The sequence below is a fragment of the Ammospiza nelsoni genome, chromosome 2 (genome assembly GCF_027579445.1).
Source record: "Ammospiza nelsoni isolate bAmmNel1 chromosome 2, bAmmNel1.pri, whole genome shotgun sequence".
Lineage (NCBI taxonomy): Eukaryota > Metazoa > Chordata > Aves > Passeriformes > Passerellidae > Ammospiza > Ammospiza nelsoni.
The window spans coordinates 113,308,781-113,452,959 of NC_080634.1; the positions used below are offsets into that span (position 1 = coordinate 113,308,781).

Below are 144,179 nucleotides of genomic sequence, written 5' to 3' on the forward strand. Positions count from 1 at the left end.
TGGAGGGCTGAACAAGGGCAACTGCAGCACTGATATTTTAAAAACAAGTCCATTATCCTTACATGGAGGGGTTTTCAGAAGGTTCTTTGCTGCAAGGCAATGCCCTTGCAATATTTAAAGGGATTTGCTGTTAGAAACTCTTGGATTAGGAAATTTTACATGCACCAAGTGAGATATCAAAGAGAGAGCCAGCCAGCCTGCCTGGTTATTCACTGGGGTTGGTGCAGGTAAGTAATAGCAGTGAAGTATCCCTGCTCAGGTAAGAACTTAAACAAATGTTTAGACTGTGCATATTGCTCATATTGCTCAAGTGTTTATTTAAGCAATTTAATACGCCCAGGCCACACTAATGAAATTCAGCTGCTATTCATCCCACCACACAAGTGTCCTCCATAGCATAGATATGAAAGCAAATAAGATAAAAGGAAAGGTGAAATAAGAAAAGAGGTGCTACTTACCTGAGCTATGCATTTTGTCTTTTATTTTGTTTTTAATGGGGCCATTTGTAACCAATCCTTAGCATGGTTTGTATTAAGTCTGGATCACAAATGCCGTGCAGCTGTTTACATCTGGCTCACAGGTGTGTGGCTGGTGTTTGCCAGGGGCAGATGGATGCCTTAGAGGAACTTGTCAGTGCATAGACAGAGGATGGAAGGGTGAGGGTCTTTACTGCTCCCTACCTGTGCTCCCCATTATTACTCCTCCTGTTATGAAATACCAGTCTGTTTGCATGGAAATACTGATTGGAAAAAGCTCCAGATTATCCTCTGAAGAAGTGAAAAGTGTAGTAGTGAACACATGAAGGAGTACAGGGCAAGTTGACTAGAAAAAACAAAATTGCTTGGCAATCCAGGTAAAGTTTCCAGGAGCAGGAACTCAGGGTACAGCTGTGCTGGGATTACAGCTGTGCTGTACCTTGGCTGTGCTGGGATGGCAGAATCCACTGTCCTGACTGTGTCCTGCCCCAGGGGACAGAAATTGGTGCATTAGATTAAAAATCTGTCAAGTGCTCCCAGATATCTGGCACGGTGGTTTATACACACACCAAGGATCCCTCCACATGGGCATTAAAAACCCCTGAATGATGCAGAGCTCAGTGCTCCTGCTCCCCACAGGCTGAGGAGCCAGCCCTGGTTCTGAAAACCCATTCACCATCATCTGCTCAGAAACCCAGGGCAGGGTCTGACAGAGGGCAAACCTGGAGGCTGAGGAGAGACCTTAATGTGCTCTCCAACTACCTGAAAGGTGGCATCAGGTTGCACTGGGGGAGGTTTTTGTTAGATGTAATGAAAAATTTCTCCTCATAAAGTGTTGTCAGGCCTTGGAAGAGGCTACCCAAGGAAAGTGGTAGAATCACTGGAAGTATTCCAAACATGTGTGGACGTAGCACTTGAGGACATGGTTTGGTGGTGAACACGGTGCTGGTTCTAGGTTGACAGCTGGGCTTATGATCCTAGAGGTCTTTTTCCAACCTTAATGACTCCATGGTTCTGTGCAAACCTGACTGAGAGCAGGAAATTTGCACACCTGAGGATGTGGGGTCTGTGTAACACACAGGCTGCAAGGAGGATAAACCACCATGTCCTGCCTGCATTCTGCCACCCATCATAGCCTGAGAAAGTAGAAAGCTGCAGGGCAGAAGGATGCAGGAGGCAGGATGGGGTGAATGAGCAGGAATTCACCCCTTGCATTACCAGCCTGGCACTTTCAGAGCCAAGTGCATCGGGGCTTTGGCAGGGGAGTTTTGTTGGAGAGGAACAATGCCACAGACACGGCTGTAACAAAGAGATCTTTGTGACCACGACTGGCCTGCAGCACAGGATCAGGACTTCTTTTCAGGCTGGCTGCCTGGAATACTGAAGGAGGACAAACAGCTCCCCAAGTCAGAATAACATGACCGAAAATCCCAGTACATCCCCCGAGCTCCCTGCCAGCGCAGCTCCTCAGCCGTGCAGCAGCTTCCTTCTGGGTGGGAGGGTTTGAATGGAAAAGTGGGGGAGATGTGGGGGCTCAGGCAGTGGGCAGAGCAGGAGCTCTTTGAATGCATGCACACGTAGCTCTGGAGCCTGGCTGCCAGCAGAGCCTGCCTGGCTGCAGAGCTTGGGAAGCCCTGAGGCACACAAAGGTTGCACTGAGACAGCAATCCTAAATTCAGTGCTTTTGCTTTCCTGAGCCAAGGAAAAAATCCACCTCCCTCCCTCCCTTTGGCAGATCAACTGCTTCCAGATTTCCTGATGAATTGTCACAAGGAAGAGAAATCATCCTCTGAATGATCACAAGGAAGAGAAATCATCCTCAACCCTTCCTCGCTCAGAAAGCTGAGGGTTTTTGGATTTTTCCCATGGTCTGAGTAAAATGAAGCACCCCAAATTAGCGCCATTCATGCTGCCACAGCCAAAAACTGCCTGTGCAACTACATCCTCAGTAAGAATGTTGCAGCCTCTCTTAAGAACCTACAAAATAAAATGTACCCACAGATTCCCAGCTCAAACACACCACCAAACTCATCCACTGCATCTCTGACTCCACCAATTTATTTTTTTTCAATAAATTTAGGCCACAGGAACCCAGTTTACCCCAAAAGATTCCAAGTTTTTTTTTCAATAAATTTAGGCCACAGGAACCAAGTTTACCCCAAAAGATTCCAACTTCTTTATAAACCAACTTCACAGAAGATTTTTCTTTTTAAATAACCGTGTCACCAAGCCTGAACCAACATTCAGAAATCACATGCTCACCAGCTGGATTGGAAGCCTGTATTTTATTTTCAGTTCCCATCACAAATTCAAACTTCAACAATGCCATCAAGCTGTCTTTGAAATATTCTTACACCTCCATCAACTTCAGGGGCACTGTCATTGGTGAAGTGAGACCCTGAATCTTCCATGCACAAGCATGGCTGCAGATCAACACAGATATTGCCACTGAACTTGCAACCAAATATATTCAAAGGATATCACCGTGCTGTGCCTTACAGGAGGCTCTTAGGGACACCTGGCGAGTAGGAGAGCAGTGATGGCGCTTGCTTTGCTGGTGTAAAACTGGGCTTTGCCTTATCAGAGCTGCCCTTCCTCACAGCGATTCACTGTCTCCAGCATCGTCTTGAGGGGAAGCAGAGGGGCAGGCGCTGATCTCCTCTCTCTGGTGGCAGGACTCGAGGAAATGGTGTGGATCTGAGTCAGGGGAGGTTAAGGTTGGGCATCAGGGAAAATCCCCCCCCTGAGGGGGATTGAGCACTGGAACAGGCTCCCCATGGCGGTGGTCACAGCACCAGCCTGGCAGAGCTCAAGAAGGGTTTGGACAATGCTCTCAGGCACATGGTGTGACTCTGGGGTGACCTGTGCTGGGCCAGGAGTTGGACTCAATGATTCTGATGGGTCTCTTCCAGCTCAGCTTATTCTATGTGGAACCTGAAGCTTGGCTCAGTGCAGAAATCCAAGTCAACCGACTGCCTCCATCCCTCAGGTTTCACATACTAAACCCTAATGGGATCCAAATGGAAAATCATCAAGTAACTAAAACCAGCAATTGAATGCCATGTGTTTTGAAAGAAATTTCCCCCAGCATCTAACTTCCTAACTTTTAAATAATTGCCACCCTCAACAAACTCATAACCAGAAGTAAAACAAAATGAACCTGCCCTCAAAAAAACAAACAGCAACAAGCAGAAAATAAATAGTCTGTAAATCCATTCTTGCAGCCACTGCCACACTGCCCTCCAAGCAGCCCCACTGCAATCCAGGGAGATTCACATGCTCCCCATGAAACCTGACACACACCACACCTGTGCACCACAGGACTGATGGAAACCATGCAGTTGGACAATGTGTATGTGCTGGAGGGAGCTCTGCTGGGCAGTTAATAAAGGAGCAGAGCACCCAGTTACCATTTAGAGGATATTTTTCACTAACTGTTCTCACTGATGTCTCTAAGGACCATCCTGAAAAGTGGCTTCTGATACAACTCCAAAAGGCAAGCAAAATGGAAAGCAAAATGGTCAAATCTTATAGAGCAGAAGAAAGAAAGAAATTATGGACTCAACAAAGTCCATGTACTTAAGGCCTACTTTGATCTTCCTCCTGTCTGGCTGAATGAAGCTCCTTCCACATGGGCTGCCTGCCAACACATTTCCCCTGCTTTTCTCTGAAGAAATGAACCTGTTATCAGCTTCCTCTTGCTAAAACCTCATGTGTGACCACCCTTTTTCTCTGAAGCTGTCTGGTCATCTGGCACAACTGTGTTGAACAAAGAGTTATTGTCTCTCACCTGTGTTTTGGCTTCCTGTTTGGAAGATGCTGCTGCTGGTTTCTGAGTCATGAGGTGAGAGCTGTGTGTCCACCAATATAACTGTCAGGTTTTTGGTTTTTTGGGGTTTTTTTTGTATTTTAGCTGGTCTAATGAAAGATTTCACAATGCTCTTGAGCCCTTCACCCCATGATGATGTGTCCAGGGAATACTGATGGGGAAAAACATCAGTACACACTAGTCACAAAACACGGCACACAAGTCACAAAACACGTCACACAAGTGCCACACACCTTCTTCCTTAGGCACAAGGAGCAGAGTTCAGGTGCTTCTTGTGCCCACCAGCCTGTCCTGAGTGAGAAATTAAATACACTCAAACTGGGTAGAAGTTGACAGACATCTTAACAAAAAAATTCAGGATGGAAAGCAAACTGTGACTCTGAGAGCTGGGACAAACTCCCTGCTCCCCCCCTTGTACCATAGGGAACCTCATCCCTCCTCCAGGAGTTTGTGGCACCCATGGCAGTGGTTGCTCTTCCCACCATGCCCATCCCCACGTCCATGTTTCCCATGCAGTGACAGGCCAGCTGCAATCCTGAGCCTCTGCGCCTCTTTGGCACAGCCCCTGCTGCAGAAACAGCTTCCCTGAAGTGCACGTGAGACCTGGTGCTCCAGTTACTTTCAGGAATGTGCCCCTACCAAGGATTAAGCAAAATAAATATTATCTGGTTCCATATCTGTTTCCATGTTTGCTTATGCATACCTGCCTCCAGCCCTGTCCAAGGCTTAGACCTTCCAACAGCTCCCAGTTATTAGAGAGCATCTCAGCTTTACAGGGTCACTTTTCATAAGAGCCTTTTTCTCTAGAGGACACTTACCTGCTTCTGTTCCCTCCCTAAACTCACAGATATCATATCTAGAATTACAGTTCCCTACAGAGGCACTGCAGAGACTATCCTTGCATAACAAAAGAATTCATGCTAAAAACAACAGCAAAAAAAATAGGTCATATCTGAAGAATACTAACACTTGCAAGACTTCTTTGGGTATACTAGTGAGCTAAGGGTGTCCAAATATTTTTTCCTGTGGTTCTTAGGTGAATTGTCCTCTTAGTTACTTAATGCATACTTTTTTGGAGCACTTTTTTTGAGTGTGTTTTCATCTTGCTCATAAAGCACAGCTTCATTAAATATCGCTTTTCTTGCTCCATATTCAAGCTACTGCTTCTCAAAGTGATCCAGATTTTCCACTAATTCTCACTGATGCTGCCAGTGAGTGGCACTACCTGCCCAACAGTGCTGATTTTTAGTGGACAACGTTCTTCCTCTTCCTGCACCCAAAATTTGCAGCTCTGACAACTCCTGGTTTCCTGGAGATGAGAAAACTCTGTTGGACTTCGGGGAAAAGAGGAGAGATGAGGACCTGCAATGTCTCTGTTTGCCAGCCCACTTTAGCAAGCTGCAAGGGAAGCACAGGGACTGTGGCTCCAAAATGAGGGGTCTTACACTTTAGTTTTGTCAGCAAAAAACCCTGAGCAGGTGGTGTCACCCCAACAGACTCCTCCTTACAGCCAAGAGTGATGAAGTCTTAAGTTTCAAGGGGACAACAGCATCCAGTAGAGGAAAGCAGAGCTGAATTCTTCCAGTTAATGCTGGGTGACAGAAAAATGTCTTCAGTGATCTGAGTCCTTTGATGTGCACAACTAGTTTTGGTTAACCAGGACCTCAACACTCTCTTGTTTTATGCCAACAGTTTGGCCCATAAAGTTCACATTTTCACAAAAATCACAGAAAGCTCTTAAAAATGCTGTGGATAGTTGATGTATCTTGGGTATTTCTGTGGAGGGTTCAGAGACAGCTCCTCTGCAACAACGCAGAGCCTCAGGGTGGCTCTACGGTGTAGGCAAATGGATAAATTTGCACGTCACCCCATGTAGCTATGGGAAAACTCCCCAGATGGGTTTTGCAGATGAAGCCGTCAAGAGCACACGGGGCTGAAAGTTGTAGGTGATGCTGAATGGAATTGTTGGCTATTGCTTCCTGTGGAAAAATGAGACAGAGACACGAATTACCTCAGTTCCAGGCTGGAGTACCACCTGCTACTGCCAGACAACTTACTTATGCAAAAAAACCCTCCTAGCATTTTGAACTTTTGAGCATTTATAAATTTTGCGCCAGGATCCAGATGAGTGCTGTGTGTTATAAACTTTGTGCCAGGATCCAGATGAGTGCTGTGTGTGGAGCCCTGCATTTGTGAAAGCTAATGAGTGTACAAGAGCATTTGCTGGCCCCATCACTCAGCCAGGGATTTTGCCAGCAGCCCAAGCAGTGCTTCAGGGCAGATCGTTTAAAAAACTGATCCTGAACCTTCCAGTTGCACCTGAAACGTGGCACTTCACAAATGAGTTGCAGATGCAAATAAGACCCATTTGAGTTCTCTTTACCCCTTTTGCATGAAATTCAGCTTTGTGGGGAAGACCTCAGAAATCTTTGTGACAATCCTTTAGGGTGAGAGCCGAGTGTTTGCTCCCCTTTCCTTCCACTCCCTCATTTCTGGGTGATCCTTGTAAGACCAATGCACAGGAGGGGACAAAACCCTTCCTTGTGAAATATTTGGCTTAATGAGACATGAATAGAAGATTTGTACCTGCCAGGCGGACTGCAAGGAGACCAAAAAGAAAAGAAAAGGAAAAAAGAAAGCTGTCATCCAGTGGGACTCTGGAGCTGTCAGCACAGCAGCAGTGAGTCCCCAGAGCTGTGAGAACCTCGCTACCAGGCAGGGCAGAGCCAGGCTGGGCTCACTCACCACTCCCGGGCCATGCCCTCAGCAAAGAAAGGAACCCCTTTTCTGACAAACAAGCAGGGTGGGCAGGGTGCCAGCTGCCTGTTTCTGAAGTGGGAAAGGCTGCTCCTTGGAGAAAGGCTGGACCCAGGCACTGGAAAGATTTAACTCTTCCAGGGTTGGTTGGTTTTGCAGAATGTCACAGGGACAGCTGGTGCGCCCAGGGTACCAAAACTCACCAGTGACAAATCCTATCCAGCACAAGCTGACAAAGATCCCTTTTTGGGCATCAAAAGCACTTAGTGGCACCTCCAGACAGACATCTATTTAATAATTTGCAGCATGGTGCCAATTCAAAGGCATGGCAGCAATTGTACTATCCCCAGACATTGAGACACTTGTCATATTTCACATGGTGGTGTTGCAGTCTCCATAATTCCGTGCAGCTGTGTGCCCCATACTGCTCAACAGGGCTGCTCAACATTCTTCATTCCAAAAAATATGCATCCTCTTGCAAAAAAGAAGTCAAGGACAGCTTGTGTAGTGCTGCCAGCTTGCTTTTCCTCTGCAGCCAAATGCAGCTGATCTTCAGGGCTGTTTCCCCTGCACCCCCACCCCCAGGTTATTTGTTTGTCAGATGTGTCAGGGCATGCTTTCATTTTCTTACATTTTCTATCCACCCACAGACCACCCATCTGCTGCCTCACAGACCAGCACAACGTGTTGTGTTCCACAGGCTGAAAGTCACTTTCCTTTACCCTCCAGTGCCGTGGCATTGCAAAATGCTGAGCTAAACTACAGCTTTATGTTAAGAAAGAGCAACTATAAAATCCTTAGGAGCCATCTAGCAGGGCGCCTCTAACCTGTTATAAAGGTAGTAGTTAAAATACAGAAGGGCTAAAGACTATTGCCTACTTCAGAGAAAATGCAAAAGAAGGTTTTTCTCAAATTGCACACACTTTGTAGTAACTTGTATAAGCAGGAGGGGACTGAAGCAGACTCAGAAGATTCCACTGTGATGGGTTTGGAAGGAAATGCATAAGTTAAAATGTTACTGGTCAGATTTTCAGGTCCTGCTAAGGGACATGAGCATCACACAGTTGCTACGGCTATGAAGAATTAACTTGGGTAAGAGTGGCTTGATCCCATGTCACATCCTACAATTGATCTGGTTCCCTTCAGGCTTGCCCTGGTTCCTGACCTTTGTCTCTGCTGTTCCCTGATGCCCTCACAGCATCTTTTCACACCACAGGAAGCCTGCTGAGGGGCAGTCCATGCATTATGGATGATACATTCTGCACTGTGCCTGAGTGCCTCAGCACTCACTGCTCAGGAAAGATCACAACATGACCCCTTGCCCTTCTGTGACTTCCCAATAAAGCAGTTCTCCTTCACATGAAATTATAAACTCATGTGGCTCCAAAAATAGGCAGTGTCATCTGGTTTGGAGTTGTGAACCTTAAATCATTGGCTTAAAGACCAGGGAAAAGCCTGCTCTTCTCCATTAATATGAACAAATAATTTCCAAAATGAAAGCCTACACACAGCAATTTGGCCTAGAAATGCCCACATCCCACTTTTCTTTTAAGTGCAGATGATTCTGGTTTGAGTGGTACCAGTGCAGCAAATTTGGGAATAATTAAATACTAATGTGTTATTTCATCCCCTTTTTTATATGGCTTATAGAATGAAATTTCAAATTACTATAGCAACAGGCTGAAACAATACTCTGGAACTTGTTGATATTTATCCCATGATCTAATAGGGGTTTGTTGATTGTGCTACTCTGCAAAGCAAGGGCATTAAGTCAGAGCTTTATTCTTTTACCATATGGTCCCCAGGAAAGAAATTTTCTCTTACACGTTGTACTCTGCACTACACTGAAGTGCACCAACAATAAGATTCATAAAGAAAGCCATTAGTTACCTGTGATTAAATCCCACAGCCCAGGTATGGATTTAAAATTTATGGAAATAAAATTGTAAATGTAAAACTGAGGTTGCATAGATCCAGATGAGCGTTAACAAGTGTGAAGGGCTGTGAGAGTAATGTGTTATTTTACTGTTATTGTAACATATGTTTATCTTTAAAGAAGGTGCCTGTGAAAGGTATTGCACAGGGATTTAAGGCATGTGGGTAGGTGCAAGTAGCACAGGATTAGGTGGCTGGGGGAGCAGGCTGAGATTAAGGAAGTTACGTCTTTCCCAAATTCAGAAAACTCAGGAGCAAATCTCAAAGGAATGGGGAGAACTCCAATAGAAAATTCTTTAAGACAAAAGTGAATGAGAGGATGTTGCACTTTTTTGGTTAGCGGGTTTTTTGTCCTTGTTTCGTGGTGGTTTAATGGGTTTGGTGGAGGCTTTTTGAGCTGTCTTCCGATGAGACTTTCAAAAAATACAGCAAAGCAGACAGTGATTCTGTTGTTCAGCTCAGGGATCACTCCCAAACTTGTACAGAGAGCCCCACCTCTTGTAGGACAAATTTAGTTCACAGAATTACACAGAAGTTTTTGACTTGACTAATTTGCAGTAGCATTTCTTCCTATGACATCATTTTTGCAGTGTTTGGGAAAGCAGCAAACTGCTTTTTAGGAACACACAGGTAATTCAAAGCTGGTTAGTAAGGGCATATTGATCTACCTACAGGACTGGCCATGTACCCCTTGCCAGAACTCCTGGAAATCCCAGGAAAAGTGCTTCCAAAAAGTCAGGTATGAATGAGTTTTGAGATGTGAGATTCACTAACCAAGGGGGAAAGCACTGTACCTGGCTTTAGAAAAGAGAAAATCCACATGGACTATGGTAAAACAGTCAGTGGAAGTCAACACCATGAAAAATACTCATATGAATTATTGACAATCAATCAGTGACTCTGAGAGCATAAAGGCAAGGAAAAGAGCTGCCGTGGATTTGTGAAGAGTAAATTGTGTCAAACCAACTGAATTTCCTTCTCTGGCAGGGTCACAGGGCTGGTGGGTAAGGCTGTGCTGTGGAGGTGGTGTTACTTGGCTTCAGAAAGATTTCCAACAGCATGAGGCTGGAGAGGTCTGAGCAGCTCTTTCACAGATAAAACTGGAATTCAAAGCAGCCCTGATAAAATAAAAGGGATCTAAAACCAGCAGGGTGAAACTCAGTGGGAGGGCAGCATCCAGGAAGGAAAACTCAGGTGCCCAGAAGAAGGCCAAGCTGGGCAGATGCACTGGGTTGATGCACAAACCAGTCTGGGCACCAGAGAAAAGCAGGGATTGAGCATGAATTGACAGTGTGATATTGTTGGGGAAAAGGCAAATGTCATTCTGGGACATGCCAGCAAGTGCTGTAAACAATTACCCCACTCTGCTCTGCTTTGAAGGACCCTGAGGAGCAGCCCTGGGCCCAGGCCTTGGCACCAGGCTCTGCAGAGAATGAATTTAGGCAGATGGGAACATAGAGGGAAGAGGAGCAAGAGGAGCTGCGAGGGACTGAAATGCATTATTTATGGGGAAAGGATGAAGGAGCAATGTGTTTAGGCTGGGAAAAGGATTCTGTCACAAATAGTACACAGAACAATATTAAATGAGGAAATTCAGGGGGTTGCTGGCATGGGGCAGCTACGCTGGTGATCTGTGAGAGACATCAAGCACAGAAATGGGGAACTGGTCCAAATTGCTTGGAACAAACAGGCTGCCAGGGACAAGGGGGCTTGCTGACCTCCTGTGGGATCTCAACACCTCAGGATGGAGGTGCAGAGTGGCCGAGAACACCCTTGGGGGGCTCGGGAGTCCTGGAATGTTGCCAGAAGTGTCTGGTGGCAGGGCTTTGATCCTACACAGGAGACGACACCTGTATGAGGACTGGGAGGATTTCACTGGGGTGAATGGTGAAGGGATAAGTTAATTAGAGTGTAAAACACAGGATTTAGGATTTTGGTACAGGGGGGTCTAAAGAAGTAAGATGGAGGAATTGGGGCGTGTCCTCTTCTTCTTCTTCTTCTTCTTGGCCTCCATCTTCTGTGCTGATGGTGGCACTTTGGGATTGGTTATTACTAAAAGTGCACCGGTTAATAAGGGTAGAAGGTATTGGGGAAAAATTATAAATATTGTACATGTAACTTCGGGTATAAAGATAAGTGACCGCCCCGGGGGCTTGCAGAGTGTGCTCATGGCTGGCTTGCTGTGCAGACCTCTGTTGGGCTGAAAGAAAATCTTTTAGATAAACAATTAATAAACACCGAGACCGAGACAAGATCAGAAGTCTCTCCTCGTCCTTTGAAGCGCCGGGCTCTTCAAGGCCATCCCTGGGCCTTTCCAGGCCACCTAGACAGCGCAGAAAACTTACAACCTCCCAGGCCACTGCTTCATAGTCCCACCCTCTTCCTGCCCAAGATCCAAACCCACCAGAGCTACTACCTTCTGTGGAAGCCTGGTCTGAGCTGATACCTCTGATGAGAGGATCAAAGGGGACTGAGTCTCATGCTGTACATTTCAATGTATGGCTTCCTTGAAATGCTGAGCCCCTGAGGATGCTGTGAGGGGCTTTGGGCATGCAGGGTGGGAAGGACAGGACCCTGCTGTCAATCTGTCTCCTGCCACATGGCACCCTGGGGTGGCTGGGTAGGAGTGCAGCAAGAACATTCTCCTGCAAAACAACTAAAGCAAAAACAAACAAAAAACCAAAACCAACCAACAAATCAACAAACAAACTAAAAAAAAACAAAATCAAAAACAAAATCAAAACCAAACCAAAACCAGCAACAACAACAACAACAAACCCAACCAATTAAACAAAAAAAAAAATCCCCAAACCCCCAAAAAGCTGAATCGAGCCAAACCACCACCACGAGAAAACCAACAAAAACAACAGCAGATTATTTCTGAATGTGAAGCAAAAGGCATCCACAGGTGTGTTAGCTCCATGAAAAGAGTGAACCAGTCAGCTGAGAGGGGCTGAGCTGGAGGTTGTTGCTCTTGTCCAAGACTCCCTTCCCTCACCATCAGTCTGGAGGTGAGGGCAGGGTATCTCCCTCCCAGCAATGCAGTCTGAGGTTATCTCTGTCAAGTACCACTCATTTTGGGGTGGGAGGGTGAGGGGCAGATCACATGTGTCTCTGGCAGTTGCCAAAATCAGTCTTGTTTGCCTTTGGAAAACCAAAATCTCACTCACCTTTCCTGGGCTTCACATGACATCCCTCTCTGCCTGGGTCTTTTTTGAAAGATTACAAGGTGACCATGAACTTTGTTTGCTTTGCAGACCATGACAACAAGAGCGTGCAGTCACTATTTGGCTGGTGCTGCACTGTACAGACAGACTTGTGCAGGGATTTTCTTTCTCATGAGCTGCACCTTGGCTGCTTTTACACTGCCCTTCAGTCTTCCCTCACCCATTCACCTCCCCTGGTGAAAGAGGCTTTGTGATAAACGATTCAAGACCGATTCTGGAACTGAAGAGGACTTTTTTTTTCTTGATTTCTGGATTTTCCATCAACTTTTTGTTTTCAGACTAATTTTCTGAGTAGTTGTCCTCTGTAGTCCAGGATTGGATCACATTAGAGAGTTCCACTACCCTCTGACAGTGGTCCAGCCCTAGGCAGGTGTAAACCTTCCCCAAATCCATAGCCCAGTTCATTCCAGAATACTCAGGGCATTCCATGAACCCACCCCAGCTGAGCAGTAAATCTGCAGCACTGTGATTTTACCCAGGGCAGAAATGCCTTTCCCATCAAAGGACATGATTTAATGCACGTCTGCTAAGTTGTGCAAAGCCTTGTATTTTACTGCTAGCACATCTTCTGGGACTGTGCATCCCTTTAGGTTCTCTTGGAGAGATCCCATTCCAACTTGGAGAAGGGCAGGGGGAAATTGTTTCCTCAGGGAACTGAAAGATACCCTCCCTGCCCTCATCCCCATGATTTCTTCCTCAAGCAGTGTATACAACCAGGCTTTCTGAGAAGAGAACATATAACAGTGCTTTCAATGTCTGGTCTTTACCCCAGCCCTCCCCTGGGTTTGTTTTCTGGGGTTGTACACAGTCTCCAGCAAAGAAAAGATTTTTTAGCAACTCTTTGAAAATCCTCCTCCACTTTGTCCAAGGAAATACTCCAGTGACACAATACCAAGAAACAAAAAGCATTATGGGCTTCCAAGTCTGAGGAATACTCTTCAGCTTAAGCAGACATGTCCATGGAAGGTAGAGATAAAATGAAATAACCAGAGAAGCTTCTCAGTTATTCTAATTAATGCAAATGCTGACTCTCGCAAAGTCCTCATTTCCATGGATGGAGGTACAGCCTTTAACTCACCAGGAACTGTGAGTCTGGACAGCTGCTTTGACAGGCCTGGCAACATTCCACTCTGTTCATGTTCTGGGTTGTGAAACTCTGCAGTTGCTCCAGGCTCAGTGGGTTTGCTTTGTTGTATTACATTTTGGACTTCACAGTAGGCTGTGAAGCATAGAAGAAGAAACACAAATCAAAAAATTGCTCAATATTAGGGCCCAATATTCAGAAACTGATGCTCTGCCCCCCGTGATGTGCATTAATATGTCAGAAAGAGTTATGGTGTTGGTAGATCTCTTCACTCTCCATACAGTGTTCCCATACAGGCTCTCAAATGAAAGGCAGCTGTCATGGATAGGGAAGCTCTGGCTCTTCAAAATCCATGGACATTGGTCTAAGGAAGTGCTGCTGAAGTCAGTGCAGTGTTACCACAAGTCTACACAGAAAATGGCTTGGAGTATGTCTTGGAGTATGTGCTGCACATAAAACATTAGTGTGTAAAACAGCATGCATTTTCAAAAGCTTTCTGTACAACCTCAGGACTGGATGGTAAAATCTGACATATATAGAACTTTATATAAGAACCCATTGTGCTGGGAAGATTTCCCAACATGAAAAAAAGCTGGTTAATTACAATATTCAAGAACTTGTTCACTTCAGGTCTATAAACTAAATCATGCCAGGCAGGCCCAGCAAATTCCATGATTCACATAACTGCATGGGGGATGGAGTTCAGGGAAAAACCATCTCCCAGGGAGGTGGCAGAGACCAGTGTCATCTGTCTTCTCTTCTTTACAATAATACTGTAGGAGGATGAAAAACTAGGGGTCTGCTGTAAGGCTGAGAATTCATGATAATTTCCAAAGAGTTGCATGTCACTGGTGAATCACATTTGTCATACAAATTAGAAGCAGGTAACATCATGGTTTCTGGCTGGACAGAGGAATGTTGTTTACAGCTATAGTTTATTTCCTGGAAAATGCTGGCACAGATTGACAAGAATAAGTTCTAATTTATGTCCAATGTTGCCTTGGACTGGTCAGATAAATAAGACTCAAAAAAGCCTGACAAAGTGAAAAAAATACTTAAATATTCATATTTTAAGGATGAAATGCTATGCTTTTATGTCTGCAAACACAGTTCCAGTTTCAGTTAAGTACTTGCAATGTTTAATTTCAGGCACAAAAGTAATTTTTTCCAGTCACATTTCTTTTCCCACTCTTTGATTAATCTAATACACTTTGAATATTCTCATTTTGGGGCAACCTGAAAGAAACGGTGGTTTAATTCTTTCAATGCTCTCAATGAATTGAAAAAATCCCTAATTATCCAATCTTTATTTGCAGGTCTCATGCTCTGTTTTAATCCTTCAAAGCCTCTCTGTTTTCCAGCAATTATGGGTGTTTCAGACAGAGCATGTATGTACATTTATATATAAAATAAATTCTGGCACAAAACTTTAGTAAGATGGGAAAAGCTGCTTTGCTTTGTTTTGCTTCTTCAGTATCTGATGGAAAAGTAAGACTAACTTAAAGAGGACTTGAGAAGGATATTTTATTTTAACCTAGGATTATAGTCACTTTAGCTAATGGTGTACAAAAAGATCAAAGTCTAAAGATGTGCTTTCTGTCTCTCTGAAAAAAAAAAATAATCAGACCTCATCTTTGTTCTAGAAGTTCTGATGACATTATGGATGTTTTTATTTGTCATTTACACATGTCTGTGAAGTGTCAGATGGTTTGAGTCCTCAATGGTTATTTCCATAAAGAATTAGTCACTGACTTATGTGAGCACTGACAGAAACCAAAATCAGAACAGTTTGACACCAGAACAGGAGACAGACTGAAGTGACACTGGGATATCTCTTCAGCAGGGGAGCATTTTTGGCTCATTGAAGAACAAACCATCTGACTGAGCATCTCCTCCCTCCGAGCTGCCCTGTGGCCACTCTGGTTTTTGTAATGCCACCACTGCTCCAGCTCTCCCACCAAGGCAGCACCTTCCAGCAATGCAAGATGAAGGCCATTTTCTGATTTGTCAGCTCCAGAAACCACATGAGAACTGAGGCAGTGCCAAGGCTTTGGGGCCCAAGAAGATAAAAAGGCTCAGGCCAGGGCTTTGCTCTCCCAAGGGTTACACACAGACCAGCTAAAACTTGTCCTGGTAGCTCTGGCTGAGTGAAGCAGCAGCCCCTGTGTGCTCTGTCCTCCCCTGTCCACTGCAGTGTCACCCCAGCTTTGCCCTCTGGGCCATTCATGTCCAAGCTCGTGCTTCCAGAAGCAGAGAAGGAATTGCCCAGCATCAGTGCAGGGGCTGTAAAATTTGGCCACTCAGAAAAAATAAATTCTTTATAAACCAGAGCAAGGCTGATGTTCAAAGCTGAGTCTTGGAGGGTGGTGTCTGTGAGAGGGGAAGGGTTCAAGAGTAATTAGATATGGTTGTGTCTCACCCAACCCTTGATCTTTCCAGAATATGCACTTTTTGCAGGGTATTTTGTAGGCAAAAAGAAGGTGAAAGAAAAGCAGTTTTAAAGTCCTGGTGTATGTACAGGATGTCCATCTCACCCAGGCAGCTCAGCTGGGAACATAGATTCATCCACTCATATCTTTCACTAACAGATAAAGATGAACGCTCAACAACATAATGATACCTCCTACTGGTGATTCTGACATGAAAAGTACATGATGTGTGTGTCAGGTATTCCCAAACAACTCACATTCCTGGAAACAGCCAGTGCAAGTAGAGAAGCAGATTAAAATGTGATGGCTGAACCAAAAAAAAAAAAATCTTTTCTTTATATTTTTACAAAGCTGTTTTCATAGAAGTTATTTCCCCTAACACCTTGCAAACTCATGTTTGTATTAACACATATTGTGGACAAGCATTTTCCTTTCTCTCCATCACAGTTTCAATGACTGTATGGGACACAAGAGTGTATTTTCCTTTAATCCAGTTCTTCCTCCAAACTTAATCCAAGGTTTACAGAGCTAAAACTGCATTTGTCCTCCACATACTTCTGCCTTGGCAATGTCAGCTGTGGTATGAGAGTGCTGGCTCCCCAGTGGAATATGTTTGTGGCTCTGAGCTTACTGTCTCTCAGACCAAATATCCCACTTGGGCTACTAGTAAATTCAGTGAGAAATGTGTCAGATGTGTTGGATGCAAAATTTACTATATTATTGTTAAACAGTGGGTGAGTTTAATCCTGGTTTTATGAAATTCTGCAGCAAAGCTCTTGCTGTCTTCTGGGGGGCCAAGCTTTCACTCACTGTGGTTTTTTCTAATTAATGGACAGACAGTGCCACTCACACAGGTTTCTTTCTGTCCTTACTCCTCTCCTAGGAAAAGTCCTACATCCCCAAAATGCCACACAGCTGGCCAGAGATAGGAGATTTATGTTGGACAAGGCAAAAAATAAGAAATAATTTATTTTATTGCCTCTGCATCATGCCAGATGCCCCAGGGTGGCAGAAGAAAAAGGCATATTGTTACTCAACTCAGCTTTGTTACTCAACCCTGCTTTGAAATGATGCAGCAAGACATAGTGGCTTCTTGGAGCAGAACTGCACATTATCATTTAGCTGGATGAATGCATGACACAGAAAAGTTGTTCTTGATTAAAAACAAATATCCAGCATGGCAAGAAAATGAGTAAGGATAAACAGTGATTAAGTGTGATATGTCTGAAGGCTTCCCACAGTACAAAAGCCATATGTGGGAGGCAAGAACCTAAAATTAAACTCCTAGCAGTGTGAGTTAAGGTTTTTGAAAGAGGCACCTGACACAATCCAAGGGGGAAAGTTTGAGTAATTGGCTCATCGAGGGTGGTTCTCACCACTTTCCCATGATCTTCACCTTCTTTCTCCCCCTGTGCTCATCCAAGCAGGGAAACACCATCCAGGGGTCAGCCCAGACAAGCCGATTTACTCATCCCTCCAGCTCTGCCCCTCCAGAGGAGTTCCAGTGCAGAGCAGAGGCAGAGGAGCAGCTGTGGGCAGCCCAGGCTAAGCCATTCAGGCTGAAGGTGGTACAAATCCTAAAGTCAAGTCATCCTAAAAGGCAGCCCAACCAGCTACAGCCCTCACCACAAGCTCCAGTAAGGGAGAAAGAGCCACAGTTTACTGCAAAAGCAATTGCCTGGGACAGCAAGTAATTAGCACAGGCCCTTCCTTGCAAAGAATGAGCTGGTGGTTGTTTTTGTGCTGGTGTTGCCTCAATGCCTTCACAAGCAGGAAGGAAGAGAGGCCTGGTTTCACTTGAAGCTGGCACTTCTTATTTCCTTGGTGGTGCTGCAGTCTTGGATTTCACAAAGAGCCTAACAGGAATCTTATCTGCCTTTTCTGGCTCCTGGTGATCTCAAGGACAGGCAGAATCCTCAGGGCCTACCATCACTCTCCACTCTCTGCCATGGGACTGGATGCCCTCCCAGAGCTCTCTCCCTAACAGCAGAGGAGAGAGGGCCTCTAGTTATTGGGAATGTGTCTCCCAAGTGTCTCCCAAGGCTTCATGACAAACTGTTTGCACTGGCACTCACACCATGTTTTGAGACAGCTGCACAATCAAGGGCTTATTCACCCAGACCAAACTCACTAACTGCAAACTGCTTTGCCTTTTACACACTCAGTATTCAGATGTCTTTCCCATTAATCTTCATTGCAGACCCAACCAACAACATCTTCTCCTTTTCTCCACTAAGGAAGAAAGAAACCAGATAGAGTCAGGGTGTATTTGTTAGCAACTGGGAAATCCTGAAGCTTTGGTTTCTCCCTGTAATGCTGAAAGCCTGATTCCTGCTGCCAACACCTTGTCCCAAGGCCTTTGCAGAGGGAGGCCACAAAGCAACCTGGAGACTTTTCCCCTCCCTCTGGACATGCTCAAGGAGTGAGACTGAAATCACTTCCATGAGCACCCTTGCCCACACAAAGACCTGTTGTGACCACAGAAGGAATTCCAGTTCAGGCAGAGCATAAGGAGCCTGCACATAATATGTGATGCAAAACAAAGGTCTAAATTTACTCTACTGAGAGAAACAGTGGAGATACAAATGCTGAGGGGGCCACTATGACTCCCAAAATATGAGCAAAACTTGCCAGGCTTTTGTTACTGACCCCTTTGCCAGTTCAATAGCTTTCCTCTCTTTGGCAGCTCCCTGGTGCACACCATGATGCAGGATCAGCCTCTGCACTCTGCTCCCATAAGGAAATGCAGTGGCTGGATTTGTTATTTGAAGCTATCACCCAAATTTATTAATTTCAGGCATGAAATTAATAAATTTAATAAGGAGAGCCTTCCCTCTTCTCAGCCTGTGGAGGAGCTGTCTTCATCCAACTCTGCACTGCTCCAAGATGAAGTAATTTTGGCTTCTTGAGTTTTAGCTATTTGAGATAACAAACTCAAATTCCTTAGTCATCTTAAGGCCAAACTGTCTTGATGTTATGGCTTCATTTTCACTCTGACCTGTGCTCTTGGATTAGCAGGACACAGAAGTTGCTCCCACACGAGGCAAGTTTCCTGAATGAGATGTTGAGGAAGGGCAAGAGGTGAAATTCAAGCATTATCAGTAAAATTTCCATGCAGTGCCCACACAACTGTTAACAGGAGAACTTAATTACTTAATTTGGTAAAGTACAACCAAACAATCAGACAGAAAAGTGTGCTGGGGTTTGCATTGTTGCTCACAGGCTGCCCTCTCTTAGTCATATCTGTTTATTGAGGCTGGACACAGCAAAGGGATTAAGGGAAGGAGCTCCCAAAGCTTTAACTGTTACTAGAAACCCAGAGCCCCAGCATGCTCCAAAATCCAAAAGAAGCATGTGTTTTTTCCCATCTATGTTGCACATAAATTTTTTTCAGACAGCTAAGTGCACCTTTCACTGTGTTACATCACAGATATAGCTGGATAAGAGGTATGGTCACTAAAAACCTGATTTTTTGAGCTGCACTTCCTTAGGCAGAGAGCAAATGTGTGAAACATAATAAAACACACAACCAAGGCATCTACTATTCAATGTGCCCTTCTCTAGGAAAAGACAGCAAGAAATACTTTTGAAAAGTTATGCAGAAAATATTGTTGATTAATGAATGTTTTCAAAATAATGAACTCTCATGGACAGGCACTTAAAAGAAAAAAAAGATAGATTTATCAGATAATTTTTCCTGACAAATTATTAAGACAGCTTTTTCAAGTAGCAACAAAGGACTGCATGAGCTTCTTTCCTTTAATTGTCCTGTAATTGCCCCTTGGATTCTCAGTTGGGTAGAAAACTTTTTCTCTTCATTCGAGCTTAAAAGAATCTTCCATCAAAAAGAAAAAAATTGGATTTGAGTTCACTAGCCTAAGGATGATTAATTTCCATCTACTTCATTCATCTTAGTCACAGTGGTCAGCCAAAATCTGAGATCCAGAAGACTGTCACATTAAATAGATAATAATAGTTGACATATTGAAGGCATCTGTTTATCTAACAAATTAGGCACAAAGAAGAAAACCACCAAAACTATAAAGACCTGTTCTCTTCAAGGTAGGGATAATCAACATCAGGAATGAAGCTCTTTGCTGGTATCCCTCACAACACTTCTGGACAGCAGCTGTTCACAAAGTGCTTGGTCAGAGCTGTGTTACCTTTCCATCATCAACATCATCATCATCATCATCATCATCATCATCAGTCTCCTTCCATAGCAGTCTCTCTTTCAAACATCAGTTCTCCCCAAAAATCCCATCTATGCATAAAGTTTAAATTCTTGAGCTAGTTGTGACTCTCTGAGCATCATAATTGATACATCTGCTGCCTCCTAAAGAAGTTATATCACCCAAAATGTGCTTTCTGTTCCTCAAAAAAAGTTGCCAGCATTAGCTTTATGGAGATATATTAAAGGTTTAACTCAGACAAACTGAATTTGCTCTGGTTTGTGTTGGCCATACAAATATGTGCTAAACTCTTCATGTGTGTGCACAAGTGTATTTTTATATATATGTATGTATATATATGTATATATACACACAAAACCAATATACATACATATTTTTATGATCACACAGGACATATTTCCCTACAGTTACACCCATGTACCCCAAACAGTGAGTCTATCACTGTTTTATCTTATCTACTACTATCAAATAGTATATCACTATCTTATCAAATAGTATGTCACTATTTTGCCACCAGACAGAAGCCTGCAGGTATTACAAATCTTCCATCCCTAGAAGAGAGAGAGAGAGGAAACTGATGAGTTCTGGGCAGATTAAGAGACCCACAGCTGGTGAGGAAGCTGAAGGTTTGTGGAGTTGTTGCAGCCAGCTCAGAAGAGATCATACACAAAGGTGCTCCAAAACAGGAACATCAACAAAACCTAAAAAAGAAAATTCTGCTTCTTCTTCATGGTGAGACCATCTCATATTATGAGGTTTTAATTAAAACTATCTTCTGGGGATGATCCTTTTATTTCCCAGTCTCCTACTATGAGTTAGCTAAGATTTTATGACCAGCTAATGTAGTCTAGGATGACAAATGCTCATATTCCTCACTTCCTCACCATTTCTTTTCTCTGTCCTAAGGAATCAGAGCATGGACAAATGCCACTGATGCAAATGCTGTGGTGCAGGAAGAATGTTTGCCACCAGGCCATGCTTTGGAATGACAAATATGCAAGAATTAGCATCTATAACCCTCTATAAACATTGGGGTTAATCTCCAGGGTTTACAAGACTCTTTAAATGTGTTTTAATAGGACAATATGTTTCAGAAAAGACCCATCCAACACTTCACATATCAGTGAAGTTTACAAGAAGGTAAACTGAGCTGGGCTAACAGTTCAGATGTACAGCCAGGGCCCTAATGAGAATGCCAAAGTCAAAGTAATAAATTGATTTGCAAGTCTAATACCTTCCCAAATTGCAGAAGAGCATTCCAAGTCCGGCAGGACATTTGGAAGGGAAGAGCTGTGGGAATTCCATTGTTGCCTCTCAAACTCCGAAATGTAAGAGGATGAAATCACATTTTCAGCACACAATGATGAGCTGGCTCAGACCTGCTCTCTGCCCCCCTCGCCCAGCCTGGGCAGGACTCTGCTCCTGGGACAGTCCTGTTGAGGGGACAGCAGAGCCCCACAGAGTTTGGGGCTGTTGAGAATAAACAATAATGGTTAATTAGAACTGAATTAACTCTGTGGACACCCGTGTGGGCACCTGTTACAGAAAAGGAAAACTGAGACCCCTGACAAACCTGCCATTCTCCACTGATGACATAAAATTTTCCTTCCTAAAACCAGGGGAGATAAATCCTGCCCTGGGTTTATTTGAGCCTGGAGTGCCTACTTACTTCAGGCAGACTCCACCTGAATCTACCTGAGCAAGACATTAACTCCAAGTGGATTTACTCTAGAAAATGGTTCTTTAGATGTCCAGGCTCAGCCTCACCCCTACCATCCAACTTTTGCATGTACAAAATGCAGAGTAAGCATTTGCTAATAGGTGACCAGTTTGTTTCAAGTTATGTTATTCTTCCTGTGTTTTTCACTCAACAGTGAAAATTAACAAGAAATTAAAGTTGAGATTTTAAGAACTGATACATTCCCATTAAATCAACATGAAAACCAGCCAGATAATCCTAATAAATAGGATGAATGAGACACTCAGAGAAGGATGACTTCATGTTTCCCTTCTTTATCCTAATTATTGCAGAACATTGGCCTAACCTTGACTATTTTTCCACATCTTTGTAAAGACCTGAGGGGACTTTTTGGAGGGAGTCAGCCAATATTTTAGCTGTGTTTGCTATTGTTTCTGTTTATCACTTGGGTAGACTTGCAGTAAAAGGATGATTGCTTCATTATAATAATTCAATCTGCACTGAGACAGGCTGTCTCCTGTGTTACGTGAGAAACAGCTAGAAACTTTATTTCATAAGCAAAACCACCACTGGCCATTTTAAAATACCAAGAGCAGCTGTCATGACATTGTGGTTTGGCTCGTTCTGTTCTCTGATGCAGGGGCTGTGGTGGGATGGGGAGCCTGTCTCAAGGACTGACCTCCCTGACTCACTGGAGCACAGGGGTGAAAAGCAAGAGAAGATCCAACCATTCATTTAGCATCAAATCAGAAAGTCTAAAAAAAAGAAAAAAATCTCTAATTGCTCATAGAGTGAATTTGGAGTCGTTTTTACTCCTTTAGAAACACAAGTTTGACCTGGTCACCGTGACTGAAATCTGGCAGGAAGATTCCCATGGATGGAATGTTTCAATCAATCTTTATTGGGTATTTATTGAGCTCAATATATATTAATATATTATATATATTATATTGAGTACCATCTGAGGAGGACTTGCACTGTTGGTGAGAAGGGTTTTGGCCTGTTTCCAGATTTCTAACAACTTGGGAACAAACACTCTGGAGTGTGTTCTCTGATGAATAGTCAGTTGAGAACCTGTACTAAAGACCTAAGTCCAGAGAAGTAACTAATCAAAAATATTGGGTAAATTGGTGGTAATGACTATGAATTACAGGCTGTAAATTATAGCATCATGGTAAGAGAAGGACAAATATAGACATCTCTGGTCAGCAGGAGTTCTAAAAATATGTTAGCTACAAATGTGATCATTAAAAAGGTATCAGATTTCTTCTAAATGGACAAAGTCTATTGGCTGAAACTGTCAATAATAAACCCAAAGCAGTAAGAATTATGAGTAAATATTTCCCACTTCTGTTTGGGAAAAAGCCAGATAATGCACTGCATCTTATGTAAGAAGAACAAGCCTTTCTTTTATAACAATGCTTTCTAAACTTAGAAATTTTTAATTGGCAGTTCCTGAATAATTTGCATCCAAAAGGGAAAGATATTCACTGAACCCCTGCTGCTGATTTTGAATAAGTCTTGGAACACTAGAGAAGTTACAGATGTGAAGCAAAGATAAAGTTGTGCCAGCATTTAAACACAGTAACTAGGATGATGTGAATAAATATAGACTTGTCAGCCTGACACCAAGCTGAACAAAATAATAGAATGGTTATTTGGGAACTCTCTTAAGAATTACAGGGGGAAAATAGAATTACATTGAAATTATCATGAGCTTATCAAAAACAGACCCTATCAAAATAACTTTATAATGCTGGAACATGAACACGTTTAATCAGTAAAGGTGAAAGAGCTGATATATATACTGCTGGACTATTTTACCAACTGGTCTGTTTTACCTCAGATAAAACTGTCTTTGGGGAATTGTCCAGTTTCATGAGCAGGGTTCTTGGCTCATCACTGTTTAACTGTTCCCTGCTGATGGCAAGAAATAGAGAGATTGAGGGGCTGGTGAATGGCAGAGCTTGTTTGCCCCTTGACTGTGGCAGAGCACAATCAGGGAGAGCAAAGCAGCCCAGAATTGCCAAGGGAGCAGATTGGGGAATCTGCAGAGATCTCCAGATCCTGGTAGAAAGTCAGACAAACTTCAGCTCAGGGCCTGAAGAGGCCAAAACAGCTTTTAGCTGTGCAAAACAGGGCTCACCAGGGAGCAGGTATCTGCTGTGTTTCACAATGGTGTGATGGCTCCTACAGTTGTTTCAGAAAAAAATTAAAAAAAAAAAAAAGAGGGGATTTAGACAAAAACACACTAACTTGGTTAAGGACAGGAAAACATGCCTTATTCTGAGAGATTCAAGAGCTAAATTTATGTGACATGTCCAAAGGAAGGCTCAGGGATGACATGATGGTAATGAGTTACGACTGCACAGACAGCAGAACTTGCCCAAAGACAAAGTCCTTCACTTCTTGAACAAAGGTTTAACAGATCTCATGGTCTGATGATGGATAGATTCATTCTGATGCAAATAAGACATTGTTCCTCAGAGGGGAAAATAATTAACTGCCAGAAGTACTTACCAGTACTTGTTAACTTGTTATTAATCAGTTTCTAATGAAGCTTAAAAGCCTGGAATATCCCTTAAATTAAAAAATATAAAAATAAAAATAAAAGGGTACTCTAAGACATTGATACTGGGAATTTAAAGCTGACTTTGGAGAAACTGATGTAGGTTCCATGTAGGGCTGTATTACAATGAAGATCATTCAAGAAGGCCCTAAGGTCTATTCTAACCCGCTAAAAATCTGAGAAAATAGAGTGGCAGAGTGGCAATAGTGGCACATTCTTTCAGTGGGTCTTCCAACCATCACACTGTCTCACCACTGAGAGAACTGGGAAGATTCTGTTCTACACATTAGAGGGCTCAAACATTCCCAAAGCTGCTCTTTGCTTTTACCAGAGAGATCCTCTTACAGACAAACAGAGTAAGATGTCTTAGCTAGTGCAACCAGCATGTTTACTCAATGTTAAGCTTTTCAGCAGTTGTTCTTTTAATTTTGTCTTGACCACACAGAAATTTCCTCAAGGCAGAGGATTTAACAGGTCTAGCAAATCAGTGAACATTTGGTAGCAAGGAAGGTAGAGGTTCAAAACCATTCATCCCATTTCTTCGTCCTCCTCAGCTCCTTTTGTGGCCTTGTAGGACTTCTTGCCCACTGATTTTAGGAAGAAGCTGGGCATGTTTTTGTGCTTAAAAGTCATGAACTGATCTGAGAGGAAGCACCTCTGTGAGCAGATCTGCTGCACTTGGGGAAGTTTCCATTTACAAGACTTGTTCTTTTATTTCACAAGGCCTCGCAGCCCATCAATTTGACCAAGTCTAAAATTCTAAATCACAACTCAAGCAAAATCACTGTGGTTATTCCCTTATTCCCATTAAAAATCTGTGTAACTACCAAGTTTTCCATGGCTTTTGCTCAAAACCACAACCTGCTGCAAATTCATTGAAAAATAATTCCAAACTTAACCCAGATTAATAACGCTTCCAATTAGGATAGCCAAGTTTTGCAGTTTAGCAGATTAAAATTTGTCAGGTTTCATGTCTCTTTGGGAACATTGTGTTCCACTCAAACCACAATCTGACAAGAAATTATTACTGTCAAACTAAAGCTATTTTAAAAAATCCACCTTTGCATTTTGTAAGCTTCATGCTTTGGAGTTCAGTTCTGCAATTTAATTTTGTCCTGTTGCATAAATATGGGAGGATCCTACTTCTAGATCCAGAAGGGCTTCCAAGTCATAGCCCTACCCAGGCTGGGGTATTTGGACCCATATGCTCTTATTTGGATCCTTTGCTAATCTTTTCCTTAAAATGGAGGGTGTGATCAGATCATCTGCAAGTGTTTCAAGCTGACATGTTTTCAGCCATCAGCCTCCCCTCAGCTGAAAATCATTGCTCCTTGATGAGAAGGGTGAACACCAACAAATATGCTAATTCAGGTATTTGTGATCATGTTGGATGGCCCATACATTTTTCCAATGGTTTTTTTCCCCTGGCCTCTTTTTCTCCCTAGGTATGATATTTGGAGACAGAAGCATAGGCTGATGATGACTGAAACTACACTCCCCTGAACAGGATGGCCCTTGCATTTTCTAGACCAAAGCACTCTCTGGCACTGTGCTGGAAAAAAAGATTTATGGTTTTTAATCTCCTCATAAGGTATGACTGAAGTATGCTGTAATATATAGGACAGGAATTAATCCTGATTTTTTTTTTCTTATTTCATCTGTCAGAAGAATGCCATTTCAATTATTTATTAAGAAAATTATGTTTTTCAAGGTAAATGCATTATTTCATTATCTGCTTTCAATTAGCTGGGAATTCACTATGTTCAGCCAAATGTCCATTCATCAACAAATTCCAGATTCCTGGCAGTCTGAGCAAATTCCCAATTTTCTTCTTTTATGGGTACAATAAGTGAAGATATTCATGCCTCACGCTAAATTATGGCTGGGGTTAGACTACCCTGGAGGGAGGAGAAAACAACTGTGCAGAGTCTTGAAATGTATTAATAGATGTTTTTATTGAAGCAGAGCTACAATATTTCATAATATTTTTTCTTCAGGTGCTTTGTTATTGTTAGCTAGATGCCCTCTTGCCCTTCTTTGTGTGCAACAATGGTCTGAGCTGGTCATTCTCCAACATGTGTACCATGGGCTCATGAGGACAGCTCTGGCAGCAGGGACAGGGACAAAAACCATGGAAAATACATCTTTCACCACTGCAACTCATGCCCAGTTTGTGCATTCCCATTTTTTCGTGCAAGGCTGTGCACAGTCTCTCCAGCAGTGTCACAGGCTGCTCCAGGGCCACGTGGACACCCTGGAGCACCAAGGGAGGAGTGAGCAGGGAGAAGGAGAGCATCCAACCATGTGCCTGGACAGAAGAGGGTCTGCCTTGGAAGTACTGCAGTGCTGCTCCTCCTTTGTCCTCCTGCAAAACAGGGCCCTGATCTAGGTGGCAGCTCCCATGGCCTGTGGGACCCAGCTCCTCACCCAGCACATCCCACCTTGTGTGGCTGCTTCCATTCCAGCCAGCTCCCTCCCCAGGCAGCTCATCACAGCAAGGAGAGAGCCCCAGTGTGGGAGTTGGGCTTCTGGCAGAGGGGCCCTTTCTCTCACAAAGGGAGAATGAGCACTTTTTAAAATGCAAACCTGCTTTTTAAAATGCTTCATGCCCAAAGGCCCTTTTACTACCTGCTTGCAATTGACACTTCACCCTGCACTGGGCCAAAGCCCTTTAGAAGGAGTCTCTTGGGCAAAACAGGAGAAAAGCTCTCTCCCTGCCAGCTGTTGGGATGGAAGGCAGCCAGAAATGTTGCTCCAGCCTCTGTGTATGCCCACAACACTCTGAGCTCAGTTCCTCACTTCAGTGTACAGTGTGAGTGTACAGCTCATGGGGAGAGCAGAGGAGTTGGGTGATGTCACTGTCACATCTCCCTCTTTTTGTTGTGGAACTGCTTCTGCCTTCTTCTGTCTCCTCTGGCTTCTTCAGCTGTTGTCAAAAATCCTGTGTCCTGTCATCTCCTATGGGTCATACAAAGGCACCTTGCTTTTCTGCTGCCTTTCTGTTTCCCAGCTCAGCCACCACTGACCCTCTAATTATATTTGCTTGGTCACCTTCTCTTTCCTCCTTTTCACTCACAGTGGGTATTTTCTGCTCCTTTTGTTCTGTCTTTCCGATGATTTGGGGTCAGCAATGCTTTGCTTATAGTGTAGAGCATGAGTTTTCAGCCTTTCTCATCATATTCAGGAGTTTGTAGGCCTCTCCCTTTCCATACACACTCTGAGACAGGGTTCTCTTGTGCACTGTATTTTTTGTCATGTGAATGAAGAAACAGAACCACTGCTCTGCCTCATTCCCCAGCTTGTGCAGAACCATCCTGACGTGGGCTGATGCCTTTCCCACCAGATGTAGGAGGGGCAGGAAGACAGGAGTTTTTCCCTTGTGTGATTTGTGTGCATCTCAAGCAGGATTAGGCTGATTTTTGGGGTTAAAGCTGTGCCATCCTCACTTCTCAGGGATGCAGAGTCCTGAGAGCCTCCTCACCACTCAGCAGCTCTGCCAGTGGTGAGGGCTCTCCCAACAGGCAAAACCATCACCATCCCACCAACATCTGTCTAATGTCCTATAGCCCAGACAAGTGAGCCCATGTGTTTGTTTTACTGGTGGAATACACCTGCAATTTAAATATTGTATGATAAGCAGATGTTCACTTCTATAAATTGAACAGCACACAAAGATTTATGGACCCCAGAGGTTCAGATTTAGTGAGTGGGAGCCAAGGTCACAACTGGACCTTCAGATTCAATAAATCTTGACATTACTGGAGCACTGGGGGAGGGGAGAAGAGCATAGTTATAGACTTATAACAGTTTTTAATGTATGCCAGTGATGATCTGCAAAGCAGATGTAAGCCAGGCTGATTTTTATACTTTAAACTTATTCTGCCAGGTAAGAGATGAAATACCTCAGGGTCTGATGTGGAGTCACATATGAAATATAGGAGTGGGAATGATGATAATAAACCCCCGTTCACTTGGGAAGCAGAGGGGAAAAAATGCTCCATTAAAAAGAACAAATCTTTTGTTTTCATGCTCTAAGAACACTATTGGTAACATTAGTGGTGAATTTATTCAAATTAATACATTAAATGACATATCTGTGCTGTGTTTCTCTTTCATGCAGTGCACTGATGAAAACCACTGGTTTAACTCTGATAAAAATGAAGTCCTGAATGAGCAGAGTAGGTACATCCTGATGGTGTCTCCCAGCCCAGAAGGCAGAGCCAGTGCATTCAGAGGGCTGGCAAAGGGAACAGACTGCCAGAAGTTATTCAGACTTTAATGTCACTTCAGACCCTGGGAATTGGGAATTGTGAAATTTAGGGAGAGTGAGAGGCAATGAGGAAGGTTTTAAATGAACACCAAAATGTCCTGGCACTGGTGTGTTATAGACACCTTTCTAGGGGCAGCTCAGAAGCCACTCCCTTGTGATAGCTGCAGTAAAATAAGGTGTAAATAGAAATGGATAAAGCCTGAAACACTGGAGGCAGCCTGAACAGACCCCTGCCAGCCCAGAGCCCAGCCTGGGCTGTGAATCCCTCCAGAGGATTGTACAGGTTTGTCTGCTCCAGACTCCACAGCAGACCAATGACTCTTAGGTTAGAACACTCAAAGCTAAATTTCATCAGCCAACATGGAATGTGTCACATGTGACACATGCGACCAGCTGCAGATGCAAACAAAGGAAAACAAACACCAAAATATTTTATTCTTTTTTTTTTCTCACTGTGGTAGCTGTGCATGTGAAAAACTCCCCCAAATTCAAGTATGTGAAAGCAGAGTTGTCTGAAGCAGAAGCAGCCAGGAAGATGAAGCATTGATGGCTTCTGTGACAACTAAAATGAAAATTTTCAAGCCAAAGTGAAGTTATCACTAATGGCCAGCTGAGTGTGGGATATAACCTGTCTGCCAGCTGTAACACAGATAATTCAGAAAGTTTGACAGGCTGAGGCAGCTTAAGATTTTCAAAGTGCTTGCACAAGGATGCTCCAGATGTCCATGAACAGGTTCCTTCATTCCCTCCTGAAGGGAAATTCAGTGTGAAAAGTTGGAGTCAGGCAGGGGAGGTCAGTGTCCAGTGCACTGCCCTTTTTAGCTCTCGTTCTGGATCAATCCTCTCCCTTCCGGGCACAAGGCTCATTTCAGCTCTCACACCCCTGCATGCCAGACACGGGTGTATTTTGCTTCAGAGGGTGTAGTGAAACTCATGATGTCTACAGGCCTGGAAAAGGCTGCTCGCACAACCTGATGTACAACAAACCTTCTGCCAACTGGCCTTGCATGATCAGTGATGTTTTTTCTGCACCCAGCTCCCAGGTGGTGGGATGGAGGCACAGGGAGTGATTTCCTGCCCCAGTGCCACCCAGCAGTCCCCTGCAGTGATTCCAGTCACCACCTCCCCACGCCTGGGGAATTTTTCACTATGACCACAATATCCAGGGTCATTAGGAAAGGCATTTCTCAGCAGTTTTTCCACTGCTCCTTGTGAAAGTGTCACACAAGCAGGGCAATCAGGTAGTGTTTAAATTATCTGGCCTTTGTTCTTGTGTCTTTAAACACTGACTCCAAAATAATTCTGTTCTCCATACCAAACAAGCACATTGTGGCCTCTTTGCTGGTGAGACACAGACTGTGGATTCCTCTGCTTTGGAAATGGCAAAAGACAACTCCAATAACTGCAACATCTTTTAAATGATGTCCTTAATGAAAAATTCACTTAGGTAGGTCAATACTCAGCTTCATTGATGTCCTATATCAGACCAGGCTGCAGGTATGGGTTTAGTGGTTACTGTTTATCTCCAGAGGATTCCTAACCCCATTTCCCACTGAAAAAGGCGTTAAAAATAAAAGCAATGTCTCTCTGAAAGGAACACTTTCCCAACAGCTGTATCCTTCAAAGGCTTTGGCCTTTTCTTTCCCCTTACCCTCTCCCTAGGTAGCCCTCTGGGACCCACGGTTATGTGGGATGCCAACTGCTCGCTATTCATCACAGCCCTGCTCCCCACGGGCCCATTGACTCTCAATAATTTATCACTCGATGCTTTGTGTGCTCCTGCAGAAATAAATCAGGGCTGGGAGCACCAGATGCTCCCTCATCCCATCACACTGTGTTAATTTATTAAAAAGGGGTTTTCTCAGCCCAGCCGAGGGGTGCAGGGATCTCCTCCACGAGGAGCAGCGAGGACGGGGGTTAAGGTCTGCTGAGCCAAGTGCAAAGAGTGCTGAGAGAGAGAGTGGAAGCTGAACTTGGAAACCCTGGCAGGGTGAGCGGGCTTTCCAAGCAGAGCTCGCTGGGACTGCGCTCCAAGAAAAATACATTTAGTCCTTAAATGTGTATTTTTCGTTCTGGGCTCACGGTCTCTTTTTGTTTCTTGGACTGGGTCTCGCACCCGGATACAGCAAGTAAATATCAAGCCATAAATCACAAATTCGATGCTTGCTTTTCTTTCTTCGAGGTTGTATAATATAATGGAAAAGATCAAGCAAATGCAGAGCTATTTTATGCTGCACATGCAGAGTGCAAAAGGCCCTGGGTCTCTTCCAATGACCCCGCAAGAATGATAGGCCTCCTGCTAACATGGAGATCTGCTTTTCTGAAGCATCACACAAATCCTCTCATGGATTGAAGAGTTTCTCCTGCTCTTGTTTTCTTTAATGTTCTTGCAGTACAGTTAATTTAACATATAATGACCCTTCATTCAAACCTTCTGCACATATATATTATGGCTGTTTCATCAAATGTGTCTCTGGCAGAACAGGAAACACAAATTTCCTATGTTCTCTCCCAGAGTCCTGAACGCATGTCAACAGCTTTTTGGTACTTATCACCTTTGGTCGTTTCTCATCTCCCCTTCAGAGGGGGAGGATCATGCCTGCTAACACACAGTCTTGCCTCTGACACCAGAGAACCACGCTGACTCCACCTGGAAGATGGAAGAGTGCTGGGAATTCTTGAAGCTCTGGGAGTTTGTCCTTGAAATCCAGCCTTGCCTAGGTTGCACATTCTGCTCCAGCACTCCCTCATGCAGCAGGGCCTGAAATCACACCACTGCTCCTCTTATGAAATCACTTTCTAGTTACCTGGAAGAGCCAAACCAAGAACCGAGGTTCATCCTACCCCCCAAAACACTGTTCAGGATAATTCCTCTTCTCTAGCACAGTGCCCACCACCCAGGAATGGTATAATGGGATAGGAGCATTGCTGGTTCTGCTGATGCATTGCCAGCCTCTCTGTGCCACTTTAGGACAGGAAACAACACAACACACACACTGCTGCTCTCAAGGAGAAGAAAAGGGAAGTTTATTTTCTGACCCCAACATTTATAGTTTTCCAAAAGTGACAGTGGATTGCAGGGTGAAAATGCCACCTCTCCAATGACACTGGACAAACCAACAGTCCATCAAATTTCTCCTCCTCCATAAAAGAGTGCAAAACAATGAGTTATTTACAGAAAGTGTGTGAGAAAGTTTGCTACAAGAATGTAAACATCAGAAGGCTTAGAAAATCTGAAAAAATCAGGGCGACACTCTCTGCTCATCTCCAAGCATGTAAAAATGGGATTGTAGAGGATCGTGTTTCTAAATGACAATTGTTTTTTGTGGTGACACCAAGAAAACTCTTCCCAGGTTTTAAGACACTGCCACACCTCCACAGGGACTTCATAACTTTTAGAGGAATGAGCTGGTAGGTGGGTTGTAAACCCCCATTTCTGCTTCCTTTCTCTCCTGCTCCTCAGAACTTTCCATTTGCACTGACATTTCCCCAAACTTCTAAGCTGGGCAAAGATATCCAGTGTACATAATACTAGTCTAAAGAGCTAAAGCTTGCCAATGTTATGAGAAAGCATAAGCAAGAGATTATAATGGGAAATGTTGGGCAATGCTGTCTTTACTTAAGGCAAAATCCCCCGCTGGGCCTGCCACCAAGATTAGTTCCAGATTTCCTTAGGTTCTTGTGACATGCACAGGGCCTGTCCCAGCCCTGCTTAAGTGCTATCAGGTCTAATGCTTTCTTTCAAATCTCTCCTCCCTAGCATCAAGAGCATTATTCTGAGGAGATTTTTCCTGAAATCTTCACGAGACAACGTTGGGAAATGCTGGTTAGTCAGTAAGACCATTGTTTATCCTCCTGGTAAAACACAGCTTCCTCTGAACCAGAACCCTCCTCTCCTTGAAGATAAGCAAATGTTAGAGAAATGACTGTAAATCATGAGATTTCTGGTTAAGGTTGCAGCAAAACTCCATTTGCATCTTAACTCTGTTTTCTCTCATTTACAGTCTTCTTCAAATGTCTTCTTTGGCACTGAAAGCATTTGTCTCAACCTAAAAGTGAACTTTGGAGAGGGGGAGTCTGAATAAAACCCCTACAGCTGTTTTTGAGTTATCCAGGAAGACAAAAATGCACATTTCCCAGTATAAACATTGTCTTGGTTTTATTTGGGGGCTTTTTGTTGTTTTGTTTTTTAAGTTCAAGGAGAACATTCCGTTTATTTAGAGTTAGACTATTTTATTTTATTTTATTTTATTCAGAAATCAGCACAGCACATCTGTACTTCTTGGTTAGACAGAGGGACACAAGAGCTGCTCTGTGAGGTCAGAACAAGGGTTGGTCCTGTTCCTGACCATGGCTGGTAGCCGATGTTCAGAGCACAGCAAAGAGGAAACAGGACCAGTGCCATGGGGCCTTTCCTGGCGTCCCTGCTGTGCTCCCACCACTCCATGCTCACCAGGATTCCTGAGCTGGAGCTGCAATGCTGTGTTTGACAGTCACCAACAGCCTGGTTCTCTCTGGACCTGTTGAATTTGGAGCCCCTCTGCCTTCTTGGCCTTTGCAGAATCTTGTGGCGAGGGCACTGACATGAGGCAGCTCTGCTGTGAAATCAGCAAACCCTCACCCTCTTTTTAAACCTGGTCATGTCCTTGATGGACTCTTTGTTCTTACATTGAGAAATACTGAATAGGCTTTTTTTCCCCTGAACAGGCTTTTTCATAAGCTGTTCCATCACCCCTCTCATGCAAGCTTGGTCACAGCCTCCTTGTTCTTGTTTTAATTCTCTCTCTCTCTAACTCTGGCTCCCCCATACCCATTTTAGGGTGGTTGAAGCATGGCATGGTTTGGGCTTATGATTCATATGACAGCTTCCTCTCCTGGTAGTATCCAGTACTTAATTTGACTATTTTTTCCTTCCACTGCTGAATATCAGAACTCTGCTTTCAGAGAATTTTCCATCAATATTCCAAATTCTTTTCTGAAAAGGCAGAGGCATGCTGACTGCCAGCTGCTGGCTGAGCTGTGGTCATTTTGTCACTTCTCCTCTGTTTCATTACTTTGCTCTTCCCAGCACTGGTTTTCTACTGGTATTTGATGTCCCAGTCACTCAGCTGGGAGTGAGGGAGATCCTCCTGCAATTCTTTGCTGCTGGCAGTTCTGAAGGGTTCTGTACCTTCCACAAATGTCATTAATTCACTGCTTATCCCATCTTACAGACAAATAATTAACCCATTGGAGTATACCACACACATCTACGCTGTTTTCTAGACTGGAGCAGCTCCATGAGGGAACTTCAGCCCTTTTTCATCCACAGTTTGGGTCCCCAGTGTGCCTGGGGCAAAGTGCCAATTTTGGATGTGCTTTATCAATGATGCCTTGCTGAGGCACATCCTCACTGGCCTCTGCAAAGCCTGCCAACAGATTTGAAAAGCCTGGATCTCCCCAATAAAAGCAACATTTCTTTCTTGCCACCAACTCTCATGCACACAGGATCCACCCATGTCTGCCAGTTCTAATGTGTGACAGAATTTTCAATTCCCTGACTGGTATAGAAGGTCAGCAAATTAGTTTGCAGTTCTTCGGTTCATTCTTGAATTATTTCTAGTTATAGTTATTATATATGGAATAAAATGTTCAAAGATGAGGTTTTATTAATAATTAAAAGGACAACAAATATTCCCTGTATACAAGTTCAGTTATCTGTGATAATTTTCCTGTTAAAATTGCAGCTTCTTCCACAAATTGGGCCAAGGTATATCCACAATTAAAATACTTTGAAAGTTTTCCTTCTTTCTTGAATAAAGCATTGATTTCTGAAAAATGCATGGAAAATTTTCCCCTGTAAACTCCAATTTTGTATTTAGTTTTCACTCCTATAATCTCTCGTGGGTCAAACACAACATAAGACACCAACTGAACATCCAGACATTGTCAGATTGTTTGGCATCTGCAATTAATGCTATGATCTGAATTCATAATCAGAGCCCTTCTACACTGGGAAATGCACTAATGTTGTCTTGCCTTTAAAATTTCACATATATGGGTGGAGTGGTTGATGGCCCAAGCTTTCAGTGTCCAAGGAACATTCAGACAATGTCCTTAAAACATGATTTATCTTTTGGTCAGCTCTGAGGTGGTTAGGCAGTTAGACTAGAGGACCTTTGTAGGCCCCTTCCAATTGAAATTGTTCCTGTCTAGTCTAGTCCAGTCTAGTCTAAACCAGACCTTTCCCTATGCACAGTCAATGCCTGGAATAATTGTGCATATTTATTGATTTTTTTTAGCATATTTTCCTTCAGCCTGATTATTCCCAGTTTTGCAAACCAGAAATTTGCATACTTTTAAAATGTAGTCAGATGTATAACATTGGGTAAAAATATGGAAGTCTATATTTGATGTGTCTGTGTGTCCTGTACACCCCAGCACATGTGAGAGTATGCAAAATATTCCATGAGCATTCATGCAGACATTGGAGATAATTAATGTAAAAACAAATGCATATGTAGTGGTGGTTGGGCATTTTTATATTTATTTATATATGGAGTTGTGGTTTGGGTATTTTTTTTCCTGAAAACTACTAAATAAAACTCAAAAGGGGGGGTTACATATAGCAGGAAAGGCACCAAGAATTTAATCACAAACAAAACCATGAATTTGAGAGCACTGCCTGTGAAATTAATGCAACCTATCAGCTGCCTTAAAAATAGGCTCCCACTTAAATATTTTGCCCACCCAGGGCTTCAGTGAGTGTCACCATGGTGCCACCCAGGCAAATAAAATCAGATTAATGGAGGACGTGGAGGTACTTTCCCCTCGCTCCCTCCAAATTGGCAGCACCACTGCCCTGTGCAGTTCCAGGAGATAACACATCAGGGCTGTGCAGCTCTGCCTCCAGCCCTGAGTCACTTCAGGGCTCTGTTTGTCTCTGGGTAATGTCAAATTTAGGGCCTGAGTTTGAGGACTACTCGTCTTCACTGCTCAGCTCTCCCAGCTGCAATACATCACTGGCAGGCCAATACCCCAGCCCACAGGGGGGTGTCCCATGTGACACACACTAATTCATAAATGAGAATGATATCTGAATGCATCACACTGCAGGGAAGAAAAACAAACCTTATGGACTCTTTTAAGGCTGTGATAAATTAGAACGTGCATGGTACAAATATTTATCTTGCACCCTTATTACAAGTATTTCCTTTTTGCTGGTTAATTTAATTAAGAGGCGTCCCTTTGGATTAAAACTTTGTAAGATGGATATCTTTTTCTCCAAGCCATAATTCATTTTGAGTGAAGAGAGGAAAACTCATAGCTCCTGAACTTATTAATAATGATCTGAATTAAAATACATTCCTGGCTTCCTTGAACACTTACGTATGTTACAGGATAGCTGGGAGGAGAAACAAGAGGGATTATTTTTGTTTTCATGAGGAGGACCTGATCCCAGAAACACTGCTGAACACGTATGATGAGGAGTTAGTCACAATGATTTCTTTGGCAAGGGAGAAAGAAGCAGAAACAAAAACAACACTGACCCAACTTTCCATCAAAGTGAGGGTGGGGGATGAGAGGGCTGGTGTGGCATCATTCTTCTTTCTCTCCTGAAGCCCAGGATCCCACCTCACCCCAAAAAAGCCTCCCTGGGCTTGGCAGCCTGTGGCTGTGCAGGACACCAAGGACAGGAGCAGGAGAAATGGTCAAGCCTGCCAGGAGCAGCTCGTGGCCCAGAGTTTGTCACCCTCCTGCATGGCCCTGGGAGATGTTGGACCTTCCTTGTGTCCCCTCTCTGCACATCATCACCCAGTGCAGGATACTGGGCACCCAGGGAAGACAAAACCCACAGGAGAGCCCAGCTGGGAAGTCCTGGGGCTCTGAAGACATTACTTGGGCTGTAGACCCAAAAGGAAAGAGGTAAAGATGAGGACACTGGAGAAGGAGCTTTTCGGGGCTTCAGAGGGTGAGGATTTTGCCTTGGGTTGCTGTGCTGACCTCAGATGTGCCACTTCAGCTCACAGCTGGGGAACCCTTCCTGACTTTCTTTGGGTGTACCTCCAGGGCAGCACCTCAGGATCCCAACCAAGCTCCTGCTGTGTCTGCACAGAGACAACAAGGCTCAGGGAGCAGCTTTGCTGAAAAACAGGCACCACAGAGGGGTCATACCAAAACTGCAGCTCCTTTTCCAAAGTCTCTGCTTTGCCTCTGCTCAAAAAGCAATCCCTACAACTGTCCACCACAAAACTAGTCCTCAGCTCTAGTCCCCCCAGAGGGATGAGTGATTTTGTGCCTGATTATCCCTTGGAGGTAGAGTTTAGACATACAAATGTTTGGGAGATGCAACTATTTTGAGAGGCCTCTTCTTCCACAAAGGTTTGTATTTAGGAAATCCATCACCACTTCTGTGGCATCTGATGAGGGGTGATCTTAATAGCATTCAAAGTAGAATAATTGAAAAAGCCTTGTCATTTCCTTTCCTCTTTAGAACAGAATTTTCTGATCAGTTTTGGGCATTCTGTCAATAAACCCTGTCACATTTCCTTTCATTACAGAGCCCACCATTACAGTGTTAGCAGACTCATTAACAAGACAAGGGGCATCACTGTCAGAAGAAAAGGCTACTGAAATGTAAATACAAAGTCTAGACAGACACCTTACTCTTATAGGCTTGAACTTGACTCATTGCTGCAGGCATAATTGGAGGGGTTTCTCCACACATTATTCAAATTCATGTTGAAGCTGTTTTGCTTCCCACACCCCTCCAGCACCTGCAGAAATCTCTCTGGTGACCCTGAGACCCTTGGTGAGAATCAAGCCAGAGTGTTTGGTCAATGCCAGCTGTTACATCAGTGACTGGAAACCCTTCATGGCTCCCACGTCCCATTTCTAAAAGAATAATTACAGCAATGCTATGAGTTGAATGACAAAACTCAAAGAAAAATGAACTTGAAGATGTTTCCTTAGCAACTGTGTGCAGCAGTGTTTCCACCAGGCCAACATTATAGCATCACTCTCACAAACTGAAAAAAACCCCAGACTGAAACCTTTACCACTTGAATGGCAAGTGCAGCCTGGCAGAGACTGAGGCCTCCTTGGTCACAGCAGCCAGTGCCCAACTCATAATGTGGCTTTCACTTTATGTTGAAAACTACTCAGGATAAGGAACAGCCAGAGCTATGAACAGAGGTCCAGAGGGCATAGCAACCTCATGAAAATAAAATTTAAAAAAAACCTTAATTTCAGTTTTGTTAAAATAACTGTTGATTGTCCCTTTCACTTTCCATTCCTGATCCTTCTCACCACTACATCAGTGCAATTCCAGCACATGCTGTCTAATGAGTCACCTTTGGCCATCTGATTTTCTTGAAGCGGTGGCTGAGAGTTCCCAGAGGGTGAGCCAAGGCTTACTCACCCAACTGTAATCATCTTTGTGCAGCCAGTCCTTCCCAGTCCTTCTTGCTCATCATTCCTAAAACCAACTCTTGGAAACAACACATCCTGCTGCAACCCACCCTTGCTTTCCTGGCAGACTCAGGGGGTCCCCATTTTTCCTGCATCACCCATAGCAGATACAGTGAGTGATGCAAGCAGGAGGAGGGAAGAGGCAACAATCCCATTACTATCCTAATAAACCCACCTCTCTTCTGTTTACCACCATCATTTTAACTGATGTAGTCCAGAACAAGGCAAACCTTTTATGCTGACTCCTGCATTATTACCCTTCAGAAAGACAGTGACCATTTCACTCAAGGATGGTTTGACTATTTAGGCACACAGATGACATCATACTTTAAATCTATAGACAAGGGTACATTATTTATTAGTTATATTCCTGAGATAAATGCAACTTTATACTGTATCATCCTGAAAATTGCTTTTGCTCACCTGTGTCGAAAACCTCCTGTTCCACAAGCTTTGGGATCCAGCTTTTGGACTCTAAACATTCTGAAAATGTTCCCCAGTGGTGGAAAACTGATTGCTTTCTTTAGTTGATGCATGGTCAGCATCACTAACGTGTATTAAATTAGCAATATTACATCCAAAAACATGTCTCTTGCTGTATGATTTATAGCTTACCTCCTGCAAGAGGAGAGGCCTTTGGCACACCGAGCCTGAAATGCCTCAAATGCCACCAGTGGTTCAATTTTATAAAAAGATTATGAGGGGAGGGAAGTGTTCATCAGCACCCACACATCAGTGGTGCAGCTCTGCCCCTGCTTGCTGGGTGTTAATGCTCATGCCACTTGTGCTTTCCATAGCTCTCCATGTGCCACCAGGAAAAGCTCAGCCTGGGGCTTTGCAGGGCAGGGCTCAACAGCCCCAGAGTATTGAAAGCCTCAGCTGATGGAGCAGGAAGAAGATTCTGCACTCACCCTTACCTATTGCAGTAACAGTGCCCTGAATGGGGAATAACTGCATTGATTCCATGATTGCAGCAGGCGGATCAATTGCTTTATTGCTACTACACTGTATTACACTATTAAGAAAAACTCATTGCCCTTACCAGACAGTCACAACACACACATGGGTCCAATTGGTCAGTAAATCCAAAACACCATCCCCAGAGTCCAATTAAGAAACCACCCTTTGGTAAACAATCTCCATAACACATTGCACATGTGCACCCCAACAGGTGTAGCAAGTGAAGATAAGAATTGTTTCTCATTTTCTCTGAGCTCTCTCACAGCTTCCAAGGAAAATCCTGAGAGAGAGCTCTGTCTCTCTGTTCAGATATGTGATTACCACACTTACCACCAAGGAAGGCAGTGCTGCCTCTTATCCAGGGAAAGGGGGAGGTTTGTGCCGCTGAGAGGAGCAGCCCAGGAGGGAAAAGAATGATCAAAAAGCTGAGGCCTCTCCTTGGTGTGGAGGCAATCCTACAATTGCTGGGCTTGCTTTGGGAGAACAGTCCCACATCAGCTCCTGAGCTGCACAGAGGGACGTGAGAGCCAACAAGAACCACAATCACCTGCAGATTTCAAAGGACAAGCTCCTAACCCTGCTCCTTGGTGGCTTTTCAGAGGACAGGTTGGAACTGGAGACTCCTCCACTCCTCTGGGCCCAGTCATGGCTTAGGCCTTCACCTCCTTTGGAGCCAACCACTAGTTTGGTTAAGGGGAAGAGTGAATCTGTCACAAACCCCCACACCTAAATATCTGTGAAATAAACACATGCAGAAGACTTTTCTCCTTTTTAATGCCTTTATTAAAAGTGATGAGCTTGGGTGGGAAGAATCAACAGGTCCACACTCACACCGCCGCTGCTCCCAGGAGTGACTGGGAAGAGAAGGAAAAGTGCAGCTTTGTCCCCTGGTCTGTGGGCAGAGCTGGGGGTTCCATCCTCACAAGACCATCAGGAAAATCCCTTTTTTCCTGGTTTGACATTTGAGGTCCTCTGTCTACCAACATCCTTAGGTTAGGGTGAGGGGTAAAAAGGGTCTTAGCAGATACTAGATTCTGTTCCTCACGTTTAGACATCACTTTGATTCGTCCATTTTGCGTTGGCTCATTGTTTTTAGGGGTTTTTGGCTAGGTTTGGTGAGGGGCTTCTTCCTTTGCATGCTGGCTCTGATGTCATTTGCATGCCAACTCCAAGGTCTCCTCCTCTTCACCATCTGGTTGCCATCCTCCAGGAAGCAGCAGGGTGCCACTGGACAAAAGGGGAATTCTTAACCATCAACAACAGGTAGTTAACAAAAACGACAGGGGATTACAACAACAAACAGTTAGAACTGCACCCTCGCAGCAACTGGCCCAACCTGTGAACTGTGCAACCTTTTAAAAAAATGGGCAGCTTTTCTACTCATAACATCTGCAATACTGAATTTTGAGGTGTGATCTGCCAGGATCTGACCCAGTCCTGAGACCTGGCTGATGCAGCTGAAGCATGTGGGCTATCCTGAAACAAGTCAGGGATTTTGAGTGCAAGGGTAGGAATGCAGAAAAGCAATCTCCCTTTCCCAGAAAGTAAAGCCAAACCCTGTTCCCACAGGAAATCCTGCTCCTCTGTTTCACAGAAATCAATGGTGAAAGTGTTGGGGCCTCTGGAGTGACAGCTCAGGTCCTTCATGATTGTTTGCCTTCAAAAAGGAATTTTGCTTCATTAGGATGCTGAGTCTTTCTAATTCACATACTTGATTTGCTTCGGCTCTTGTGTTGTCTTCATTCCGTGCCTGACAACAGGGAGTCAAAGGGGCATCTCTGAACCTGCTGGGATGCTGTGAAACTTTACTGGGGAGAGTTTAAATGGATTCTCGAGAATTGGCTGGGGGGAGAGAGTTCATGGGATATTACAAGTGTGATGTGTGGGCTGAGAGGAGGCAGGCACATTCCCGATGGAGTGCCCTCTCTGTTTGATACCATTGTTATGGAAAATTGAAACTTCAGGAAGGCCAGTGAAATGGAAACGCCAGGAAGCCTAAGAGAGACCGTTTGCTCACTCCTTACCAGGCCCTGCAGAACAAAATGTCTGAGTTTCTGCCTTTTGGAGCTTTCCCGGGGTCCCGAAAGCCAAACTCCCTCGTGGGTGTAAAGGTCAGGAATCCAGCAGCAGGGAGGTGAGAGACACGAATCCCAGCAGTCACTTGAGATGCTTACTCTGGAAACAAACTCTCACAACAAAAGTGGCTGGAACAGGAGGCCTGATGCAATGGCAAAACAGATGAAAACTGCGTGCTCCATCCCAGGGTGAGTTACCCGCTGGGAGAGGGAGTGCAGGAGCAGTGGCTCTGTGTGTTCCTCCAGCTTTTCACAACCACTTCAACCCAGATGGTGAGGGAGAAAAATAAAAACTTCCTGCATTTTGATGAGTTTGAGCAATATGATTTTAACAACACGGGGAGAAATGTCTTTCAGCAGCAAAGCAGGACACCAGATAGAGGTGGTGGTTCCTTGCACATGAATTTGCTAAGCAGAACAGTGCCTTACACACTGCAAAATGAAGTTCTTTTGGACAAAGTGCTCATTTTTTATTGAAAATAGTTAAATTAGTCACTACACCCAGTCCCAAATGGAAAGAGGCTTGAGCTACAAACGCTCTGCTTGTATAGAAATGTCCAGGTGAATTTCCTAAAATTCATTTAGCTGTCAAAAAAAAAAAAAAAACCCAAATAAAACCCCCAAATAAACCAGCACCAGAAAGGTTCAAAAACTATGGACTCTAGGCACTTCAGTGAGGATTTTCCTTCAAAATAATAATAAATGTAATAAAAATAATAGTAGAAAAAGTACACTGAAACCCAACTCTAGAGAAGATTTTGTTCCTATTTCTCCCGAGGGAGAGGCAGGGTGAGGACACCACCAGGCATTCAAATGCAATCCCTTCATGTAAATGATTTCCAATGGGAGCTCCTGCCCTTGCCTGCAGACAAAAGCAGAATGCATCACTGTTGCCAGACCACCTGGGACACGGGGAGGAGAGAAAATTTCCAGATGGGTTTTAAGACAATTCATTTATATTTATATAGCCAAAATAAATGTTGGGGGTTTTTTTCTGTGATAGCATTTCCCTTTGCTCTATCCAGACCACCAAGAGAAGAGGGAGGCACAGAATTTCTATTGCATTAATAGTCCTGGTGTTTACAGTTTTGGCTTTTATGAACTTGTGGGAGCTGTTTATTGAGTCATAAACTCTACTAATGGGAATATTATCTCTAAATTATAAAAGTACTATAGTATTTGGGTTAGTTAAAAGAAAGGCTTAGAACAGATACACACTTACAGTGCATCTCAATTACCAACATGATCCCATAATGGGAATTTAATTGCTAATTGCTGGCTTATATTGTAGAAGAACTGCAATAACAACACACAATATATAGCCTATAAACATGTCCAGACAGTTCTATATCACCTCCTTTCACTGCTACCTTCTTATATGGTTGGGGGGGAGGGGGGTTATTACAATGATTTAATTCCTAAATCCCTCAAATTAGGGATTTCTCTTTGTTAGGAAATCATTTCCAGCAGGGCTTTGTGTGACAGATTTTAGCAAGCTGCCTGTATACACTTGGGTGGCTTTGAACAAACAGGACAGCCTTATGCACACGCTTAAATACTTGGCTAAATTAGATTCTCAGAGAGCTCTAACAAAAGAAATTGTAGTTCCATTTAAATCAACCCAGATACTCCTGTTTACCCAGCTGGGGTGAAGTTTGAGCAATACCCACCAGGCAGAGTCAAGCCCAAGCACAGTCAGATCCACCTGATAAACACAGCACTGAATCTGCTCCTCCTGAGCTCCAGAATATCCCAGGAGAGGCATCCTGTGCACGCTGGGTGTGGACTCCTGGTCTCGTGGACTTGTGGTTCCATGGTCTCACGGACTCTGCCCACTCCACCCTGCCCAGCCCAGACTATCCACAGCTGTCCATCCTACACATCAGCTGCAACTGCCCATGGGCAGGGAGCAGCCTGGTCTCCCTGCCTGGCCTCAGAGCTCCTCTGAAACGCCAGTGGACCCCAAGGGTGGCACTCACTCCCCCAGCAGCGATGCAAACATCTGCATTTAGCTGGTTGTTCCAATCCCTTTGCTGGAGCACTGGGACAGGACGGACATGAGAGATCTCTGCAGCCAGGTCAGGAACTTGTGGTTTATTGCAAAGGGCCTGGGGGCAGGGCCCTGCTGGGAGCTGCCAGCCACAGCTGGAGCAGGCCCGAGAGAAGAGAGGGGCAGAGACGATGGGAGGGTGAGAGAGTAAGGAATTAAAAAAGGTAAGAGCGTAAAAGGGTAAGAGAGCGAGGTTCCTGTTACAATACAATAAATCTTCTTCTGTGTTGAATATTCTAATTCTCACTAACCAATCTAGTAAAAGATACAAATCCCATAGCATTTACATACAGCCTATAAGAATCATTACATTACCATGCTGTGTTATATTTTAAACCCTAAAAACTCCTCTTTGGGCCCCTTCTGCCAAGCTGTAGGGTCTGCTCTGACGCTTGGGCCTGTCTGCAAGCAGAGGGTATTGTCTAATCAAAAGGGGATTACCTTCAGCCAGCCATACCATTGTTTTCCAGTTGTTCAGTAACTGAGGTATCTCAAAGCTTGCTTTCATTTCAGTCTTGCTTATAGTTTCCATATTCTCAAAATGTTTTGCCAGACAATCATATTTATAAGGCTTTCCTGTTTCGTCTTCCCCAACACCCTTCAGTTGGTGCAGAGGGATGGGCAGGGATATCAGGCATCCCCTGAATATTCCTGTGGGATAGTCACTGTCCAGAGGTGCTGATTTCCCTTCCATCAGCAGTGAGGGATCCAGAGAGCAAGGGCAGATGCAGACACTGCACTGCCAGCATCTGAGAGCAGGGGACATGAGTGTCACCCAGAGACATTCTAATTTGGGGGTGGCCTTGTCCCTCCTGCAGCATGGCAGCTCTGCAAAGGGTCTTCCTCTTGTCCTCCAAGGCAATGCCATCCTGACAGATTTGCTTTGGAAGTGGGAGTTTCTCCAGTGCTGTCAGGTGATACAGTGAATTTTGTGCTGTTGCAGATCATCCCACCATGCTGCTTGCCAGGGATCTGCATCAGATTTCAGGCAGGTTTGTGAATCAGCTCCTTTACTTCTCTTTGTTCATAGTTCTAAATATGAAACTATCCTGATGAAAGAGGAGAGCAGAGAGGACAGATGGCTGGGGTGAAGGGCAGATGAGGATAGCTCGTTCATTTGTGTGCAATACATACCAGAAGAAACTTCCAGATGATTCAGAAATGACCAGAGAAATGTGCAGAGGAAGAGTTCATTTAATCAATCCAAAACCTTAATATATTATAGCTGTATTAACTTCCTAAATCTTGATTATGCTTCCTAGTTTTAAACATTGGAAACTGGCAAGGATGTGGATGTTCCCCCACACATCTCTCTGGCTTCTTTGACTATTGCCCAAATCAGGAGTGCTGCTTTTTACTGGGTCTGAGTCACTCCCCCAAACAAACTACAAGAAGAAATTGATTTAGAGCAAAGAAGAACTTTTAAATTTTTTTTCCAGATAATTTTCTCTTAAATGTTATCTATACTGCCCTCTAAAACCTAAAAATAATCTGAGCTCAGATTGTGATACTTTTTTCCTCCTGATGTTGTAAATTCTTCACAAACAAGCCACTATTCTGTCTTTCTCATTGCACTGCAGCTTGATGAGTAAATGGCCTTGAAGAGGAATAAATTCTGCAAGTAATTATACAATAGATCAGTTACTGAGGGTACAGGACATTATTGCTTAAAGAACTGACGCTTCCCTCCATGACACTGTACCACAAAATGTTAAAAACTGGAAAATTCTTCTTTAGTTCCATGTCTCAACCCACAGAAACACTTAGAAGGGCCCAGCAAGCTCACACCTGGTGAATTACTGCTAATGATACAAGGATTGCTGTTCTCTGAATGCAGTCAAGTGACTGAAAACATCCAGTATTTTGGTTATTGTGGAATTAGGATCCCTGCAGCTTTCCCACAGCAAGTTTTCCTTTGGGAGGCAGAGATGTCTCCTCGGCTAAAAGGACAAAACAGAGAGAGCAAACACAGGAGCCAACTGAGCCCAAACTTTTTCCATTAAATAGGATGAACTCACACCAGCACGTGAGAAACAAATGCAGGACGATTTTCATCCTTTCATTTATGCAGATGAACATCTCTGCCTGATGTTGGTGCAAGTGGCTCTGCCTGGAAAAATATAGTAGCTGGCTGTATGATGAAAAAATATTTGCCTGCTGAGGAACACCCGTGTCTTGCCTGTTGCCACATTTCTCTTCACAGAGAAAAGCTAGGAACAACTCTTCCCAAGGATTTCTGAGATTCACATTCTCTGAACCTCAGAGAAAGGGAAAACACCATTCTTATCACTTGCTGTGCCTGTGTTGTGCCAAAGTAGAATGCAACATGGAGATTGTTTATCCAGAGTGAGGATGTTTTATTTGTGAGTGTGTGTGTGTGTGTGTTGGGACTGCCGGGTGACAGCCACGAGATTCTGTGCAGTGTGAGCAGCTGTGTGCAGGGTTGAGTGCTTGGCAGATTCAGTTTTAGATGTATAGAATAATATAGTATAATAAAGTAATTAATTGGCCTTCTGATATCCATGGAGTCAGATGCGTCGTTCTCTCTCCCTCACCAATGTCAGAGTCACCACTGATTTGCAATATCTTGCCCACAGCAGAAGCCCCACGTCCGAGGGGACTCAACTGCAGGTGACAGCCCAGGCACTCTGAGCCAACCTGTTTGCAGCCATTTCCTTCCCAGCAGCAGCAGCAGCAGCAGCTATCCCAGAGAACTTGGAGCCTCCTCTTCCCAAATGCCGTGCTGAGGAAGCAAACATTAACACTGAGCACACAGAGGGGTGAGCGGGGCTGTAACGTGAATCCCTGAGCTCCTGCCGGGCCAGTGCAGATATTTGAGGAAAGGAGATACCCCTGGCTGCCCTGCAGAGATCCAGGGCTGAGATTAATGGCAACTGTGGGGCTGCCCTCCCCTGTGCCAGGCGTGCTTTAAAGCCGTGGCCTCCTGCCATCCCGAAACATAACCCTGTGGTATTGTCTTCATTCAGGCCCCTCATCAGCAATGTGAAAAGAGAGAAGAAGCTGGTGGCAGGATTAGAGGAGAGGTTGAAATATTCTGGGCAGCATATGCTGTAAGTCACATTATACAAAGAGGATTATTGGGCTGTTCGTTGGCCAGGGCTTTCCATTCTGGAAGCAGTGCTGCTTGTCAGAGAGAAAACCTGGTGAAAAGTGTTTATAGCATGCTGGACCACAGTGTATGACACACTGAGCACAGTGACAAGTAATGAAAATATTTTTCAGGCCCTGTCTGGCCTCTCCTAGGAGATTGTTTTGTGTTTGTCAGGGTTATGCAAGATGCATGGGAAAAAGGGAAAACCAGAAGTGAGACCAATAATTCAGAATGGTGTCACAAACCTCCTAAAATTACCATCATCAGATGAACCCATCTCAACCTTAAAACTGAGTACACCAGTCCTGGAAGGCAGTTTGAGACCCTCATTGTTTTAGAAGTGAGAAACACCTTCTGTTTTTCAGGTTTAATTTATTCATGGCAAATTATATCCATTTTTTCCTTAAGACTACCTGTGTTCTTACCTGAACCAGATAATTTTCTTCACCTGGCAACAATGTATTTACAGAGAGAAAGGATATTGATTCAATCTGAGCCTTCATTTTAATACACTAAATAAATTATGCTCCTTCAGACACCTTTCTTCTCTCCATTCTCTTGGTCACCTCTCCAGCTCTTCTCTGCACTGGTTCCAGTTTACAGTCCCTTTTCTTGACCATGACCAGACAAGACCAAACCATGACTGAATAGATCTATGAACATGGTTCCACATTAAATTATAAAATATTATATTTCTTGAAGTGGTTTTTTCTTTAAAAAATGCTCCTTTTGTCTCATACACATAAAGAGAAAAAAACTAAAGGGAATTCATCTTCTCTACAAGCTACTGGAGAGGTTTTCAATGTTCAGTCCCCTCTTCTTAGAAACCCTCAGCTGTACATGATTTCCACAACTGAAAAAAAATCCTTCTGAAGTGCTGGGAACATTAAAAATTTACAAGGAAAACTGCATTCATTTAGAATCAATCTCAGTCTTGGTGGCATGTCATAAAAATATCCAGCTTTCACCAAAAGACAAATTGATGTTTTGGATCCTGACACTGTCCCTGTGGTCAGATATATTTTGTCATATAAGGAACCATTTTCCTCTCTTGAATCAAAAAGCAATTCATAGTCTTTTCTACAACTTGGAGCACTTTAGTTTTTGCCTTTTTCATTTTGAGCCTCTGGATATAGAGACTCTTAGCCCATTTTATTGCTACCCCTCCTCAGCAGCCACATTGTAATTATGCCTTGTCTCAAGACCTTTTTTGCTGCAAAAAAGGCAAAGAGCTTTCAAAAGCTTTATATTTTGCCATATAGTAAAAAAGAATAATAATTTCTTTTACATTATCATGCTAAGGTGTAGGAAGGTATTCCTATATGGAATCATAATTGGAAGGTGGATCTCCAATTTCCCAAAAAATTACTATTTTTTCTCCCTCAGTTTGGAGATTTAGATACATTGAATTCTCATCCTTCTAAGTCAAACAATTCCTCCCCAAAACTGTAATTTCAGATTAAAGAAAAAAGAGGGTTCTAAGTCTTCCCAAGCACCACAAGAGGTGCACTGGCTCACACCTCATCCCCTTCCCCAGTGGAATCTCCTGGATGAATCAGCTCCACCTTCACCTCAGCTCTTCCATTCTTCAGAGTGGGGTAATTACTCCTCTCACAAAAGCACAAAGTAAATCCAGAGCCAGTATGGCTTTGAGCTGTTATAAGCTTAAAAAGATACAAAAATGCTAACAGGAGCTCCATTAAGCCATGGAGAAAGAGAAGGGCATCAGTGAATTTTCAAAGAGCAAGTACATTTCTGCTGCAAGAATGCTGCACACTGGAATTGCACTGAAATCCCTTCTCTTCAGACATGTCCCACCCAAGTAAAGCTGGGTGGGACTAACCTGAGTCACATCTAGAACAAAAAGCAAGAACTGACAACTTCTGTGCCGTGCCTGCAAAACATTTGCTTCCACTTTGGAAGGCTATAATTATCTCTGATACCAGAACAGCTTTATGGTTGTGTGCAAAAGCCTTGCTGGCATTTCCTCCACAAAATAACCAACTTTGACATGAACAGCACTTGAGCATCACCAGGGGGATAGAGCAAAACCACAGATAAGAGCTGCACAGCAAGGGAGGAAACATGAATGGAATGGCATTATTGTGCTAACACAGTCAAACCCAATTCTGAGAGGTCATCCAACAAGGTTTGTTCTCAGAACAAAGCAGGGTCAGTCAGATTTTGCAGTGTTTGACTCAAAGATTGCTCAATACTCACAAATTCTCCTTGCAACCAGGCAGAGATTAGAGGATCTAACTTTAATTATGCTTGTATAAGTGTGACAGAGTGCTGTTGATTTAGAAAGAGTTCCAAAAACATACAAGTATACATCTCTGTTGGAACAAGAAATTAAATGCTGTATCTACTTTTTTCTCATTATACAAGAAATTTTTTTGGTATCTTTCTAAGTAATCTTCAGAGCTGAAGCACCACTCTTAAATCAGTGCCTTGCACAAATGAGATTATTCTTCTTTGCCAAAGAGATCATCCAGAAGAGGAGGGTATCTGATCCCAGTCACAGGAGGGGATCGTGGTAGTTGGTTCCAGATATCTTCCCTCTGAAATTAGTAACCCAGAGAATATCTTAGTGTGAAATAATGAAAACAGGAATCATTACAAGCTGGTCAACTTAAGATTGAATGAGCTGCTTCAATTCCACAGACAAATCTGTGAAAAATTGGGTCTTTATAAAGGCATCTTCTTAAAAGATTACAACATGCACTTTCTTGAATGTTACAAAATATTTTATTCAAAATATTTTCTATTACTAGCCTTCTTGCAGATTTTTTAAATTAAATAATGCTACATTTTCTTCATTAAAATGCTTATGCTTCAAATCCATGTCTCAACACCAAAAATCATACAAAATAATGGGATAAAGAGAAGGAATAATAAAAAAAAGCCAGCTAAACGAAACTAAAGCACAGTTCTGCTGCTGAAATTTATCTGTCAAACACAGGTACTGTAGCCTCAAAATACTGCTATTCATTCATGGTAAGTCATGCACAGAATGACAATTGAATTCTAAAGCTGAACAAGATTTAAAACTTTTCCTGTCTCTGAGTTTTTTTTTTCTTTTCGTAGTTACCTCTCTTAATATATTAAATATTAAATTATTGCTTAAACAATAATTCTTCTGTAAAAACAAAGAATAAGCAAGAATTCTTCTGTAAAAACAAAGAATACTCCCTCAACAAAGCCTAATCAACACCATGATTCTCAGGACTGCTGTATAAAACATGTGGGAGGGTTTTGATTTTATCTGTACAAGACAAAAATTCTTCACAAAGACAAAGCAAAAATAATCAACCATGCAGAACCATGCTCTCCAAAGCAGAGCAAACCAACAGCCCTGGGCCCTCTTTAGACACCACCAACAGTCTGAGATGCTACAGAAGAAAGTCTTGGTAAGGCAGGCAGGAGTGAGGAGTCAGGAGCACAGTGCCTGGTTTAAACTATGCCATGAGTGAACTTGAATTTAAAGGAATGCTGTGTTTCTAAATTGTCTGAACACAATCAAACATATTCTGTACAACACATTGGCCAGGCTAGAAAAGCAAAATGATGTGTTGGCAGAAGTCTTTGGATTTATTTGTTACAAAGTATTTAAAATTCAGCATAATTGCCTTATGGACTTTCTATTTAAAAATGTTCCACTCAGCACAAGATGGCAAGATCAGATTAGTCTCTGCAGTTTGTTGATAGTGCATTTTTTTTTACCCTGAGTAGCAGGCTGAAGACATACAAAGTTTATCCATCATCTCTTCTCTCTGTGCACGCCTACCAGAGATGTGGTGTGCTGTGTACAGGTTCCTGAGGAGTTATACAAAACACAGAGCTATTTTCTGCCTATGTCTCAGTGGAGCTTAAAGTATTTTCTGTCTACCTCAGCAAGGGAACAGATCATTTGACATGTGACAAGGATATTTGTGGGGGAAGCAGTACTCATGCCCATTGTCCATGGATAAGTACATCTGCTTCCCCTTCTCTTTTATTCTTCTGTAAAATGTCCCAGAGATGTGATACCTACCAGGCACCTCCTCATCCCTGTCTGACTTCTCTGCTTCACCCTAAACTCCCTATTAAAGCTATTAAAAATAATTACTTAAAGAAAACAGGTACAAATACACAAACAGGAAAAAATACTGTAGTGTGTGCTGGCTAAGACAATCATGTTAAAGTTGGAGAAATTATATTGAGACATTTTTTTACCTTGGGTTGCTCCTTTTCCTCCACAAAAGCACGGACTTGATTCTCTCTCCAGTTCACTGCATGAACAAGCTTTTTATAGTCTACTTGCTTTTGGTTATCTTCAAACCTGAGAAGAATATCCATAAGATGACTCAAGGTTAAAGGGAATTTTTAACAAAGTTATGTCATGTTATCTGCAGCATACTAATCATTGCCTTTGGGATAATAACTTTTATACTACTTTATTCCCAAACACTGGCAAGAGTGAAAAAAAAGTACAAAATGTCAGGAACAGCTATATTATACATTCTTTTCCATATTCTTACACCTTATTATTGTCTCTTACAGAAGAATTCAACTTCTTCAAGTTTGACTTCATTTCAGTTTTGAAGCACTGCCCAACATTTCCAACACTGGTCTCACAGCTTTTGATAAACAGAGTTGGGATGATCAGTGTATGATTCCTTTGTGTAGAAAAGAAACAGAATTACACAGGAAACCTGTGCTGTAACACAACTGACCTGCTCTACTATGACTTCTACAATCCTCTCCTAAAATAAGTAATCCTTCAAAAATGCTGTTTGCACACACCTTGGGATCAATTTACAATTGACAAACAGACAGCTCACTAATGTATCAAATAATAGCCAGATTTTAAAATCATTGGGTACCAGGTTTATGGCATTGTTCTTTATTTCTATAGATAAATAGATATATCTGTATCAGTTGTGGCTGTCCACTAAATGCATATAGATGCTGCCAGCAGATATATATGCCAGAAGATATATGTGCTGCCAGCTAAGGTCTGCAGGTCTATAGGTACATGTGGAAAATGCTATTTCCCTCCCTCAGATTTCTAACATCTTTACCCTGCACTAATAAGCCACATGGGAATAGATTTATAAGTCACTTCATCCTTCTGCCATTGATTTGGATGAAGCAGCTTCAGAAATAGAAGTCCTCAGTTCAGCAGAACACTGAGGTGACTCTTGGGCACCACTGTTCTTCCAGTGTCACCAGGCAAATGTTGAAAGACCCTTTGGGCTGAAGCTTGAAAAGAGCAGCTGGAATGCCCTGCCATAAATCCAGTACTGGCAGCTTCTGAAGGACACCTGTCTCACCCAACACCTCCCACCTGCAAAAGGGACCCAGTTTGGGCACAAAAACATGGCCTGGAAGTGTCTGTGCTTCACTGGGGTCCCTGGAGAAAAACAGACACCCAGCAAGGCTCAGTATCTCTTACCTGGTGGGAGACACCAGGTTAAACAATTCTGCCCTGCTATCTGGTGAGACAAAAACTACTGCACAGGAAACAAGTGTTGCAGAAAATCATCTTGCCTTGTCCTTAATGAAACAGCAGTGCACAAAACACAGGCCTCAAAACCCTTCAATCACTACAGAGGGTTCTAACAAAAATTACACATGAAGGCACTTTAAGGGAGAATTTACAGCATAAACTTGGAAAACAATACTGGAGGAGAAATAGATCTGGTGACAAAAATAAACTGCAACAAACTGCAACTCATCCTTTCCTCCTCCTCCCCCCACACCTTTCATTTAATAGTCAGCAGGAAAGATAATAATGAAATATACTGAGAGCCATAAACAGAGATGGCAGAGATAAACTGGAATGTTAAGTACAGTGAGTTATGCTGAAGATGAAAGCAAAGTCAGAAAAGAATGCTACTGCTACCAGAATTAAATGAGTCTGAAACACTGCCATGAGAAACCCTCCCATGACAGCCTGCTTCTTCACCACAGTTCACATGCAAGTTAATATTTCCACAAAGCCTTACTTTTGGGGAATATATCCAATATACAAGGAAATTTCCATTCCCACTTCCAGTGGGTTCTTAGTTTCAGGTTTTTGAGGTTTTTTTTGCAGGTGGCAATATGGAAGACAAGTTTTGCATGAGATGTAATAAGACAATCAAAAAGCTTAAATAAAAAAGCTTTTTCTCTTGGAAAAATAATGGCAGACAGATTGGTATTTCAGAACAATCAGGACAAATGATTTTTCCTTCTACTATCATGTAGTTACCTTTTGCTCATTGTGAAAAGTCAAAAGATTAATTCTACCACCAAGATGCTGAGCTGTATAAGCAGGATTTTTAAACAAAGACCAAGTGAAGGTGTAACTATTTAAACTTTCTGTTAAGGAAAGCATTGCTTCTGCTTTTGACACACATTTACAAGGAGAAAAGTCCTTTGATGTGACAGCACTAGTGAGCTGAGATGACAAGATGCGTTTGAAATTATCTATAACCAAGAATTTTAACATGGGCAGAGGAAATGGGATTCCTGAATTTCATAATTAAATAGCTACAAAAAGCATCTTAAAATACTACTCTAGGATAACCCAGAAAGAAAATAAAAAATCTACTCTTTAGATCTTTTTACTACTGTGACTTATTGTATCAATCTACTAAAAGCAGACACTAGAGATTTGGCACAGAGCACCCAGATGGACTGAGGAGATGTTATCAATTTGTGCTTTATTAGGACAGAGTTGTCATACATTTCAGAGGCTGGAGTTAATAATGCTGAGACAGTGCTCTTCAGAAAAGGAAATTAGATTTGTCTTATCAAGAAGATGTGCCTAAGATAGTTTTAAACCACCCTTCTCTTCAGTTTTCCCCTGTTGCTTCACCAATGCATGGGATTTTAGACTATGAAAGTCACTGCTCCATCCCTATCACAGTTTGCAGGGCTTTTTATTTTCTTTATCATTACAGAAATAATCACACATTTCTGCTTATAAAAATACATTCATAATTAAATACTTTAGATAGGTGAAAAATCTGGTCAAATCACATTATGATCATTCCTGAGGATGCTTTGGTGAGTAAAAATTACTTACTAATAACTTTTTCTTTGCCATCAAGAAATCTATACCCCAAAGATTTATGAGAAATTTTAATGTATGTGCAGAGTTTTTTTAATTCCTTCATTTCAAACATTTATTAACAAGTTAATCTGATAATAACAGAGCAGAAGCATCTGCTGCTGTAACCTTAGAGAAAATGTTGGGATTCTTCAGTCTGTTTGGTACTCTCTGTGCAATACAGTTCTACAGGGACTGGATTGCCACAGGTGTACACCTAAATTGTCATAAACTGCTCATAATTAAAGGACTTTAACCAGCAAGCATAACAAGTCACTATTAAATAATAATGGCTACCATCTCCTTTTTTAAAAATTTATATTTATCCTACATTTATTCATGTCTTGAACAACCATAAATGGAACCATCAGCTCCTCAGCAAACTGAGTAACAGGACTAATTTGTCTTAAGAGATTAAAATATGAATTTAGAGCTCCTTTTAATCACAAATGGCATAAGGAGTCTCAGGCACCAAAGGTAACAAGAAGGCAGCAGGAGAAAGATCTCCTGATCATTTCCACTGCTGCTCCAGCTACTGGACACTTGCTGTAGCAGGAAAAGAGGGTTTCATCCTGAAAGAAAAAGGTCAGCCCTAAAAAAAAAAAACATTACAGGTAGGAAACCAGGTAAAAAAATTGTTACCCAGCCACAATCCTGGGGAAAACTGAGCAGGCAGGAGTGGCCTGGCCTGGCCTGGAAGTGAATTGAGAGCTGGGATCACCACGCAGGAGCCCCTCTGTCACCAGGCACTGCACCCTGAGAGACTGGAGATTCTCCTTCTCAAAACAAAACCTTTCAAACAGACTCCCCCCAGCAGTGCAGAGAGGTGAAAAAAGACTCAGCTACTTTTAATAGAAATTTTAAAATGTAATTTAAAAAACTAGGGACCTATAATTAACAACTGAATTAATGCAGAATAATCAATGTGTAGTGCTTGTAAACTTGTCATCCATTCTTTCTCCTCTCAATTTTCCCCTTCCTTAGCTACCAGCTGTTTATAAATCCTCCAGGGAAAGATTGTTTCTTTTTAAGTTCTTGTTAGGATCAATTTAGCATTGCAGAAAATAAAAATAACAGAAAAACCCCCTAAACTCATTACCTAAGCACTTTGCAAAATTTATTTATTAAACAAACTGTAATTGTTCATTATGCCTGCATAAATTTAAAGACATGTTTATAATGACTACTGTAGTTTTCTGGCAGAAACAACTGTGTACTGTCTCCATTTTTTAATACAATGTGATTAATTCTGTATTGTTCTGTGATTTAAAAAGTAAGTGAGAAAATGCTGATGGACAAACAAATACTTTTTAACATGCCAGCTCAGGTAAATTGGAAAAAACATTCACATTGTTGGGTACCTAAATCCTACTATTTCAACATCCCACAATTAAAAATATAAATTTACACTAGATGCACAATATTAAAAGGTCTTATGAAATCCCAATTTTTGTGCTAAGTCTCCCTTCACTCCATGGCAACTGAGTGGTCTTTGAGTACAGTAAACAAAGTTCTGGGTCATTTGGAGGTGACCACAAAATTAGACATATATTTCTAGTCCCATCCCATGCTTGTAATAAGTGACAGATCATTGCAGTATAATTTCCAAATGTAAATAATAAATACTTTAAGAGTACTACCTTTCAAAATGGAAAAATAGAGTCATTAAGTCCTGGAGAAAGTCTTTGCCACCTAATCTCAGATAGCAAAGCTGAATAAACACAGAGCTTCAGCCTTCAGCTATTATCTGATCACATTGTCCAGCATCATTTTATAGCTGAATGGGGTCCAGCTAGTGCATTAGCTATATATACTGATTTTGTGGGAATCAGTCCAGCAGCTTTTATTGTTCCAGTTTCTTGCTTCATAAATAAAGATTCACAGAGTAGACCACCACCACCACTTGTTCTAGAAAGAAATATCAGTGGACACAAAACGACATGGTTCCTCATAAAAATAAAAAAAAAAAAAAAAAAAAAAAACCAGAAATAAGGAAAGAATGCTGGACTACTGTTGACAAACTTGGCCCACACTGAATTGCAAACTCCCCAGGAATGAGACTGCTTTTCATTAACAATAAACCTGCCTGTTTCATGATTCTTCAGTGTTGACGAAAACTACAGAAAGCAGAAAGAAAGGAAAAAATTTAAATCTCATTAAGATGACTCACCTCTTCAATTTACAGACTATTTGAAATTAAGTCCTATTAAATAGAGTTCAAAAAAATATTTCCCTGGCTCTGCACCCTCATAACACAACAAACTTCCCAAGCAGTGCCAAGTGCACACATGATGAAGAATATGACAATTCCTCATTACCTGCAGTGCTGTGACAGCTCTTAAACTGCCACCTTTGAAGCAGCTGATGCTGTAACTTAGAGGTGCCTTACACAAGGCTCTCTGTCAAATGGAGCACTTCCCACACTGATTTCTGAGGCCCAGCTTCACACCATTCTCATTTACCTTTCTCACACAGAAATCTGTAACACAGGCTGGCCTCAGCCCCTTTAGAACTAAGGAAAATGGATGGGAATTTGGAAATGCAGCTCTGATGCAGGCTGAGAAGATAACTCTCTCCTCCACCACCTACAGAAAGAACCTACAGCAGCTGAAACCTCATCCAGCTATCATGGGTACCTTGCTAAAGTAGGGTGAAATCCAGCCCTTGATCTCCTCCCTGTGTTCTAAGCTTATCTCTAATTTTTATTATAGTGTACTGGGCTTTTTCTTTTTACCTGCCTACACTCACTCCTTAGGAAAGTACAAGTTCAGGGCACAGAAGTTTTCCCTGGTATAAATTCACAAACAATAAACATGTCCCTAGAGCCCAGGATGTGTCAGGCTTGTCTGCTTGTTATCAGAACTGAGTTAGTACATAAAGGAAAACTTCCAGTGCCTTGCTGTGCATTTATTCAAGTTCAGCCCTTAAGAAATGGACTCTGTGAGAACCCCTTGTGTAACATGGGATGTCAATTGTCGTTCAACAATTGTGTTGGGCAGCTTGATGGGAGTTCTAAAATGTCACTTGTAGATTACTGTTAAAATTCAGACATTTCTGAAGACTAATGCATGTAATTCAGTGTCAGAAGTGATGAACAGCAGCACAAGGAAGCTTTATCAAAATGAATTCCACATTTCTGCCTGACAAGGGTCTTTTCATTATTTACTAAACCCAGATGCTTAATTTGCAACTCCTCCTGAAATCAAGAAGAGGACAGAAGACAGGAACAGGTCTTGTCTTCTGTCATGTTTAGATGCTTTACCTGAAAGCATCTAAACATGACAGAAGACAAGACCTGTTCCTCTTTTTAACACACTATGAAAGCACAGATAAAACATGTGATTTAAGGATTTCCCTCAAGGGAAAGAAGAAATCAGCAAGTATGCATTTAAGCCTATTACCAGAAAATCTGGCCAGGAAAACCAAATTCAACAAGACATGAGTGTTCAGAACATCACAGCTTACTCTGAACTCTAATCTTTAATACAAGTGCACTAAATAGTAGCTCCTTTTACTTCTATTCCCATTAATACAGCTAGCAAAGCAATTTGTCTCAAAAAAGCTAAATGTGATATGGAAAAGTACCAAGGCCATACCAACACTCCTTTTCCTTTTTAAAAATGGCAATAAAATATGTTTCAGGTGAGATTAACAGGAGTAGCAAACCAATTTTGTTTACTACTGATGCTGTCAACTTGATAAAGACACTTCATTTTATTCATGGTAGTGTGTTCCTTGAAACTCACATGATGTGTTTTCATAAGATTATTGTTTTTACCTCACATCTATACACAGGAACAAATAAAGCAAAAGAAAAGTGAATCTTATTGCAAATGATAAGCATCAGTAACTGACTCTGGAAAGATGAATTCCACAGAATTGTGCCAAACCCCAGATGATTTACTATGCCAGGCAAAATGAAGAGAAGTTGCTAAGATGGATGCATCTCAGTTGATTATAAATATTCTATAAATAGGAAAGTCTGTGTGTGTAGGAACAAAATCTGCATCATTAAATGATTCATATTAGATAAATGACAAATTCTGAAGATTTGTGTCTGCAGCAGATATTTAGCATTGATTTGCACCCTTGCATGCAGGTCACCCTCTCTGCCCTTAAGTTACCTGGCCAGTAAAGTTTCTAGAAGATCATCAGCAAGTGGCAACTTAAAGGATTTGAAAATAGTCCTGCAGGTCTCATTGGGCAACAATCCACACCTGTACATAAGAAAGAGAGGGGTAGAAATATACATTAGGTAATTTCCAGGTTTACTTCAAGTGAATATTTCTGTGCATAGGAAAATGGGTGAGGAACATCATGATAGAGAAAAAGACAACAAAATTTTATGAAATTTTGCTATTACAAAGCTGAGAAACTTGAAGGCCACATTGTAGCCTTTCTCATACTGAGATCCTCAGTGATTCTCTGTGATTCTTTATCTGTGACATCAGAGAACAAAAAGGGCAAAAGAGTCACATAAAGATTCATTCTTTCCTTTTTTCCCCCTTAAATCACTATTTCTCCTCTTTGATTTAAAATCCTGTGTTTTGCCCATGAGCAAATGTTCAGTACAGCATCTACAATACATGTACAAAATATAGAATAGACAAATAAGCTGTCCTCTTCTTGTCTATTGTCAAGTGCTGAGAGAAGCTTAACATTACACATAATATTTTTTGGCCATAATAAATCACTTGCTCAGCAACGAACAGAAAGTAGGAGGGTTTACAAGAAGAGCTTCTCAAATAACAGTTTGGGATAAAGACAGGAAACTTACTTTTCTCTGTCATTGTACATAAACACTGTAATCAGTTGTTCAAAATTTTCAAAGGCATTTTTCTTTAGTGTTTCTTGAGCCATTGAAAGGAGGAGGAGCAGGTCTGTTTGACTGTTATCTCTGATGCCATAGTGACGCCCAAGAGTCATAATTTCATGTTCTGAAAATCCTCCAGCAGCAACACGGACTATCCAATTTCTGTGCACAAAAGCAACAGCCTACATTAGTTTAAGTAAATAAGTTAAAACCAGTTAACAATCACTAATTGTGGATGAGGATGTCCAAATTTCCTCAGTAGCTGTTCTATACATACAAAAATGTATCCTAACCACGACTGAAGTGTTTTAGGAGAGATGCCATACAGAGAATTACACTAAATCAAAAGTTCTCTTAGCAAGAATGCAGGACAGGAGGCAGCAGCAAGAGCAGCTTACACTTGGATGCTGTAAGTAGAAAATGAAATCCTAAGCAAAGAGTGGGCCTGGGATGTGCTCTCCCAAGCCTGTCTGTGTTGCTCAGACAAATTAGCCCAGCTGATTTGAAGAAAGAAAGAAGAAATTTCTTGGTCTAGAAGAAATTTTCCTGAGATCCATCTGATGGGACAGTGTCAGCTCCCTCAGTGTCAAATCTGGATTACTGTAACTACATTGGCTCTATGATCCCAAACATCTGCCTCTGGTGCACTCACATTCAACCAGGCTTTTTAACAAGCAAGCAGCAGCAGAGGCCTATGTGTTTCAGTCAAAATTAGATTGATTATATATAATACTTCTGGATAAACTGCAGTAAGAATAAACTTCACTGTAATTGCTGGTGCAATTAGTGCTGTACCTTGTGATACCCATGAGGACACTGAATCACTGTGATTAAACTCCAATCCTTGAAAACAAATGGAAGAAATTAGTAGTGATGCACAAAGTTCTGACACAAGAGCTAAATGGCTGCCTGGAGAATACTTGAATTGTTGAATTAATCTGATGAGGGATCTCTTTAACATCCACATGTGAACTGAAAGCACAGAAATTTAGGACCCTTCCAAATTTGCAAACTTTTAATAAGAACCATAGTTCTTCACTTGCTTGTGTGGTGCTGTTCAAAGAACAGGATCATTTCATACAATAAGATTGCACTTACACAACTATTAAAGAAAGGTTAAATACTGTAGAGTCTCTACTTAGATTCATCTACTTCTTTATCCATATTAAATGACTCAGAATGATCTTTTATTTGCAGTGGCAGGAAATAAATACAAGGAAGTGACAAGCTGTTGACAGTAGCAAACTTTATTTGAGATTACACAAACTTAATGACCAAGACCTGGTCCATCTCCATCTACTCATATTATCATTATCTTGTCAGTATTATTTTTTCACTTACTGGATATTATTATTTATATTGCAGCAGCATTCAGAGATCCAGCCAAAGCTGGAGCCTCCTTCCAGCAGCCTGCAATAAACACCACTGCACACACAGAGAGGACAATGCTGCTGATAAGCCTGGCACTGCAGTGCTTGGGCTGGCAGAGCTGGGGGCTGTAGATAACATCAGCCATTTCCACAGACTGCATTTCCATACATGGCACAGAATTTTCCACTGTCAGGATTTTAAAAGTCTTTTATTTTCTCAATCCAGTCAGTGACAATCAAATCACTAAAAGCCACAGATAAAATTATTTCACTTGGGAATTAAGGAATATTTTAGGGATTGTGAGGGACTAATGAGTAAGACCCAAGACTCACAAACAGAATGACATCTAAACTCTCCCTGACCAAAAAAAAAAACAAGGTCCAATAATTGTTCCCACAGCTTAGCTATCTCTTGTTTTACTTCTTTTTTTGTTCTAGAAGAATAGGACAGATTGCAATCTGAATTTATTACAGAAAGAAGTCATAATTAACTGCTCAAGAGAGCTGCTTCTCAAGCTGAATTGAAGATAGGCATCTTTGTTAGACCCACAGGGTTCTTTGTCTCTAACAGCAAACAGTCTTGCCAGTAGCATATGAGAAAAAACAGCCTGGATAGGGCTGTGTGATGCATCTAAGTTTTAAATATTTTTTAATTCTCTTTTTAACAAAGATTTCAATAGTTCTAATGATAGCTTGGGGGATAGCTCCAGTGTACATTATATATTTGTTTCCTGGATGAAGTAGTGAAGATTTGGGTTCTGAAAGCAGTTAAGTAAATTGTATAATCACAATTTTCTTCACTACATCATACTTATAGATGGAGTTTTACATGCAGATTATATAAAACTACATAGGTAGAAAGGAAGAAATCTGAACAGCCAAATTCAGAGCTGAGTAAAACCTCAGCTGTATTTAAGATAAGGAAAGAGGATTATCATTGAAGCTGTCACTCAGATAATTGTCTGCACTAAAAATAATCATTTGTTGTTAGTTATAGTAATCAAATGTCATGGCAGATTGAAAATAAACAGAGATGTACACAATAAGAAACTGAAAGAAAAAACATTATATTCACATAGAAGTATCTTGGAATTTTCATAGATATAAAGAAGTGCTCGTTTTTGTCATTAAAAATGCTTCTTTCTTTCTAAAATAAAATTCACAGATAATAATGAGAACCTTTAGATTACTGGATGTAACAAACTAACAGAAACAAAACCTACTATCAGTATAGAGCACAAATGTTCAAAGGCAAATTCTTAGAGGCAGATTCTTCCTCTGGCAGTGTGAACATCCCCTGTTAGACCCCAGGCCTTCCCCCATTGGAGGGATGGGGACCCTTAAAGGGTGTTGAGACTGGCCCAGATGAGCACTGAGGCCCAGAAAACTCTGATTATTTGGGTTCCCCAGATTTCCTGCTCATGGAGAAGGCTCCTGCATTTTTTGTGGCTGAAACCAAGTCCCTCCATTCCACGTGGTCAGACATATCTCTCTCCATGTCACAGAATAGCACCACCCTAAATTAAACCACTGAGCTGTTCACAGCTGCACAGATTATGTCCATGATTAAATTTACACCCAACTGAGCCTCTTCTGGATAAAATAAAAACCTTTGTCTGCCATTTAAAAGCACAATCATCCCTTCTAAAAGTTTGCTTCCCTGATTCTATCATACAAATGCTCCAAACCTTTGAGTTGCTCTTAGTGCATGCACAAAGTTTTGCAGGTGATTATTTCATAATTTGAACTAAAACAGTATTTTCTTTATTTTTAACTAGTTACTATGTACATAAATTAAAAACCTTTTCCAGGTGCCAGGAACTTTCTCCCATTAAACATGAACTTTCAATTTTCTCTCTTCTTTTTCAAGTAATAACATCTGCCCTCTTAATGCAATTAGCAATTCAAAATCTCGCTTCTGCTGAGTAAAATATCTGAGTTCAGAAATATTTTGACCAAAAGCTGCCAAAAACTGTGGCCTCTTTTAGTTTAAATCCTACCTTTAAATCACTTATTTTTCATTTCTGAATACCAGCTTGTTTTAATTTCTCACTACTTTCACTTTGAATTGCTGAAAGAACCTTCTGCTGATCTATTTCTCTTCTGAGATATTTCAGAAGTAATTCTTGCCTTGGTTAGCATTCCTATGGAGATGACATTCCATGCAATATTCATCTACTTACATGCCTTAGTTATTATGACAGTTCCTAAATACAGTGTATTACTCCTGTGAAAACCAAATGCTTCTAAGCAAAGTTTTCTCCTCTGTTTCACATATTAACCAGTACTGTGCCCAACACAGTTCATACACTCAAGTATTCTGGCTGTGGGATAAACTGAAATCAGTTTGTATTTGAACATGATTTTCTCTTTCAAGTATCTCTACATCTGCCCATTGCCATATCTGGATCATTGCCAGAATCCAGATTTCTGCTCCCTTTATCTATGCTTAAATTAATACCCAAGCATTAATTATGGTTCTCACTACTGCTTTCCAATCTTTTTGAAACATGCTTAGCACTGCCTTCTATAATTTCAATACACCTCAGTTCTGTAAAGACTGTCTTCTTTACCAATGGTTCAAAACCCAAACACCATTTTCAGGAGGCAATCTGAACTTTCCTACTTGAATTTCAAAACCACTGTTTGACTCTCAGGATGGATTTTTCTTTACCTTTCAGCATCTATATTACTGCTGACTTGTGCCCTTCTTCACAACACTCTGTGTCAGCTCCATAAAAGGCAGACAGATTTCTCTTGTGCTTTTCAGCTTACTTGAAACTATCACTTTTTTCTTTTCCTGGAACATGGATTTACTTTCTTTTTCACGCATAATCTCCAAGTAAATGCAAAACAAATCTATGCCATTTCTCAGCTACTGGGCAGAAAGCATCAAAACCCAGTCATGCTTTATACATTTTGGGGGAATGTGCATTTATTCAATATTAAAACCCCAAACCCACTGTCTTACCTGAAAGTGTCATACCCAATCACATTGGTATGCTCAGGGTCAGTAACAGCAAATGCCTTTCTGATTTCTTTGCCACGAGATTCAGTCATGCTCTTCAGTTTGTTGAAGACAGCACAAATATCAGCCATGGGGAACTTAAAAGAGGAAAGTAAGACATGGATTAATAAAGACCTGAAGCACAGGATGCCATCCAGAGGGACCTGTCCAGGCTGGAGAAATGGTCCCATGAGAATTTCAGTAAGACTATCAAGAATATAAACAATTAAAAATCATCAGATCATGCATTCTCAGAAAGTTTGGTGCAGCAGCATAAAAGAAACCACTTTTGTTTGAAACATTGCATTTTTAAAGCAGAAGTAGAAACATTTAAAGTACAGTCCTAATAACTTGGTCCTCATTTTATGTTGGTGCACCTCACTGAATTCTCAAGTCATAAATTTCACCATGTTAAAGCTAATTTTTCACCACTGGTTCCAGAAAGGTCCAACAAATATTCTCATTCATTTTTGGACTACATTGTCTTACATACTCAGAAATAGCACATTGGAATTTCTTTAGGAACCAATTTTACCAATTTTATAAAAATGCTTACATGTATATTTCTTCCTAAATAGACCATTGAAATAAATTTGAACTCAGATTAAACAGAACTCAAGCACTAAGACTTTTAATCTATATTCAGATTGTTGTGTTAGTCCTCTACCAAAGATTTATTTGCTATACCCATTTTTAATATAAAACATAGAAGTATTTAGTCATTAAATTTGGGGAGACTTCAAGTATGATTATCTGCTATGTCTTTATATCTGTCATGCTCTATCTAGCTTAAAAAGCACAATGAACTGCCTGAAAACACTTTTCTCCCATTTCTTCCAACAGCAATTATTTGAAATTTGGTATGACTAGTATTGAGGACCAGGACATAAAAATCAGGCCTCAGCCCCAAATGTGCTGAAGTGTGTCTACACTTTGTAACAGTTCAAAATGCTCTAGAAAAGGGTATTTAAAGTCCCTATGGCACTGCCAGAGCAGTACAAATTGATCCAAGTTTAATTAATACATCGGCTCTTGCAGGTTTTTCTCAGAATTGGAGAAGACAATTTCTGCCTCTGCCAAAAGCCCAGCTGCAGCCCTGGCAGGCAATGCCCTGCAAGGCAGTGGCTTGGAGCAGCTGGACCAGCAATCAAAGAGTTTTAGAGGCAGCAGCTTTTCCAGGCCGCTCTCCAAGATGTTTCTGTTTGGGGCATGAGCACAGAGCCTTCTGCTGCTCAGGCAAGGAACAGGGAGAAAAGACTGAGCAGAAGGGTTCAGAGAGCAGAGTGTTTCAGGATGGACAAAGTGTTCTGAATATTTAAGAGCCTGTTTTCTCTACATTATCAAAACAGCTATTTTTACATTTTTTTCCTAAACTACATATTCCAAACACCTTTAGAGGCATTGAGTGTCCAAGCAGCATGGCAATAATTTCACCAGCTTTCCCCCTTCTCATGTAACTCCTGACATGTTTCTAGTCACAGTCTAGTTTGGTTTGGCTGCCTTGCTTAACTCAGAGGTGATTATGCTGAATTCAATGGAAGTAAAATCCCTTTCTATGTTTGTGCTGCAGCACACAGCAAAGTTAGAACAATTGATACAGTTCAGAGATACTGAATTCCAGTGATGCCTTGTTTGAAAGAGTCCTGCCCAAACCTGAATAATACCAGTAGGACTGTGCACAAAACACCTGTTCTGTTTTCCAAGCAAATCTACACTTTCTAAATAAATATTTTTTTCCCTCAAATTGAAAAGTAAACCAGAAGTGCTGAAAAGTTTTAAGCTAAGTCCTTGAAGTTACTTTCAGTAAAGGTGGCAATCAAAATGACAAGACTCTGTGATTTTTCTCTTCCTTTAACACACAAACAATACAATAAGTATAGTTTTGAAAAAGAAAACTAAAGCTTTCCAACTATCTTAGATGGTTTCAAACAAATTTTCAATATTCACCTGCACCATGATTACCAATCAAAATTTCATCTAAATCAGCATATGCCTATAGAACTGTGGTCAAAATTTCCATTAAAATTTCCATGAAAAAAATTACATACAGATTTCTTTTACCAGTTTTAGAAAACATACTGATGTGTTCTGCTGGAAGGAAATCTCTTGTCTGTTCAGAAGGAAAATTATTTGTTTTCTAATTTTAGAAACAACTAAAAAATAGCCATATTTATATTGTTACCCCCTTTTTCTAAACAATCTTCCAGCTCTGATCTTCTCTAGTAATTGCTGAAGTTGATGTGATTTGAGTATGTCATCCCCTGATGAACTGAGGCAAACTTGTGGAGCTCTAGTCAAACGATGTGAGTGAAGCACCTACCTCTGGGAGAATCATTTTTTTTTTCCTACCAGCTGCATGAAAACATTAATTGTGCAAAGAACCTTTCAAAATTCACTTTCAGGACATATTTTCAGTGTTGCTTCTTCACATTTTGCAGATTTTATTTTGATATTATACATTCATTCAATCTGGAGAACTAAAGTCTCACCCATTTGATCAAGGACAATCAATGCAAACAACATTCCAAAGAACATTTACAATCTAAAGATGAGCTCTGAATTTTGGAGAAAAGGTTTGGTTTTGATTCTACCAGGAGGAGAAACCATTCAGCAGGAAGTAAACACACTGGATTGCATTTTTGAGGTTTCAGCTCTGTATGTTACAGTTTAAGCTTTTAGCAGTCTTAGCATTTTACATCCACAAGCATTTTGCAGATCTTCCTCATTGTTCCAGGGAAGGCAGATGGTGCTAATCCACATTAATTTACAAAAAAAAATCACCATTCCACTAAAGTGTAAAGCAGCAGAGACACCCCAGCTCCCAATTTATTGCTCTCCCCTCTGAAGGCAACAAGAAAAGACACTGTAAGCTTGAATTCCTGAATGGGATATGAATTTCTAATAATACAAGGTTTTGGCAGAAAATGTGTATGAATGCAAAAAATCAAATTAGGACATAAAATAGCCTCATCAGTAAGACTAAATTGGAAGTGTCCACATCTTGAGTACTGAACACTGTTCCAGTCTCCACATCTCACAGTTACTTTGCAGGACAGACTAAAAAGGGTGAGACTCTTACCTGCACAGGATTAGGCTGAGGGGGAAGAATGTCTTAGATTTACAAAATTATAAAGGTGGTGCATAAGGTGAATGGGATCTTCCCCAAACCTCAGAACAGTATAACTGGCCTTGAAACTAGTGGGAGACTGGTTATAAACAGATAAAAGATACTTCTTTTTTCAGATATTTGTTTTTCATAGCAGGCAGTGAGCTTTTCAACCTACTGCCACAGAAAGTTGTGGAAACTGACAGTATCTGTAGGTTCAGCAAGAGTTAGATCAGCTCAGGGACAAGAGGTTCATGAAGAGCCTCAAGAAGGAATAGGCAGGGATATCCCTTGTCACAAACCCTAATGCAGAATGAGTGGGTTCTAAGGAAAGGGAAAGGGAAAGGGAAAGGGAAAGGGAAAGGGAAAGGGAAAGGGAAAGGGAAAGGGAAAGGGAAAGGGAAAGGGAAAGGGAAAGGGAAAGGGAAAGGGAAAGGAAAAGGGAATGGACAGTAAAGAGTGGCCAAACTTGCATGCACTCACAGCTGCCATCCCTTAAATCCATTGCTAGACAGAGAGCACTGGGCTGTGAGCCTTGGGTGAGGAAACAGGATAAATAATTCTGAAAACTATATGGATAAACCACAGTCCTGAGAGACAACAGAAATTAACAAGAGCCTGCTTCACCTCATTTGCATTCTTCTCCATGTAGTTGAACGTGTATTCATCAGCATCCACCAAAAGAAAGTTGTGACCATGGAAACAAAGTCTGGCTCCAACAAACAGATCCTGAGCCTGGTAGTATTCAGATGGCTCACTCTTAAAGAGTTCCTGCCCAGGCTTCTTAATGCGACTTCTTTCCAGGAACTTCCCACCAGCTATCCCTATGGGAGTAGAATTAAAAATAATTAATTATGGCTTTACTTGGGAAAAAAACCACACACACACAGAAAACCTGCAAGCCATCAGCAAAAAGACACCCCAAACTAGATTATTTGTATTTAAATACCACATTTTGTGCTCCAGTTTCCTGTGTCAGAACACTCTCTTCCCCTTCCTCTCACTGCTAAAAGGACTGTCTCTGCCAGTGTCCACAGCAACAGTGACATTGAGCACATTCTGTGACATGTCTCATTTGAATGCCTGCCAAACACCTTCCCTGCTTTGCTTTTCTTTAAAACAGGACAGAAATGTGCCTCTTCAAACTGTTCCCATAACCCTGTCGCCAGCCTTGGAACTGGCCCTTGAGAAAGCTAAGTTCCAAACACTAAGATGCAGGCAATTAAACTGTTAAAAGCAGAAAAAGGAAAATAAAAATCACAACTTAAGAGAGCCCTGTCCTACAAAGATTGTGAATTCTAATGTATCTTAATTGTAACTTCCTTTAAAGGGCTTTTGAAATGTTTTAAAGATGTAGGAGTGACATGATACTGTCTTCCACACATTGTTCTGCCAATGCAATTTACCTGTGATCTGCTCTTTGCTTTGTGAGGTGGGGATGCCACATAGTTCCTTTTCACAGTATAATGATTTTATTTGTGTCACTAGAAACTGCACAAGGTGCTCAAGGGTGGGTAAGATGCTGAAAGGAACATTTCTCTTTCCTGTATTAACTTCTGGTGTACCACAGGAACTACATTACATGTACTAAGCTTTCTGGAAAACCTTATGTCACACGTTTAGTTTCACTGGGATATGTGCCCTACAACAACTCTGGGGTTTGCTTCCTGTTGATATTTCAGCTTCCAAAAGCCAAAAATCTTCCTTTAGTAACATTTAATAGTGCCTTAATACCAGGTACTGATGCAAGTCCAGTAAAAGGCTGATGAACAGTGTAATCAAATGGCTTTTATAGTCAAAATTATAAATGAGTGTGAAACCCAAACTACTTATTAAACCATAGTTTGGAGCAGATGTCTGTCTTAATTGCTTTATTAGCACCACAAAAGACAAAAAAAACTCTCCACTATGGTAATTATCAGATCTTGCTTGAATCAAAAAACAATTCAAATCACTAATGTGACTCTAATGTTAACACATTCCTTTTCACCCAGCTATAAAAACAAATAAGAAATTTTTAGGTTATATAATCCTGGCAACTGTTTTTAATATTTAATAGGTCTCTGTAAGATTGGAAATTCACTCTTGCCTCTCTATTTCCCTGCAATTGTGCACTTATATTGGAAACCCACTTCTGTCCCATAATGGTTTTTTAAATGTTACAGGTTAATACATTACAAGTGGTATAAAGAAAAATGACTGAAAATATCTCATTAAGTTAGAGATTTTACACTGAAACCTGATAAGGAGTTTTGATAGAAATCTACAAAAGCCAGGCTCAAAGCACAAAATAAACACCACCACCAAAGACCCTATTCCATTAAGATCAGATCAGAGTTTGCAGGTGTTTGTACAGCTGTTGGCTGGGTCTTACACTGAGTAAAAAAGGGGTTGTGATCTTCTTCATGGGGAGCCAAAGTTCTCAGGCTTTGATCCCCATCTCAAGAAGTGCTTCAAGATGTCCAGCCCTGTGAATTTCATAGAGTTTCAGTGTTACTAATATTACAGTGAAGTAGTTCTCTGAAACCTTCAGATTGCTGAAATGAGAAAACTGAGAGCAACTTACTACTTCCCCTTTAGGACTGGGATTTGAAGTATTGGGATTTGAAGCATTACTTGCCAACTTGTACCAGTTAATGTAAATAAAAAGGTAAAATTTCAGCGCTCTGAACCTGTGCACAAAAGGGATGGCCAGGTTGTAATTCTGGATGTCTTACTCCTTTTTCTTAGCCACTATTACCTGACCTCTAAAAAACCTTCCCATTCTTAACATTGAAGAAACTTATTCACTATTCCTTCAGACATGGCTAAAATGAGGGAGGGATAGTGAGAGAAAAGAAGTAGAAAGAAAAGGAAGGAGGGAACAAACAAACTTGTGCAGACCCAGGCCTCTTTCCAACTGCTGCTCTACCTCCTCCACCACATTCATTGCTTCTTCGATGCTGTTCTCACTAAATTCTCCAGTGGCCAGTTCTCAGCCATATCCTTTCATTTCACCTTTCTACCACCTCTAAAAGTCAGCTACTCCATCCATTTTAACAACCCAGGGAAGTTAAAAGTCCACTTACAGACACATGCCTTTCATATGAGCCTTGAAGCATTTGTTACTATTAGTGGGCAAATTTGCCCATTTATTTGACCAGCAATTTTCAATGTACTCCCAGATGAAATCCCAGCACATATTCTCATTCCAAAATAAAAGGAAGGCAGGCAGCAATCTCTGGCCTGGCACTCATGCTGCTGATGGCTTGACCAGCTGACCACAACTGATCTGCAGTGTGTGGTTTGACTCTTCTCTGGGTGCTGCAGGACAAATCTGGAGTCACAGCTATTATTACTGTGTGTTCAAGGCTCTCTGGGGCCTTGTCTGGTTGAAATGGTGCAAAGGAGAACTAGAAGTGACTGAACAGGCAGTACACATGCTTAGGGTCCAAGATTCAAACTGTTCCCTGGACTTCTTCAATTTAACAGTGCAGCTGTACCTTTAGCACCCTTTATGTCTCTGGACATAAAAAATGCCAATCAGACATGTCATTCAGTTGTGGAGAACTGAGCTGCTCTTGAGCCTCACAGCAGCATTACATATTAAATATATGTACATAAGTGTGTGTGTGCATTTAGCTGCAACAAAAGAAGTTGCATAAGTTTTAGGCCACTGGATCCCAGAAGTGAGTAAAGTATTGATAAGAAGACACTGCTGCCATAAAAGTGCTAAATCTTGATGCTGTAGTGGAGCAGGATTAACTGGGAATACTCATCCAAGTCCCAAGCAGGTACTCTACAACTTATCAAAACAAATCTCAGAGAATTGCTCATATTTTAGCTGGGGTTGAGGTCCCTATTTATGCACTCATAATATAGCTGTATACAAGCAGAGATGCCATCAGAGGTTCTCTGGATTGAAAAGGCACTTCTGGAGGTTAACTGCTCTGAAACTGTTGCTGAAGATGTTTAGTGGGCTTCACAGAAATACACTCATCTCTCCACCAGGGTCATGCTCAGCCAAAGCTCCCCCATCTCTCTGAACTACAGAATGACTTCCTGACATCCTTCCCACTGCTGTCTCCTTCCATCCAGCCACAAGAAAGTTCAGGGAAATAAAAAGATGCTTGAAAATAACAAAACCCTTCATATCCTCAGCTGGAGGCAGCCTAAAACAGACAATAGAGGCCAAAAGAATTTAAACACAACAACATTTGGTGAGCATGCTCCAGCAATAGGATAAATGTGGTCAAGGAACCAAGAAGTAACAAAGCATTTATTTGTCACTTCAGTACTGTCAGTTTGGCTCTTGGAATACAATTCAGTATTGTACACAAACACACATCAAGACTCTAGCACAGGGCAATCTTCCCTCTTTAAATGCTCAGCACTCCATGATTAATGGTAAAATGTGTTAGAAAGTGTCCCAGCTGTTTGGCTTTCATGAGCTGCTTCTATACAATGGATGCTATATAGGTTTCATAACACAGTTTTGCAAAACAAAGGATTTAGTCTTTCATTCTTGATATCTTGTATTTCCTGTCTCTATTTATCATCAGTTACAATACTATTCCTGTATGTTATCCACAACAAAAGCAAATGTTTAAAGGTCAGATTTTCAAATTAAAATGTAATAAAAGTTCTAAGGCATTACACTTGCAGTTCCCAAAGGATATTGTGAAGTACTGTCATGCAATGAACAATGTAATCCTGAGTGAAAAAGATCATGAATTACTATGACATCCAGCTAGTAGATAATAATAATACAGCAGGCCTGCTGATGTAATTCCCACTGCATTTAAAAATCCATATCCTGCTCCTGCTGAGTCTGGCCATGATGTTTACTGCAAAGTCCAACCAAATGAGCAGGGGAACTGGGGCTGGTTAGAGACATTGCCACCTCTTACCTGAGTTTCTCTCTGCATATTCAAAAACAGAAATGGTGTCATCACTCAGGAAGTAGGAAATGATGAATTTACGGTCCTTGTCCACGGCGATGTCCGTGATGAGTTTGGCCGCGTAGCGCAGAATGAAGCTGTCCATGCCATACCTAAACAAGCAAAGGAGCAGGTAAGGAATCAAAAACAGAGTGTGAGAAAAGTTTTCACCCCTAAGAGATGCCTTCTCCTAAGTTTTGTAACATACATTAATTGTGTTATTACTGCACCAAGAAGGAAAGTGGCATAAGATTCACTACTTTGTCAAAATCCATTTTCAGCTTAAATTAACAGAACCAGATAGAGTTGGTCAGACAGAAAGGAATAACTTTCACGGGAAAATTACTTCTCTGCCACAGGTCTGGAATTAATTTTTATTCAAGTTGGGTTGCAAATCAAGCCCAAAGTTCCTTTCCAGAAAATTTTTAAAGGAAGAACACATTTAGCTATGTATATTTTCAAAGCAAATTCTGAACAGCAATTCATACAAGGATTATCTCCCACAAATTCAGGTCCACCAGATGACCTTACTAGCTAGATATTTATTAATATATAGCTAGTGTTTTAAATAACTTGCAGTGTTTGTATACACTCTATCAATAAATTCCCAAGCCTTTTTTAACTGCTTTCCTCTTTTAAAAAGATTCTCCAGGTGAATCTGTAACAGGAGACTTTGCTTTTTTGCTTTGGCTTCCACAACTGCTGCCTAATAAATCATTTCATAATGGAAAGTAAAGTGTTAAAGCTTTAGTAGTGCTACAGTAAACTGCATGAAATTCAGCAGATAAAAAAAAATAAGTAAGTATCAGAAAGTCAAACAAAAACAAATCTGTGTTGGTCTGCTGGATCATCCAAAATTCCTGACTAATGCCTGGACTAAGATTTCTGTCAAACTCCCACTGAACACAGCAGAGGGAAGGAGGTAGAGGATGGAAGGGTCATAATATTTGCCTTCTCTAAAGGGAAATTTTACAGAGTTCACAGAAAATTGGAGTACCATTTTCCAGGCCTCATGCACCTGTCCCTTAAAGTCTGATGAGCTGCATACTTTGCTGAAAAAAAATGACATCCCCACATAACATTTATCTCCTTCACAAAAATACATAATTTTAAAAACTGAAATAGTTTTTCACACAAAATACCTGTCTTTCACCAGGAATTGCCTGTAATCCTTATGGGGAGTCTGGATGACCACACCCTTACAGGAGTTCAAAGAATCTTCTTCAGAACCAAATCCATTATAAGGAGGAATAATTTTTTCTGGTTTTGGAGGTGGTGGAGTCTTATACTCAATTGGAGTGAAATCCACTGCAGCAAAGAGAGCAAGACTTATTTGTTACTGGTGTGATGAAGGCATTTTACCAAGCATTTAAACTTCCAATATGAACAGTTATTAGCCTACTTCTGTAACAGCCCACAGATCAAAGTCAAACCAGGACCCCTCCTACTGTTACAGGGTAGAAAAAGACTCCATAGAGCCAACAGCAAAATTATTTCTTCAAGGGTTTCAGGATTTCATCTATAATCTCAAGATGTTTGAAAAATATCATTAAGATACACGGGTAAAAGGAAAGACAAATACAGTTTCAAAATGGGATAAAATAGTAAATTAAAAATTCTAAATTAATTTTTCAGTTTCATCCTTTGAGACAACATGATTAAGTAAATAACTGTCCTATGAGTTTCCTGCCCTATGCTTTTGGCTAGAGGAAAATAAATACATAAATAAATAAAATTTTATTCATTACTTAAAGCAAATATATATTAAAAATCTTTGGTACACTAAAACCAATAACTTTAGCCCACAACTCACTATATCCAGAGTTTTGGGAAGCTTTGTTTTTCCTCATTTTCCCCAGACTCAAGTCTTGTCCTGCAGTGATCAGTGGTCCTGACACAGGACAGCAGGAGCTGTCCTGACCCAGCAGAGGCACATCTGGCCAGGGACCTGCACTCAGTTCCCACAGAGGCACCTCCCAAAAGTGCTGCTTCCCTGATTGTCATTACTCCTCTCTTGCTGAAATTCTTGTCCCATTTGGCCCCTTGCTGCACCCCTGCACTGCCCTTCTGCTGCAGGACAGCTTCCAGTGTGCTCACATAAAACTTCAGAGAGGAGCTCAGTCTGCTGCTTAAATGAGGTTCATGGAAAATGGAAAGGGGAGAGGAAAATAAGGAACTTGCATATGGGAGAAAGCAAATGGGCAGATCTGAGGCAAAAGAAGACAAGAGCCACAGGAACACAGAATAACTCAGGTTGGACAGGACCTTGGGAAGTCTGCTCAGCACAGGATCTGCCTCAGGTCAGAGGAATATAAGAGATAAGAGAACAGTGTATTTCATGGACCCCATTAAATAAAGGGTTTTTTTCCTTTAAAACTTAGCTTTTCTACCCAGAACTGAAGAGAGATGGATAACCTAAACTTGTAGCATGGGTTTCAGTGCAAATAGAGGAGGGTGACAAAACTGCTGGCACTTTGAACACTGAACTGGTTTGTGATTAAAATGTTTTAGGCATGGCTATATCAGAGATCAAAGAACAACACTCCTAAAATCTGACTTGCCTAACAGCAGTGTGAGTTGAAAAATAAAGCAAGCATTCAGATGTCAGAGTTTTCTTCAGCCTGAAAACAATGAGTTCTCCTTTAGCCTTTACCTCTCAGAAGAATATGGTCTGACTCAAAAAGCTGATATTTTCACCTGAATCAGTCAAAAAGGGTTTTGCAAAACCACACCAACATTCTTCTCCATAAAAACTTCATGTGCCCTTTCTGGGACTCAGAAGCAAAAAGGCCAAGCCCAAAGAAAGACCATTCAGAGATCTTCAAAGTAATTTTCACCAAGAAAGAGTATGTGTGTATAAACATGCACCAAAATCACAGACTCATAGGATCATAGACTGGTTTGGGCTGGAAGGGACCTTAAAAATAATCTCATTCCAACCCCCCTTTCATGGGCAGGGACACCTTCCACCAGACCGGGTTGCTCAGAGCTCCATCCAGCCTGGCCTTGAACAACTCCAGGAAATCACAGAATCAATCAGATCATCTGAGATCATCAAGTCCAACCTATGACCAAACACCACCTTGTCAATCAGACCATGGCACTGATTGCCATGTTCTATCTTTCCTTAAAATCCTGGTGGTGACTCCACTGCCTCCCTGGGCAGCCTATTCCCATGTGTAATCCCCCTTTCTGTGAAGAATATCTCCCTAATGTCCAACCTAAACCTCCCCTGGAGCAGCTTTAGACTATGTCCTCTCCTGCTGAGAGGAGAAGAGCTCAAACCCCACCTGGCTCCATCCTTCTTTCAGGGAGTTGTAGGGAGTGATAAGGTCACACCCCCAGCTCCCTCAGTCACTCCTCATAGGACTTGTGCTCCAGACCCTTCCCCAGCTCTGTTGCCCTTCTCTGGATCTGCTCTGGATGGGGCACCTGAGATTTCTCAGGACAATCTGTTCCAGTGCCTCACCCTCACAGCACAGAACTTCCATTTAATATCTAATCTCAGCACACCCTCTTTCAGTGTGAAGCCATTCCCTCTTGTCCTGTAACTCCAGGCCCTTGTATAGTCTCCATTTTTCTTGTCTGTTCTCTTCAGGTACTGAAAGGCCACATTTAGGTCACCTCAAAGCCTTCTGAACTGCCCAGTTCTCCAAGCCATTGCCTATAGGAGAGGTGCTCCTTCCCTCTGATCAGCTTGGTGCCTCCTCTAGACTCCCCAACAGGTCCATGTGCTGGGACCCCAGGGCTGGATGCAGCACTGCAGGTGGGGTCTCAGAAGGGTGGAGCAGAGAGGCAGCATCCTCTGCTGCCCACAGTGCTTTGGATACAGCCCAGCACAGCCCTGACCTCTGGGCTGAGAGGGCACAGGGCCAGGGCACGTCCAGCCCCTCATCCACCAGCACCCCAAGTCCTTCTCTGCCTGGATACTCTGGATCTGCCCATCCCACAGCCTGGATTGATACTGGGGATTGCCCCAGCCCAAGTGCAGCACCTTGAACTTGTTCTCATTAAACCTCATGAGATTCCCATTAAACTGTATGAGATCTCCTATTGTCTAAGCACTGTTAGTGACCAAAACACCACATTTTCACAGCTGCACAGCGTGTGCTTGACACAGGCAATTCCTGATAGCATAAACAGGGAGCCTGTAGATCGGCATAGACAGAGCAGGACGGTAAACCCCAATGCCTGCAGGTGCTGAGCACCGCAGGTAACGCACAGGATCCGCCGGCGAGATTCCTGCTGGATTCTCCGCTGGATTCTCACTGAATTCCCGGCTGGATTCCCGGCTAGATTCCCCCTGGATTCCCACTGAATTCCCGCTGGCTTTCCCACTGGATTCCCACTAAGTTCCCGGCTGGATTCCCGCTGAATTCCCGCTGGCTTTCCCGCTGGATTCCCACTAAGTTCCCGGCTGGATTCCCGCTGAATTCCCGCTGGCTTTCCCGCTGGATTCCCACTGAATTCCCGCTGGATTCCCACTAGACTCCCAGCTAGGCTCCCGCTGGATTCCCACTGAATTCCCGGCTGCATTCCCACTGAATTCCCACTAAATTCCCGGCTAGATTCCCACTAAATTCCCGGCTAGATTCCCACTGAATTCCCGGCTAGACTCCCGCTGGATTCCCCCTGAATTCCCGCTGTCTCTCCCGCGCCGGGAGCGGCTCCGGGAGCGGCGGCTCCGCGCTCCCACAGCGCCACCCGGTGGCGGCGCGGCGGAGGCGGCGCGGGGCTGACGCTGCTCATTAGCCCGAGCGCTCGTTGTTAATTCGGGATTATGGAACGGCGGATTTTGGCTGCCACAGGCCTCGCCTCTTTGCTCAGGTGTCACAGGTCCTGCCAGAAGCACGTACCGGGTACTCTCCTCGGGGCACCAGAGCACCTGCACGGGATCCTGGCTGCAGAGGACAAGAGCTCCTGTGTTTACATGCTGGTCACAGTCTGCATATTCACACTCATGCATAAAGCATTCATTAAGAGTTGCTGAAGCATTTCCCCTTTTGTAAACTTGAGCACACGTGGGTGAAAATTAGATTTATAAACTAGAAGGAAATTGAAAATTAAGAGGAATAATGTTTTGTCCCTGGAGGATGTGTTGAATGCCTCTCAAGTGAAGCTTGGAGTAAGTGAAATCCAAAGGGAAGTTCAGCCTTATAGCCCTTTGGTTCTCATCTCAATGAACTTGTGTCATTCACAGAATCATAGAATTACTAATTTTAGAAAAGACCTCTGAGATCACCCAGCACTGTCAGGTCTACCACTAAACCATGTCCCTAAGTGCCACATCTACACATCTTTTGAACATTTCCAGAGATGGTGACTCCACTCCACTACTTTTCTGGACAGTCTGCCCTAGCTTGACAACCCTTTCAGTCAAGAAATGGTTCCTAATATCTAATATAAACCTCCTCTGAGGCTTTTTCATATTGTCCTGTCACTTGTTTCCCAAGAGACAACCCTCACCTGTCTAGGTTCACTAAAGAGAAAAATACAAACATCCAGCCTTGTGTCACCTATATTTTCTAGGATTTTAAAGGACTACATATTCATATTCTCTCCTGTGACTGAGGAAATTCAGAAAGAAATTGCCATGGAGAAATACGGGTTACAAAACTAGTCAAAAACTAATTTCTGGAACTTGTGAAGAGCCAACTACACTAGCCCAAAACTCATTTCATCTTTGCTCTGCCACACAGCACTAGAGCAGAATCAGACAGACAGGTGGCACTTAGATATAAAATGCACTCTTCTCAGGGTGATCTCTGGTGTTTAAGAAAATTACCTCTGTCCAGTCTGGAAAAGGAATCAATTCTCACTTCTTCCAGGCTGTAACATTTTCAGTGTGAATTTACAGTGGGTAAAGAGTAAAGTGAAAGTCTGGGATTACAAATTTTACTTCCAGAAAGAATAGCACAGGTACTTTTGCCATGCATATTTTCATCCCTTGTTACTGCAGTAACTTGGGGGTTATTTCACCTTGTTTATCAAACATGGGCCACATACTTGTAGATTTCTCACAACTTCAAAACCTGAGTGAGACTGGAACAAGCACTGGCAACAGCAAGAAACAAAACAGCTCCAGCCACATCTTTAGCATATAAACAATTGGAAGACAGCAAAGCCTTCTTAGTAAGAAAAACTAAATTTCTCACAAAGAATTTGTTGCCAGAGAGGCAGCATTAAACCAGCTTGAATGAACTTCTCAGCTTTCAATTTCAATATATATTCTGAGATTTTGGTATAGAGTGTGAGATTACCTTCTGCCCTCATTGAAGAACTGCAGGAAAACCCTCATGTGTTAGATAAGACCATATTTCAAGGAAGAGCCAAGTGTTACATACTTTGGATGAGAATGATAACTACACTGAATATCAGGGTACAGAAGCAGGAAAGAAATTCAACTTCAGAGGAAGAGGACAGGCACCTCTGAGCAATAAAGCCAGAAACAGGAAAGAGAAAAAAAGAGGTGGTGATAACCTGGGGAGAGGGCAGTGAGCATAGTGTTCTCTATACATCAGAGATGTATGACAAACAGCTGGGACTTTCTAGTGATAGTCTGATTCACAACTGAGGTAAGAAGTAAAATAAGAAGGCAAAAACCCCCATGTCTACCAAAAAAACCAACCATGTCCACCTTTTACGTGCAGGAATAAAGAAAACCTAGTGCTCACAGAACTGTCCATGCAGCTGATTCAAAGAAAACCTCCATTTACAGTCTTACTTCTTAACAATTATTACAGTTACCTGGGCAAAAAAAGGAATCTGTACATGCACAAGTACATTTAGAAGCTGCTGCTCAGTCTCCACCACGTGTAGTGCAGAGGTTAAACACCAGAGACACTGACCTCTGCCGAGCCCAGTGAAAATTGGCAGCAGGCTGCGGTGCCCCGCGGAGGGAAAGCAGGGAGCCAGCTGCTCTCCCGATCTCCAGGAGCAGCTGCTGGCCAGCAGCACAGAGCCCTGCCCCGGCAGCGGGTCAGGGCCGGAGCCTGAGAAATGAGGGGGTGGGAGGGGTGGAGAGCCGGCACAGGAGAGGGATTGCAGGGTGCTCTGAAAAGCCTCAGCAGCAAGGCTTGGGAGGTGCTGGGACAGGGAAGAAAAAGCTGTAGGAAACCAGATTTTCCTGGTTTTGTTCCATCTTGAGTAATGTGTTATTTAAGAAAGAATACTTTCTACTCTGTGCTAAGATATTGTATTAAGTGAGAAGGACAAGGACCAGCTTTCCCCACTGTACATCAGCCTGTTTTCCATTTCAGCAGGGTGACCACAACACCCACGTGGCTACCGAGTCTTTTTCTCCACCTCTGAGGCTGCACTAGCAAGTCTGGACAGATAATTCACACATTAATGCATTTTTTCTTGCATTCCTAGTACTTCTAGGTGACAGTAATGTCATCAGCTTCCTACTGAAGAGCATTAGCTACATTCATCAATGGAGAAACTCTGCTTCTCACAAACATATTAAAGTAGGGAAACCCCACATTAGAAATATATCACTTTCTTCAAGAGAAATCTAAACTACTCTTCATTCTCCTAAAAGGCAAATTCTGTGGGCAAGCAGCTTGTGCTGAAACTGCAGACAAAAATAAATGTCAGCTTCTCTAATGGCTTTGGCAGAAGAGTATAAATTGAAGGGGAGTAATATAAAAACACAATAACAAAACAGTTGGATTGGTGCCATGAGGTGCTGAGTAGTGTGCCTTGATGTAAGAACTAATTTATCCACTTGCTTACTCTTGCTCAAGTAAATGGTCTCCCTGGACTGGAACTGCAATTAAGTCAGTTCCAGTTTTAATTGGATGGGAGTGGAATTCTGAGCACTTTGTGGGACTGAGCCCACTGAGAGTACCTTGTACATCTACAGACACACACAAAATGTGTAAATCACTAAAAGGTGAACATTCTCTAGTTCTCTCTAAAAACCTGCTTTTAAGCCAAAACCTACCCTGATTCTACTCCTGGTCCCTTCCAGTTAAAAAGTCATACCTACATTTTTTCAATCCTTGTGGGGAAAGCAGGAAAAGAAAAGAAATTTTACAGCCAAGGGTGTGAATCCCTTAGCTCTAAGAAAGTATTGTCTGTGAACAAGACAGGTTGCATCAAGATGGATGGTTTTCCATGTCAGCCAGAGTCTCTGCCATCATATATCCTTAAAGGTATGTGTAAAGCACTTCCCTGTTTCCCAAAGGTCTCAGCTAGAGCACATCATTGTGTGTTTTGTGTCAACAAGGCAGAGAAACTGGAGAGAGCACTGAGAAAAATTATCACAGATAGAAAAGAATGGACTATAAAGAAAGACTAAAATGTTTTCCCTTAGCAGCAAATGGCCTGGGATGGGGGCAGGGGAGTAAGGTTTTGTATTGGAATCTTGTACAGATATGTACAAGGTTATTAAAAGAGAGTACTGAGCAGTTGCTCCCCATGTCCAACAGAGATAAGAGAAAAAATTTGCTCTCTCAGTTTACACAAACCAGCTTCAGAGTAGTTTTTAAGCAGCATTTTAAACTATGAGGTTAGGACAAGATACCTCAGGAGGCAAAGAAATCTCCTTTACTGCAGAACAGGAACAGACTAGACCACCTACAGTTCTCTAGAATTCTGCACATCAGCAACTTCTGCATTCCCCTAACTTGCTAACCACCTAACTTTCAACATCCAGAGACATAAGCAGTAATTACTGAGCCAGCATTAGGGAGGGGAAGGGCCTTTGCATTTGTGTGTCACTTGGTTGTTTGATCCAGGATGGTCAGCTGCATTTCATTTATTGCCTGCCCTGAGTAAGAAATCCCCACTCTCTGTTTGGGATAATTTGCTCAGACAGAGGATATTGCTGCCAAAAAGCAGCAGTGGTCTTGGCTGAAAAAATTCCCAGAGCAGAACCCCCTATTTTGCATCTCTAGAGTAAATTTTGCTATTATTACAGGTAATATCATGGTTATTGAATGTGGCTTCCTTACACACTGGCAAGATCAGGATTACTTTGGTACAGACATGCCAGGGTATTATTGAAAAAGTCCTAATGAGAAATATTTTGCCAAATAATAAATCTAGTGTTAGAATGGCAATGCTACACCATTTAATTCCCCCAATGCAGCAAAGATCTGATACACACACATCTATCTGACCACAAGGTAACAGAAATAGTCTGCTCAGGTGTTTTATTTCACAGTGGCAGCGAAAGGCCACAGCAGCATTCTTCCAACCATCTCTGAATGCTCAGCTATATTTATTGAATGAATAAACTGCCAGAAAATAACGAAGTCATTTTTGCAGGAAGATGTCCATGATGGAACCATTAGCAAGTCTGACTGGAGACACTCAAAGACAGATAAATGAAAGCCCCTATTGTTATTCATTTCCAAAATGCTTTTCCATAATGGACATAGTTGCTAAATGTTTCCAGAATTTAGTACTGAAATTTCACAAGATACACACTCTAATGGTCCAGAATACACAAAACTGCATTGTAAAAACCAATGATGTGACAGACTAAAACTGTCATGTCAGAAAATCTTATTATGTGAGGATTCTAACATCCATATAAAATGAAATTTAAGGGGGAATAATTGAGCTCATTCTACTTACCCACTTACTACATGCTCTTCATTATTTTCTGACTGCAAACAGCTATTGGAAGGGGAGGGGGAAGGAGAAAAGAAGAAATGCCAGTCTATCCATATGACTGTTTTGTCACTGTAGTTTTCAAATAGAGGCATTAGGAGCAGAAGACATACATTATATGCTAGTTTTCAAGGGAGCAATGTATTACCTGCAAAATTACTGCTTTGCTGCTAACAGCCTACAACAGATTGTTATTGCTAAAGGTTTTAATGAACATGTTTTGTCAGTAATAAAATTTGAAGACAGCTCTGCTAAATTTGGAAGTATAGAAATGCTCATAAGGAAAGGATAATGATCACTACTTACCAATTCCATACTTTTTCCTGTAATGTTCTTTAGTGAATTCATCACAATCACAGAGTAATATTTGCCTTCCCCAAACATTAATTACTGCCCCTATTTTTAAGTCACTGTCTTTGTAAAATTCCTGACGCACTGCTCCTGTCTAATAAAAAAAGGAACATTTATACAGCAGTTTCATAAATCTGAGAATCACACAACCTTTGTTAAAGCCCAGGTCATTTAGAGTGCATGATTTAACAACCTTTGAAGTCCATTGGTAAGTGTATTTCACCCTATGTTAAGCTCCTTCACTTGTACAAATGTGGGATTTACATAGAGTAAATCTCAGTAGCTCTCATTTGAGCCACTCTCCAGTGGCAACACAATTTCATAAATAACTCTCTTTGTTGCAGAGGATAACAACCATAGAAATTACAAAACTACAATAAAGATATTCAACATCTGGAGGCACTCAATAATTTCTGACCTGCAGAACATCCCGGATGTAATAGCCTTTGTTTCTTCCTGGCTTTGCCAACACATTGAGCAGGGTGTAATTGGTGATGGTGCCTGGATGATATGGAGCAGTGGGAGCATTCTGCAAGGAAAGAGACCAGCTCTTCAGAAATATGGGTGACAGTGAAGAAAGAGAACTCTGCTACCTTGGAACCAGCAGGTTTGTTATACACTGGCTGTTATTGTAGTATTTCTGGGAGATTTTTTAGTAAATTCTAAGATTCTACTACCAAACCTAAAAGCCAAAAGTGTATATTCCAAAAGCCAGAATGTATATATGCCAGAAGCAGCATTCAGAATCTTACTCTCTCTCCAAGGGTAAAGTCTCCTTTCTCTTGGAAGCAAACAGAAAGCCAAGGTCAGCATACCCAAAGTACCACATCATTCTCAACATCTGCTCTAAAGGATATTATTTTGATTGGTAATAATTATAAAAACATGCAAAGGACCATTCAGGATTGGTGCTATCCACTACACAAACAAAGGAGATTCAAGTCAGCATGATTTTGTCGGCAAAGATGTGTTTTTGTTTCTGTTGTTAGTTTTAAAATTACAGAAGTAATTTATCCCAATAATATCAAACTTAATATATATTTATGTCACATTTTTAAAAATTATGAATAAACTGCTGATGCAGAGTAATCAAAATTAGTTACTTTGTCTTACCACCTCTCCTGACCCCTCAACTTTTGATTCCTCTGCTGCCATTCTCAAAATTTCCAGAGGAAAAAGCCAGTCCTTAAAATTGCAACATGAACCTCTGTGGTTGAAGGGGTCTGATATCATAGAGCCACTGCTAAATCAGCATCTCAGAATACAGGACTTATAAGGTGAGAAAAGTGTAACATTTTGCTGGTAGGTTTTTATTACAAAATCTCATGTACATCTATGGTATCACAAATAGATTATCAGTGTTAGAAGGAAAGGAGGAAAAGGCTCCCAGTATTTTATTTCATCCCTTGGCTGATGTTATTCTATCATCAGGATCTGTCAGGAGTGATCCAGAAGTGTATCCAGATCAGTAATTTTACAATCATAACAGGTTACAGAGGATACAAACCCTTTGAAGATTTCTCTGAGTGAAGCCTTCCCCATGATTAATTCCCAAGAAAGATTATTGATGGAATCCTATTGATTTTAATTGGCTTTGCTTAATGTGCCAAACCCAGAAACTCAATTTTAAGAAATCACACCAGGTTTGCTATGAAGAGACGTTACAGAATACTAAAACTGACTTTTCCAAAGGCTGCAAATGTAAGTCATAGATCAAATCTGAATTCACCTCAGTTTTACAGAAGCTTATCAATATTAATTTTCTTGTCTTCCAATATTGCAGAGTTTTATTAATGTAGTTACCTTAATACATTAATATAGGAGAAAGAAAATCATAAGACATGTCTGTAACTAAGTGCTCCTTTTAGTTTAAATGTGAAAAGCTTAAAAGACATTTTTCCATCACTTATTAATTTACTACACAAGTATGTGTGCAAAACCTAAATCATGCAATTATGATTAATACTCTGAAAACACTTTCTAAATATCATTACAATCTTAATACAGGATTTTCAAAACAAGGCATTCAATTTTTCTTAATTAGTGGAAGAATTTGAAATTTTCACTGCTCACCTTTGGAAGCTTGTCTCTTTTGAGGAAAAATGGAACCACATCCCGGCCTGAGTTTGGTGGTAAAATTTCTCTTATATCAATGGTGTCATCAGACAAATAATAACGGAGAACAAGTTCCCGTGAGTCAGGAAGCTTCGACTCTGGGTCATTCCACACACAAGAAAACCCCAAAACTTGTCCATCAAACTCCAGGAATTGTTTCAAAGTGTCAAAACGCTCATAAGGGTGGAAAGGATTTGTGCTCTCCAGATATCTCTGGTAAAGGAGAAATTAAAAGAATTTTAATTAATGTATTTTTAATTATTTATTCCTAGAAACAGGATCACAACTGCATGGTGCTGTCTAACCTCAGAACACAGGTTTAGGATTTTCAAATCACACCTCACTATTACAATACATGAAATATTATTTATGTCATTATCAGAGAAGTATTTACAAGGTTGCTGTGCCCTCAGAAAAAAAAAACATTGAAAACCATTTTGCACTGGTTTTAATCCTTGTTTTTCTTGCAACAAGGTCCTCTAGATCAGAGAATTGTTAAATTATTTACAGTACAGCTCATATTTTCAAGAAACTGCCTGTGGTAATCAGATGACTAGAACGCCAAATAGCATCACTCTTCCTGATTTACTCCCTTGAAAATGATTTCTTACAGATAATGTGGTGTAAAGAATCAATTTATTCTTTTCCTTTTGGTATTTTCTGTTGTTCAACTTTAAAACATACATTTTAAACTTTTGATTCATGCTACACAGTTGGCAGGTACTGGGTATGTTTGTTCTCCTCTCAAAACACACCCATGGGTCTGAAAAGGAACAGCAAATGTTCAATTAAAGAACTTTCCAGCTCATGTGACAATGTGCTTCCTGCAAAACCAGTAGCACTGGGTTAAACTGGGTCCCAGTATGATGATCCAGTCCAAGGACTGCATTTCTGTACTGTTAGTTCACATCTATAAATGATGACCTGAACAGAGTGTTTTTCACAAGTCCAAATCCACATGACCAAAGTGCATGAAAAGGGATGAGATAATCCTTCTCATCTACAAAATTGCTTGCAAAGAAGAATGGTGACAGACATTGATGAGACAATGTGAACTGAACTGTCTGAAAAGAAAACAATGTTGACTGTAGACAACTTATATTGTTGTCTAAATTTCTCTTTATCCACTAACATACCTTCTGGCCTTAAAAATCTGTGAGAAAAGGTCCATTCTTTCAGAGCATCAAATCTTAAAATAAGGAGAGCAGAACCAAGTTATTTACCTTCCCAGTGCTCTCTTCCCTCCTTCCTGTCCCTTGAAGATGCAACAAAACACAGCCACAGAACAAGGTAACACCATTGTCATCCATGGAATACCATCTCCAACAATACAGGAGGAATTTCTTCATGGAAAGGGTTCTTAAACAGTGGAAGGGGATGCCCAGGGAAGTGGTGGAGGCCCCATCCCTGGAGTTGTTCAAGGAACACATGGATGTGATATTCTGATCTGGGTGACAAGGTGGGGACTGGTCACAGGTTGGACCTGATGATCTCAGAGGTCTTTTCTAACCTAAATGGTTCTGTAATTCTGTGAAATATGAGTCTAAATGGTTTACTGCACTTTCCACTGGCCTCATTTTCTATCCCATCCCATTCCTTCCTTCACACCTTCATTTTCTGGCCATGTACTAGGAGTCCAATGAAAACCAATTTAATTTTGCTCAAAGTAGCCCAGAGTAATCAAAAAAAAAATTACCTTCCACACATCAGGTGGTAATTTTTTCACAGAAAAGTGAAAGCATAAGGCAGCCAGAATCTGCTAAATAACTTTTCTGGAATTTCTCAACAACTGAGAACAAGAAGACATAGATTTTTGTAATTTTTGGTCTTCTGAAGCTCTTATTTCTCAAACCTTTTTTCCCTCTCCATTCTCTTTTGGGATTGATATGCCCAATTCTTGAATGTTTTGCTTGTGGTTAAAAAAAATTAAAACCAAAGTGGGTTATGCAGTATCATACAAAATGTTGACACAGTCTGACAGTATCAAGACAACTCAGCATGTGTTTATATACACAGCTGTTACCCACAGGGGCTGAGTAAGGGAAAAGAAACCCATGGCCAGGCTGAGTCACCACAACACAGAACCAGATGTGTTACAAATGTGCTTTTCACTGGGGGACTGCACAAGCCTGGCTGCATGAATGAAGAGAAATCAACTTGTTGGCCAGAGAGTGCCTCAGAGACAGGGAATTGTCCTACACATCTCAGTCACAGTCACCTTCCATTACTGCTGCTGAGACCCACAGCAGTTTTCTCCCTGGGAGCACTGAGGATGCCACAGGCACAGGGAGGATTTGCTGCTTCCAGAGGACCAGCTGGATCTGTCACAACAGGCTGCATATGGTGGGCCAACAGTCCTAAGAGTCAGGTCAAGTGCCATTTGCACTCATATTAATCAAGAAAAACAGAACTGGGGGAAGCTTGTCATTTTTCACAACAGAAAACATCACTCCCATTACTATTCCCAGAGGGGAAAAAATATGAATAAAAACAAACAAATCCTGCAAAGGGGAATCCACATAGAATCTAGGAGTTGTGAGTGAGACTTCTGGAGGTGTGTGTTTGTGTACATGTGATCCCAGACATTTACAAAAGAGGGAGGCAAATAAAACCTCACAAGTCTTAAAACTGCAGAACACTGGGTTCTGTATGGTAAAAGAATTTACTTTACACATGTAAAGAGCTGTTAAAAACCTCTTGGAGTAGAGATGAAATATAACATATGAATAGAAGAAAGGAGTCTGCAGGTAGCCATGGGTGGGTTGGAACCACAATTCCAATTAGATCGTCCTTTAAACCCTTTAAAAGTGTTTATCATCATTAGATTAGCTCAAGCAAAATCATAAGTAGAACATGTAAATTATAGTAGAACATGTAATAGGTACATCTTTTTTTTTCTTTTCAGATTAATACTGAAAGGCTTATATTATTTTTCCTAATTAATTTTATTCTGTTTTAAAAGGTTTACAAACACATCAAGAGAAAATTATGTATATAGTACAACAAGGCACATACCAAAATGTTTAAATCCAAGTTTTCTCTTGGGATTTACTATGTTGAAATAGCTACTTTCTATTTGATATTAAAGAAATAATGTATGTAATGCATAGAAGTAATGTGCATTGAAATCAAGTTTTATTGAAACCAAGTTTTCACCACTGCTGCCCCTCCTGACCTTTTGCCGCTCTGTGGTGTATGGGTCGTCTGGACGGCTGGCAGGAGGATTTAGTCTGATTCCTATCTTCCTCAGGAAATTTTTTGTGTACAGGTCACAATCTATAATCTTATATTTTCGGCCATAAAGGGTTATTTCTGTGTTGATATTGAAATCATACATAGTATAGAACTGATCCTCATTAGGAGGTGGGAGTGGAACCAGGCCCCGTCGTAAAATAGTTCCTGGAAAACAGAGTAAATTCATGAGGTAAACAAGGTTTGCACTAAGGATCCCAACAGAACTAGGCTTAGAGAACAAAAACCTGCCTTAGAAGGGAAAAAAGTTTGATTAACAAGGGACATTGAACTGATATTGAACTGAGCTTCCTTAAGGAGCACATGGAAAGTAGAGACAAGAGAGGTGAGTTGGGCTGATTCCTGGTCTGAAGCAAAGAATCCATCTCAAAAATACAGAGCCACAACTTCACAACCAACAGTCTCACAGAAACAGTACCCAAAAGAGAAAGAATGAGAGGAGAGGAGAAAAAAGAGAGATATTTTAACTTTGACAAAGTAATCAAATACTTAAATTTTGTTATTCATAGTCCTTAAATGAAAGGACTGTTATCCTGACAGCACTGAATTTTATTACCTTTTGAAGATTAAAAGACAAGGAAACTGCCATTGGCCTATCAGCTGAAAACGCTCAAATACATTGATGAATTGGGTGATGCTTCAAAAGTACTCAGTGCTTGTGAGCAAGAGACTGGAGCATCTTTCAAATGAGCAAAGGTTGAGTCTGGAGCAGAGATGACTCGAGGTGGGGGAAACATATGAAAGTTTACAGGGACCTGATGGGAGGGAATGAAGAAGATGGAGCCAGGCTCTTCTCCATGGTGCCCACTGGCAGGATGACAGCAAATTAAAGGACACAAAATTCCAGCTGAGCACACAAAGCCGTTTTTTTACTGTGAGGGTGATCAAATACTGGAACAGGCTCTCCAAAAGGGTTGCAAAGGCTCCATTCTCAGAGAAACCCAAAAGGACATGGCCCTGGGCATCTGGACATCTGATTCTGCTTGGAGCAGGAGCATGGACTGGAGAATCTTAAGGTATCCCTTCCTACCTCAGTGATTTAGGGATACCACAAACATTTCAGAAATAACTTACAGGAATTTTAGAACCAACTTAAGGGGCCCTGGGGAGAGAGGGGATAAAGAGAAGCAGAGCAGAAGGGAGAAAGATACCACTGTGTCTTTCTTGGTGTTTGAAGGGCCTTGTTCCTAGGTTAGCCCATGGAAATTCTTTATTTTTCACTTTATTTCCTTGTAGACTAATTTCTATGAAATACCTTTATTTACTACATTATCAGAGTTGCTTGTTAAGTTCTAATTCCTACAATGAAAATATATCCTTAATTTTTCAGTGGAATAAAGCAACAAAGCAGATTTACTTTACGTTCCCATTAAAATAATTATATAAGACCCATTCATCATCCTGATGTTTCACATATACTGAATCCAACATTCTGGTTACTGACCTTTGACTGTAAAATAAACTTGAACCTCCATCTGCTTAAGCATATTAAACACCTATTTAGGATGTATCCTCATGAAAGGTGTTAGAAAATGTGGGATGTAGCACATTTTAATGAGATTTAAAACTGCATTGCATTAGATTTTAAAAACCATATACTTTAAAAGATTTTACCTGATTTTGGCTAATTCTTAGGTCAATCAACAGTTAATGAGGTAAGTCAGAGGATGCAAATCCTCTGGAATCATCACTCTAGCTAAAATATAATGGTTGATGATTTTCTAATAGGAGGTGTTTTCAGAGATTATATTCACTTCAGGTTTGGTGAATCAGTCTCAGCTTGTTTTTCATATCACTTTTAAGGGTGAAACACAAATATCCATTTTGTTCGAGGGAGAAGAATTTCTTTCCTAATGGAAAATATCTTGTAGAGATATTATCTGTAGCAATCCTTTGCTTTTATTAGGTATCACTGTGCCTGATGTACACATGTACAGGGTACATTTCATAATGTTGAATTCGAAATTTAATAAAACCTGATCAGCTGGGGTTAGGTCTCATCATTTTAAAATTGTTCTTCCTTCTGGAAAATAATACATTTCGCCTAGAAATTTGTTGCAAGCTGTTAAAGGAGCATCTGATTGTGCAGTTTTCAGGTTGCAAAGGATGGATTGCTGTTCCTGATGGTTCTTTGCTTGTCAGTTTATTGAGCAGGACATGCTACTTCACCACCAAGCATTGATTTAAATATTTGCATCTGGTCAGATAAGGCCCTGCTCTAGTGTGCTCTTGGAAAGGGACCTGGGTACTGCTTTGCTCTGGCAGTGGTGGTGGCACTGAGCTCCCACACCATAATTTGTGGCATATCTTCTTTGCTCTTGGGGCTTTGGGTTATTTGGCAACCCCAACAGCTGCTTAAGGAGATCTCACTAGTAGTGAAGGCCTTTTGACAATGAAGCTGGGCAGAAAATGATTTGGTGTCTGCTGCTTCTCTTCTCTGAAGAAGATATTAAATGTTATCCAGAGTTTCCTCAGCACAGCTCTCTGACTCTGCACAGCTCAAGAGTGCATTAGAGAGAGGAGAGGAATGAGTAATACCTGGAGTTTGTACATGCTTTGTTTGCACAGAAAGGAGGAGAAGCCTCCACTATTATTCACAACAACACAAAGAATTAATCCCAATAAACAAGGAGGCTTCTTACATTCACTTATTCACCCTTCCAGAACATAGCAAGGTCATGATTTGGCCACCATCAAATATGGCAAAATCACAATTATTTCAAGGCCTTGGGGGAGGCTTAAACTCTTAGATAATCTGTTATATTGGAGGAGCTGATGCAACTTCACTTTCCCACTTGTACTTTCCTCTTCAGCCAGCTGGCCTTGGGAACCCAGCCAGGAGGCATCTCCACTCTCTTTTTCAGCTGGCTGACCTTGGGGAAAGCAGCCAGCTGCTCCACTCTGCTCCGGCTTGCAGGGTCTGGATTGCACTGGAAGCTACAGTCATCCCCACAGGAACAGAAATGACCTTTTGATAAGACAGTATCAGCCAGCCACAGTCCTGCTAACTGGGAATTACATGTACAAAACACTTACAACTGCCATACATAGCCTGGCTCTCTATGGGAGAAGTTTTTTTCTTATACTGAAAGAGTAATTATCATTCTGGCTGTGGAAGAAGCATTTGGAGTTTGTCATGTGGTCAGGTTTTCTGTCCTCCTCTCCTTATCTTGACTTGGGCCTTGTGCACTGTGATTGTCCTGCTGTTTCTTGCTTTGATTCTGGTTTCTCAAGTTCAAGGTCTCTGCATTTCCTCCTCAGTACAGACTTCCTCTAATGCTTCTAATATTTGCCAAATAGCAAGGCAGTATCCAAAATTAAATGAAGTTTAAATTTAAGCTATTTAGTAGCAACCTTGTAAGTCCAAATTAATGTCCAAGTACAGCAGCCAGTTTCATAAAGCAGTTTTTAAAGTCACTGAAACATTTCCCACAGATCATTTACTTCATTAGTTTGAGATTTTGATCAATGGTAAAAACATGTTTTCTCACTTTTTTTCTCTGAAGCCAATTTGTTTTAATTTTGTGAAATCATAATTCAATTTAGAAATTCTTCTAACTTCTTTGACCACTGTTCCTTCACCAGATCTTCCTACAGTCTGTAAGCCTGTCCAAATTTCCACAAAGCCACAAGCACTACAAGGGTGCAATGGGAAACTACTGCATTTCTCCAATCCCACCATTCAGAACATCAAAGTCTCATTTGTGGGTTATGGCACAAGCACTGGTAATCCCATGGCCTCAAGGCATTAACCAGCCAAGAGAAGATCTACCCTTGATCTACCCTGTCACAGCTCTACCTTCTCTCCAAGAAGCTTCCCTAAAACAGCCATCCCAGCTGTCTGGTTTACATCTTTTTTGACAGGGCAAACATCCAAGTTAGTGTGACCAGCACCCTCTGCCTTCAACAGTTCAATTCTACTTTATCCATCACTGGTTTTTGCTGTTCCTCTACACAGCCCCTTTCCTGGCACTGCAACTCTCAAATTCTCCACACAGACCGAGCCCATCCTGCTCCTGATGTCCTCACACATCATGCACCTGTGATCTTTTGTTCAGGGCAGCTTGCCTTTTAGCAACCCATGCTCTCCTACAGCTGAACTCTCCTCTACAAATCCCTGGAATTTTAATTAACTGAAAAGTTGTATTTCAGCAGATGTGCAGAGAGCAGCAAAATGGTCAGGATCCTGAACTTCAGTTCAGTTCAGCTCCTCACCGTGTTGTGACCTTTTCTGTATGATCATGGGTAAGGTTTTCATTCCTTTGTGCTTCAGTTTATCAGCTCCACAATGCAGACACTTCCACACTTCCACTCCTGTTGTTCTTGGGCTTAAAAATACCCAGTTAGGATAAAAACATTTAAACAAGGTAAGATAGATAGATAGATAGATAGATAGATAGATAGATACATACATACATACATACATACATACATACATACATACATAGAATTATATTAAAAGAGGAAATGGGACAATTCTTTATTGAAAATGGTAAGATTAGCAGTTAATGATTTAGTATATATTTTTAAGAAATATTGGTTTTGCTTGTATTCAACAACAAATATTTAGAGCCTTTAACATAATAACTTTGTCACTGGTCTTCAGTTATGGAGCATGAAGTCAAACTCAAAGTGCATTTGAGTAGAGAATCCTCTGATGAGTGTCTCCATCACCTCTTTCACTCCACATCATATTAATTTCTAGGACAACAAGAATATTTATGTAGATGTTTATGATAAAGTATAGGCCCTGTATCTATGCATCAACTGTGAAGCCCAAACACATTCCAAATAGTCCTTGGGCCTTTCAACCTACAGTTTTTCTTCCTTCCTAAACACAACCAATACACAGAGCTTCTTCACCAGATAGGTACCAGTGACAAATAAATTAAGAGCAGTTTGGAGATCCTGGAACATTTTTTTTTAATCCCTCAGGTAAATATGTTGCATATACATATTTATCCCACATAAAGTACTCAGACAATCTCATTGAGACTTTCAAAACATCCTTGCATGGAAGACTGAGAAAATTCTTGTTTCTCTCTAACACTATTCAGCTAATTTTAGGTCCACTATCAAAGGTGATTCCAAGAATCATTAACACAGATACAACTGAGGAAACAGGAGGAAATTGTAGCCTTCCTGTCACCAAAAGAAAAGGACTAGACTGCCAAGAACATTGGGGCTGAAGAGGCAGCCTGCACAACTCATAGTACAAAAACAATGAAAATAACTCCTTCAAAGGAATCAGCTTTGAATTTGCTTTATCCTGCTCTAAAGAATCTGGCTTCCACCTTGTCTCTCAAAGGCATCACCTCTGACTCTCTGTACTTCCTTTGTCAGTGGACATTTCCTCTAAGCCACAAACCCCAGAAGCAGCTGCTCCCACTCTTGGGGCACACAAGTCAAGGAAAACCTAAACCCAATGATGCCTCCCACATCCTCAATAGGTGTGCAGGCTGGGGGTAAGGGAACAAGCCCCAACATGATTTTCTTCACATGAAAAAGCACTTGCCCAGGTAGGAGTAGGACAAAGTTTCATTGCATTCAAAATCAGTCCCTGTGGATGAGCTTAGAAAACTTCAGGCAGGAACTACTCAACACAGAAACAGCAGCACCTGAAATACTGTTTTAAGAGATTCACAGGCAATTTATCCCAGTCCTAACAGTAATGATGCACATAACACCTTTAAATATTATCTTATTCTGTAGACAGAGAAATTGATAGCATCTGCTGATCTGGGAAAAGAATAGGGTAGTTAAATGGTCAACTTATTTTTCAAAATTGCTGTGCTAAGAATGTATAAAATGTACAAAACATCTTTGGGGACTGGGAGGTGCATCCATCCCAAGACATCCTGCTTCTCTGGATTACATCCCTTGAAAACTTTTAATTCTGGCAACAACCCATAAACACCAAGAAGCAGCAGCTGTGTTCCCCCTGTGCAACAGGATGTTGACTGCTAGATCACATTTTCTTAATATAAACCAAGTCCAGTAATACCCCAGTAAATCAGCACAGCAAACCCTCCTCCTGAAGCCCTCAGGCTGGCCCCAGAGCAGGGCTGTGACACTGAGGCAAGGCAGCTCCTCAACTTCAAAGGCATCAAGGAAGAATTACTGTGCCAAGGGCACTTTAATCATAAAAGAGCCAAAAGCCAGAGGCACAGGAGACTCTTGTCCTCAATAATGGCAGAGACACTGCAGTAGCTCATGAACAATTACAGAGCTGCTGCCACAGAGCTCCCTGTCACTGCCAAGACAGGAGGAGGCAGGCTCAGGAATGGAGATCTAGAACACAAATTGTTTTTGCAGGACTGACACAACACTGACAAAGACCTTACCACCTTGATTTCAAGCTACCATATTAGAGAAAAAACTGTATGTTTGAGTATGGGAGAGGTTTCAGCCTTACAAAACCCACATCTTGAGAAAGGACAACAAAAGAATTCACATCATGATCTGTAACAAGAAAAGACAATTATACCTGTGCATTTACACCCCATTTTAGCTATAAGAACTCCCATTATATATCCTTTGGAATGGAGCAAGACCACAGAGAAGAGAGATATAAAGGGGAGGAAAAAAGGTGCCAATAAAAACAGATACCTTGATTTATGCCACTGTCTTTCACTACAGGCTCTGTCACTTGAATTGTATCATCTTCAAGGAAGAAATATATTTTACAGTGTCTGATTCTATACAGCTCTTGATGCTTTTCAGGCACTTCTTCTTCAAAATAGGCATCAAAACACAAAACCTATTAAAAACAATAAATAAATATAAAGCAGCAAAATCTCCAACACTTTTGCAAAATAAACTTGTAAAGGTCATGAGTAACTAAATGTATGGATTTCAGGAGGTAGATTTATTTCTCAGAAATGTAAGAACAGAAATCCACATTAAAGCACATAAATATAAAATTCTTTGCTTGGCATTTTTGTTATCACAACATGTAAGCATAGATGGGACTCTAAAGTAAAGAAATAATCAAATACAAAACTATCAGCAGGTTGCTTGGAAAATCTTCCAAACAAAGCATTTCTGATAACACAATGAGCTTCCCAGGTACTGAAGCAAATTTTAGACTGCTATTCTATGAATTATAAGAAAATACAGTGCATGATGACAGCAATGGCTTTACCATCAAGGTAAGTGGAAAGAGTTCTTTTTAAGCAGATCCTGCAAGTGTTCAAATGAATGGTACTGAAGGCTATCAGAGAGAAATGACATTTTTCAGGAGGCATTTACAGCTGTGCAATGTTGGCATTTCAAAACTTCCCTGCTTCTGCAGTTCAGTGAGTGGGGAAATCACACAGAGTGTAGCAACTTCTCTTCATGGTCTCTTCTAACAGCAATAATGCAAAAAAAAACCCTTCACAGGGGAAGTGCTCATTGTCCCTCATACCTGGAACTCCCAGATCAAACTCGGACACCATTACACAAACTTTGCACTTCTTGGTATCAGTTTTTAACCACCAACACCAATGTTAAGGGACCATGAGAGATGTATCTACTTCCTAGGGCATGATCTAGCAGGATGCCTGCTTTGGTAGTATGTGCAGGAAGGCATTAATTAAAACAGGCTTCTATCCTGTCCCCGCAATACATTTGAGTCAAATGACTGTTAATTTATATTTAATTTTCCACACTGGTTATATTTAATAAATGCAATTACCTTTACTCTTGATTCATCACACAACCTGAAGCATTGAAAAAAAGACAGTTTAACCATTCCCTATGTTTCAACAAGCATCTAGCAGACCATGAGCTGGAAATGTTTGAAATCAAATAAGCTGGCTTATTAGAGTTCCCTGCATGACAGAACACACTGGTTAATTGTCTGCACTCCTTTTGCTCGTGCCTTTGGGAATCTCAAAGTACCTCCTGGAGTGCTCAGGAGTACTCTGTCATCCAGAGATTTTATAACACCTCATGGACAAGAACAACCTCCTTTTCTACAGCTGGGCAGAGAGAAGTAACAGCCTGCCCAGGAGCATACAACAGCCACCCTGTGTCCTGCTCAGACTTCTCAGTCACATTCCCTTCCCTCAGGCAGGGTAAGTGCAAGATGAGAATAATTCTGTTTCCAGAAATTATTTCAAAGCCTCAGATCCCACTGATTTTCAGTAACCATTGAACAGTATGACAGACACATTTTTGGCATCAACTCTCCTGCACTGTGACCCTTCACCACTAGAGAAATAAAATTTAAATTATAATCAAATTACATAATCATTACCTGTTAAACCTCATGGCATTAGATCTTCACACAAAGGAATCTAGAAAACTCAGATACAGTTTGTTAAACTAGTACAACATGCAAGTTTGTGAACAATGTACAGATTTAAAAATATATTTTAAAAATTAATACTTGTCCACATTTTTAAACTGTAGATTTCACTGTTTCATGTATCAAACACAAAACACTGTACAAAACATCTGACATACAGCTGAGGCAACACAAACTATCAACCTGCAACATCTCTTCCTCTTTCCATTTGTCTAAACATTGGTGCAAAGTGCCATTTTTGGTGACCAAATGATCCTTCCTGGCCTCCAGCTACTGCTCTGGAATGACCAGGAGCCCTGTATAAATCTCTTGAACATGCCAGGGCACATAAAAGGGCTATGATAGAACCACTGTATCCCATTCTGAACATCCTGGCCTTCAGCTGACAAGGACCAGAACTTCATTCCTCATCCAGCTGCTGGTAACCCATGAAAACACTCAAAACATGGAAACTTCTGCACCCTTTGTCCCTATTCTGCCACTCCCACTAGAATGCTCTTCAACAGCTCTGCTTCATCACTAATTGTTCTTAATTTTGTCAATGATCTCTTCTGAGAGTAGTTGTCTCATGAGACACAGCCAGGCAAAGCAGTCTGCTTGCACAGAACTCCAAGCCCAGTCACATCTTTAATACATTGGATTTATTTCTTTCTCTGAGCACACACCTATGCCCTGGTTTATCCCATCTGAGGAGCTTGTGCAGGTTCTTTTGCACTCACACTTTATTCTCTTTACACCCTTATCAACATGCTAGCGTGTGACAAATATATGCAGCAACCAACTGAAATTTGGCAGATCAAAGCAGATGATTTGGGAAGTGTGAGGAGAGGAAGGAACAGAAGATGACTTACTTTTCATTTTGGACCAAAATTACTCTTAAAAATACTTAAAATGTAACACTTACTACCTGGAGTCTCATCTGCAGTACAGAACAACAAAGTTCCCATCCCATTCCTTAAAAAATTAAATGTTACCTATGAAAACCAAAAATAACAAATATTGAATAAACTCTGCAGCACTTTGCAAAGTGCCACAAAGTTTTCCCTGGCACCTGTGATAGTCAAATTATAAATATCATTCCAAGCCCAGGAGGCCTTGTGTGTGTACTTAATCATAGAAGAAATTAAATTTACACCTGCTTCCAATTAGGCAAGTGAAACCACAAAGACAACTTCTCAGCTTACTTAATAATGAAGTTTTATGCCTGTCCTTCTTCCAGTTGCTATGGTACTACTGAAAGTTAACAGCCAAAGTGGTGAGAAAGCAGCTTACATTTCAAAAGATAAACACCCACTCAAACCTTTTTTCATTAAGTGCATTCTGCTGAGTCCCAAACTGCAGCACTGGAGGACAGAGCTGCATTCCAGGCTCTAAACTGGGGAAGCTAAATTACTTGGAGAGTGAGTGCCCTGTAACAAACTGCCATTAATACAAACACATGAGCCCTCCAGAGGCCAATTCTGAGCCTGCAGACTCCTGTCCTGGACTGCCCTGTGGATGGATTAATCAGGAATGGCCAAAGGGCAGCAAGCTCCTCTAACCAGCCAAGGCCAGGAGCTGATGCTCACTGGTGTGGGAACCCAGAACATCCCTCTGGCTGTCCAGGACACCAGACCCCCTGCCAGGGGGCTCAGGGACCCTGGCACAGAGCCCAAAACACCTGTGGGTTTCATTATGACCCATGGAGCAAATTACCAACCTTAGATGAAGATCAGCAAGCCACAACAGTTTAGGTAGAATAATATGAAGTTATCATAGGGTGGAAAAGTAGATTTTGGGGTTTTTGGTATGGGGGTTCAGGAGACAAGATGGAGGGATCTGGGCATGTCCAGCCTTTCTCCTTCTTCTTCTTGGCCTCCATCTTCTGCTGTGATGTTGGCACTTTTGGATTGGTTTAAAGTAGAAGCTCACTGTCTAACATAGGTGATGGGTACTGGAAGGTAACTGTAAACATTGCACATGTAGTTTTTAGTATAAAGACATAACACTGCCCCAGGGGCAGGGAGAGTGCCTGGACTGTCCTGCTGGATGGACCTTGGCAGGGCAGGAGAAAATTTTTTATATTTAAGATACAATAAACAACCTTGAGACTGAGAAATGAAGAGCTCTGACTCCTTCTTCAAGGGCCAGGCTGGGAAAAAAGACTTTCTAACATTTCTTGGGGTCACTGTGACCAGCTAGAGATCCCAACACACTGGAAGGTCCCTCTGCCTCCTACTGAACCCCTTTGATTCCACAGGCTTGGATCCAAGGCCTGAGGAGGAAACACAGCCTCCAAGAAGGGAGTAGGAAAAGCAGGTCCAGGTCTGGCTGAAGCTTTAACACCTGGGCACACTGGAGCAGGTCACACCCAAGCCTGCTGCTCTGGGAGCAACACCAGGGATCTCAGAGGCAAAGCCAACCAAAGGCATGTGAGCTGTTCAAACCCAACATTTTCTTGTTGTAGTTCTGCTCTGCCAAAAATGAATGTGTAATTGTACTCCAATTACCTGCATGGCTTCTCTTTTAAAGCAAAAATTATGAGATTTGCCCTTCTTCTCAATATTTAAATACCATAATCATTTAGTCATGCAACATTTCTGCTATCTGCTGCATGATTCCTTTTTCTGGATCATTTTCCTTCCCTGATTGTAGGCTTTTTGCTTTAGAAATAAAACATCTCTAAGTAGAATTTAATGTGAATTTAAACATAGCAAGCAACAACGTGCTACAAAATTCCTGTCATCACAGGTTACAGTTATTTGATAACTCTCTAACTTAAAAGGTGACACTAAATTCTTGCAAAAAAAAAAAAAAACCAAAAAGAAACCCAAACAAAAAAAAAAAAAAAACAACCCAAAAAAGTAAAACCAACCAAACAAAAACAAACAAAAAAACAAGCCCTAATTTTAAATTTCTGTGTCTGTATCAGACACACAAAATTATACAATAACAAATCATACAGAAGTCAACAGGACTTTGAGCATACAAGTATGATGGGATGAGTGAATCTCAAGCATGGAGCACTCCACTGAGTTTAATGATTCCCAAGTGCCCAGACACACTTTCTCCTGGACTGAGGATTACCTTACCTTCATTCTCACCAGCTTGCCAAATAATTCCCTTATTGTCATCATTTTCACTAAAAAGAAATATGCTTCCCACCCCCTTATTTTTGTTAAATCCTGTAGGAGATGTATCCCAATACAGAAACATTTTTATAGATTGTTTTTATGTTTATATTAATTTTCCAATATATTAATATAATGAAAAAAAATACCCACTACCACTATTTTGTCTATCTAGGAGCTTTTTTTGCATGCACAAAATAATCTTCTGAAATATCTAATGGAATGTCATTGTTATACTCTGTCATATTGTGGCTATTCATCAAAAAAATATATATATTTCTACATACCTGCTTGTCAAATGCTATCCAAGAAGGAGGACCACTTCCTGATGCTTCAGGATGCACACTGCTGGCAATTTTCAGGGTCTGACCAGGTAAAGGTTCACCTCCTATTCCAGGTTTATCTTCAAACAGCCTCCGAACATTATTGCTGTACCCACAGATCTGTGATCTGTGGAAGTTTTCTCCCCCAATCTGTCAAAAGTGCAGAAGAAAAAGAGAAAAAAATTTCTGTGTTTTTGTTTTTAAGTACATGATAGCTGACCATCCAGGCAAGGAGGATTAATCATGCAAAAGTTTCTTTATATTTACTTTTAATACAGACTCTAAAAATCTGTAACAACTGGAATGCTGCAAGTGACATTTTCCAGTGGCAAATTTGCCAGTATTATAGACAAAAATGGAATAATATTCAATAATTTACCTAGTCTGAGAGACTGGACAGTAGCAGATGTTTAACCCCACACTCCTTCCCTGCAATAAGGATTGAGGTGGTAGAGAAAGAATCAAATCACCTCAAGAACTGCTGTGAAAGGTAAAGGGGAAAGGCCTTTCCTACAGCTCTCCAGAGGACAAATGGAAACAGCTCAGCAGCACTCAGAGAACAGCCTGCTCTCCTTATTCATGTCCAAGATCTGATTTACACTTGCATCCCTGAGTGATGCAAGTGTAAATAAATTCCTCTGCACTAGTGAATACACTTGAATTTTGAGAGGCTGGACCTGAATCAAAAGGCAGATATTCATTTCATCTGGGAGTATTTCAAAAAAGGTCTCTGTAGTGATTCCTCTGTATTATTACTAATTTTTCAGGCAATTAAAGATGGAGTGCTTAAAAATATAGGAACAACCAACAGCAAAGAAAACCATCTTGCCCACTCAAATTTCTTGGCTGGGGCTGGAGCCAGTCTTCAGTGACACAGAAAAGCTTCTGGGCTGACACAAATATCACTCCTGTCCCTGGGAATGTCCCTCCTCAGAAGCTGCCTGCTTTGCTGGCCACAGGCAGCTGGTGTGAGCTGGGCTTGGGCAGCAAGCCCCTAATGACCCCACACAGCAGACCTGTACAAGAGGACAGGGAAATAGGAAATGCCAGTGAAAACTCCACTTCCTCCCATGAGCAACAATCCTGACTTGTTAGCTCCTCTCACTCTGCTATTCTTCCCTTTCTTGCCCTCTCAAATCCTCAAAATACTTTATCTGGGGAAGCAGAGAGGGGTCACTGCACCCTGGCATGTCCATAAAGAGGAGAGAGGCCATCAGAGCTGTGCCCTCCCTCATCCTGGGGCTGGGGGAACATGAGGGAAGATCAGGCTCAAATGGGAACTGATGTTATGGCTGAGAAAAGCCAAGGTAGAGGAAAAGGTTGGACAGCAAAATTTTTCACAGCAGCACCAGAGCAGCATGTCAGTCAAGCAGCAGGGACAAAATTGCCTCCCCACTCTATTTGGAAGACTGGGCATCACTGATTATCACATGCATTTGTGTAAACCACTACTCCCCCAAAAGGTGTAGACAGTTCTAAGTTAATATCATAAATCAAAAAATGGTACAAATAATCCTTTTTCATGATGGCAACGTTCAAGTGCTTCAAGATAACACAACACACACCCAGCAGAGCAGTTCTGGGAACAAGTGCAAGCAGTGAAGCAGCAAAACCTGAGAGTACTCAAGCAGTAATTTCATTCTGCCAGTATGAAAGAGTCAGGAATTGAAAGGCAGGGAAGCAGCCTCATGGCACAGAATTATCAACACCAGCCTGCAGGAACTCTGCACATTGGGGTCACAGGCTGAACTGTTCACCTGCATCCAGGTGCTCCAAATCCAATGGCACAAACCAGAGAGCTGCTGACATGAACAGTCCAATCACTGCTTTAGCTGAACCTTGCTTAAAATCCTTTTGCACACCACTTTGGCAAGGACAGCAGTATGAAAAAGTATACCTACTATTTTTACAAATCATTATTTTTAATACCATGATAATCAATGCCTATACCCTTGCTTAGGTTAAAAAAAGCTGAGCTAGCCAGTGCCATTTGAAACAGTTATTGCAAAGGAATAAGGTTCACATACTGGGGTCAGGAACAATCAGAGCTATGAGAGCTCACCCCCAAAGAAGATACTTTAAAGGTAAGCAGTATTTTGAACAAAGGTGGATAAAAGAGCATGCAGAAAGTATCATAATTTAAAGAATTATATAAAGGAAACAGAAAATTTCTCCTCAAGATATAACTCAAGAACAAGAGTTACTGAATAAAAGAGAAAACCAATAAAAGGAAATGCTTATATGCAGACTAGGAGTTCATGGGGCATTGCTCAAGCCAGGAATTTAACCAGTCCCATTTGCAGGAATGATGCCCAAAATTAAATATTTTATATCAGCAGAGATTTGTGAGCTGTGACATAAAATGCCACACTTCAGTGTGAGCACTGAGGGCATCAGGAGCAGAGCTCCATGTGGCCATCCCACCTCTCCCACAAGAAGTGAGGACAGCTGCTCTCCTGGATCTGGAGCAGCCAGGCACTGACAGGGGCTGGCACCTCCTTGGTAGCACATCTGCACTTGGGATGGTTTCCTCTCTCTCCTTTGGGTGCTACTGAACTTCCCTTTGTTCTTTTGCTTCTTTTAAAAATAATTTTGTTCCTCTGCAAGCTGAGAAAGAGCTGGGGAGAAGTCAGGAAGGAAGGGAGCTTTCTGCATTTATCAGTTCAAATGCACAATAACTACAGTCAAGCTGAATTTTAAAAGGGGATTTTCTAAGCAGAAACATCTGATTTATACTGAAGGTGCTACAGAACAGATTCACTTTTTGGTACAGCAACTATTTAATTATTTTCCCTCTATTACCAGAGCATGTGTTAGGGAGAAAGGCACAGTTAGCAAAGCACAGTGAGGGTGGCAGTTTTCCTGAGCAAAGGAAAGCTTTTTCATGTCCTCAAAACTTCTAGAAGCATTTGATGTTCATATATCTTTGGGGTTTAGCAGCAAAAATATGGCAAAGTGTTCATCAAAGTAATCCAGGAATGATCCTGCTGAAATTTCCAGAATTTAGGGCTAAAATCACAACATCCTTAAAATTTTACATGAAAAATACATGATGAAACAGCTTTAATTCTGCTAAGAATCTTTTGTGTCATTCCTGTAACTTTTTAGGGTTTGACAAAAAGACTATTTTAGATTCCTAATCACATAATTACCTATCCCCTTCTTCCAAAAAGCACCTAGATCCATAGACAAAACCATCTCTTTTCAAAATCTGTGCAAGTATTTCTTAAAAAAAAAACAAAAACAGAACAACAATAACAAAAATAGAAAGTTTAAACAAAGATTAGTTAAAATTGAGGATTGCAAAAGGGGAAAAATCACATTTGGGAAACTTCAGCTAAAGAACTCAGACCACATCTGGCCTAAAATAGTGACAGACACCATGCCACCTCCACATTGAATGACTTCTAACAGAAAGCTTTCAGAGAGCAGGGCAAGAGCTTGAATGTGTCTGCTGTGCTAATGCAGCTCAACTGAACAGGCTGTGGATCTGCTGAACAAAGCTGGACATTTTCTGTATGCTGAGCCTGAAAAGTATTGAGGCTCCACTCAGTAGTGACTAATACAAAGGTCAGGGCTCTCTGACTGCAGCTCTGGGCTCTGCACTCTCAGCCCCTGCAGTCCTTGGGGGACGCTGCCTCGTGCTCACTCTGGAATGGAGTCACAGCAAACTCCCCAGGGAGCTGCACATTCCAGCTGAACCAAACTCAGCTGGAAACCTTCCAGCACAGGAGCTGCAGTGGTGGGAGAGCCCTCAGTGAGCTCTCAGAAGCCACTGAGAGAGAGTTTCTAACTCAGTCCCACAGGGAGCCATGGCAGGAGTGGCAGCACAGTTCTGCACCCAGCATCCATCTGTAATTCCCACCTTGAGAACAGCAGCTGCACCCTGGATGTCCTGCCCAAATCCTGCATCAGGAGGAACTGTGGCACTTCTGAATTATTCTAGGCTGCTGATAAAGTCTGCTTCAGCTCAGTGATGGAAATAAATGCAAATGCTACACACCGTGCCAGTCGAATTCATGTGACTGATTTCCAACTCTTTTATCACCCCCTGCTTGCTGCAGAGGTCTCAGGATGTTCAGGGTTAAGTGGAAATGGAAAAGGAGGAACACCCTAAGACATTGTTGCCAGCAGCTCTGGTGCCACTCTAAAAACATCACAAAGCAAGCTGCATCAACACCAATTCCAAGCTGCTGCAATAAACAAGGAAGATGTGGAATTTCTGCTGCGCCACTAAAGTTTGCAACAGAACTTTTTCCGTTTTTTAAGGATGTAGTTTCTCCCTGAGATCTATAAACATTGTCTGATTCTCTAAGAAATGCCATGGAGTGTGGATCAGTACAGAAAAAGGCATGGATCTGTTGCTGCAGGTCCAGAGGAGCTCCAGAAAAATTACCAGGAGGCTGCAGAACCTCTCCTGTAAGGACAGGCTGAGAGAGTTGGGGTTATTCAGCCCAGAGAAGAGAGGCATCCAGAGAGACCTTACTGTGACTTTTCTTTAAGGGGGAGTATAAAAATAAAAGGGACAGAGTTTTTAGCAGAGCCTGCTGCAACAGAACAAGGGGTTGTAGCTTTAAGTGAAAAGAGAGCTGATGCAGGCTGGGTATAAGGAGGAAATTTTTTACAATGAGGGTGGTGAAACACTGGGACAGGCTGCCCAGAGAGATGGTGGATGCCCCATTCCTGGAAATATTCAAGGTCAGGTTGCCCTGAGTGACCTGATCTAGCAGAAGGTGTTCTGCTCATGGCCTGGATGACCTTTAAAGGTCTCTTCCAGCCCCAACCATTCTGTGATTCTGGCCTGCTCTTACTGCCTGGGAGAAGACAACAGAAGGATAAAGGAAAGGGCCCAAAATGCAGCCACAAGGGGCAGCTACAGGAAGATTCAGGTTTGGGGGTCATGAACAGACAGATCTGGGGGAGCAGGGCTGAGGGGCAGGAGGTAGTGGAAGGAATTCAGGGAAAGGTGGCCAGAGAAAGAAAGAACAGCAGACACAATTGCTTATAAAGAGGTTGGGAAATGTTCTTGGTCAAGAAAAACTAATGTCCTGTTTTGTGGGTTACAGAGCAGCAGAAAATATTTCAGGCAGGAAACACAGAGCCACAGCAGCACAGCTGAGGGCAACTCCACGGTGCTGCAATGAACAAGGAAGATGTGGAATTTCTGCTGTGCCACTAAAGTTTGCAACGGAACTTTCTGCAGCTTTTCAAGGATGTAGTTCCCCCTGAGATCTATAAACTTATTGTCCAATTCTCTACGAAATGCCAAGGATAATTGTAGCACAGAATTTTCTCTCTGAGAGGGATTTCAAACATCAGGCAAGAGAATGCACTGGTCAGCCAGCACTTGGCAAATCTGACCCACATGAATACATGTTTGTCACCCTCCTCCTCAGCTGCTGACACAGGCAAGGACATCAGTCCACTGTCAGAAGGAGCAGCTGCCTTTGAGAGCAGGAGGCAGATGAGGAGCACTAATAAAGGGAGTACTTGTGATGTAACCAGTGCCATCCCTGACACAGTCCAGGCTCCAAATGCACAAACTTTTTCTTGCAGTAATGAAGCAAACCTTTTATATGCTGTGTTTCCACCATGTGCTAAAATACCTGTATTGTTAGATTTCCTCATCACCCACAAACAAAAAACACAGACACTGCTGATGAGCAGCTGATCTTTGGACTTCTGTTTTAAAAGAGGTGGAGGGTTGTTTTTTTTTTTTTTTATGAATGGACTTCTGTGTACACAAACTACTGTAATTTTGATTTTGAACACTACCTGAAAGCTCTGATTTTCTGGAAGCAGCCCAGCCACCTTTTTAAACACATCCAAGGCAGGTAGAATACATCTACTCTCCTTCCATGCCCTTTGTGGGTCTACAGATGAGGCAGGTGGAAGCATCAGGAGCAGAGACAAGAGAATTTCACTAGGAGCTTGAGCAGCAATGAGCAGAATTAATACCCACACAGCAGTCTCGTAGAAGAGGACAGGGAAATAGGAAATGCCAATAGAAAACTCCACTTCCTTCCATGAGCAGCAATCCTGACTTGTTAGCTCCTCTCACTCTGCTATCCTTCCCTTTCTTGCCCTCTCAAATCCTCAAAATACTTTATCTGGAACAACTTTATAGGAACAACCATCCCCTGTTCCCTGTGCATCCTTCTTCAGGGAATGCTTTGCCACTGTTGTTTCTGTGCAATAAGAGGGATTGGTGCTGATGCTCACAGTCCTGACAGGTGGAAACACTTTCTTCCTTTTCAATTTATCTATAGCAGTGACACCTTTTTTTCTCCTTTAAATATGTTATTTTCAACTTCTCATTTGTGGAGGTGAGCTGTCATTATTAACTCCACTGTTTCAAGGACTGACAAAAAGAGCAATGTGGAGCCCTCACAAGGGTCTAGCCATGGTTTTATAATGTTGTCTTGTGGCACTTTGTGACAGCTTTCACACCTTTAGTTTTCATAACATACTCACTGCATGCACTTCAGCATGGAGTGGTCAACACTGTTAGTAACTCTTCCCAAGCATGAGAAGTTAAATTAAATCAATTAAGTTAGATTGAAGAACAACAAAGCCACAGATATCCCTGAGTTGAGCTATTCTGCTTCCAGTCAGCAGGTACCAATGGCACACACCTATTCCAGTGCTGCTGATACACCCACCTCTAGAGTGGCACACACAACCAATCCCCAACAAAACAAATCTCAACTCAGCAAGAGACTGAGTATTCACCACCAGACTTTTTTTTTAAACCCCTTCTAAAACAACAGCATCAAGCTGTTTCCAGGGAAGAAGATGCCTGAAAGATCCTCACAGGCTGTGCTTGCAAGAGGTCCTGTGTTTGCACACTTGTGCAGTGCTGACACACAGTGAGGCTGGGAGTCCACATAATTCTACACAATTTCATGCTCCCTGTACCTGGGCAGCTTTGTGTCTACCTGCCTGGTGTCTATCACAGAATCATAGAAAGGCCTGTGCTGTTAGAGATCTTAGAGACCATTCAGTTCCAACCCCCTTTTCATGGCTAGGGACACCTTCCTCTAGGGCAGATTGCTCAGAGCTGCACCTGACCTGGCCTTGAGCACTTCCAGCAGTGGGGTATTGACATGTTCTGTGGGCAGCCTTGGCCACCACATGTCTATAGCATGAAAATGACGGATTCTCTTCCAGGTATTTTAACACTATTAACAACATTAAAATACACTGTTTCATTTGCCTCCTGAAGGCACCAGCTAGAGTGCTGTGCACGAATTCTGCCTTACCCCCTGCACTGCTTCACATTAGAGTGTGTTCAATGAATTCCTAGCTACCCTTGATGAAAAATTTGGAAGTAGTGATGGCAGCCTTCTCTTTTGTTTGTGATAAAATAACCATCTTGTCTATTTTGCCTGCATTTATAGTATTGGCAACCCTGAAACAGCACATCAGCATTTCTGTCACTGTCCTCTCTTGAAAAGCCTTTTTGGTTACTTATATAGATGGTATCTCTCTCTCCCTATTTCGTTCTGTTAGAGTTGTCAGAGCTCAAACTGCCCCAAAGCAATTGCCAGATTACAGAATCAGTGAGGATGGAAAAGATCTCTGAGATCAATGAGTCAAATCTGTGACTGACCATCACCATGTCACCCAGCCCATGGCCCTGAGTGCCAGGTCCAGGATCAGCACTGTGTCACCCAGACTATGGCCCTGAGTGCCACAGCCAGGATCAGCACTGTGTCACCCAGCCCATGGCCCTGAGTGCCAGGTCCAGGATCAGCACTGTGTCACCCAGCCCATGGCCCTGAGTGCCAGGTCCAGGATCAGCACTGTGTCACCCAGACTATGGCCCTGAGTGCCACATCCAGGATCAGCACGGTGTCACCCAGCCCATGGCCCTGAGTGCCACATTCAGCCTTTCCTTGAACACCTCCAGGGACGGTAACTGCACCACCTCCCCGGGCCCACCCCGATGTCTAATCAGCCTTTCTGTGCAGAAACTCCTGCTGGTGTGCAGCCTAAACCTGCCCTGGCGCAGCTCTGGCCTCATCTCTCTTGTCCTGCCGCACCTCACCCTCACCCGCCGCTGAGGCCGGGGGAGCTCAGCGCACCCAGGGGCGCCTCCCCCTGCGGGGCCGGCAGGAACGGCCCCGCCACACCCGGCACCGCCTCCAGCGCGGCCCCCGCGGCCCCGAGGCAGGGCAGGAGGGCGGGCGGGAGGCGGCCCGGGCGGTCACTCACGTTGCGGCGGCGGGAGAAGCCGGGCAGCAGCGGCAGCGCCATGGCCGCCCCTCAACCGCCTCCACCGCTGCGCGGAGACCGCGCGGCGCTGACGTCATGCTGCCGTGACGTCACGGGGCGGGGACAGGCGCGCGGCGACCGCGGGGGCTCATCCCGAGCCCTCATGCCGAGCCCTCGTATCGAATCCTCATCCCGAACCCTCATCCCGAACCCTCACCCTAAACAGTTCATCCCGAGCCCTCATGCCAAACCCTCATATCGAATCCTCATCCCGAACGGCTCCATCCTGAGCCCTGATCCCGAGCCCTGATCCCGAACCTTCATCCCGAACCGCTCATCCCGAACCGCTCATACTGAACTGCTCCATCCCGAACGGCTCCATCCCGAACCCTCATCCCGAACGGCTCCATCCTGAACCCTCATCCCAAACTGCTCCATCCCGAACGGCTCCATCCCGAACCGCTTTATCCCGAACCGCTCATCCCAAACCCTCATCCCGAACCTTCATCCCAAACCCTCATTCCGAACCGCTCCATCCCGACCCGCTCGTCCTGAACTCTCATCCCGAACTGCTCCATCCAGAACGGCCCCATCCCGAACCCTCATCCCAAACAGTTCATCCCGACCCCTCATCCCGAACCCTCATCCCGAACCCTCATCCAGAACCACTCTGTCCTGAACCGCTTATCTCAAACCCTCATCCCGAACGGCTCCATCCTGAACTGCTCCATCCCGAATTGCACCATCCTGAACCACTCATACTGAACCCTGATCCCGAACTGCTCATACTGAACCTTCATCCTGAACCCTCATCCCAAACCCTCATCCTGAATCCTTATCCCGGGATATGGCCCAGGGAGATGCAGGCAGGTCCCGGCTTTCCTCCACAAAAGCCCCACCAAGTGCCAGGGGTGCCTCAGGGTGGGCCCAGAGTCAGCAGTAGCAAAGTAGATATACATCCATTCCTATTTATATATACAATTAATATGTATGTATAATTATCAATTCTATATAATTAATATGTATAATATTAATAATATTAATTAATATGTATAGAAATATATCTAAATATTATATGTATATATAATTTATATAGTTTTTATTATAAATAAAACCACATTATGTATACATGTATCATAATATATTAAATATATGTATAACATATATGTATATAATATTTATTACACATCATTATTTACCGAATGCTTAATTAACATCATATCCAACAGTAGCATACACTAAATCAATTTTTTCAATTTTTCAGGATTAATGGCCATTTTGACAATAAGAAATTTAGGGAAAAGGAGGCTCAAGGGTGACCTTATGGAGCCCCACACTCCCTGAAAGGAGGCTGTGGCCAGGTAGGGGTCAGGCTCCTCTCCCAGGGAACAAGTGACAGGAGGAGAGGACGTGGTCTAAAGCTGTGCCAGGGCAGATTTAAGTTGGACATCAAGAGGAATTTTTCCATGGAAAAGGTGATTAGATGTTGGAATGGGCTGCCCAGGGAGGCGGTGCAGTCACCATCCCTGGAGGTGTGTAAGGAAAGGCTGGATGTGGCACTCGGGGCCATGGGCTGGGTGACACCATGGTGATCCTGGCTGTGGCACTCAGGGCCATGGGCTGGGTGACACCATGGTGATCCTGGCTGTGGCACTCAGGGCCACGGGCTGGGTGACACCATGGTGATCCTGGATGTGGCACTCGGGGCCATGGGCTGGGTGACACCATGGTGATCCTGGCTGTGGCACTCGGGGCCATGGGCTGGGTGACACCATGGTGATCCTGGATGTGGCATGGGGGCCGTGGGCTGGGTGACACCATGGTGATCCTGGATGTGGCACTCGGGGCTATGGGCTGGGTGACACCATGATGATCCTGGATGTGGCACTCAGGGCTATGGGCTGGGTGACACCATGGTGATCCTGGATGTGGCATGGGGGCCGTGGGCTGGGTGACACGGTGGAGTTTGGTCACAAGTCAGACTCAATCTCAGAGATCTTTTCCAGCCTAAGGGATTCTGTGAAAATTTACCTCCCCTGGCAAGGAGCAGTGACTCCACTGGACATGGACACCCTCAAATACCTCTGGAACCGGGGTCACAGATGGGACAAATCCCACCACATTTGGCATTTCCTGCACCAATTAATTGTTAATGTTTTTCATTTTGTGACTTTTACACAGCACATTTTACTCTGGGGCCCTGTCAGGCAAGGGGGGAGGGGGAGGTGGGATGTTTTTACAGCTTTTTGTTTGGTTTTTTGCATTTTAGCCCACTGGGATAGGGAAACTGGGTCAGTGGGTTTCCACCTTCTGGTTTCCCAGCGCTGTACCACACATCTGCATTTGCATTTAGTATGGAAAGGTAAACACTTAAAATATATTTTAATTGAAAATTAGAGAAACCATCATTTTAATCACATTCATTTCATACAGTGGGTGGCATTACACAGAAATTTAAATTTCAAACAGAAAATACAGTGAGAGTTTCTCACGGATGGCTGGTGGGGGGAAGGGTTGTTGTTCTTTAATGGAAGTAACATTTTCCTTGTTAATAAGGGAAGATGCATTCCAGATCACTTCCAAAGCCAGTTCTAGAGAACAGCAACCATGCTATGTTCTGTTCCTCCATTTTACATAAAGCTGTTAATTAATATGTGTTTTTTAAATTAGACTGCTTTTTACAGAAAAAATTAGTTTATGGATAAAATAGCTTAAACCAAAATATCCCAGTTCTGATCTGCCATCACCCTGTCTCAGAGGAGCTGTACTTCAGCTGCTGAATGTCCTTATTCTCATGGATTGGAGTAGGTCTCCCCTGCCATATTTCGTACTCTATGATGCATCAGACCATGAAATTCCCATAATGTGTCATCCCTCCTCCCCCAAGCAGAGGCTTGTAGAACAGCATGGGAGATGTGCTCAGTCTGAGCAAGCCTGGGAGAGACTGCCCATCCAGTCCCCAGGGAGCATTTGTGCAGAATTCACTCTCTGAATTGGAATTTCGCCAAAAATGTTCCAATTTCCAAAACTGTCATTTATGGGGAAATTATTTTGGGGTTTTTGTGTTCTTTTGGGGTTTTTTTGCCAGATGTTTGAAAAGGAAGGGAAGGGAAGGGAAGGGAAGGGAAGGGAAGGGAAGGGAAGGGAAGGGAAGGGAAGGGAAGGGAAGGGAAGGGAAGGGAAGGGAAGGGAAGGGAAGGGAAGGGAAGGGAAGGGAAGGGAAGGGAAGGGAAGGGAAGGGAAGGGAAGGGAAGGGAAGGGAAGGGAAGGGAAGGGAAGGGAAGGGAAGGGAAGGGAAGGGAAGGGAAGGGAAGGGAAGGGAAGGGAAGGGAAGGGAAGGGAAGGGAAGGGAAGGGAAGGGAAGGGAAGGGAAGGGAAGGGAAGGGAAGGGAAGGGAAGGGAAGGGAAGGGAAGGGAAGGGAAGGGAAGGGAAGGGAAGGGAAGGGAAGGGAAGGGAAGGGAAGGGAAGGGAAGGGAAGGGAAGGGAAGGGAAGGGAAGGGAAGGGAAGGGAAGGGAAGGGAAGGGAAGGGAAGGGAAGGGAAGGGAAGGGAAGGGAAGGGAAGGGAAGGGAAGGGAAGGGAAGGGAAGGGAAGGGAAGGGAAGGGAAGGGAAGGGAAGGGAAGGGAAGGGAAGGGAAGGGAAGGGAAGGGAAGGGAAGGGAAGGGAAGGGAAGGGAAGGGAAGGGAAGGGAAGGGAAGGGAAGGGAAGGGAAGGGAAGGGAAGGGAAGGGAAGGGAAGGAAGGAAGGAAGGAAGGAAGGAAGGAAGGAAGGAAGGAAGGAAGGAAGGAAGGAAGGAAGGAAGGAAGGAAGGAAGGAAGGAAGGAAGGAAGGAAGGAAGGAAGGAAGGAAGGAAGGAAGGAAGGAAGGAAGGAAGGAAGGAAGGAAGGAAGGAAGGAAGGAAGGAAGGAAGGAAGGAAGGAAGGAAGGAAGGAAGGAAGGAAGGAAGGAAGGAAGGAAGGAAGGAAGGAAGGAAGGAAGGAAGGAAGGAAGGAAGGAAGGAAGGAAGGAAGGAAGGAAGGAAGGAAGGAAGGAAGGAAGGAAGGAAGGAAGGAAGGAAGGAAGGAAGGAAGGAAGGAAGGAAGGAAGGAAGGAAGGAAGGAAGGAAGGAAGGAAGGAAGGAAGGAAGGAAGGAAGGAAGGAAGGAAGGAAGGAAGGAAGGAAGGAAGGAAGGAAGGAAGGAAGGAAGGAAGGAAGGAAGGAAGGAAGGAAGGAAGGAAGGAAGGAAGGAAGGAAGGAATTGCTATCTCCTGTTTAGTTTTTGTGGCTCATTGCATAACAATCTTAATATTCCCTCTGATATCAATAATAAACTGTTATTCCAAGGTTTCAGGCAGTAGGGGCAGAGGCTGCATGTGAAAAGCTTGCAAAGGAAGGTCAGTGAAATGCAGAGTATCAGTAGAGTCCAGTGCATTTCCAGCAGAAAATCCTGTGAATTGTCCCTAAACCCTCAGGTCAAATCTTTCTGCACTTCTGCCTCCCCCAGTAAAGAATCCACAGGAGGCTGTGGAGATGGGGAACATCTTCCTTGTGCACCAAACCACCACTGCAATTTGATGTTTTCTACCAGTCTTCAATTATTTTGTTTTCTTTCAAATGAGAAAAAAAAAATAGTGTAATCTACTTTAGAACACGATTGCTTCTTTCTGCATTACCTTCTCTTTGGGGTTTCTCTCACATGTTTATCTGTTTTGTTCCTTGCTGTATTCACTCAGTAGTACAAACTGAGTGAAAACAAATTAATTTTAATGCCTTTTCTAGGAAAAATGAAAGTACTCCAGGAAAACCAATTTTGATAAAAGCTTTTTATTAAATGAAGATTGTTAATGACAACAGTAAGCAGTTGGCAGTGGTAAATTAACCATGTGTTCTGACTACTCTGCAGATGATAGTGGTGGATGTACATAGGACTGCATTAGTTGTGCAGTTCAAAGGAGAGAGAAAGCAGGAGGGGAGCTAAAGCTGGGGAAAAACATGGAAAATGCTGTCTTTGTGATAAAAAGACAGCTATTATAGTCTCTTTGTGTTGAGATTGAATTTTACTGGCAAACTTGAAATAAGTAGGGGAGTACAAATTGTCAAGTGAGCCACTCAAAACTTTCCAAAGAGGCTTAATTAAAAAAAAAAATGTATATTGGCTTTCACTCTGACCAAGTGCTGCAGGCTCTAGGCTTAATCCATTTGTCTGAGTGGAAGGCCAGGTCTGACCAAGTTCTGTCAGTTTAGAGCAGGAAAATTTAGAAAAAAAGAGGAAACCAGGAAGGTTAGACTAAAATCAGCATAATTTAGTGTTGCTTGTCTGTGGAGACGTCTCTGCTTCTGTCACATGTGTGACTTATCCTCTTCCTGGGACTGGTTTTACAGGCCAGGTTAAGGCTGGGCTGCCCAAAATCAGATTGTTCCCAAGCTTCCCAGTTTAAAGTGAATTATGACCCTGCATGGATCATCATACAACACACCAAAACCTGAACCATGGCATACACTTAATTAGGTACCAGAAATTAAGAATGGACAATTACCACACATTAATACCCTTTTCCTTAGGCCTGTCTTAGAAAAATATTGAATGCTGTAAGAGGCATTGCAGAAGTCAGGGAGGGGATTGGATTAGGGGAATCAAACACTGCCTGTGGCCAGCTCATGCTAGGGGAAGGAGAGCAAACTCCAATGTGGGTCAGCTGCTACCTCCAGTGAACAGCCCTAGAAATACTGATTCTTTGTTTTCCTGTCTTCTATCACCTCCTTCATTTTGTTTTTACCAGGCAATGAACATGTAGCCCATGAAGATAATTCTTCATGGCCAGAAAACAGTGCTGTGATCACAACTATGGAATGCTCCAGACAACTCACACAGGGAAAATCCAGCACTTTTGTGGCCATGGATCTGTGCTGGGCATGAACCACAGGGATACCTGGAGCATCATTCCTGCAGCTGCCTCCTGCCCTGGGCAGGCAAAGTGAGAAGGGTGAATTTCCACATCTCATGGCCTGGAGCCTTTTCCTCCTGGCAATGCCATGGGGGAGAGGAGACCAAAAACCAGTTAGAGCCATTTGGGTCTCACTAGAAGGTTTCCTTAGCTGGAATGAGCTTTCCATGGGCAATTTGTCCAATTCAGCCTGTTCTACTGAGGCACATTTGCACATGAGCCCCTCAATGAGATTCTCAGCATCGTTCTGGGTCGCTATGACCCCAAGAAATGTTAGAAAATCTCTTTTCCCAGCCCAAGTGCTTGAAGAAGGAGTTGGAGCTCTTTAGTTCTTGATCTCAAGGTTGTTTGTTGCATGTTGTCTATAAAATTCTTTCTCCTGCCCTGCCAAGGTCCATCCGGCAGGACAGTTCCAGGCACTCTGCCTGCCCCCAGGGTGGTGTTATGTCTTTATACTAAAAACTACGTGTACAATGTTTACATCTACTTTAAACCAATCCAAAAGTGCCAACATCACAGCAGAAGATGGAGGCCAAGAAGAAGAAGGAGAAAGGCTGGACATGCCCAGTTCCCTCCATCTTGCCTCCTGAACCCCCATTCCAAAAACTCCAAAATCTACTTTTTCACCCCATGATAACTTCACTATTATTCTACCTAAACTGTTGTGGCTTGCTGATCTTCATCTAAGGTTGGTAATTTGCCCCATGGGTCATAATCAAACCCACAGGTGTTCTGGGCTCTGTGCCAGGGCTTCTGAGCCCTCTGTCAGGGGTCTTGGCCATCCTGGACAGCCAGAGGGATGTTCTGGGTTCTCACATGAGATGTGCCATGCCCTTTGGGGACAGAGGTATTGGGCAAGGATGAGGGATGCAAGCACAGTATCCCCACAGGTGCTGCCTGGCGCAGCCTGGATGTGAGGGGCCCTGCACAGGCTGGTTTTCCTGTCCCCGTGCCCCCATCCCACCAACTCCTCTGGAAACTTGACAGAAGAAGTGCTGTGTCTCACAGAACAAGCTCAGTGGGCAAGTTCCGCTTTGCTGAGCCTGTTTTTGAAGTGTTTTGAAGTTCCTACTCATCTGATACCCAGCTCCTTTACATAAGGTGTGAGCTTCTCAGGGGATATTTGCAATCAGCCTGACTTCCGTGTCATGGGAGTCAGGAGACTGTGAGGGGCCACTTCCCTAAGTCCCCCACACTTCTGAAAGTACAGAAAAAGAGAAATATTCTGGGCCTGGTAGATACCTTTGAGTAGCCCCCGCTGCATTTATTCAGTGAGATCTGCATCAGGGAGTAGCTGTTCAGTTCCTCTTCACCCTCCTTATGTGGGCTGATTTGAGATGCAGGCACACTGGTAAAATGAACCTGACAGAAAAGCCTCTAATTTAATTCAGAGCAGAATGCAGATTTTTTTCCCCCTCTCAATTAAGCTATAGACATGCATTTAACACAGCGTGCAGTTTTAAATGGGAAGAGTTGGAAAAACTTGTAAGACACCTAACAGTGATGGGAATGAAGTATGAGCTTGGCAGTCAAAGTTCAGCTGAGGCCTCCCAGTTGTGTGTCACCTCTGCAAGAGCCTAGCAGCCTTCCTCCCTGCAGATAGCATCACTTCTAGGGTGAGGAAAAATCACTTGGGAGCACACAGCCCCCGGGCAGGGAGGCACAGTGGCTCTCACAGCCCAGACAGTGCCATGGGAGTCAGGGAAATGCTGCTGTCACTCAGGGGCAGCACCCAGACCCTGTCACACCCTGCAGAAGGGATGGGGAGCTGCTCTCATGGGGACAATAAAGGAAGGGGGCAGCTATTACCCTCCTGACTGGACTTATTTTCCTTCCTTCACTCCTGACCTGTTTGGCATGTTAATGGGACTGAGCTTATGCAGGTCAAACATTTCCTGGCTTTCCTCTCACGCTGCTTTTCTGACAAAAACGAGGGGTTTGGCTCAGCAGAAGTGCTAACACACCTTCCCTCCTTTCCACCAGGGTGTAACTTGCCAGTAGCCTGACTCTCCATTAAGAAAACTCTCTCATCCAGCCAAGGAGGCACTTCAAGCCCTAAGAAACCCCAGCCCTGGCTCTGCTCAGCCAGACTTACCAGTCTGCTCCCTTCTGCCTAGGAAAATTCTGTCAGCATTTCCCCAAGTCTTGCAAGTTGCCTTGAGGATACGCCGTCAGCTGAGGCTGCATGACTGATCAATTCCTCCCTCTTCTCCCATCCTCCATTTCCAAGCTTCATCTTTGTAGCTGATGGATAAAACAACAAAAAAAACCCCACGAGCCATATTTAAAATTCCCATGGCAATAAATAGATAGATAGATAGATAGATAGATTACAGTCAATTACCAGAAACTGCTATTGATCAAGACTGGTTTAGAATTATACCTGCTTTCACGATCAAGCTTACAGTACAATTTGCCCTGCATTCATCATCTGTTTCAATCAAAATGAGAGGGGAGGAAATGACACTTATTTTAAATAAAAAGCTTTCAAGCTATTCTTGCAGGCTGCTTTGAGGATCTAGGACAGATCAAAGCTGCTTTGAGAATTCATCCATTCTCCTTCAGATATGATAGCTCATTGTCCATAGGAAAAAAAATTAAGGCAGTGTAAGTTATCAAAGCAGCAAGTGGATTTTGGGTTTCCAAGAAGTGGTCTCAAAATTGGTGAAGCCTGCCAGGATAATAGCAGAGCAGGAGTGACAGCAATCCCCTCTGTCACAGAGACCAAGATATTGGCAATTGCAGGCACTACACCAGAAATCATTTCTTAATCAAGCTCTGTGTCAATGGCACCTGGGTCATCTGTATGGATCAAAAGCCTTGGTCAATACCAGCTTCCCCAGAGTGCCTGACATTGGTCAATTATGAATGGGTTAGGAACTGAGGTTTACCCCAAACCTAATTCCTTTGCTGATTAGGACTTTATTCTAACTTCCAGCCTAAGGGCACTCTTAGGAAACAGATCCTTTTGATCCTTGTTTTGGCATTGTCTTTTGAATAATGTATCTTTTTTTTTTTTGCCATCCAATGCTTCTCCTTACATAATGGTAGATAACAATCACATCTCCCTTCAGCTTTTGGCCAAGTTTAGTGAAGCAGACTTTTTGGCATGCTGCCTGTGTGATAGTTCATGTTTCTCCTGAACTCCCAACTCTGCTTTTTTCTCTGCCTGTTCCAGTGCGAGTTCGTCTTCCTTGAATAAAAAGCAGCAATGCACAATAACCTAAAAGAACTCTCTCTCACCAATGTGCTGCACTGCTCCAGTTACTCTCATCTCTGCTTTCCTCTGCTATGTCTTCTCAGTATTTCTTTTTCTTTTCAATATTTCCTTCCCCTGCCTTCCTGTTTCCTTAGGTTTGTGATTCCTCCTGGCCCTTCTCATTCCCACTTGTTCTGCTTCTTTTCTTCACTGCTGCTTTTCTCATAGAAGGCCAAAACAAGTGAGAAATGTGTCGGGTCCTCCTTTCCAAACCTGTTGATTGAACGTGCTGAAGAATAAGTGATCTGCAGGGAACAGGATTTATTGGGCTGTTAGCTTGAATGGAGACGTCTGGCTCAGCCTGCCGAGTCTCTGAGCACAATTTCTCTCTGCATGGCTCCACTGCTGCTCTTCCCCTCTCTAAATGCACTTTGAAGGGCTTTGCTTTTGTATCAGTGTGTGAGGAGTATGGGTAAGGCCTAATTTCAGGCATGGGAGAAGCAGACTTCACTATATATCAGAGGTGGTTTCATGCCCTTATAATACATTTTTCAAGGCAACTGATCCTGATGCTTCATGGCTAACTTGGCTTCCATCCACTGAAATCCAAGCTGCTGTCCTGGTGGGGCTTTGTCTCTTTGTTTGGAGGCAACCTGTGATAGCACAGAAAGAAATTTCTTCACCTGGAGTTCATTCTGAGCTTGTGATTCTGAGCTTGTGATTAATATCAGTTCTTTTGATGAACAAGATACCTATTTTGCTGTTTCTGCCTTACAGATGGGCCAAACTCCAGATTCTGTCAATGAAAGGATAAAGAAGAGAGAAGAAACCCTTCTGCCAGGCCAGATGTTTGCTGGTCACTAGCACATTCCACACCACGGCAAGACCATATTTATTTTTGTGTGCTAAATGCTGTGGCAAGGTTAGTCCACAAATAAATAAATAAATGAGTAGAGGTTTGATATTTAAGAGAATTTCAACTGAAACAAAAACTACCGTTAAAGTTGAGACTGTAGCAGCCTCGACAGTGTCCCTTTAAATTACACTTAATAAATAGCAGGGAGCTGAAGTGTTCTGTGGTTGTGCATATATTTGTAACAAATGGTTGCACAAATATTTGGCTCCTAACGATGAACTAACTGGTATGACATTTGCCAGGGAAAATTAATTACTTTAACGTGTTTTGTATAAAATATGAGATAATCATGTAATGTATGTGTGTGCTGTAGAGTGTTGCTGAGTGACTAAGTTATTACCAAAGGAAATTTATGAGAAACAAACAAGAAACACTCAGAGATGCTGTAAATGTCATGCTATGCTCAAGGGCCTTTTGCGGCTGAATAATTTTTATGTGGATGAGGAGGACGGGATCATGCTGTGAAAAATCAAGTTAGAATGAGTTAATCTTTGTATTTGCACATAATTTTATTGGTATTTAATGTAGCTGTGATGTTTCTGTTTCAAATTGTAGGGACAGTTCATAGTGAAGATGACAAGATCGAATCAGACTGAGCTGAGTGATCTCAGCATCAAATTTTGAGAGGTCTATGTTCAAGAAGAAAAGCTGCCTATTAAAGAAATGGGAAATAAAGTGGTCCTGATAGTCAAGTCATGGCTGCTGGTTTGTGCAAAATTTTACTGCCTAATTTATGTGACTTTTTGGAAGGGTGAAGTAATCTCCCTTAGAGGTCTTGCTTGTGAAGAGGCACTCGCTGCTCTGTGCAGCTCTGAAGCAGGGAAGGGTCAGGGGCTGCCAGGGCTCTGCCCTCCCCTCCCACCAGGATGCTCTGCAGGGTCTGCACGAGGCTGTGGGCAGCAGGGAGAAGTGGAAAGCAGTGAACTGAACTGGAGAAATAGGAGCTGGCGAGGGAAAAGCAGACACACACATCCCCTCTCAGACAGGGAGTGTGGAGCGTGGTAAACCTGATCTCTAAATGTTAGCAGGAAATAATGCAGTGAAAATCACATCCATTACATTCTGCCTCTTACCCCTAACTAAGGAATTCAGAGAGGGGAGACTCTTGAGCAGATAACACAGTCATTTAAAAAAAATATAAAACCTCAACAAAGAAACAGAGCTAATTGGTTTGAGGGGGTCTTTAACCACCCTCCTAGTTCTGAGAGACGTGATAAAGTAGGGCACAGCCCTTGGTGGGTGTCACCAGCATTTTGCCAGGCAGCAGCACAGAAAGCAACTTCCCAGGTGGGGATCCTGGAGGGGAGAGAATAACTTGGGAATGTGAAAGTGAAGGACAATGTCAGTGAGAGTTACAGGATTTGTAAGCCCCAGGGAATGTGGGGAGGATAACACCAACCTCAAGGCAAAGGGCTTGGAGGCAGCAGACTTGATACGGAGGATAAATTCCTGTGGGAATCAAATCCACGGAAGAAAGGAGTTCCAGAATGAATTGATGGTTCATTAAAAGTAAATAAATAAATAAACAAATACTGTAGCGGCAGAATCGCAAAATATCCCAGTGTGTAAAAAGGATAGGAAATGCAGTCGGAGATATCTGTGAAATCACAAGCTCTTCTATGATCTCAAGTGCAAGAAGGGAGAGTACAGAACATAGAAACTAGGTCAGATAGCTAAAAATGAATGTAAAAAAATAGCTCAGCATGAGCATACAGAGACAAAATCAGAAAGCACAAAATAAAATACTTTTCATATTCTTTGCTTATACTAATAAGGCACTTTCAGGGTATTTTTTTAGTAACAAAAAGGGAAAACAAGGGAAGAATTACTCCATGGGTAGGAAAATCAGCAGATGATGCTGAGAAACTCAGAAAGCTTAGTGGCTTTTTAAAAGAAGACTAGAAGGGGACAAATCTAGTGCTTCTGTTAAAAGAGGCAGGGAATTGTAGAGCCAGGGAATTAGAAACAATAGGGTCAGTGGGTTGTTGCAAATGAGTGTGTGCATTGTTTCTCACCCAGGATATCTTGGTGTGCCCCTGCAGTTACAGCCTGGCAGCAGCCTGGAAAGGTGAGGGGATGGATGGCCTTTCACTCATGGCAATCTGGCTCATCAAGGTGCACATTCAGGCTTCTCCCTGTGTCCCCTTTTCCTTCTGTTCATCTGGCAGCTGTGTTCTCACTCAGAACTGGCTGAGGAGATCACAGGAATATCCAGAGGGTGGGATGTTTTGTCTCTGGAGGTAGCTGGGCCAGACAAGGTGGGAAGAAGCACAGAATCTGTGTGAGGAGGTACCCAGTGATTAAACTGCTTGTTGGTGAAAGAAGGGCAAATGAGAGAGCCCAGCTTCAACATCAAGTGAAGTTGTGATCTGACATGCAGCAACACCAGCCCTGGGGCTGCTCCAGCCCTTCCAGCACAGCTGCTGGGTGTCCCATCAGCTGAGGAGAGGATGATATTTTCTTTAATCCTGCAAGGCTGTCAAGGCAGTGAAGTTTCATCCCCTCATTGTGTGGAACAGCCTTCCTCTCTTCTCACCCGCTGCCTCTGTGTCACTGGGGAGTTCTGCTGTTTTACTATTAAAAAGTCAGAAGTGCCAGGTCTGCCTGCTCTTGGTTTTCTCAGCTTGTACAGTTCTGAATGCTCCCTGTGTAAATCAGCTTCCTCAGTTTTCGTTTGGGTTTTTTTTTCCCAACTTCTCTCACAATTGTTTGGAATCATGCCTTACATTTCTGTGTCTTGATAGAGAAAGGGCTGCCTCTGTTTGAAGGAGAAACCCTGGTTGTTCTGGAGGGGTGCTGGAGGAGAGTCACCTACCCTGAGATCCTTGAAATATCTCCTAGGAGAGAGCCGGAGCCCATTCCTGCCTGCAGAGAGATCTGAGTAAGCTCCTTAAGCCAAATCAGCTCTTCTGAGCAGGTCTCTGCAGAGCATTAGGCTGACCAGAACCGGACCCACAATTCCAGGAGAATCACTAAACCTTCATGGCACTGAAATGTCACAACATTGAACCTGTTCTCTATTCCACTGCAAATATCCCCCAACATCCTGTTTGGGATTTCACCACTGGTTTACACTGAGCTTCCAGGTGAATTTCCCAGTCTTTCCCTGACTTTGCTGTCTGTGGTTTAGGACCAAGCACTGTGCAGAGAGCTTCAGGTCACTCCATCTGCTGGACATGATTTTGCATAGATGAGAACCGACTCAGCTTTATTGTCCCACTGTCTTCATGCTCAGACTGGACAAAACTTCTGGGAATTCTTTTCTCTCCATTGGCCCAGCCTAAGCCAGATAACTTTGTGTCACCTTCAAATGTTGCTTCCCCACCTCTTTCTAGATCGCAGTGAGATACTGCAAATGCCACTCATTGTTTTATACAATTCATTGGCATACAAATACAGGCTCTAAAAAAAAAATACTGAAAAAAAATTCCAATTACAAATATAGCAGATGCCAGGATTAAAGGTTCTTGTGTCATTGTGATTTAGTGATTTAAATCCCTCTGTGCAACAATAGAGATTTTAGTCAAGGGTATATAAGGGCATTCCTGGGTTATGTTTTCCAGTGCTGCATGATTCCCATCGTTAGGAAGTTTTCTGTATTTGCTGTCCTAAATCTTCTTTACTTCAAAGCTGATTTGTTCTTGTTCTTGTTTTGATGGACATGATGAGCAAGTGATGATAATCCTCTTTATAACAACCTTGTACCTACTGGAAGACTGGGAGACAGATTTTCTGAGAACCTGATTTCAGCTTTAAAATAACTCTTCCAAATTATTTTGCTTTTGTACCACTTGGCCACAAAATAGGCAGTTTTCATAAAAGAAAGAGACAGGAATGACCATTTGAAAACCATCTCTATCCCTCTGCAGCACAGGTTTAGTCCTTTGGGAGGTAACCTATCAGACATAAAATTGGTACTCTCATTTACCAGTGCCATGTGCAATCTGTAAATTCTTTCAGTGATATAAAGGTTTGCAATTTTGTTCCAATAAAAATGTTGGGAGACTTTAACAGTCTGGTGCCTCTGATCCCCTACTGAACTTGCAATGACCTAAGTCACTGATTGCTGAGCCAAGGAAAGTTACATTAGGTAATCTGAGTAATAACACCACAGACTTCTTACTTCTTACAATGCTGAAAATTAGGAAAAGCAGTGGAGATAAACAGCAAACCCAAAATACACTGATTTTGGAAGTCACTCGGGAGCATTTTCTCATTGTGGTGGGACTGAAGCTGCCACTTCAGCTGTGTGTGCCTGGCTCTGGGTGTGTCTTCTCCTCTCTTCAGAAAGAAACTCCTTGCAAAAGCACCTTTTGCCTTCTCTGAAGAATGGAGCCTGCTTTTCAAGGAACAGGAGCCCCCTCTGACATCCAGATCAGTCAGCACTGCTGCTCCTCCATGAGAAGGGCTGGCAGGCTTTGAAAGGCCATGCAGCACCTGGGGATGCCTCACACCACCATTCCAGGTTATATAATGGCTCTGGGGAGACCAATTCCATCACTGCTCTCTGTCCTGAAGGGGATCAAGGAAGAAGCAAGGAGAAAACAAGGCTGTGAGTGTCTCCCAGTGCTGAGCAGGCTGGAAGAAACCCAGCCCCAAAACTGAGAATAATACATGCTGCACAGGAATGGTATCACTTTCAGCAACTTGAAGAAATACTTGTCCTCAAGTTTCACTAAGCAAACACCAGCGTTGCATGTCACACAGCTCCTGAGGAGCAGCAAAATGATGGGTAACAGCTGTGGGCATTGCCTTGTCACCCCCAATCAATAAGAATCAGGGCAGTGCCCGTCTGTGTGACCTGAGGAGTAAACCATGGTTTTACAGGCTTGGTGGTCTTTCCCAAAATCCCCACACCATAACACCAGACCAAGAACCCAAGGCCCAGGTCTGGCACAGCACAGCTGTGTAACCTCGAGTCAGGCTCTGAAAAACCCCCAAAAATTCTCTACACAGATTAGAGAGGTACAGCTACAGAGGTGGGAAAGATGAGAGCAATTTAGGGTGGAGCTCAAGGATTCAAGAGGGAAAACACCTGCAGGGAAACATATTGAATCCTTTTAAATAACAACAGTAAAAAGGTGAGGCAGTTTGGGGACTGGTCCCCAAATTAGGAAAATTAAGGATTATTAGAAATTAGGAAAATTAGAAATTAGGCATGATCAGGTTGTGTTTTTGGTGTTACCTCCCATTGTATAACCAGATTTTTTTGGGATGCCTGTTGTCCCTTGAGGTAAATCTGCTCTGAGCTCCTGATGTCCCTGCCAGCCTCAGGGGTTCTGTCCCACACATGGAGAGAATCTGCTGCAAAAAAAACCCAGGGATATGGCTGTGTCTTGTCCATGTTCCATGGTGTGGAAAACCAGGAATTGACCTTGACACCTCGAGGTGAAGCAGGGACTCAGGTGGGTCACAGAGCACAAAGCCCAGGGGATGGTGCCTGCTTGGACACACAGGTCAATTCCATGATGCCTTTAACTTTCCTGAGTGCTGAAACTCACCCAAAGATGAGCTTGGACATCCAAGCTGGCACAGCAGGTGCTGAGCAGAGCAGAGGGGTGATGGAGGATGAGCTGGTGCCCATGGGGAGCTGGGGAGGAGGGCAGTAGGGCAGGGCCTACCCAAGGTCCCAGCTCCAGGTGTCCTGTCAAGGGTGGCCTTGGCAGCTCTGTGGCCTCTGCAGTGCAGTCCCATCGTGTCCCCCAGGCTGGGGAACCACACGAGGATTGCAGGGTCTCTGACGGTTTCACCTGAACCACACGAGGATTGCAGGATTGTCACAGACACATTTTATGAAAAATGCTTTCCTTAAGATTTTTTCTCCTGAGAAGCTGAGAGGCCTCAGGAGCAAAATGTAAACAATGATTATCTGCTGCTGTGGAATGGAACAGGTGCATCTGTGATTGGTCTCATGTTGGATGTTTCTGATTAATGGCCAATCACAGTCAGATGGCTCAGACTCTGTGTCTGAGCCACAAGCCTTTGTTATCATTCTTTCTTTTTCTATTCTTAGCTAGTCTTCTGATGAAATCCTTTCTTCTATTCTTTTAGTATAGTTTTAATGTAATATATATAATAAAATAATAAATCAGCCTTCTGAAACATGGAGTCAGATCCTCATCTCTTCCCTCATCCTCGGACCCCTGTGAACACGGTCACACAGGATCTGTGTGGAACCACACCAGGACTGCAGGATCTCTGGGGGTTTCACCTGACCCACACCAGGACTGCAGGATCTCTGAGGGTTTCAGAGGACCCACACCAGGACTGCAGGATCTCTGGGGGTTTCACTGAACCACACGAGCATTGCAGGATCTCTGAGGGTCTGTCAGGCCCCTGCAGGGATGGTCCTGTCCCTCTGACACCTGTGGGGTCTGGGCCTGCACAAGCCCTGCAGAAGGAGCCCCTCAGGCAGGGGCTGTGTCAGTGCACTGGGCAGGGTGGCTGCTGCAGGTGGGGTGACTTTGTGTCCCTGAAGGCTGCTCTCATTGTCCCAGTGGGGATTATTCTGCTCAGGCTGCTGCTCCCACAGCTCCTGCCTCTCTGGTTTGCTCTGGCCAGCCCAGTCAGGGTGTGCTGCTGTGCTGGGCACTGTGGAAGCACTCTGGAAAGCATCTTTTCCACCCTTTCCTTGGCATCTTCTGGCAGCTGATTCCTCCTGCCAGCTGGACAGGGACTGGTTTATCCAAACCCTTTCTGCACAGGCTGCTCCGCTCAAAAGGTTCAGATTTTCCCATCCCATTTCCTTATTTCCTTATTTTCCCCTTGAACAGAGCTCCCTGTGGTGCTCCCCAAGGAAGGAGCTGAATGCAGCCGTAGGAGAAGGTAAATGAAAGACCCTTACAGCTTGTGACCTTCCTCCTGCCTGCTCTCATTTCTTCAGCCCTTCCTCATCTCAGGCTGCTCCAGGCTGGGAGGAGGATGAGCCTGGGCTGTCAGTCCATGCCCTGCCACCCTCACCATGGGCATGGCCCACAGCTCCAGCCCCTGGATGGATGGGGATAACAAGATCTTGCTCCTCTGAGCAACACAGGGTTCACATAGCCCACAATATCAAGCAGAGAAGTTTGCCTTTTATTTTATTTTATTTTATTTTATTTTATTTTATTTTATTTTATTTTATTTTATTTTTTATTTTATTTTACTTTTTTTTTATTGGCAGCAGTTAAACCATATTATAAAGTAATTGTGTTTCTTTCTAAAACGCATCAAGCATTCCAAAGGTGTGGAGACCAAAAAACATGTGGGTAGGTATAGCATATGAGGGATTTGTATTCCTCTCCCTTCTTATTCAGCCTGTGGATGAGAAAATGCATAGTTCACATATTTACAGAGCTTTGCAAAAGTATTTTGTTTTATTTTTATTGTCAGCAGTTACACTATATTATAAAGGATTTGTGTTTCTTTCTAAAATGCATCAAGCAATCCAAAAGTGTGGAGACCAAAAGAAGGTGTGGGTAGGTATAGCATATGAAGGATTTGTATTCCTCTCCCTTCTTATTCAACCTGTGGATGAGAAAATGCATAGTTCACATATTTACAGAGCTTTGCAAAAGGTTACCAGTCACTTCCTCTCTAATGTCCCTAATGTAGGGAAAAACACCATTTGAAATTGTAGGAATGTCAGAAACCCTTTGCAAAAGTAAATCATAAGCATACCATTGCTCTTCTCCTATTGTCAAGAAAGGATTTGCACTGAGAAATCCTATTAATAGGGATAATTTGCATAAATCTTTTGTGCAGCAGACTCCAAATAATTTGTATTAAATACTTCTCCTGTGGCATGTATGCTAAAATGGTGTCTTTTTAATAATATATTCATGTTGTCACTTACAAATCTACACAGCCATGACTCACCAGTGTCTGGTTTCTCCTGGGGTCAAGTGCAGTCAAGCTTAGAGATCTGTAAATGCCCAAACTTCACTAAACACTCACCAGTCCTCAGTAATTCCCATTCCAGTAAGTTATCACAACTGTCCCACCAAAGCTTTCCAGCATCTCCCACTCCCTTTCCAGCATCTCCCACAATCCTGGGATGTGATTTATTACTCCAGTCTGGGTCCTCTGAGAACTTTTTAATAGTACTAATTGCCTTATTATCCACTCCAGTGCCAGAGTAAAACCTTTTGACATTTTCCTTCCTTCCCTGAGGAAAACAAATCCCAGTTCCTGGGATATTGCCTTCTGCTCCCTTTGTGATTACTGGGGCGAGGAATTCCTCCAGGCCCTTTGCCTTATCAGCCTCATCTGTCACCAACTTCCCATTCCCATCTCTCGTGGTGCTCCCTAATCACTTTGCATCTTCCATTATTCTGTGTTATTTTTTCCCCTCTCCTCTTTTTTTTTTTTTTTACTTCCAGTGTCAATCTTCATCACATATTCTATTCCTTATTTTCTATCGATGTGTTTTTTTCACATCAGGCTCTGTGATACTTACCTTGCCCCAGTTTACTATTTTTAAATTAGTGTAGGAGTGCCTATTGAAAAAAAAAAAAGAAAGAAATGCTTTTTTCTGGTTGTTCCATATTTAAGAATTTGCTGCAACAGCTCCAAGCAAACCACACACGTGCACAAATTCCTGTGTGTCAGCTACCAGAGGATCTTAATTTTCTAAAAGCAAAACTAATACCATTAAAAAATGACCTGGCAGGTCTCTAACCTTTCCAATGCTGAGAAAATAAATAAGTGGGTTTTTTTCTTTCTTTTTAAAGTGAAAACCTGGAATTAATTGCAGTGCCACATCCCCTCAGCATCTATTTTTCCTGCTGCGTGTGAACAGTAAGAAGAGAGTGGCCACAGAAAATGTTTCTGTTGCATGTTCAGATGTGAAGGAGCACAAGGCTAAACCCAGAGAAGGATGGAGAAGGATGGAGATGAAAACACCTGATGTTCCCAGGAGAGAAGCACTGGAGCTCTCTGCTCACAGCAGGATGGTCGGGCAGCATCCAGGGCTGTGTTAGGTCAGCTTTGTTCACTCAAATCCTGTAAATTCCTGAGGAGGGAGCACCCACAGCCTCCCTGGGTGAGCTGTCCACTGCTGCACCACCTTCCTGCTGGAAGATCTTTTCCTGATGTCCAGTGTGACCTTCCCAAGCCGCAGCTCTTGTGGCTGCTGCCCCTTCTTGGGAAGGATTTGGCTCCATCACCTTTGTGGCTGTGGCTGCCTCAGATTCACCCTGAGCCTTCCCTTCCCCAGCTGAACAACCTCAGCCCCCCTGGTAGCCCTGATGCTTTAGACCCCCCCAGAAAAACACCCATAGTTGTTTTTCTCTGGACCCTTTCTTCTTTCTCAGCCTCTCTCCCGAACTGGAGGGCCCAAATGCATTCATGGTATTGCAGGTGAGGTCCACCAGGGCTGAGTACGAACAGGCAGATAAATTTCCATAACTGCTGACCATGCTCCTCCCGAGGCACCTCAGCCTGGGTTTTGTGTCATCTGCAGTGACTCCAGGGTTCCTTCAAATGCCAGGTCCACACTAACCCCCAGGCCTTCCCCAGCAGAGCTGCTACTCCTGTTACCTCTGCCTATGGGGTTCAAAAGGCCAAGGAAAAATGGGGATTGTTCAGCTTGGAAAAGAGAAGGCTTTGGGGTGACCTTATTGAGGTTTCCCATAAAGGAGGCCTATGGAAAAGTGTGAGTCTGTTTGGAGGGGCATGGAGGAGCAGGACAAGGGGGAATGGCTTCAACCTGGCAGAGAGCAGGTTTAGATCAGAGCTTAGGAGGATTCTTCCCTGTGAGGGGGGTGAGGCCCTGGCAGAGTTTACCCAAAGAAGGTTTTGGATGTCCCATCCCTGGGAGTGTCCAAGGCCAGGCTGGATGGAGCTCTGAGCAACCTGGGCTGGTGGAAGGTGTCCCTGCCCATGGCAGGAGGTTGGAATGAGATGAACTTTAAGATCCCCTCCACCCCAAACCATTCTGTGAGTCTGTGATTCCCAGTAAGGCAGATTTGCCACAGAGCATGGACATAAGCAGGATACAGGGCACCCAGCCTGACACCCACGTTCTGACAGACAAATTCCTCTTCTTGTGCCTTGCCCTTGACTCCCTCACCGTGAGCACTCCCAGGTTCCCTGATTCTGTGCAGACTGCCCAGGGGTCTCAAACCTAACCAGAGATTCCTGTAAAAACATAAAAAGAGGAGAGACTTGTGCATCCCTTCCCTGGTTTGTTCTACCTGGGCTTTCACATACAAACCAGTGAGTCACTGAGGCACGTGCCTGGCTGTACTTGCACACACAGCCTCAAAACAAATCTAAAGAAACCACATGCAATTCAGATTTTAAGTTTGAAAACTAGATCTCATATGTCATATGATATATTTATATTCCACATAAATAGAAAAAAATATTATGTTGTAGAAAGGCATCTTCTCAATGTTTTTTAACAATTATACATTGTTATAAGAGCATTAAGAATATAGAGTCCCTGATTGCTGGTAATTTTCCTTCTTCCTTTTTATTAGTCCAAGTGGATTTTGAAATACAATTTGGCAGCTCTTGATTTTCAAACATTCTTTTCATACATCTGTAGGGCTTTCTTACATTTACAGATTAATTTAGATGTATTTTGGCTTAGATTTCTGTCTCAGCAACATGTAGGCTATCAAGGCATTTGATTATCTCACAGGAGAGGATTTGAAATCTGTAAATAAAAATCTGAAATTTGGCTGTAGTAGGAGTTTGGTGTCTGTTAAGCACACAAGAAAACAGAATAATCTCTACTCCATCATTAATACTTCAAGAAAATAATTACAAATTACAAATCATGCTAAATACATTGGTCCTAATTCTCCAGGTCCCATGAGTGTGTAATGGCAAGTGTTTGAATGCCTCTTGTTGTCACAAAAGTTCAAATTATCCATGTTAAATGGGAATCATATAGTTCAATACTCAATTCTCTGTGTGGTTTAACATTTTCTATTAAGTATTTTTTTAAAATATACAGTCCAAATGTGCAGAAATGGGTTTTTTAACAGATTAGGGCTAGGAGGACTTGAATTTGTGTGGTTTGGTGGTGAAATCAAAAAGGCCTGATCAAGGACCGAATGTGTAACAATATATTCCAGTTCCCGGGTAAGCATCCTACCAAATGGACAACAAAATATCCTGGCTGTAACCTGCTTTCATTTCTTCCTGTTGGAGCATTCCCACCTCAAGCAGCTCATTCAGCTGTTCACAAATGGCTTCAGGAAACTTTGAGGTGACCAGACCCAAGTTCCTGTCCATGCTCCATGAGCAGTGGGATACATCCAAACCCCAGAATGTGTCAGGGTTATCTCATCCCAAAACACCTTATGGTTTGGGAGGCAGAGCACTGGTCTGGGAAGAAGGAGAGGTTTCCCAGAAATAGGTAACAGAATGTGGCCTCCAGCTTCCCTGAGCTAAGCCAGAGGCTGAGCTGTTGGGAAGTCCCACAGCTGAGCTGATTTGGGGCATTTATTCCCAACTTCCCCTCATTTTGAAGCACTGCATTTCCTTTTCCACAGCTCAGTGTATGATGTGGTGCTCTGTTCCTGGGAGCTGTGGAAACAACAGAAGGCAGGCAAAACTACAGCAGGGAGGCAGGAACACAGACTGCTCGAGGAGCTGTGAAAAGGGGAGAGGCTGAGGGAGGCAGAAACCTCTGAGTGCAGAATCCATGGACTGTGCAAATTTGTACCACTGCACTGGTTTATCCAAGCTACGAGGTGGAGTCAGCCTAGGTCCAGCAAGATTTCCCAGTCCAAGCCTGGCCCCAGCTGTGCTGGAGTTTGCTGTGCTGTGTCCAGCCCAGGCTGTGAGCACCTCCCATCTTACACCAGCCCAGGCTGTGAGCACCTCCCATCTTACACCTCCGTACCACGTCCTGCAGCACTCCAAGATTTAAATGTGGGACCAAACACAACCAAGGGTTCAGCACCAGATGTTTTGTGCACACTCACCCCATGATTATCTTAATTAAAATTGGCTTCTGGTCTGACAGGTCCTGATGAATGTCAGCTGAGTCACTTCCCAAAGTGCCCTAAGGTAACACCAGCTCTCCCACACGTCCCACTCCTGGGATGTCACCACACTGCATCAGACCTTCAACAAGGGAGAATGGCACTTCCTTCCCCTGAAAGGTTTGACTCTTATCCTTCTCCACCACCATGCACAGTCCTAGGGTGAATAAACCTTTTTTCTTTTTTTTTCTTTCTTTTTCTTTTTTTTTTTTTTTTTTTTGTGCCCAATCTCCCTTCCAAAATGTCATGTTGTTCTAGTTTGGGTGAACATTATTTTTTTCCACTATCACCTACAGACCCCAGGGAGCTGCACACCATAAAAATTTGATTTTTTTACTGTAATTTTTGGAGATTTCCACCAATTTTCAAAAGGTTAGGGGGAGGTAGTACTGATGTTTTTTCACATTACTGAATTCACTGTAATTTAGGGAGTCTGCACAGGCAGAATTACTGAATTACAGTCCTGACTCCTGCATTTTACTGTTTGCCTCTCCCCATCTTAAGCCCTCATGACAAATGCACTTGAATCTGGGAGACAGCTCTATCTTTTAACTACATTTTAATTTTCAGTCTGGCTGCTGAAGCAGAAACAGCCTTCAAAGTTTTAGCCAAATTCTGACCTCTTAAAATTCAGTAATAAGATCATGCTGGCATCTCACCTTAAATTAAAATTACTGCCCAATGCTTCTTTCACTAAAAATAAATAACTTCAGGACATACATCATCACATTAAGGTAACAGTAAACAAATAGATGATTTATTAGCCACCTCTCCCCAAATGCAGTATTTAATAAGCTTTCAAAAGCTGTTCACTACAGGGATATATGCCATGCCTTCCTCAATCATTAGCTTAGCATTCAACTTTGAAAAGTGGCTGCCACCTTGATGGGAGAAATTTATACAGGTCTGTAGAGGGAAGAGGTAGGATCAGCTGGAATTTTATCATGAACTGCACCAAACTATGGCCAGAGAAATCTAAAGTGGTTCTTCTCCACCTTTAGATATAACTGAGACTCTTGCAATGTTGCCCCATCTTTCCCTGACGAAGGGCTCATCCTTGATCTCAGTAGCACACAACAGAAATGAATTCCACAGACCCACTGGGCATCATGGAAAGCTGTTTGCCACTGCTAGGTCCATGTTCTCCACCTGTCAGTTCTTCAGCTATACAATAAAACCCATAGAAATGCTGACTCAGCCTTTCATTAATTGAAGTGTTTCTAATCAGCTTTCTAAAACTGATCTCCCCTCCCCCCCACCCTGCAAAAATGCTCTCCAAAAATTTTTATTTCATGTTTTTCCTTTAGAATCATGGAGCCATAGAATGGTTTAGGTTGGAAGAGACCCTAAAGATCATCCAGTTTCAACCCCCCCCGCCTCAAGCAGGGACACCTTCCACTGTCCCAGGCTGCTCCAAGCCCTGTCCCACCTGGCCTGGGGCACTTCCAGGGATCCAGGGGCAGCCACAGCTTCTCTGTGCCAGGGCCTCACCAGCCTTTCTCCTCTGAATCTTCTTAGCCTGGATTGTTCTTTGTCAGAGAGGGCAAGAGTAACTCTGAAATCATCCCAGAGAAGGCTTTATCCCCAGAAACCCAATATTCCCAATGGGGTTACACTCCATTCTGTTCCCAACCCCATCAACATCCATGTTTTGACTGTACCTTTACAGAGCATTCCCTCACATAGGTGAGACTGGTCCGAGCTGGCACATTAAACAATCTCAGGCGTTTGCAAGAAAAGCTGCTCTTACCTTGGTGCTTTACCTCAGCTGCCACTGCATCACCACCTCACCCTGGCAGCTGTGTCCCCTCTGCCTCAGCAGCCCAAGGAACTGCATCAGCGGGTCCTGCTGCGCCAGCAGCCACTCTCCTTTCCCAGGCAGCACTCCAGGACATGAAGCCAATCCCAGCACAAATCACCAATGTTCACCTTTTCAATAACATCATTTCTCCTTGCCTTCTTAGTCCCTCAGACAATTTTACATTATGTCTCTTAAGGCTTAAAAAATGAAATCTTAACTCAAAAAATAAAACTATGGAAGCCTCAAATGTATTTCAATCAATTCTTGATCCATTGATTGAAAATCTCAGATGATGCCAATAGAACAGCAGAACAACTTTCCTCTGCAGAAATCAGTCTTGCACCCTACTAATACTTTTGGTTTTAATTCTACTTCTAACAATTAAGTAAATTCCTTGGTCACATGAGCAGCCTTTTTAACAAGCTCACTGAAGGATGCTCCCTTGAAATCCTTTCACAAAGTGCACCAGAAATGCACATTTACAGGTTCATGGTACTGAAGTGGTCACTACACCCCCAAAGCCCTTCAGGACACCCAGCTCATTCCAGTCAGGGTGGATGACTCATGTCAGTTGGCTTCAGTACCCTCTGGACGTGCCAAAAACCCATGAGCTTCATCAGCAGAAAAAAGCTGACTGGTTGTACCTTCCCATTATTCTTTGGGCTGAACATCAGAGCAGAGGTTTTCATATTTTAACATTTTCATCTTTCTTTCTTTTACTCTAAATCCCAGACAACCCAGCAGACACATTCCTCCTTGGGCTTCCCATTTCCAATAAACTGCAACTGTGCTTATGTAACTTCAGATAGTTACTGTAAAACAAAATATTTAGGATCCATGGTCATGCATGTACCTTGGGTTTAGTTTGGGGGTGTGTGTGCTAAGATTTATTTTCCAAAGTCTTAACCAGGCTTGATGAAACCCTTAAAGCTCAGAGGTTTGCAGGACATGCTTCATACCTTACTCACCTTGGCCACAAGCACACCACAAACATGAGGTCAACATGTAATATAAACCTCTGGAGCCCAGGGATGCACAAATCTAAATATTTACAAGGTTAGTATGTCCAACATCCCATGTCCTCTGCATCCAAGCTCATATCCATCCATCCATCCATCCATCCATCCATCCATCCATCCATCCATCCATCCATCCATCCATCCACTGCTACTGAACCACTATTGCTGTTCAGAGAACAGAACAGCAACCCAACAGAACCCTGGTGGGAGAGATTCCAGTTCACATTCACCTGCTGCTACAGTAAAATCCAGAGAAATCAGGGCAGAGCAAACTCTTCCTTGGGTAGGAATTTCTGAAAGGTTCAAGTCTGAAATGCATCAAAATGCACTGTTTGTTTGGATTATCAGCTTCTTGAGAATAACTTGGTAACAAATCACTAAAACCACCTTAAAAACCAGGTCCCTGCAGGCTAAAATTGAGAGACTTTCTTATTTTTTATGTACACAAAGGCCAAAGTTAATTTTCACCTTTAATAAGCTCATGATTCTTTGTTATTTAATACTCTGTAAAAAGGTATTACAGATTATTGCAGTGACTTCTAAAGAAGATGGACAGCCAAGAGGCTGAAACCACAATATCATATACAGCATGTAGTCATTGATACTACCTACTACAGCATGAAGAAAAATACTTTTTAAATAAACAGTATTTAACTGAAAACATAAAAATGGAGCTTTCATTCTTATAGTATGGTTACACAGCTATATTCCAAGAATAACATTTTAAAAAATGCTAGATCTTGAAGGCCATAGATAAAAAGAGACATGATGAGGATGAACCAGTTTTGCCCAGAAACGCTATAAATGAGCACACTGCACAGTTTTTCAGCAAATCCTAGTTTTACCAAGCCTCAAGAGGCAAAAGCCTGAAATGTAAAAGCTCCCAAGTTGTCTAGCTAGTCCTCCTGTGTTGCTCTGGCAGGCCCAGTGAGCCACACTGCTGGCAGACAGCGTGTCACAAGTGATCCTGGCTGACACGGATCCCATCGGGAAGAGACGTCCGGCTCCTTACGACGCCAGCCCCAACAAAAAGCCTCCAACAAAGCCACTGGACACCACGATGTTCTGCTTGATAAACTCTGTTGACTGAGAAGAAAAAGGATATTCATAAAGTTAATTGTGTCTGATGCTATTGTTTAATATTTATCACAACAACAAGAACACTGAACTTGTGGAGAAGGGTGCGAGGGGAAGCGATGTGACTAAAACCATATAAAAATAGGTGGCACCAAGGTACTGCAAACTGATTTTCAGCTGTTTTTAAATATTTTCACTGTATTTTAATATTTAATATTAATTTTTAATATTTTAATATTTTTAAAACACAGTGAACCTTAAAAAGGAAAAATATAGAGGAATTATTACAGCAATTTCATGCCAATACCACTCTTGTTTTGATTAAAATAAGACATGTTTTACAAACTACCTTGTCAAAAAAAGCCTGAGCATCACCATGACTTCAACTGCAATCACATAGTAATTGTTTAGAAGAAAAAATACTGCTTTTTGGAAGATCATTGGAAAAGCCAGTTTCCTAACAACTTAATCCTAGGAAAAACCACTTTTGCATGATGACATGGGTGTAGAGTATTTAATGAAGTAGCAGCACAGAGTATAACACCTTTTATCAAATGTGCCATTTCATAAACCCTCTCCTTCAAACACTCCAGACTGGCAACTAAGACACAGTTACAAGAAAGTCATATAATCTGAGAGGAAAAAAACAAAGGAAAACCAAAAACCCCATCCTATTCCACCCATTTCTGCAGGGCAATAGTTAAGGAGAGGCTGAGCTATTTAAGGTACAGAAGCAGCAAGAAAACCCTCAAATCTTGAACTTTCAGTTCATATTCACATTAAAATTTCAGGAAATTTTTATTCAATCTATATGCAACTCCATACAGACTAAAGCTGAGATGTCAAAACTCATTAATTACAGAACACCAGTGTGGCTGCTGTTTCACTGTCTGCAGCACATTCACAGTCAGGATTCTCAGTTATTCAGAATGAAACTTAGATTGCATGCATGGAACGTGAAAAATATGTAAAAACAGTCTTTAAAAAAACCCCAAACAGCCACAAAATTGATTAAATGGAAGTCTTCAAATGACAGGGTGAAACAGCCCCAGTGACACTGATCAGTATCACAGCCACCTCTTCTCAACATAGTAGGCAACTGGCAGATTCTGCAGCCAGATATTGTCCAAAATGTATAAAAGTGAGATCAAATCACAACTCCTGTTACAAAATAGCTACAGCTTTTCTGCAGAAAAGTCATTCTTGCCCAGACAAGTAATTTTATTATCAGGAGTCTAAGATTTGGATTTTGTCTTTGTAGTTACCATGTTTTACCCACACCATCCTGAACTTGTTACCACGTCATGACCTTACTGCCTTTGTCACCTGCCAAGAACAAATTTGTGTGTCATTTTTAACAGTGACCAAACCAGAAAGCTGAATGAATAAAAGACAGCACAATCTGAAAACTTTAAATCAATTATAAAGCCAAACTATTTTTGATGTGTTCCAGTTTTGCATCTGCATTTTCAACTCATTATCACCTGCAGTGAAGGTAAGAAAATCTGACTGGTAAAAAGGAGTTTATCACCTCAGACTCACCTCTTCAATGAGAGTGTTGATTTCAGGAGCTGCTTTATTTGCACGCTTTTTTAACTGTTTTTTTGCTTTGTTTACATCTTTTTCAACTCTCTTCCAGTCAACTTGTACATATCCACTATGACTAGCAATCTAGGGAAATAAAGGCAGTAAGTACACCTGCAATTCACATTTCATGAGTCAAAATACATTGTTTTGGTGCCTATAAAATAGTTTTATTTGTACTTATTACAGATACAGGAAAAGACATTATTCCAATTTCAGCAGGCTCTCTGCTTCAAACCTTTCCTCAGTGACAGCAGTTCAAATTAGAACAAGCAGTGGCAAAGTTCAAGAGGAGACTCTTGTTAATTTGACCAGTTCTCTGTTTTTTAGTTACAAAAGCTTTGCAATGTTTTTCCTTCAGCATTTACTGTTACTTTACTTGTAAGAAAAATACATTCATAGGACAACAATGAAAAAACTCTTTTGTTTCAGCTTCTTTCAGAATTGTAGAATTCTGATTTGTGGCAGAGTATCCAGGGCTAATTAAAATCATCATTAGAAACACTGAAAACTCTATTTTATCCTACACAATTTAAACTGTTCAACAACAACAAAAAATGTACTCATTACAAGAGAATTCTCACCCTTCTTACAAAACAAAACCATTAAGTATAAAAATAACACAGCCTGAGAACAGCACAAGTTCTGTAAAATCAGAAAAATGAATACATTTGAGGAGACTGGTTCATACCAATTTAAACATAAACTTCCAAATTTTTTAGCCTGTCTAACCCAAACCTTTGCCTTGTTTCTTCTACTAATTTTGATTGATGAATGTTCTAGAAAACAGTTAAACAATTCATTATTTGGGGAAAAAAAGGAGAAGAAAATCAAAATTAAGGATTACTGGTTATTTTAACTGTTAGGACAAATAGCAATAAACACTAAACTGACATATAAATGATTATTATGCAAAAACTCTCTGTAAAGTGTGAGATTTCTCAGGTACTTCTCAAGGTCACATGTGGGTGGGAAATCCACCCAATTACCCAGCAGCCTTGTATGCAAACTGCCCAGTTGGTAAACATAAGTCACAGACAGTGAACTTCTGTGGAACAGATATTTAAATATACAATTTATTAGGTTTAGCCTAAATACAAAATTTATTATGTTTACTTTCACATCACCTACAGGCTCTGAAGTTTGACTTTCATATGGATCTTTCTACCAAATAACTGAAATTAGACCATCAAGCTTGTACTACAACTGCCACAGTAACTAAGCAACCTATCTCACCACAAAGTGAGGATTTCATAATCCAGAAAATAATAAAATTAAACAAGTGCCAGACAGATTTTGTCTGAATTCAAACCAAAACTTCTAGAAGATCATCTCTGCAAGAAAGTCAACTTCAGTTTCCACCTTTGCAGAATTAAAAACCCAATTCACTGGACAAATGCAAGATGAACTTAGTATATTTTAAACTCTCTTTTACTTTATGCTTCCAAATGAAATTAATAACAAATTAATTGACTTTGCCTGTCTATGAAGCCATTTATTCACATGGGCACTAGTGCCAGGCAGGGACAGCTCATTAAGGGCTGTCTGTAAAGTATGAAAGCAAAAAACCTGTTTGAAAACTGTACTGGCTGCACATCCAGCCACTGGATGACAAACCAGGCAAAGAAAAACAGCTGCACATTGTGGCAATTGTTATTCTGTGAATTTAACATGACCACAAGAATTTCAAAAAGGCCCCAGCATTGAATTGGTGCCTTCTCAGTCACACAACTGAAAATTAAATGTGACTGATCTACTCAGTCCAACACAATGTAAGAAATGCTAATGTATCTGCTTGCTTGTAAAATGCAAATGGCTCTTGGAAGAAACATTTCATTAAGACAACTTTAATTAGCTCAGTTATCCAGAGAGCACAAAGATGAGGCAGAAGTTTTTAATTAAGATCTGTTTGGAACTACTGCAGAGCTTACACTTGTATCAAAACCAGACATCTTTTCTCCCTGAACTTTGTAGCCCTGAAATAAGAGCTTCCAAATTCTACTTATTGAGTGTTTATAAAATAAGCAGCAGAGGGTAATGTTTTGAATATGAATTTTAACTGAGAAGAAAAAAACCCTGTACTTTGGCAGTGACAGAACCTCTGTCATATCTACTTTGGCTGCAACCCCACTAATTATGTAATTTCATATAGAAGTGCAGAAATAATACCCCTGAACTCAAATGCTGAAAAAGTAGATTTCAACTTTTAGACTCCAACGTATCATAAAAATCTACTTGCTTATATTAGCAAATTAACATAATGCAAATTCTCAAAATTTACTATTTTTTTTAAACTCAGGTCCTGCAACATCCAAGTAAAATAACAATAACCCATTATCATATCCATATTTGGATATATTAAGGGGTCATATAGGTCTATACATATGAATTGCACATATTATTAAAGGGACCTGTGGGGGTGGATTTTGGGGTTATACATTAATTTCTCTATATATGATAATAGAATAATAGATATATTATATACTTATCTATCTATTCATAGTCCATTATTTGTTCAAGACCTTCCAAAAGTGTTGAAAAAATAACAGAATTTTTTCAAAAAGGCAATTGAAGAAATACATCAGTGCAGGAACACTAAAAATGTGTTATCTTTCTTGACATTAATCAAGGAAAACTGAGAATCTTCAAGGGCAGACCTCATTTTGGGGGTGACACTGGAGAGGCACACAGGTACTTTGTTATTGTGAAACACTAACATGAATAATGAGCAGAAAAATGGTTTGGAGCAAAAAATTGGTACAGCAAAATGGGACATAAGAATTTTAATTTTTTCAAGGCAAAATTGAATATCCCACTGAAAAGTGGGATATTCAACATAAAACTGAATCCAGCTCTTCCTCACTAAGCCCCCAGCCTCAGAAGCAGGTTGGACCTTCCCTGGGAGTGTCACTGGGATGTCACACTGGGGTGGAAATGGTCCTTAAGGTCCCTTCCAAGCCAACCCATGCTTGGAAGCCTTGATCATCGTGGTGCACTGTACAAGATAAAGCCAAGGACATCTCAGAGTTTATTCTGTTCCTTGTGCTGTTTTCACATATTTACCTTTCCTAAATTAGAACATAATTGAATAAAGAATTCAATTTAATTCATCAATGGCATATTAATGGACTGAGGAAAAATGTGTTAGTGAAAGCACAAATAACAGAATAAAAATCCAATTTCATTATTAAATAATAGACAATGCAGGACAGAAAAAGCTGTAATTTGTATGCTCACTGCAGAGCAAAAGACAGTGAAACTGCTCTTGAGGATTTAGGATTTTAAAAATAAGAACAATTATTTTTAACCAATTCATTCCAGTAGAACCAAGAGTACTTGAGTTTGTACCTCCTACTCCAGGATTGTACCAAACTGTGCTGTATGAATGAGAAGTTACACAAGGAAAATCCCTTACTTGCTATGAGAATTGCACTATATTTCCTTAATACAGTGCCTGGATACTGCCATTATATCAGCATATTTGAATAACTACTTCTACTTCACAAAAAAAGCATAGTTAATAATCAAATAAGAATGAATTAAATTAAGGGGTGGAAATATTCATCACAAAGATGTGATAACAGATGATTATTTTGAAAAATTGTGCAAATTTCATATAAGTTTTATTCTTTTTCTCCAACTACTTTTCATATAATCTGTATTAAGACTATAGTTCTAAACCACTTACAAAAACATGAAAATTTTTTTTTGCTTCCTGTACAAACTGACACTGAATGTATTGCTTTCAGTTTCCTACTACATTTCTTGAGATGAAGTCATCACCCACTGAAGAAAAAAATGTGTTTTTTAAATTTTAAGACTGAAATGTTTCACTGAATGGGCTTTAGCCAAGAATCTTGCCTTCTGTAGTTATTATTCTTGTTCTAGCATGTAATTATAATGTCAATATTGCAATCAGCAGCTGAAATGAAATCTGCAACTTCAGAGAAATTTACAGATAAAAAGGAACTTTCTAGTAATGTGCTGAAATACTCTTCTGCCCACTCAGGGGAAGCACTGAACACGTATTCATAGAATCAGGATGTGTGATCTTTAAATTAAAAAATTAAAGACTACAGAAATGTAACTACACCATAGAATTTATGACTCAGCCTTAAAATGCAAAATGTTTTGAATTAAAAGAGAGACCAAGGCATTTACTTCATTTCCTTTCAAGAGAATCTGATCTTACTTAAGATATAGACAATCCAATCAAAATACTTAACTCATATTTCCTCTTGGATAATGCTCCTTCTTGGATGCAGTGTAAATGACATCAACCAAGAAATCAGACACTCAACCACATGGCAAATCTATTGCATGGACAGGAATACCTGCAATGTATTCCCCAAACTTCAGAGCTCAGCAAGGAGAAATCCTGCACAAGTGATGTGTTTTATTCCATTTGCATTCTCCTTTTCCTACAGGTCTCAGCTTTAACTTTGCAGCTCCCTGTGGTCAGGAGCACTGAGGAAGGCACCTGCAGCAATCTGCTGCTCCACCCTGGCTGCCTCTGTCTGGCAGCTCTTCAGTCACACTGATAAGAGAATTATCATTAATAGTATTAAGATCAATGATATACAAAACATGGGAAGAGGAAAAAACCAAACCAGCCCCCAAACCAGTGGGGACCACGATGATGGAGGAAATATCACACAACAGCAACACTACAATGTATTACACAGCAGCAGGTACCACCCCACCCTTGCTGATCAGTGCTTGACTGCACCAGCCCTACAATCAAAAGAAATAAAAGCAGGATATGCCTTTCAGAAACCCTCCAGGGTGATGATGGAAAGAAAAAATATATCTTTAACCTCCTCTCCCAAGAAATTGTCTATCATTGAGCCTAAGTAGCACCAATCTATATCACCTAGAACAATCTGAGAAAAATGAGAAGCTCACAGGTATTAAGGCATGAGAAATTCCAGTAAAATCCTGGCATCTTACAGAAGGACACATGAAATTCTCCTTCACTTAAAGTTTCATCTAATTTAAAGGTTTTTTGGAAATATATCCTCCCCTAATCACAGTATCTGATGAAAAATGCAAATGATCATGCCAGATAACATAATTAAAAACTTCAGAACCTGAAAGCCAGCAGAGAGGGGAATGCAATGAAGCTGTCAAAATTCAGCCAGGCTTTAGAGATTCAATAGATAAAACAGAAAAACACAGCTCATCCTGGGACCAGAACAAGCTTTCCAGGCAACTGCCAAAGCAGCCTAAAGCTGTGATAAAATTCTCAAATCAATGTAAAACAAACACATTTTAAATTCTCCCTAACCATAGGTTTACAGACAGTTCCTCTCATCTGGCAACATCAAATCACACACAGAACCTCAGCTTCTGCACAGAAGTTCTCTTGTATTACAACAAACTATTTCACAGGACAGAGCAGATTCTGATTTACCACCGAGTGTACACAATATTCCAGCTCAAATGCAAGGTTTTGAGTGATAAGAGTAAAAAGATGAAGTAGATAAGAAGCCTTCCTAATTAAATGTTACCCAACAGCTGTGTTTTTCCTATTGTTTAGTAAATAACATTTGCCAACTTACAAAGCATGAAATGCTACATACTTGAAGCAGGAGAAAGCCACCACCTACTGCAGTTGCTGCAAGCTTTCCGACTTTCTGGAACAAAAATCCCGCACACCTTAGGGGAACAAAACAAAAAAACCCAGTCTAATGAAGTTTTCTGCAGAACAATGCCACACCACACAATTCCTGACTGCAACTATCACCATGATTTCATTTAAAAAGCAAGTGTATCATTTCATATTTACAGATTTAAAAATCAAGGCTATTTAATGGAAGCAATATTAAATTAACAATTTCTAAAGCAAGACAATGTAATGGTTGCTTGTTCCTGGCTGTCTGATGGTCTCTTTAAAGTAAGCTTGAGATCTCTAGATCTTACTGCTATTAAATGCAGCATGTTAATAAAGCACAGCATAATTACATAACAGTGCTGCTGTAACTGTTCCCAAGTGGAATGGAAATCCATGATGCCATAATTTGTATTAACTGCACAACTCAGAACTGAAAGATCTCAGAAAAGCAGCACAGCCCTACCACGAGAGTTAAATCAGCCAGGGCACTCTGCTGGGACATGGCGTTAAGTCTGTTTTTAATGGATCAAGGCAACCAGAAAATTACCTTGTTCTCAGTCTCCAAACCCTCCCTCATCAACTGGAGAGCAGCACAGATATTGATATTGCAGAACACAAAGATAAGGCAGGAAAGGGGCCCCTGGAGGTCACCTGGGCCAGCCACCTTCCCAAAAGTGCTGCAGAGCCCAATCCAGTCCCAAAGCCCCATCAGGCTGCCAAGAGCCCTGACTCAGACATGAATCCCAAGGCTGATGGTTCCACAGCTTCTCTGGGCAATTCCAGGGTGTCTAAACACTGGCCCACACACAGAGGGGAATTTTCCCCCTGCATATAAATAGTGAATTCTTATTTATATACATCAGTAGGCACCCAGAGAGATGTGCATCTACAGATACTGAAATGTGCATTTTCCAGATCATTCAATAAGCCAGTTTTTATGGATGCCAGATGAACTATTCCCTAGAAACTTCTGAGTTTACATGTACACATGTAACTTTTAAAAATAATTTTAAGGCTACAGAAGCAAATTAAAAACTCTGACTGAAAGCTAAACCCACTTCACAAAGCTGTATTGAGCCTGGGTACTACAATCTCATTTTTAGTATATTTCATCTTCCAATTCTTGCACAATCCCTCTTTAAAAGTCACTGTGCTAACATAATGGTGTTTTTCAATGAATTTACAGTTTTTCTGTGTACTGGAATGGACAAACACCATCCAAATACCTCTGAAAAATAACAAATATCTTTGCTGCTCAGGCTGTGACCACATTTTCCAGTTTAAGTTCTCATCTTTACTGTCTAGCTTTCACCATGAATTATTCTAGTATAACTAGGCTATGTTAACTATCAGTTAACATCAGAGCAAACTGTGAATTCACTCAACAAGGCTGCAGCTCTATTTAGAAGAAAAAACAGTCTCTAGGAAATGGGGCTCTTAATTAAAAGTATATTTTGTCAACCTTTTTTCCTCCCTTCATTTCTTTCACCTGTAAAATATGTCTCAGCCATAATATAACTAAGTTTCTAAATCTAGACTAGTAAGGAAATAAGCTTTTCCATACAAACTAAAAGCTACATGCATTTTCCATTTATTTCTTGTCATTTTAGAGCTCTGACATTTTCCCAAATCCTTTCCACAGTAACTACTATGAGTTCCCTTGGATAACTGATGTTCCACCACTATTAAAAACCACTTCACAACGATGAGTCAGAGTAACAAGCTAAAATTGTTCACACACGAATAATCTCGATCAGTGCTAAAGGAAATCCCATTAAACATAAATTTATCTGCTTGGAAATGGATCTTCTAACAAAGTAAAAGGTCTAGGTCAGCTATGGAAAGGGAAGCTCCCTCACCAGCCAGTCACACCTCCCATGACAATCTGGGTGGCCACAGAGTATTTCTCTACAATTGGTCCCGAGCTGCGGCCAAACAAGCGGTTCCACCAGTGGTGACGCCGAGCGTATTCTGTCAAATCCAGCACCTCGTAGGAGTCATCGTCACTGTCGTGCTCTGGGAAAGAAAAAGCAATTTTAAAAAGTTATTCTCTCAGTTGTGGAGTAAATTAATGATTGATGTGAAAAGCCCAGACTCGGTTTGGGCACTAACTGGGTAATTCAATGGTGTAAATTGTAGTGTGCAAGCTACCCATGGTCCAGCAGCTCCCAGAACAAAGGATTTGGGGATGCTGTGCCATCACCAAGGAAAGGTGCACAAGGTTATAGCAGTGTATAATCAACAAAATCCAGTGTATAATCAATAAAATCCATGACTGGCACTACAAAGGTGAACCAGAATCCCCCACCTGTGCAAGTACAGGAACCAAGAGGCATCAGATGAAACTACCAGTTAGCTCGTTCAACACAAAGAGAAAAACCCAACAAAAACAAGAACCAAAGGGACAGACAACACTTAGAAAGATTAAGAACTTGTGGCCCAGTGCTCTCCTCAGAGGACCAGGCATCAGCATTTGAGACTTCTGTCCCTTTTCCACAAGTGAAACGGATGATGCTGGGACTTCAGTTAAGTTCCATGTTCACAGGACAATTCTGCCAATGTTTCCAAAACAGGCATCATACAACTTCAATTAATGATCCTCAACACCCTGTATACCTGAACATCAGAGGAAAGAGATGGGTCTAGATTTTTAAAGAAACATATTTTAAAAGTGTATCACATTCTGTGACATACACACATGAATGGAAGGCCACTTAGTTTAAATATATTTAAGGTTAAATCCAAATTCAGCAATACTGGTTGGACACTCCAGAAAATAGGAGCAGTTAAATTATGACTTAAAGTAAGATTGTAGATATAAACATTTTATTAGAATTTTGACAGCTTTTTAACTTGTACTAACAGTATGGGTAAAAATCTCAAAGACTGCAAGAAGTACACATGTAGGTGTGCATTATTTCCCTTTATTACCACATGTTTTTGAGTACTAAATAATAAATAGCAAGATCCACAATGTTAAAATGTTGTTATTGAGTGTTCTTTCTTTGAGGTATTGAGGACAACATATTTAACTTCTTTAGATGGATAATATTAAAACACTGTCAAGAACAGCTACATTAATTCTGCCTTTAAATTATTATTATTTAAACCAAAACTCGTGTACACAAGTATAACACGCTCTGTGGCAAATAACACTGCCAGAGCGTTTTCTACTGATAGAAGATACTCCCTGCATGCGGCAAATGATGTTCTGGACATGGCCCAAGCACATCGAACTGTGCCAGTGCCGAGAGGCGCCGCACGACGAGGCCACAGCGATGCCCCGAGAGCCCCGCACGGTGAAGGATGCGGCGGCCATGGGGGCTGGAGGCTCCCGCTTCCCGTCCCGCTTCACCCCGGCACCTCCGGCTGCGCGGCCCCGCGCTCGGCCAGCACTCGTTCTGCCTGCCCAGGAGGGGTTTCGGTGGTTAAACCCGGGAAGGAGATTCAGCCCTGGTGATGCCGGGGGTGCCGATGCGCCGGGCCGCGCGGTGAAGGGGGGAACACGCAACGGACTGGGGAGGCGCAGAGCCCGGGCCCTCCCTCCCCGCCCCCGGGACGCAGCGCGGGCAGCGGGAAGGGGCTGCCCACCGCCCCCGAGAGGAGGAAGGGCGCCCGCCGCGCCGCCTCCTCCCCGCTCCCGTCAGGAAGGGGCCAGCACTGACCTGAGGCGGAGCGGGGCCGCCGCGCCGCCATGTTGGCCGGTGCTGAGGCGGCTGGCGGCCTCCCCGCTGCGCCCCCAGCGGCCGCGCGCGCCCCGCCCCAACGCGGTGCCGCCCCCTCGCGGCCGCTCCACGCATGCGCCTCCCGCCCCCTCCCCACCGGGGTGTCCCTGGCGGGAGAGCCGAGGGGAGGGGGTGCGTGCTGCGCCTTTGGGAATCGTGGGGAGGCCCGAGCTGGAAGGGACCCGCAGGGATCATTGAGTCCAGCTGCCTGCCCTGCGCAGGACACCGGAATACTCCAACCATGTGCCTGAGAGTTACCCCAGCTGTGACCGCTGCCCGTGGTAGCCTGTTCCATGCCCAAACACCCTCTGAGGGAAAAACCTTTTCTTAATACCCAACCTAAACCCGCCCTGACACAACTTCAGGCCATTCCCTCGGGTCTTGCCACTATCCCCACAGAGCAGAGATCAGTGCCTGCCCATCCTGTTCCCCTCACGAGGAAGCTGTGACTGCACTGAGGTCTCCCCTCAGTCTCCTCCAGGCTGAACAGACCAAGCGCCCTCAGCCGCCCCTCACACGGCTTCCCCTCAAGGCGCTTCAGCATCTTCGTTGCCCTCTTTTGGCTTCCCATCAATATTTCAATATGTTTCTCGCATTGTGGTGCCCAAAACTGCACACAATATTCAAACCTGTGCCGTGAGGGGCTCATTGATCCCAGTGATGAGGATAAGAACCCCAAAACCTTCCAAATATCTCCAGCTGTGTGTGAGAACAGAGCACTGGCTGCAGGCATGGCTGGACAGCAGCTGCATGCCACGAGCCCCATAAAAATTATTAACCAGAAAAAAAACAAACACAAGGCCCCCTCAAAGTACAAAGGTTAAAGACAATGTGAGCTGTGAAACATTGGAAAAAATTAAATTTGAGCCCTGGTGTGCTCCCTCCAATGCATTGGTGGGGTTTTGATGGGCTAAAAGCCACATAATTGTATTTTCTTACTTTTTTTCAGTTGTATGCAGCCATAACATAGAGGTGCCTGACACAGTAAGTGCACCTTCAGGAGTGTTATCACAATGTGAATGAAGAAAGCATCAGTGAACATAATTTATAAATAATAAAATTGAAAACAAATTATTTAAAAGTGTTTACAACCTCTCTCTCACTTGGACTCTTACACTGCCAATACTCAAGACAGGCAATTATAATGGAAAAAATCCACTTTTCCCCATGTCATAAGGCTATTTTTATGGAGTAAGTGTTTAGAATTTTAATTAAACCCCTTAATTACACCAGCCTTTACAGACATACCAAAAAAGGAGAAAACGTATCTTCCACAAGAAGGTCCTTCTTTAGTCTGCTCTGAAACTGAAATTAGCATATAAAACTTGAAATTAGTGTATAAAGTGCTTGTTTGCTTAATTAATTATTTTTATTACAAACATTTGCTGTTGTCATAAGCAGGTGACAGCATGCCAGACAGAACTAGTAATATATTGCTTTCTCTAAGATTTTCAATAGATATATTCATGTATGGAACACAGATTTGTCTCTTATGATTTGTTTTGACAAACACTGTGCATCTTGGGAGTTTTCTTGTTTAAGCATAAAATTGGTGGGTTTGGTATTCACTTCCCAGTCAGTAACAAAGTGTTTATTGACTCTTCCCAGGGAGATGCCAGTAAGGTAAGAGAGGTGACCAGAAAGT

The 144,179-nt window shown here is 42.3% G+C and overlaps 2 protein-coding genes across 2 annotated transcripts; both read right to left on the bottom strand.

Annotated features, from left to right (window-relative positions):
- Positions 1–48,361: 48,361 nt before the first annotated feature.
- On the bottom strand, positions 48,362–105,738 carry EFHC2 (EF-hand domain containing 2). Its single transcript, XM_059466425.1, has 15 exons — positions 105,694–105,738; positions 97,441–97,626; positions 92,360–92,510; positions 85,674–85,897; positions 82,457–82,711; positions 80,802–80,912; positions 80,339–80,477; positions 71,551–71,716; positions 70,379–70,521; positions 66,117–66,313; positions 62,348–62,481; positions 57,971–58,168; positions 57,318–57,410; positions 50,331–50,436; positions 48,362–48,676 (listed from the first exon to the last, which is right to left on the bottom strand). The coding sequence occupies exons 1-15, from the start codon at positions 105,733–105,735 to the stop codon at positions 48,581–48,583; spliced, it is 2,241 nt and encodes a 746-aa protein (XP_059322408.1). The 5' UTR covers positions 105,736–105,738; the 3' UTR covers positions 48,362–48,580.
- Positions 105,739–130,986: 25,248 nt separating this feature from the next.
- Positions 130,987–142,565, bottom strand: FUNDC1 (FUN14 domain containing 1). The gene is made up of 5 exons (XM_059494068.1): positions 142,475–142,565; positions 140,669–140,825; positions 138,778–138,853; positions 133,154–133,282; positions 130,987–131,620 (listed from the first exon to the last, which is right to left on the bottom strand). The coding sequence occupies exons 1-5, from the start codon at positions 142,503–142,505 to the stop codon at positions 131,543–131,545; spliced, it is 471 nt and encodes a 156-aa protein (XP_059350051.1). The 5' UTR covers positions 142,506–142,565; the 3' UTR covers positions 130,987–131,542.
- Positions 142,566–144,179: the final 1,614 nt, after the last annotated feature.

What these genes read in the sequence shown, in the direction of transcription:
- FUNDC1 (XM_059494068.1), bottom strand. Translation starts at nt 142,505, where the DNA reads ATGGCGGCGCGGCGGCCCCGCTCCGCCTCAG. An exon ending in GCGGCCCCGCTCCGCCTCAG is followed by an intron (nt 140,826 to 142,474) that starts GTCAGTGCTGGC and finishes TTTCTTTCCCAG; the next exon opens with AGCACGACAGTGACGATGAC. An exon ending in TCAACACTCTCATTGAAGAG is followed by an intron (nt 131,621 to 133,153) that starts GTGAGTCTGAGG and finishes TTTTCTTCTCAG; the next exon opens with TCAACAGAGTTTATCAAGCA.
- EFHC2 (XM_059466425.1), bottom strand. Translation starts at nt 105,735, where the DNA reads ATGGCGCTGCCGCTGCTGCCCGGCTTCTCCCGCCGCCGCAAC. An exon ending in GGATAGCATTTGACAAGCAG is followed by an intron (nt 92,511 to 97,440) that starts GTATGTAGAAAT and finishes TGTTTTTAATAG; the next exon opens with GTTTTGTGTTTTGATGCCTA. An exon ending in AGACAGTGGCATAAATCAAG is followed by an intron (nt 85,898 to 92,359) that starts GTATCTGTTTTT and finishes TCTGTTTTCCAG; the next exon opens with GAACTATTTTACGACGGGGC.